Genomic DNA, 144,179 nt, shown 5'->3' with positions numbered 1-144,179 from the left:
AAGTGTTCATTTTTACATTTACGTTTTGGTCATTTAGCAGATGCTCTTATCCAGAGCGACATATGTCAGTGTATTAAACTAAGGTAAACAAGAATATACCACAGTCATAGCAAGTAAAACAATTATGTTACCGTTACCGAGAATGTTGTAGTTAAGCGAGCTACTTGCAAGTATGTACGTATCAGAAAATACAAAATACATGTATTCTAATTAAACTATTACAAAATAGGCTACATGAATTGTAGTTAAGGCCAGTGAAATACTAATGACAAAATAGGTATTGAAATACCTATATCAAATACATGTAACAGAAATATTGCCTGTCAGCGGAGTCAATCACCACCTTCCGGAGACACCTGAAACCCCACCTCTTTAAGGAATACCTGGGATAGGATAAAGTAATCCTTCTAACCCCCCCTTAAAAGATTTAGATGCACTATTGTAAAGTGGTTGTTCCACTGGATATTATAAGGTGAATGCACCAATTTGTAAGTCGCTCTGGATAAGAGCGTCTGCTAAATGACTTAAATGTAAATGACTTAAATGATTGGCACTAGCTACTTGCACTGTAAATCTGACCACTGTGCTTCCAGTAATGCACTGTACATTCCTACAGTATGTTACTGTAGTCAGGTGTTCCAGTAATATGCTGTAGATTTGTGTTACAGTAAAGGTCCTGTAAATCTACAGTAATTTACTGGCTTCTGTGCTGACGGTAATTTACAGTACATTTACAGTAACCTACTGGCTACTGTGCTGCCAGTAATCTATTGTACAGGAAATGTTTTACGGTGTGTTGTTAGAAACCAAGTTGTTAATCAACACAACAGAGATACCGTGTGGACAGAATATGACATGGTTGTTTTGAGGAAAGCAGCGAGCACTGAGCCCCTGGCATGTCCAAGCATCCGGTACAACACTCTTAACATTACAAATCCTGTCAGTTGCCATGGAGAAGCAGACACACCATTGCCTTCATTTGACCTCCCTGGCTTTCCTGCTGTCAGTGGATGGGTTCAGTCCGGGTGCAAGGCACCCTCTCCTCACCCCACCCCCCTAAAGGATTTGGCCCCAGCAGGGTTGAGGGGGTTAGCTTCCTTCCCTGTTTAGGGAGCAATGGCAGGATGGAAGGAGGGAGGGAGGGAAAGGGTACATGGCTGTTTCTAGGAGCTATCGCAGTCTGGGGAGGGTGGTGGTGGTGGTGTTGTAGTAGGGACCACACATTTTTTTACAGAAAACAAAGGCGTGTCCACTGGCTCGGACCTGGCCTGCACATTCCGTCCTTCTGAGAGGAGAGGTGGGGTGGAGAACACAGAGCAAGAGGAGGAAATGGACAGATACCTTGCCACTCCATCATCTGCTCCTCCCTTTCCTCTAGTGTGTGTGTGTGTGTGTGTGTGTGTGTGTGTGTGTGTGTGTGTGTGTGTGTGTGTGTGTGTGTGTGTGTGTGTGTGTGTGTGTGTGTGTGTGTGTGTGTGTGTGTGTGTGTGTGTGTGTGTGTGTGTGTGTGTGTGTGTGTGTGTGTGTGTGTGTGTGTGTGTGTGTGTGTGTGTGTGTGTGTGTGTGTGTGTGTGTGTGTGTGTGTGTAACTTTCTTAAGTAAGGGCCATGGCTTTGGCTGAGGCTTCAGGCCACAAAGACTGGGGACCTTTAGTTCTCTCCCCAGGCCAGCAGAGGCAGTTAGATCCCATTCAATCAATCAGTCTAGCCTGCTCTATAGTCCACATCCCATTTTACCAATACTGGAAAATTATACCATAAGACAGACAGGCATACACACACGGACACCCACACAAGCACAAACACACACACACCCCGATGCCTTAGCCTTCCTGGTTAATCGAGCACGTGTGGCCTGCCTCCAACTTTCCAGAATGCAGCCTGGGCTTCGGGTCCTCATCTCTCCGCATACAGAGTTTCCACGAGATGCAGCGTTCTAGAGGGGCTGTAGTGTTAGCTCCAACAGTCATTCCATCTAAGGGGTGGATTGTCATCAAGTGTGGTTGACAAGGTTTCATTTCATGTGTTTTTTTTCTTCTCCCCACCAATTCGATATGCGTTAACTTTTTCAGTATGTCTGCGTTGGAGAAGTGATTGTGTCAGCTTTACTTCAATATGAGGAGTACAGAGTACAACACCACATAGTGAATCAATCAATCTATCAAATGTATTTATAAAGCCCTTTTTACATCAGCTGATGTCACAAAGTGCTGTACAGAAACCCAGCCTAAAACCCGAACAGCAAGCAATGCAGGTGTAGAAGTACGGTGGCTAGGAAAACCTCCCTAGAAAGGCCAAAACCTAGGAAGAAACCTAGAGAGGAACCAGCCTATGAGGGGTGGCCAGTCCTCTTCTGATTGTGCTGGGTGGAGATTATAACAGAACATGGCCAAGATGTTCAAATGTTCATAGATGACCAGCAGGGTGGTTGTTGAGGGCTAGTTGAGAACAAGTTCTCATTTGCAAGATAAAGCCAAGATAAAGCAAAGCAGTTCGACACATAGAACAACACAGAGTTACACATGGAATAAACAAACATACAATCAATAATACAGTAGGAAAATCTATATACAGCATGTGCAAATGAGGTAGGATAAGAGAGGTAAGTCAATAAATAGGCCATGGTGGCAAAGTAATTACAATATAGCAATTAAACACTGGAATGGTAGGATGTGCAGAGGATGAATGTGCAAGTTGAGATACTGGGGTGCAAAGGAGCAAGATAAATAAATAAATACAGCATGGGGATGAGGTAGATTGGATGGGCTATTTACAGATGAGCTATGTACATGTGCAGTGATCTGTGAGCTGCTCTGACAGCTGGTGCTTAAAGCTAGTGAGGGAGGTAAGAGTCTTCAGCTTCAGAGATTTTTGCAGTTCGTTCCAGTCATTGGCAGCAGAGAACTGGAAGGAGAGGCGGCCAAAAGAAGAATTGGCTTTGGGGGTGACCATTGAGATATACCTGCTGGAGCGCGTGCTACGGGTGGGTGCTGCTATGGTGACCAGTGAGCTGAGATAAGGTGGGGCTTTACCTAGCAGAGACTTGTAGATGACCTGGAGCCAGTGGGTTTGGCGATGAGTATGAAGCGAGGGCCAGCCAACGAGAGCATACAGTTCGCAATGGTGGGTAGTATATGGGGCTTTGGTGACAAAACGGATGGCACTGTGATGACTGCATCCAATTTGCTGAGTAGAGTGTTGGAGGCTATTTTGTAAATGACATCGCCGAAGTCGAGGATTGGTAGGATGGTCAGTTTTACGAGGTTATGTTTGGCAGCATGAGTGAAGGACGCTTTGTTGTGAAATAGGAAGCCGATTCTAGATTTAATTTTGGATTGGAGATGTTTAATGTGAGTCTGGAAGGAGAGTTTACAGTCTAACCGGACACCTAGGTATTTGTAGTTGTCCACATATTCTAAGTCAGAACCGTCCAGAGTAATGATGCTGGACGGGTGGGCAGGTGCAGGCAGCGATCGGTTGAAGAGCATGCATTTAGTTTTACTTGCATTTAAGAGCAGTTGGAGGCCACGGAAGGAGAGTTGTATGGCATTGAAGCTCATCTGGAGGTTAGTTAACACAGTGTCCAATGAAGGGCCAGAGGTATACAGAATGGTGTCGTCTGCGTAGAGGTGGATCAAAGAATCACTAGCAGCGAGAGCGACATCATTGATGTATACAGAGAAGAGAGTCGGCCCGAGAATTGAACCCTGTGGCACCCCAATAGAGACTGCCAGAGGTCCGGGCAACAGGCCCTCTGATTTGACATACTGAAGTAGTTGGTGAACCAAGCGAGGCAATCATTTGAGAAACCAAAGCTGTTGAGTCTGCCAATAAGAATGTTGTGATTGACAGAGTCGAAAGCCTTAGCCAGGTCGATGAATTTGGCTGCACAGTAATGTCTCTTATCGATGGCGGTTATGATATCGTTTAGGACCTTGAGCGTGGCTGAGGTGCACCCAGGACCAGCTCTGAAACCAGATTGCATAGTGGAGAAGGTACGGTGAGAATCAGAATGGTCGGTAATCTGTTTGTTAACTTGGCTTTCAAAGACCTTAGAAAGGCAGGGTAGAATAGATATAGGTCTGTAGCAGTTTGGGTCTAGAGTGTCTCCCCCTTTGAAAAGGGGGATGACCGCAGCAGCTATCCAATCTATGGGAATCTCAGACGATACAAAAGAGAAGTTGAACAGGCTAGTAATAGGGGTTGCAACAATTTTGGCAGATAATTTTAGAAAGAGAGGGTCCAGATTGTCTAGCCCGGCTGATTTGTAGGGGTCCAGATTTTGCAGCTCTTTCAGAATATCAGCTATCTGGATTTGGGTGAAGGAGAAGTGGGGGAGGTTTGGGCGAGTTGCTGTGGTGAGCGCAGAGCTGTTGACCGGGGTAGGGGTAGCCAGGTGGAAAGCATGGCCAGCCGTAGAAAAATGCTTATTGAAATTCTCAATTATTGTTGATTTATCGGTAGTGACAGTGTTTCCTAGCCTCAGTGCAGTGGGCAGCTGGGAGGAGTTGCTCTTATTCTCCATGGACTTTACAGTGTCCCAGAACTTTTTTGAGTTTGTACTACAGGATGAAAATTTCTGTTAGGGAAGCTAAGGCTAGCTTTTTCAAACTGCCTGTGTATATTGGTTCCTAACTTCCCTGAAAAGTTGCATATCACGGGGGCTATTCGATGCTAATGCAGAACGCCACAGGATGTTTTTGTGCTGGTCAAGGGCAGACAGGTCTGGAGTGAACCAAGGGCTATCTCTATTCCTGGTTCAACATTTTTTGAATGGAGCATGCTTGACGGGATGAGGTCAATGTCATTCCAGGATACCCCGGCCAGGTTGATTAGAAAGGCCTGTTTGCGGAAGTGTTTTAGGGAGCGTTTGACAGAGATGAGGGGTGGTCGTTTGACCGCAGACCCATTACGGATGCAGGCAATGAGGCAGTGATTGCTGAGATCTTGGTTGAAAACAGCAGAGGTGTATTTGGAGTGATATGGAGGATTTGGAGGATATAAAACAGAAGGATGTGTTCTAGACAAGTATGCCCATACAATATATTGGCTGATTTGGCAATCTGGAGTGCAGGTCATTAAAACCATTATGAAATGTGATAGTGTGTTATCCCTACCTCCAGTGACGAGAATGATGTAGCTATGACGCATTCCTTCATGATTTCCTAATTTTCACAGACAAACCACTTAGAAGTTAAATCATGGGGAAATGTTTTATTTTACCCACTGACAGAACATGATTGTTTTTCTGGCACTGGATTATCTCTTTAAGTAATGAACAATTTGAAGTGGGTAAGTGGGATTTGTAAGTGGGATATAAGTATATTATCTCATTATTATGTATTTCTAAAGACAGAGGGGAAGAGGAAGTAGCCTATTCTGTAAAACAAACCGTTTCCCTGATCCAATCAGTCCCTACAGAGCAAATTACCCAGTGTTTAATTAACGCTGAAAGTGTGGAACTGTATATATACAGTATTTATATATATATTTTTTTTATTTAATCTTTATTTAACTAGGCAGGTCAGTTGTAAATTCTTATTTACAATGACGGCCTACCCCGGCCAAACCCGGACGACGCTGGGCCAATTGTGCACCGCCCTATGGGACTCCCAATCCTGGCCGGTTGTGATACAACCTGGATACAGTATAGACACTGAACAGTGTTGAATTAACAAACTACTTATTTGCATATTTCCCCGAATGCCTTACCTTTCGACTGAATTGTAGAGTTACCACTAATTACTGAATTTGTTAGTAAACAGCGACATAAGTATTGCGTATATTCATTTTTAGTCCTATAAACTTCACCGAGTGAGATCCTAAGTGAATATGTTATTGTTGAAATTATATTATTTAAAGGTTATGATCAGCCAAAATCATGTTTTTCCTGACATTTTTGGATATTTGAACCAGATTAAAGTATGATGACCAAAGTATGAAAAATGAATGTTGCTTTTACATTGATAAAGTTTGATCATAAAATACCTGGTCCACTCCCCCATGTCAAACAATTGGATTCATTACTAAGGGGACAAGGCGACGTCACCTTAACTATCATTTTAATACACCAATGGTAACACGATATTCTCTCATCTAATTTAAATAAGTATTGCCTTGTAAACAACATCAGAGAAAGCGTGTTGGCAGAGGAGTGGTTTATATATCAAGATAGCAGTGGAGGCTGCTGAGGGGAGGAAGGCTCATAGTAAATGGCTGGAACTTAGTGAATGGAATGGCAACAAAACCATGTGTTTGATGTATTTGATACCATTCCACTTATTCCGCTCCAGCCATTACCACAACACTTCTTCCCCAATGAAGGTGCCACCAACCTCCTGTGCTAAATAGCTACTCTACTGGTGCCAAAATGTGACTGTAAGGTGTCAGTAAATATACATAATTAAAAGGTTACCCTATTCATCTTTGGCAAAGATACTTGCTAGGTCTTCAGCCAGTAGCTATCTAGCTATATAAACCACGCCCCTCTGCAAACACGCTTTCTCCAATGTTGTTTACAAGGTAAGAGAATATCATGTTACCATTGGTGAATTAAAATGAGTGTTAATGTGATGTCACCTTGTCCCCTTACAAACCTATTAAGGAACCACCCCTTTTTTTCAATTTTCACCTAAAATGACATACCCAAATCTAACTGCCTGTAGCTCAAAACCTGAAGCAAGGATATGCATATTCTTGGTACCATTTGAAAGAAAACACTTTGAAGTTTGTGAAAATGTGAAATTTATGTAGGAGAATATAACACATTAGATCTGGTTAAAGATAATACAAAGAAAAAACATGTGGGTTTTTTTTTGTACCATCTTTGAAATGCAAGAGAAAGGCCATAATGTATTATTCCAGCCAAGGCGTAATTTAGACTTTGGCCACTAGATGGCAGCAGTGTATGTGCAAAGCTTTAGACTAATCCAATGAACCATTGTATTTCTGTTCAAAATGTTGTATCAAGACTGCCCAAATGTGTCTAATTGGTTTATTTTCAAGTTCATAACTGTGCACTCTCCTCAAACAATAGCATGGTATTATTTCACTGTAATAGCTAATGTAAGTTGGACAGTGCAGTTAGATTAACAAGATTTTAAGCTTTCTGCCAATATCAGATATGTCTATGACCTGGGATTTTTTTTTTGTTTCTTGCAACCTCATGCTAATCACATTAGCCTATGTTTGCATCAACCTTCCCGTGGGAAAACACCGATCCTGTTGAGACTAATAATGAATCCATGTGTTTGACATGGGGTAGCAACAGTCTTCACACTCTCAGTGTTAATTTAGTACTCTCAGTGTTGATTTAACTTTCTGTGTAGTAAGTTACAGTATGTTTACCTTCAAGAAAACCAGGTCAAAGTATGATGACCAAAGTATGAAAAATGACAGCGTTGGTTCATTAGCTTTTGTAACCATTTGTTGGTTTAATCCTTAACCACTAACATTTACTCTGCCAAGCAGCAGGCCCCAGGCGACTGACAGCGGTCACAGCCACTGGGGGATTAATGAGCCGTTTAGCCAGCCATTCACAAACACTGGAACACAAGGCTGACCAAAGTGGTGCTGAGACGAGGTGGGACTATTTGTTTGGTACAATCACCATGGTAACAGAGAATTGAACAGGGGAGCTTAATGAAATCGAAGGCTTGCGCTTGGCTAGAAGTTTGACCCGGAGAAGAGACATTGGCAGGACATGGATGTCTGTCTGTATGGAGAGAAGAATTTGAATTAATAAACTTTATTGACATTTCATGTGAAGGGTATGAAGCCTTTCCTGAAGGAGCTGCTGGACCCAACAAAACGCCATGTCTTTGACAGTCTAACCAGATCAGAGGCGGAGCTAACCCAGACCCATACACACTGTCTCAGGAAAGGTGAGGGCTTAACTGCTGCCTCAGTTTGGGTCTGTGAGAGATACATTCCTAGAAAAATCTGTTGCATGTTCCATTGACAAACCTTTGTAATATTTATGTTATTGTTGCTGTTATGAAGGTATTGGTAGCACAGGAGATTGGTGGCATCTTAATTTGCGAGGACGGGCTCTTGGTATTGGCTGGAGCGTAATTATTATGAGACGTCCTCCCCTCAGCAGCCTCTACTGATTGGTAGCAACATTACTCCAGGCTATCCCTTGCTGACAATCTTGTAACAGTGCAGTAATCTCTCTCTCTCTCTCAAAATTCAATTCAAGGGCTTTATTGGCATGGGAAACATATGTTAACATTGCCAAAGCAAGTGAAGTATTTAATAAACAATACACATTTACAGTAAACATTACACTCACAGAAGTTCCAAAAGAATAAAGACATTTCACATGTCATATTATATCTCTAGAATGAGAGAGAGAGAGAGAGACATTTAGAGAGGGAGAGAGGAGTGTTGCAGGACGACCACACACAGACCAACCTCACACCTCCACTTTATGATGAGGGGTTTATTTATGCAGCTGGGAAATTTTGGTATTATACCCTTCAATACGACACGGAATGTTTCTGAAAACCATTATTTTAATGTTCCAGTTGATGGCTCTAGTTTCAAGAGTCATGTTTTCATAGTTGTTACAAAGTTGGAATGTTTCTAATTATGCGTTAATACTTCTACTACTTCAAGAGCTGCATTGCTAGAGGAAAGTGAAAAACAAACCCTTAATGATGAAACTGCAGCAAGGGCCAAATGAAGGTCCTTTACTAAGGGGACTGACAGCTGTTGACTCTCAAAACCGTTGGAAAATATTTCCCAAAATATTTCCCCTTGCTTCTAACTAACAAGGACAGACTTCATTCCAGAGCTGTCAGGCATGAGGAGGGTGAAGACCGCAGAGAAAAACCTGAGTCTGCCCATTCTTCACCCTGTCTGCACCTCACTTCACCCGTTCAATCACAAGAGTGCACGAAAGCACACATAAACATACACGAACGCATCCACACACACGCACGCACACACACAACACTCCCACTCTTTACATGAAGCCGCCATCACAACTAAAGCAACATCACTTGAGAAATGTGATTAAAATGTTATAGCCTAGCCTGGAATATGAAACTGATCTTTTTCCATTAAACACATGTAAAAAATATATATAATAATAATAGTTTCCTGATGTTTCTTATATCCTCTCAGTTAAAAGGAAAGACACTTCAGAACAAACTTTGTATTTTTTATTATCTGTTGTTCCATGTAGTGAATCTGTTAATCAGTTAATCAATGTGTTTGTATGGGATAATATTAGTATTATTTTTTTAATATAGTATTTTTAAGGGGTCTTAAAACCTGTTGGGGCTAGGGGGCAGTATTGAGAATTTTGAAAAAAATATGTGCCCATTTTTAACTGCCTCCTACACCAACTCAGAAGCTAGGATATGCATATTATTACCAGATTTGGATAGAAAACACTCTGAATTTTCTAAAACTATTTGAATGGTATCTGTAAGTATAACAGAACTCATATGGCAGTCAAAACCCTGAGACAATTTCTAACAGGAAGTGTGTATCTGATGTGTTGAATTACTTTTAAGCCTATGCCATTGAAACACACAGGGACGTATTAATCATTGAGCACTTCCTACGCCATCCACTAGATGACAACAGTCTTTACAAAGTGGTTTGAGTCTTCTACTGTGAAAACTGACCGAACAAGAGACTTGGAACGTTGGTCATAAGCGGATGGCCAATACTACTCTGGCGCGTGAGTGCATGTTTGGGTACTCTCGTTCCAATACGTTTTAAAAGAGAATGCAATCGTCCGCCTTGAATATTATTGAAGTTCTGATTGAAAAAGGCCCTAATGATTTATGCTATACAACGTTTGACATGTTTGAACGAACGTAAATATTTTTTTCCCCCTCTTTGATGAAGACAAGTCCGGCGGGCATCGTTCATGTTTTTGAGTAGCCTACAGGACGCGCTAACAACATGGAGCTTTTTGGACATAAATTATGAGCTTTTTCAAACAAAACTACATTTGTTATGGACCTGGGATTCCTGGAAGTGCCTTCTGATGAAGATAATCAAAGGTAAGGGATTATTTACATAGTATTTTTGATTTTAGATGACTCCAAGATGGCGCCTAGTCTGTATCGCAAAGCCTATTTTTCTGGGCGCAGTACTCAGATTATTGCAAAGTGTGATTTCCCAGTAAAGTTATTTTTAAATCTGGCAATGCGGTTGCGTTCACGAGATGTTAATCTATAATTCTTTGAATGACAATATAATATTTTACCAATGTTTTCGAATAGTAATTATTTAATTTCTTGTGCTGATTGACTGGCGGTATTGGAGGGAAAATATTTCCTCAACATCAACGCCATAGTAAAACGCTGTTTTTGGATATAAATATGAACTTGATAGAACAAAAAATGCATGAATTGTCTAACATAATGTCCTAGGAGTGTCATCTGATGAAGATTGTCAAAGGTTAGTGCATAATTTTTGCTGGTTTTCTGCTTTTGGTGACGCCTGTCTTTGCATTGACAAAACATTACACACAGCTATTTTCAATGTACTGTCCTAACATAATCTAACTTTATGCTTTCGCCGTAAAGCATTTTTGAAATCGGACAACGTGGTTAGATTAAGGAGATGTTTATCTTTCAAAGGGTGTAAGATAGTTGTATGTTTGAGAAATTTGAATTATGACATTTAATTGTTTTCAAATTTGGCGCCCTTGATATTTCACCTGCTGTTGATAGGGTGTACCAGGGGTGGGACGCTTGCGTCCCACTAGCCCATAGAGGTTAATTAAAATTCAAAATGAAATAGCTATATGACCCTAAATGACCCCCCACTGATGGAACTACAGTATTGTACAGTATTGTGTGTAGTAGTAGTGTGTTTTGGTAGTCGTGTGTGTGGTAGTAGTGTGTTTGGTTAGTAGTGTGTATGGTGGGTAGTAGTAGTGTATTTGGGTAGTCGTGTGTGTGAGTTTGGCAAACGGACTCATACTCTGCCACCCATGTACAGTACCAGTTAAAAGTTTGGACACACTTACTCGTTCAAGGGTTTTTCTTTATTTTTACTATTTTCTACATTGTAGAATAATAGTGAAGACATCAAAACTATGAAATAACATATATGGAATCATGTAGTAACCAGAAAATTGTTAAACATCCAAATAAATGTTATATTTGAGATTCTTCAAAGTAGCCACCCTTTGCCTTGATGACAGCTTTGCACACTCTTGGCATTTTCTCAACCAGCTTCATGAGGTAGTCACCTGGAATGTATTTAAAATAACAGGTGTGCCTTGTTAAAAGTTAATTTGTGGAATTTCTTTCCTTCTTAATGCGTTTGAACCAATCAGTTGTGATGTGACAAGGTAGGGGTGGTTTGCAGAAGATAGCCCTATTTGGTAAAAGACCATGTCCATATTATGGCAAGAACAGCTCAAATAAGCACAGAGAAACAATAGCCCATCATTACTTTAAGACATGAAGGTCAGTCAATCCGGAACATTTCAAGAGCTTTTAAAGTTTCCTCAAGTGCAGTCGTAAAAACCATCAAGCGCTATGATGAAACTGGCTCTCATGAGGACCACCACAGGAAAGGAAGACCCAGAGTTACCTCTGCCGCAGAGGATAAGTTCATTAGAGATTCCAGCCTCAGAAATTGACGTGCAAATAAATGCTTCACAGAGTTCAAGTAGCAGACACATTTCAACATCAACTGTTCAGAGGAGACTGCATGAATCAGGCCTTCATGGTCAAATTGCTGCAAAGAAACCCCTACTAAAGGACACCAATAATAAAAAGAGACGCGCTTGGGCCAAGAAACACAAGCAATGGATGTTAGACTGGTGGAAATCTGTCCTTTGGTCTGTTGAGTCCAAACCAAGAAGTAGAGTGATGGATTGCTACATCAGATGACCTGGCCTCCACAATTACCTGACCTCAACCCAATTGAGATGGTTTGGGATGAGTTGGACCGCAGAGTGAATGAAAAGCAGCCAACAAGTTCTCAGCATATGTGTGAAATCCTTCATGACTGTTGAAAAAGCATACCAGGTGAAGCTGGTTGAGAGAATGCCAAGAGTGTGCAAAGTTGTCATCAAGGCAAAGTGTGGATACTTTGAAGAATCTCAAATATAAAATACATTTTGATTTGTTTAACAATTTTTTGGTTACTATGTGATTCTATATGTGTTTTTTGATGTCTTCACAATTATTCTACAATGTAGAAAATAGTCAAAATAAAGAAAAACCCTTGAATAAGTAGGTGTGTCCTAACTTTTGACTGGTACTGTACATGATACTGACATGTTCTACTCTACACTGCGGTTTGAATGTTCATCCTAATCTTTGTCTGGGATGGAGGGGTTGTGTAAAACACCAGGCCTGTTAGAAGGGGGTGTCCCATGACCACCTGCAGAGCTCAGAATTGGTCCCCCATTATACCAATGACCTTGGCACTGAAATGGGTTGCAGCTGCGGCTCCCAGGTCCCATGTATCTGCTGCTAATGCACTCCCCCCTACCAGCTCCACCCTGCCTGCTGGCCTGCCTGCAACCCTCTATCCCCCCAACTCTCATTTCACCCAACCTCAAATTCCTTACAGATGTCTACCTGGGAGTAATCTGCTGTCACAGTCAGACAAAGGGATGTCCCATGCCTGGCTCAAAGTACAAGAAAATGTTATGCAGATCTTTCAATACACAGACTTGACAAAAATAAAGTCTATGAACTGTGTAAGACGTATATGAAAAGGACGACAGCTCCTGCTTTGACTGCCATGATTGAGTTCTGCTTACTAAGTTGTGTGTATCACATACATATAAGATGGAGGGAGATGAAGAGATGTGTCTACTTGTGTTGTGAAACATATTAGCCTCTCATGTCAGTTTAAGCTGTATGACGTCCATGCTAGGGGTAGCGTTCCTCACTGGCCATAAATACACATGCATGGAGCGCCACAGATCACGATGGCACATACTCTAGTTGTGACCCGTCAGATATTTTACACAGATATCTTGTTGACTGCTTACACACATACAGATGTAGCATCTAAATTTGAGCCAGTTTGCTACAGCAGGGGAAAAAATCCTGCAGCAACAGGAAATGTGAATTATTATGTGGATTATAATTAATGGATAGTTGTGCATGGGTTGATACATTTTTCATAAGGGAAAATCAGGTCTGAAATTTCAAACTGGAAATTACAATATTCAGATGCCTTTTTAAACCTCAAATAAACTACACGTTTAATATGTCCTGCATTGCCCACGTACCCTCCTGGCACGGGGTGATCAAATGAAAATCCTATATCTGTACACACACACGCCTAGTACCACTTATTACTCTGCGCTCGTTAAAACAAGCCTCAGTGAATTTCTCTCATGTCTAGAGGGGTGTATTTATAAGTGGCTAGTCCGCCTAGCCTAGCATGCCACAGATTACTGGGCTGTTACCAGATCTGCCACCAAAGGCCAAACTACATTCCTGAAACCCTCTATTAGATGCATGGTTATAACATAACATAGAGAAGCACGGTTAGCTCCTCTCCCATCCACATCGCTATACATTAGTCCTCATCTTGTTGATGTCCATGTGGTATATCTTCATCTGAAATAACAAGTCGTAGTGATATTCCTTCCAAAAAGATGCCACGGCTATGTTAATAAGGTTTATTTTGGAGGCTGGGTTCCTAGCATGCAAAGTGATGGGTGTGTCTGCTATGGTATTTTCATTTAACCTTTTATTTAACTAGGCAAGTCAGTTAAGAACAAATGCTTATTTTAGAATAACGGCCTACCCCAGCCAAACCCTCCCCTAACCCGGATGACACTGTGCCAATTGTGCGCCACCCTATGGGACTCCCAGTCACCGCCGGATGTGATGCAGCCTGGATTGAACCATGAACTGCAGTGACACCTCTTGCACTGAGATGCAGTGCCTTGGACTGCTGCGCCACTCAGGAGCCCCCCCCCACCCCCCATCTTTAGGCGGGCAACAGTAAGGGACTGGACTCAACTCCTTCTCAAAATACATGGTTAAAACCTGCATCTTCTCTCCCTTTCCCACTCTGTCTCGCTCTTACTGAAGGATATTAAACCTATTTGGATGCAGCCCGCCTCATGTTCAGTTTCCATTCCACCATTCCTCCATCCTCTGTTTAAAATAAAACCAACAATCCAGCCTGCTTATTTTTAGCCTCAGAATCTGCACTATAATATCAGTCTAATGGCATGGTTCTGGAGATACTGAAACGAGTTCTCAAACTGTAAAAGGCAAAAAAGTGTGATGAATTGGGATTTGACCCAAGGTTTCCTGCAGGCCACAAGACTGTGTTAGCCCGTTGAGCTAAAGACTAGTCATAAACACAAGTCTCCAGGTGTCTGGCAAGGCTCCTAGTCATGCGAGGGTGGTTAAGAAGCAAGTTCAAACCAGGACCATCATGTTCTCCTGCTCTTCAGTGAACCACATTTCCTGGCCAGACAGTCCAAATCATGCCAGTACTGAAGAGACCAGGAATACCACCACGTTCCTAGTCTCTGAATCCCAGCTCCCAGCCTTTCCTGCTTGTCAGTAGAGGAATGAGAAGCAAATCTTTGGCAGGGGCTTGGATGGGGATGGTGTAGTGGGGAAGTGGGAGTTGGGTTGCCAACTAAGGGATGCACATGCTGCGATTAATGGCCAATTTGAAGGCTACCAGATGCCTGCTTTTAATGGACCTGGTCCCTCATAAAGATACTATAGGCTTACAGCTGAACTGAGGGGAATAATGACCAAAAGATGAAATGCTGGTTTAAAAATCAACCCAATTTTGATTATTTGGTAAATATTGGACAGAACACACCCTGGGTTATTTGGATGTTTACATACTGCAAATTAAATTTAGCCTTAAAATGTTTAACATTTTGCACATTCTGCTAGACCAGGGTTTCCCAAACACGGTCCTGCCCCCCTACATAGCTTGATGATAAGTTGGTTATTTGAATCAGCTGTGTAGTGCTAGGGCAAAAACCAAATGGGGGCAGGAACGAGCTTGGGAAACCCTGTTCTAGACAAATAAGATTGTTATTGCATATTATAATAAGGTGGTATCCATCCCAACATTGGGATTAGCATAGTCTCTTAGCAAAATCATACACTTCTGTAAGCCTCATTGAAGCCACAAGAAATGTCAATATTCAACCTGTACGCACAATAACTATACAACAGAATAGATGAACAGGAATGATATTTACTCTCACGGGTGGCTAAAAAGAACAATCTGAAAGCCATGCCCCAACAAACTATGCCTCTAGTCTTCTGATCAATAACCCAGCACCAATAACACACAGCATCAACAACCCAAACTTGCTCTTTTAAAGAAAACAACCCAACTACGTGACCCAACACATTCAACCCGGCATTTGCGTCAACCACACAACCCAGCATTTTTTTGAGTGTAGGTGATTGTTTCAGGGGTCTATGGGGTCTGTGTAGGAGTGGACTGAATGCTAGAGAAAGAGATGCTAAACAAAAACAAGCCCTGGCTGTTTCCAATTAGTTTGGTAAAAAAAACACCCTGCCAAAGCAACCTCTACCAAATCAAAAGACGACACCTGTACTCTTTTCTTTGTAATTTTGATGCAGCAAGTAAGAATAGATGATTGACAGATACAGAGGGGTTAAAATCCCCTCCTCAGGCTCTGTCCCTTTGCAGATGCAGTGGCCTCCAGTCTCATTCACTGGAGCACATCCCTACAGCCAGCAGATCTTTTACAAGTGGACTGTGTGACCAGGCAAGAAGTAATTCCAGATAAAAGGCCCAGGGGACATCCACCATGCCAAGAGAGAGAAACAGAAGAACAGTCCTCCCCTCCCCTTCCTGTTCTCATCTAAAGCAGACCACAGAGACTCATAACAAGAGACAGTACTGTAGAGGACGAGAGAGAAAGTGCAGGACAGAGAAGGGACATCATGGATAGAAACAAGGGGCAGGAAGTCAACATAATGAATAACACATTAATAGTGTAGGCCTATTTGTCGCTTTGCCATAACTCTGACTTAGATTTTCCGTTGGCTCTGCTACCAGCCTAACAAGGCAGACGGGTGTGTGTGTTAATGCAGGCCAGGGGTGTGAGAGAGAGTCCTACTTCTGGGCCAGTTGTCAAGCTCACACTGTGGGCACTGGACAGCAGCAGGACTTCCCCCAATAAACAAGGTGTTGTCCTCAAACTCAGGGAAGGCAGAGTGAAAACACGCTGGAACCAGCCTGGTGTTCAATAGGCAACAAATTGTAGAAAAACCCTCAGAAATGGAGTAAACCGGATACTATCTGAATTTGTTTTCGTTTTATGTTGCACAACATTTTGCTACAGTGTGTCCTAATGAACATGACCTTGGAATCTCAGTTTCACCAACCAAATGGGGAGGAAATAGTTCCTAAGGGTTGAAGTGCTGTTTATGATCAAAACGTTCCTTGGCCGAAAGCCTGAGTATCCATGTGTGGAGATGTATGTTTTGGGGTATTTTTTAAGTGGTATAGGTTTTGTGTGTGTGTGTGTGTGTGTGTGTGTAGTTCAGGATGTCCATTGACTTCCTCTATCTGACAGAATGCTTTATGAGCACAGTTGAAGAATTTGTTGGAATGGGCCTTGGAGTCAGGAAATGAGAAAACACAAAAAAATAAAAGTGGCCCTTTAGGCCCATTAGAACTCTTTTGGTTGATACAGGAAGAAAGGAGCCTCTTGTGAAAACCAAAATACAAGCAACTTTACAGTACTCTGCTGCATAGCTAGAGTACTAAAAATCAAGGATAAGGAATGTACAGTAACTATGTCATACAATCTGAGATATGTGATAAGCACTTATTTGATTGCCTTGCTCTACCTGCTGTAGTACACTGATCAACAGCATTCAGTCTCAGCACCTTTACTGTACAGTACACGTCATACTGATCTGATTATATGTGCTACTCCACACTTACATACTGCATACAGTTCAATGTGTTTTTAAAATGTAAACAGTGAAAAACGAACACTAAATCCCAAAGCAACTCTTCCCTCTTTCTGTAACTGCAGTCCAGGAGCAGGATGGCCAGGCTTGTAATAGGGTTAATAATGACCATGAGGTTGTGTTTAAAATGTAAAGGTCACCTCCAGACAGTCCCTGATTAGTCAGCAATTGTGAACAGCCAACCACGTCCCTGGAACCCTCTCCTTTAACCAGAATTGAAAGACACTAACGAGCAGAACACATTCAGCTCTTAACTCTTGCCCTCCACTCATGGTAAAACATGATGAATAAAAGCTGTTGTTAAAAAAAAAATCCTAGCTCTGATTACTGACTACTGCTGAGTTTATTGCCAGACCCAGATTACTCACATACACTAATACCACTCAGTGCACTGCAAGTGCCAACAGGTTGATAAGCATTATGCACAAATGTTACATACTCTGATAGAAAATGAAATTCATATGTTGCATAGCATACACACAGTATTTATAGATGACTTTAGAGAGAGTTGCTGGATTATCTAAGCCTGTGAGGTGAAAACCACCACTTATTACATCTTCCATGTGGTGACTCTGACCCTGCTCTGTCTCCCAGGGTCTTGCAGCACCGGTCTAGGTCTGCACCCTGGCTGTCTGCCTGTTCTCCAGAGCTGGCCTGCCTACATCACCTACGTGTCTGACATAGTCCGAGACCTGCAGGAGAGTGAGAAGAGGAGGGGAGAGAACTCTACCTGTGTCACTCAGACCGCATGGGCGTCACCCCACCGCCAACAAGTCACAGGAGTGGCAGATCAAGGCACCCTGACAACCCATAGGTCGTTTCCATGGCAACTAGACCAACAGGTCATCTCCAGTCTCAGTGGATGAATAACTCATCCTCTCCAGCGTCCTGCACAAAGTTTGACATATACAGCAACACACAATCCCTTTCTTCTCCTCCTTCCAGTCTGCTGTCCATCCCTCTCTCTCTTAGTTCCTGGTCCCCTCCCCTGACCTCTCCTTCTTCTGCCCCTCCGCCTCCTCTTTCTGATAGTTCAGCCCCTTAGCGCCCTTCTTCTCCTCCAGCCTCCCTTCTTCCTTCTCTGTTTGGTAGGACAACCCCTTCCCTCCCTTCTCTAGCCTCCTCTCCTCTCTTTTCCCTTCCTTCTTCTCCTCCAGCCTCTCATCCATTCTCTTTCAGCACAGCCCTTTCTTTCCCTCCTTGTCTTTCTTCCCCTCCTCTCTTAGCAACCTCTCTCCTACCTTCTCAGTCCACCCAGGCTGTCCATGGCCATTCCTTTAGGATGCTGTTCTGCAGGCAGGGGACAGAGAGAAGAGGGGAGAGCAAAGTATGAGTTCATGTTGTAGGTACAACCTTTAGTTAACTAAGCAAGTCAGTTAAGAACAAATTCTTATTTACAATGACGGCCTACCTCAACCAGGACGACGCTGGGCCAATTGTGCGCCACCCTATGGGACTCACAATGATGGCCGGATGTGATACAGGCTGGTTTCGAACAAGGGACTTTAGTGACGCTTCTTGTACTGAGATACAGTGCCTTATACCGCTGCGCCACTCGGGAGCCCCTAAAAATAAATAAATACATAATATATTGTCTAATCAAAAACACATCTTTTGATCAATGGGTAAAATAATTGTTTATATATTGTTTGTGTGTGAATACTCCTCTAAGAAAACCAACAGTCCAAACCTCATGTCTCTTATCACAATCCGTTCAAAAGTTATTGCCATTCTTACCCTTGTAGGATGGCCAAAATTAGGGTGACTAAATCAATGGAGGCCAGAGAAAGAAAGTAGTCAAAAATCTGGAAAATAGCATTGCAACAGCGAGAATTAACTAACTGACAGGCTCACCGTTGAATCATCTTTCTTCTGGAATCCGGAGGACATAGAACAATATAAAAGGTAAGATAGATATCAATTTTGAGACATGACGTGGTATTTTCATATTTTAGTATATGCTTTTCATAATAAAGTTCCTTTCCTTTTTTCAGATTTTTCTCAAAAACAAGCGTATCTCTGTGAAATGTCAACGGGGCACTGAGCATACCGCAAGCTTTTAATTTGCAAAGCCTTTTACATTTAATTCAGTTCGTGTCATATTAATTTGGATTTTTGCGACCCACGGAAACAACTTTGCGGACAACCACCACAAAAGTATTTATGAAAAAACTCTCAACAGAGCTTGGGGCTTATTGCCAGATGTTTATTGTTACAAAATTTGACTTTTTGGAAATAATGTTAATACGTTTGAGAAAGACCCCACCGAATAATTCAGAACATGAAGAATCATATTTGACTTGGTAAAATGTATTTTATAACATAAGGAAGTGAAATTTCATCACCAAAGTTCGTTTTCACTCAGTCTGGGCAGAGTAGAGTGGATGGACACCCGACAAAATAGCTTTGCGGTGGACCTGTCCCACAGTCTTTTTTGTGTCTCTCTCTCTCTCTCTCTCACACACACACACACACACACACACACACACACACACACACACACACACACACACACACACACACACACACACACACACACACACACACACACACACACACACACACACACACACACACACACACACACACACACACACACACACACACACACACACACACACACACACACACACACACACCACACACACACCTTACTGACAACTGTGGGACACTGGTATGATGTCAATGCTGGAGGTGGGAGGACGGCGGGCAGGATAATAATACAGCACAAACAAAGAGATGGGGGCGTTGAAGAGACTGTTGATTTGTGTGTGTCACAGAGCAGCTCTTTTTCCATCTCTACAGACAGGGGGCATTGGTCTCCCATCCTCACTCCTCCTCTGCCCTGCCCCAGACACACAGCCAAGGATTGGAGGAGAGAAAAGGGCTGTGCGGCTTTTCCAGAAAACACCCAGAAGATATGCGTGAGAAACTCCCTGAGTGACACTTAATATGCCATCGTACAGTAATCATGTAGATTCTATGCATGAGGTGGAGTTCTCACACTAATCTTCTGCATTCGTCCTCGTCTGGAGCTAAGTAGCTGATAGCGTGCGAGTGAGCGATAGAGAGAAGGTTTGAGCATGGTAATCTCAGCAATGTGCCATACAGGCTAACAACCCTCTTCTCTGACATACAGGAACATCTGTTTCTTCAATGTCCAATCAGAGTGGCCCAGGCAGCAACATTTCTCTATGACCTCACCCATGGGACATGCAGAGAACACCATATATGGAGAATGGTTCGTAAAGAACCTTTCTAAATCTCAAAGGTTCTTTGTAGAACCATACAAGGTTTTTTATATTCTGGTTCAAAAGCCATATTACATTGTTAAAATTCCATAGGTTTTATTATTGTGTTTATTAAAGGTCAGGAACAATGAAAATGATATTTTTCTTGAAATGTGATGATATTTGGATGAAACCAGATCAAAGTATGAAAAATGACTGTTGCTTCTACATTGATGAAGTTTGATCATAAAGTTACTGGTCCCCTCCCCATGTCAAACACTTGGATTCAGGAGGCAGAATTATTTAAGGGGATAAGGTGACATCACCTTAACTCTCATTTTAATACACCAATGGTAACATAATATTTTATTACCTAATTTAAATAAGTACCGCCTTGTAACCAACATCGGAGAAGGCATGTTTGCGGAGGGGCGCAGTCTATAAGTAAGGGATAAAACTGACAATCTGTACATTACTTTGTCAATTAGCCTATCAGAAGCTTCTAAAGCCATGACATTATTTTCTGGAATTTTCCAAGCTGTTTAAAGGCACAGTCAACTTAGTGTATGTAAACTTCTGACCCACTGGAATTGTGATACAGTGAATTATAAGTGAAATAATCTGTCTGTAAACAATTGTTGGAACAATTACTTGTGTCATGCACAAAGTAGATGTCCTAACCGACTTGCAAAACTATAGTTTGTCACAGTTTTTTCCAATTGCTAAGACACTAAAATGACATGCACAGCACAATTATTTAAACTGACACACAGAGAGCAAAACCTCTTCTCAAGTCTCCAAAAGTCTAAACACATGTTCTGCTTTACACACATTTTGCAATTCAAAATTACACTTTTTAATGCACTGCACACGGTTATCTGCATAAGACACAACAATCTGACATAAAGTCACATGTTTGCCATTTCAAAACACTGCCATTCAAAATGACACTACATGAGCTAATTGGCCAATACATGTGCCACCTGGCCAAACACCTCAATGGTTAATTGTTACCACTTCAATCAGGAAGTAAGCACTATGAAAAGACCACAGGTGAGCACCTTTTGTTTTACAACAACAATGGAAGCCGTTGCAGAGAGAGGAAGAGGAAGAGGGAGGGTGAGAATGAGAGGGGGAGGAAGAGTGAGAGGTAGGGGTAGAGCTGGTAGAGGAGTTCATGGCCAAAGAAGACAACAACTTTCAAATGAAATCAGAGCAACCTTAGTTGATCATGTCATCAACCATCGGCTGACAATGCGAGAGGCTGGACAGAGAGTGCAGCCCAACTTGAGCCGTTTTACTGTCGCCTGTGTCATCCGGACATTTAGACTGGAGTACAGGTATGTATCCAAAATTTATTTCACACTATGTAGTACACCCCATGTCATAGTGTATCAGCTGGGTGACACCTGTTTACTTCATGAATAGCTGATGTCATACACTAACTGCACAGATTTCCTGTAGAATTTACTGTACTGTGGGGGAAATATCTTTAGGCTGCATTGTCCAAGCCCTATATTTTTGTTTTTTTGTTTTACTAAAGGACTGAGAGACGCAACCATGGTGGAGGAAGGGGCCAAATGTTCACCGCGGTACAGGAAGCTGCCATTGTAAACTTGGTTTTGGAAATTAATGAAATCAGATAACGAGAAATTCAAAGCCACATCATCCAAGACAACACCATATTCAACAACATTCAACGAGTCAGTCTGTCCACGTTGGCTCGCATTCTCAAGCGAAACCAAATCAGAATGAAACAACTTTATAAGGTGCCGTTTGAGAGAAACTCTCAAAGAAACAGAGGTCAGACGAGCATATGTGGATGTAAGTACAATATTGACTGCAGTACACTACACGCAACATTGTTTCCCAGTGTACTGAATAACACCATATTAACTGCTTTTGTTCTTTGTTTTCAGGGAGTACTGGAAATGGATGCTCATGCAATCCCACATGAGTTCATCTTTATAGATGAGGCTGGGTTCAACCTAGCAAAGACCAGAAGAAGGGGGAGAAACGTCATTGGCCACAGAGCCATTATAGATGTTCCTGGCCAACGTGGTGGGAACATCACAATGTGCGCTGCCATCTCCAATACGCATGGTGTCCTCCACCGTCATGCCAACCTTGGACCATACAATACAGCCCATATTCTCACATTTCTGGACAGACTCCACAACATTCTCATACCACCAGAGCGTATGAATGATGCAGACCATCAAAGAACCCGGTACGTTGTAGTATGGGCCAACGTGAGCTTTCATCGTGCAGCCCCAGTCCAAAACTGGTTTGCTGACCACCCACCATTTCTCGTGCAATATCTCCCACCATACTCACCGTTTCTGAACCCCATAGAAGAGTTATTTTCGGCATGGCGGTGGAAGGTATACGAGCCTTTTATGCGCATGCCTCTTGTGCAGGCTATGGAAGAGGCATGTGATGAAATTGATGTGGGTGCGATTCAGGGATGGATAAGGCACTCAAGGCGCTTCTTCCCTCGATGTCTGGCAAGGGAAGATATTGCCTGTGATGTGGACGAGGCGTTGTGGCCAGACCCAGCTGTGCGACAAGATGCTGCCTAATTATTTTTCTTGCTTCGATTTATTTTCTATATTTTTTTTCTGCACATTTTTTCTGCAATTTTCTTTTTCAGTTTACTGTTTTTTTGTGAGCATATTTTTGTTCAGTCCAATGTAAATATATCTGCTGTGCATATGTTGCACTGACTTGTTTGGTGAAAAATAAAAAATAACATGTTTCAACAGCATGTGTGTGTGTATCTGCAAATGTTTCTGTGCATCTGAAGAATGTTCTACAATTTGAACTACTTTAGTATAATGGCAATGCTTATGCTTTTCATTATGCCCAACAGTGTGTAGTTGGTTAGACAAAAATCTGGTAAGATGAATGAAGTGTGTGCCATTTCGTGCAAACGTTTGATTTTGATAATGCTATATGTCGTTTTGGTTGCAGTGATTCATTTTGCAGCATATATGAGGTATTTTGCAGTTTGGGTGTGTGGTTTTATGAATTGTGTTAACTATTTTGATAAAACCAGCCTAGTTTGCAAAATTGTGTTTTAGCAATTGGGAAAAACTGTAACAATAACTTTGTGGAGTGGTTGAAAAACGAGTTTTAGTGACTCCAACCTAAGTGTATGTAAACTTCTGACTTCAACTTTACATCTATTGGTTACACATACATGTCAATACATACAAACAAGTAGGACACGTGGGGGAGAGGCGTTGTGTCGTGAGGTGTTGCTTTTTTTGTTTGCTTACTCTCATGGGAGGCCAACAATAACTCCTTGAAGCGTCACCCCTACTAAGCCAAGCCTCCAGTCTTCTGATCTGACCTGTTGGATCATAAATCAATAACCCAGCATCAACAAACCAACCTTGCAATTTTTTTAAACAATCCAATTAAGTGACCTAATACCTGCAACCCAGCAGTTGGGTCACTCAAACAACCCAGTATTCTTTGGAGCGTAATCCCTCAAAATAAGGCTTTATGAAATACATATTTTATTGTTAAATAATCAAGTTTGAACAAGAACATTTTCACTTAGGATCTCACTTGGTGAAGTCCTTAGGAATGAAAATGAATGTTTGCAAAAAGCATGTATCTAACCAATACAGTCATGGGTGGTAACTCTACAATTTACTCGTAAAACAAAGCATTCTGGGAAATATGCAAATAAAGCTTTACACTAAGCAGTGTGTTAATTCATCACCGGTTGTCTTTACGGGTCCACACTTTCAGTGTTAATTTAACACTGGTGAATTTGCTGTGCATGCCAGTGGAATATCATGTGTTCGGCAAATTTCAAACACACCATTCATAACTTTGTGAGCAATTTTGCAGAGAACGTCCAAAATAAGCAAAGGGAGATTTTTACTGTGATAAAGTTAAGGCGAATAATCATAAATCAAGTGTATGTCATCTTGCATCTGTTCAGATAATAGAGAAATGGGAGAAAATGAGGCGTGCTTTTTGCATTGCCAACTATTACAAAGGCCATGTGGCCTTGGTTCAGCAGCTCTAACCCTGTATGAGTTACTGTACAGTAGCAACATCACTCTTCTACTCATAAATGTCACTTTCTATGAACAGATGTCTGTATATGGTGAAATGCCACAGTAGACCAATATAAGCAGAAATTGAACTGATTTCATTGGTGTTCTTGCAGTCAGAAATCTACCATGCATGTTGTGAGGGAAAAGGTGCTAAATGGCAGATGTTTCATATTATTATAGATGTGGATGGACATGGATCTGACAGTAAATCTTGCAGCGCACCACTGTCTAAGACCAAACTCACCATGCCCATGTCATACTTAACCATACAGAAAGCACCCAGCACAGCAGCATCTTAACCCAACAATGGAGTGGAACGCCTTACATTGATATCCCTAGGCTATAGGAAGAGGGTGCTGCAGCTGTCCTGTGTAGGCTGGGATATGAGAGGTAAACGGTTGGTTCTTTAGTTCCAAAGTCATGAGTCAGAAAAGTGAAACCCAGTCTGAGGTGCAGCTGCACCCTGCTCTCCCTGGCAGCTGTGGCACGCTGTACTGTGGGCACACGTAATGCCCGGGGTGCTGCCTGCACTGGGAGAGAGGTGGGAAGGGAAGGGCCTCCTCAGGTTCCCATGTGTTGCCTGTACTCAGAGAGCGAGTGAGAGAGAGGGAGAGAGGCAGAGAGAAAAAGGTTAGAAAAGGCCAGCTCTCTGGTTCCCGCTCTGTCTGCTAGGAAGCAGCCATGCTGTGGGGTGTGGTGCGGTGGAAGGCCCTGGGTGGTCGGTTGGTCCTGCCCTGCCCTATCCGAGCACTGCACGGAAAAAGCTACATTCAACAACTGGAGGCTCTGCAGTGAAGCCAGAGAAAGAAAGTCAGCAGCATACACCCACACATACACAGAGAGAGAGGAGACATAAATAGTGAAGGGTGTTTAGTGAAAGAGGGGGACTATACATTGCAGTATGCTTGCTCACTTATTATGAACAATATGCAGTGAATTCCTTCCACAAAACAGAACCAAAGAACAAAATGAACAGCTTTTTTGTATTTTGCCGTTTTGGGATCTTTGCTCCCAGTTTTTACATTATAGTGACTGGCTACCCTCACAATAACCCACATCATGCTTCTGTGAAAAATGTGTCTACCCCTGGTAGTGCCACCACCCCTGGGCAGCGTGATCAACACGTTGGCCTCCCTGTATGGCTGTCTGTCTCCTAAGTAGTGACCTTGCCTCCTCCTATGGAGGTCAGTCAGTTTTAGGGTGCATTCCCAGCTGCTGCAGCCCATCTTGTCCACACACAACGGGGCCTTGCCATGGGGCCACCAGGGGACCCCAGGGGCCATTAACTAACACACAAAGGTATGTCATTACTACTCACGTGGCCCAGGCACTTGACATACAGTGGATTTAAAAAGTCTACACACCCCTGTTAAAATGCCAGGTTTTTGTGATGTAAAATAATGAGACAAAGAAATAATGTCCGAACTTTTTCCACCTTTAATGTGACCTATAACGTGAACAATTAAATTGAAAAACAACCTGAAATCTTTGAGGGGGAAAATAAACTCACAATAACCTGGTTGCATAAGTGTGCACACCCTTAAACTAATACTTTGTTGAAGCACCTTTAGATTTTATTACAGCACTCAGTCTTTTTGGGTAGGAGTCTATAAGCATGGCACATCTTGATGTGGCTATATTTGCTCATTCTTCTTTGCAAAAGCGCTCCAAATCTGTCAGATTGCGAGGACATCTCCTGTGCACAGCTCTCTTCAGATCACCCCAGAGATGTTCAATTGGATTCAGGTCTGGGCTCTGGCTGGGCCATTCCAAAACGTTAATCTTCTTCTGGTGAAGCCATGCTTTCGTGGATTTGGATGTGTGCTTTGGGTCGTTGTCGTGCTAAAAAGTGAACTTCCTCTTCAGCTTTCTAGCAGACACCTGAAGGTTTTGTGCCGAAATTGCCTGGTATTTGGAACTGTTCATAATTCCCTCCACCCTGACTAAGGCCCCGGTTCCAGCTGAAGAAAAACAGCCCAAAAGCATGATGCTGCCACCACCATGCTTCACTGTGGGTATGGTGTTCTTTGGGTGATGTGCAGTGTTGTTTTTGCGCCAAACATACATTTTGGAATTATGGCCAAAAAGTTCAACCTTGGTTTCATCAGACCATAACACATTTTCCCACGTACTTTTGGGGGACTTGATGTTTGTTTTTGCAAACTTCAGCCGGGCTTGGATGTTTTTCATTGTAAGAAAAGGCTTCCGTCTTGTCACATGTAGCGCACAGCCAGTACTTGCCAGAAATTCCTGCAGTTCCTTTAATGTTGTTGTAGGCCTCTTGGAAGCCTCCCTGACCAGTTTTCTTCTTGTCTTTTCATACATTTTGGAGGGACATGAGTTCTTGGTAATGTCTCTGGGGTGCCATATTTTCTCCACTTGATGATGACTGTCTTCACTGTGTTCCATGGTATATGTAATGCTTTGGAAATTATTTTGTACCCTTCTCCTGACTGATATCTTTCAACAATGAGATCCCTCTGATGCTTTGGAAGCTCTCTGCGGACCATGGCTTTTGCGCTGAGATGCAACTAAGAAAATGTCAGGAAAATCCTACTAGAACAGCTGAACTTTATTTGTGATTAATCAGAGTCACTTTAAATGATGGCAGGTGTGTAATGACTTCTATTTAACATGAGTTTGAATGTCATTGGTTAATTCTGAACACAGCCACATCCCCAGTTATAAGAGGGTGTGCACACTTATGCAACCAGGTTATTGTAAGGTTTTTATTTTTCATTTTTCCCCCTCAAAGATTTCAGTTGGTTTTTCAATTGAATTGTTCACATTATAGGTCACATTAACAGTAGAAAAAGTTCTGACATGATTTATCTTTGTCTCATTCTTTTACATCACAAAAAACAGGCATTTTAACAGGGGTGTGTAGACTTTTTATATCCACTGTATGTATATACACAGCACAGGAGGGAGAGAGAGGCAGAGAGTGGCACCTTAATTGGGGAGAAAGGGCTCTTGGTAATGGCTGGAGCGGAATAAGTAGAATGGTATCAAATACCTCAAACACATGGTTTCCATATGTTTGATGCCATTACATTTGCTTCGTTCCAGCCATTATTATGAGCCATCCTCCCCTCAGCAGCCTCCACTGATATACACACCATCACTTTGATCAGCAATACTATCTTAGGGAGGGAAAAATAAAGTTGGTATTATGGCTTATCACTTGGGATTCCAACTATCCGCTCAATGTCCAAATAAGGGGCCACATACCTCCGCCCTTACATCCTGGCACCTCTGATCGGCATACCAATGATACCAACGATCAGCTCAACCTACAATGTCAGTTAGCATCCAAAAGAAGGAGGGACGGTCATTCAAATGATGGCATTCGCAAAATGGCTGACCATCCTACTCTATGTCACTCTGTTGGGTGTGAGGCTGTGCAGTTGACAACTTTTCAGTGCCACTATGGCCTTCCTTCATTATAGGGAAGAATTGCCCTATTCTACTTCAGTCAAATTTGGGTGAGTTGCGGAGAACAATTTAAAAGCTTGTGAGGAGCTTTCCCCAACCAGACACCATCGGCATTTGGGACAGAGATAGAGGGGGCAGGGGTCGGAAAATGTCAGCAAACAAAAAAGGAATGCTTTTGCATTCCTCTTTTTCCGCCTCATTGTTTATAACTGGATATTGGGTTGGCATTTGGTTTGGGTACAGAGTGAGCTATGAGAGAGGGATGCAGAGAGGAAAAGTCCCAAATGTTATACGCTTCACACAGAACAGACTTTTTACAGACAATTACACACTGTATACTGATACTTGAAAAGTACAATGTTAAATTGAACTATACCCCCTATTGACGCAATGAGGTGTCAATCTAAGTAACACAATAAAGAAATGCCAATCAAGATCCCTCAGTTTAAGCTAAAGATGTCTGTTTTTTTTTACATGGGATGCATCTCAATACACAGTATATGCCGATTTCGCACTTCCGCATCGATGGTGAAAGGTGGCAGAGCTAGAGCAGTGTTTGTCAGAGAATGAGACGTCCTGAAAATCGGTCTTTGCACGAAAAGTCTGTAGCATCCGGCCTACAAACTATGATGATCATTCTATGCAAAGGGGAGACTCTTACAAACACGATCGTCATCTCCGTTTTGCTCTACAACAAGTGTCACAGGACTCGTCTGAAGGTAACCGGTACCCATTTAAAAGAAATGATGGAAACATAAAAGTTTGCTGAACAAAAATATAAACGCAACATGCAACAATTTCTAAGATTTTACTGAGTTACAGTTCATATAAGGAAATCAGTCAATAGAAATGAATTCATTAGGCTCTAATCTATGGATTTCACATGACTGGGAATATAGATATGCATCTGTTTGTCACAGATACCTTAAAAAAAGGTAGGGGCGTGGATTAGAAAACCAGTCAGTGTGTGACCATCATTTGCCTCATGCAATGCGACACATCTCCTTCGCATAGAGTTGATAAGGCTGTTGGTTGTGGCCTGTGGAATGTTGTCCCACACCTCTTCAATGGCTGTGCGAAGTTGCTGGATATTGGCGGGACCTGGAACACGCTGTTGTACACGTCGATCCAGAGCATCCCAAACATGCTCAATGGGTGATATGTCTGGTGAGTATGCAGGCATTGGAAGAACTGGGACATTTTCAGCTTATTGGAATTGTGTACAGATCCCTGCAACATGAGGCCGTGAATGATCATGCTGAAACATGAGGTGATGGCGGTGAATGAATGGCACGACAATTGGCCTCGGGAACTCGTCAAGGTATCTCTGTGCATTCAAAGTGCCATCAATAAAATGCAATTGTGTTCGTTGTCCATAACTTATGCCTGCCCATACCATAACCACACTGCCACCATGTGGCACTTGGTTCACAACTTTGACATCAGCAAAGCGCTCGCCCACACGACGGCATACTTGTGGTCTACGGTTTTGAGGCCGGTTGGACGTACTGCCAAATTCTCTAAAACAACGTTGGAGGCGGCTTATGGTAGAGAAATTAACATAGAATTATCTGGCAACGGCTCTGGTGAACATTACTGCAGTCAGCATGCCAATTTTACACTAACTCAAAACTTGAGACATCTGTGGCATTGTGTTGTGTGACAAAACTTCACATTTTAGAGAGGCCTTTTAATTGTCCTCAGCACAAGGTACACCTGTGTAATGATCATGCTGTTCAATCAGCTTCTTGAAATGCTACACCTGTCAGGTGGATGGATTATCTTGGCAAAGCCACTTTGGGTCCTTGAAAAGCACTATATGAGTCCCATGTATCGTTATTATTATTAAAGGAGAAATACTCACTAACAGGGATGTTAACATGTTTGAGAGACATTTTATGGGATCTTTTATTTTCTGGGATCTTTACATATTGCGTTTATATTTTTGTTCAGTGTAGATTTGTGCCTACCCAAAAAAGGGATTAAATATGTGTAATACATACACTACTGTCAGAACTACTCATTCAAGGGTTTGTCTTTATATGTATTATTTTCTACGTTGTAGAATAATAGTGAAGACATCGAAACTATGAAATAACACATTCGGAATCATGTAGTAACCAAAAAAGTGTTCAACAAATCAAAATATTTTAAATTGTTGATTCTTCAAAGTAGCCACCCTTTGCCTTGATGACAGCTTTGCACACTCTTGGCATTTTCTCAACCAGCTTCACCTGGAATGCTTTTACAGCAGTCTTGAAGGAGTTCCCAAATATGCTGAGCACTTGTTGGCTGCTTTTCCTTCACTCTGCGGTCCAAGTCATCCCAAACCATCTCAATTGGGTTTAGGGAGGGGGATTGTAAAGGCCAGGTCGTCTGATGCAGATCATTGTCCTGTTGAAAAACCAATGATAGGTGTCCTTAAGTAGTGGTTTCTTTGCAGCAATTCGACCATGAAGGCCTGATTCACGCAGTCTCCTCTGAACAGTTGATGTTGAGATGTGTCTGTTACTTGAACTCTGTGAAGCATTTATTTATACTGCAATTCCTGATGCTGGAAACGCTAATGAATTTATCCTCTGCAGCAGAGGTAACTCTGAGTCTTCCTTTCTTGTGGCGGTACTCATGAGAACTAGTTTCATCATAGCGCTTGATGGTTTTTGCGACTGCACCTTCATGTCTTAAAGTAATGATGGACTGTCATTTCTCTTTGCTAATTTGAGCTGTTCTTGCCATAATATGGACTTGGTCTTTTACCATATAGGGTTATCTTCTGTATACCACCCCTACCTTGTCACAACACAACTGATTGGCTCAAAAGCATTAAGGAAAGAAATTCCACAAATTACCTTTTAACAAGGCACACCTGTTAAGTGAAATGCATTCCAGGTGACTACCTCGTGAAGCTGGTTGAGAGATAATATTTTATTTATTTATTTACAATATTTTATCAAATCATTTTGTTAATATAGACTTTTTTTTATACCTAAAGGGGTCCTAAAATTCAAAATCAAATAGCTGAATTATCCATAGTATGACCATATTAAAATAATTTCATATGTCAGCTTAGACACAACCTCACAACCTCAAACTACACAGATGAAAGATATCAAGTCACAGAAATATAAAACAGCTCTCATTTAATGGGTGTTCTCACTCTAGCCCATTTCTCCCCCTAGTATTTTTTTCAGCAGCGGTGGCAAAGGTAGCGGGAGGAAGGTGGAGGGTCTGAATGAAAATACAATTATGTAGACACCATCCGAAATGAAATGTTCACTTTAAAACAGTGGTATTCAAACTTTTCCAGCAGGGACACAATGTTTTTCGCCAGAATTTCTCTAACCTTTAATTCAAGTGTGCAGGCCAATTAAAACTATTGTTTGATAAGCAGTGTTTCTGTAGCACATGAGATGGAGTTTGCAAAAGACATGGCCTCTGGATTGACGCAAATAATCATAATATTCTGACAGGTAGACATAGGCTACTTTGTAGCTAGTTAACATTTAATAGAGAAGGTTTTTGACAAAAACCTTCTCCCAGAAGACAGTTAGGCCTATCATTATCATTTTTTTATTTTACTGTTTCTTAATTGTTTGAAACCTGGATGTTTGACTTCATATTATGAGGCATGTCTCACCTTGCTTCAAAGTAGCCTATAGCCAAAATCCCAGCATAAAAAACATGGAGGTAATTATTTTTATAAAGACTTACTCATTATGTTTTCCTGTTTTTTCCCCAACTTTATTTCATTGTCTAGCAGCCAAAGACATTATCCTATTCATATTAGCAACCCATGATAGTTGTTGCATCTTTGAATCACCCCTCTTTCTAACGGATATTTTAATCTCTGTCCATGAAACTGCTTGCATGTGTGGAGCACATATTAGAACTGCGTTTTCCCCACAAATTGCATTTTCAAACATTCACGCATAGGCCTACTGCCGTGTGTACATTGCTGCACCTAAAATGTGAAATAATAGTTTATCATAATTTGAAGCTAAACATTCCAATCTGTTCCATCATCCCTATTAATTGATACGGTGTATACCTCCACTACACTACTTTGATACGTATCAGTGGGGATTAAGAAGTTAGTATACACAATGCCCACTAACATACATGTATTTGTATTGAGTTTTTGTATTTATAACTTGAGCCTGATGATTACCTGATAATACTTGTGGAATATAAAAATACTTGATATATATTTCTTCCAGTTTCTTGAAATACTATCGGTCCCCTAACACCAGTAAAGGCCCAGTGCACTACTCTTTATTAATATATTATTTTAATTCGGATTTTTCAGCCCCTACTTCCCACGGCTATGTGCGTATGGCTTCCACTACACCACTGATCCACAGCCATGGGCAAGGAAACACACTGAGTGTAGTGATGTGGCACCACACTTCATAAAGCCAGGCAAAGAGCAGGGTGATGAAGGTGACACAATGCCATAGTGCTAACCCACAGTGCTAATGCCACAGTGCCCTCAAGGCACCTGCTTCACTACTCACACTCCTCATTGGCTATGTCACCGTGGAACATTGTTGAATATATCGCTAGGGCCAGGGGTTGTTCTTGGTCAGGTCACATGGTCCAGAAAAGCATATGTCCCTAATCATATCTAATGAATGAGTCAATCAATAATTCAATCAACCAATCAACAATCAATCAAGCAATCAATCAATGTATTTGTAAAGCCATGTTACAGTAGTCACAAAGCTTACAGAAACCTAACAAGGCAGACAGACATACAGTACAAGCCAAGGAGGAGAACAGAGGAACTATTTTCCATTGAGGTCTATGGCAGCAAGCCCTGTCCTCTTGAGTGTTGACTGAAGACCGTGTGGCAATGTGTGCAGAGTGAAGGAGTCTTGTTAAATACTGACTGCCACTCTAACTGAGTCCATCTGGACAGAGAGATCCAGCAGCAGCCCATGTTTCAGTCCAGTCCAGCCCAGCCCCAGTTAAACATTGTGAGGACACTGTCTGTCACTCTGGCTGAGTCCCTCAGGCGTCGACACAGAGCCTCAGCCCCAGTAGCCATAAAGCCCCAGCCTCAGCCCAACCCCGACAGCAGCAGCCTCAGCCCAGCTGTGCAGTCTTCTATTAACTTCTAACAGACACCTCGTTGTGTCGACGGACATGGGCTGACTCTCTCTGACTTAACAAGCGATTGAAAAGCGGGAGAGGAAGGAGAGCGAGATAGAGACACACACACAGAGAGAGAGAGAGGAGAGAGAGCAACAAAGTGAGAGAAAGAGAGAGAGAAAGCAAAAGTGAGGTGGAAGAGACAACGACAGAGGGAGAAAGAGATAGACACAGACTTTCTTCATTACTTCCTCTCTTTATTTGTCTTTTTGTGCAGAGACTGTGCCTGCGGTCCACACATCAGACCAACACGTTAAACCGGCCCCTCGCCCTTCCAGTGAGAAAAAAAAGTGTGTAAGATGGAAACTGTGTAGTCGTTCCTCGTGACGAAGTCTCGTGACGAAGTCTAAAGATATTCTTCTGACTGACAATGACTTCGTTATTATGAGTCACAAAATAAACAAACCAGATCAGGGGATTCTCTAGCCCTGACTCATTGTTTATTCCCTATTTAGTGCACTACTTTTGACCAGGGCCCATAGTTTTCTCAGTACCTTAAGACCTCAAAAAAGGGAGTGGGGTGGGGGGGTTCAAAGGGAAGGTTTCTGAATGGGGTAAGACCAATGTGTGGGTTTCCATGTGGCTCCTACTTTTTGTTTCATATCCATGGGCATTTTAACACTAACAAAAAGTTATTCATGATTATTATTAATAATACGTTGTTTTTGTACAATGGCAAAGCTAGCTATTCTCTCTTGGAATTTGAAAGGCCTAAACTGTCCTATTAAACGTTCCAGCTGTCTTGATGTCCTAGCAAGAAACCATGTTGATATAGCAATGCTTCCAAAGGACTCCAATAGAATAGAGAACCATTTGTACAAACTGGCTGCTTATTTCCTAAGCCCCAAACAAAATTAAAGCCACATGGTCCCGTGTGGCTCAGTTGGTAGAGCATGGTGTTTGCAACGCCAGGGTTGTGCGTTCGATTCCCACGGGGGACCAGTACGGGAAAAAGTTTTATGAAATGTATGCATTCACTACTGTAAGTCGCTCTGGATAAGAGCGTCTGCTAAATGACTACAATTAAAAAATGTAAAGGTATAATCATAATGATGCATAAGAAACTCAAAATTACCATCTTGGGGTAAAGGTGAAGACCAAGAAGGCGGAATCACTTTCCTTAAATGTATCCATATTGGAAAGAAAATTGCCTTTATTAATGTATATGCTCTAAAAACTATATAAAATCCCCCCCAAAAATATTCTCTGAATAGCATATTGTTAGAATTAACTGAATTCCATCTGGTTATTGGGACAGACATGAATGCTATTTTGAACATGCGGGACAAATCTAATAAGACCAACTACAATCCCCACGTAATCAAGGCTCTCCAGCATATACTCTCTGATTGCAACCTCATTGATACCTGGCGAGCACATAATCCTTAAGTAAAAGAGTACACTTTCTACTCAAACAGGCATAAATCATTCTCACAAATCGATTTCGTACTATTATCTACACCTCTATTTACTTTAAGAAAATAGAAATTCGACATATTAGCTTGTCTGACCACCACGCTTACTACTGCCAACTTTATTTTTTTTAAATAAAGCAACCGCATTTGCATCTTGGTTGTATAAATCACAATTAAAGAAGATATAAGATTTGGAAATGTTGTTAACTGTGTTAGAGTATTCTCAACAAACACTCTTCAGAGCAGGCAGCTATTCCTCTTTCCAAAGTCAAAACAGAATTACATTTTTTGATAAGACAGAGCAGAATTTGCCATCCATTGAGTAAGACTCAACCATGACTCAACCACTACTTCCATTTTAATCATCCTAGTTAGTTACTGGCCAACAAGCTATGCAGTAATGATCAATTACCTGATAGCAACTATTGAATCTGAAACAGGGGAATTACTATCAGAACCCAAATTATTTAATTAAAGATTTTTCAGCTTCTACAGTACCAGTCAAAAGTTTGGACAGACCTACTCATTCAAGGGTTTTTCTTTATTTTTACTAGTTTCTACAATGTAGAATAATAGTGAAGACATCAATACTATGAAATAACAAATACGGAATCACGTAGTAACCAAAAAGTGTTTAACAAATCAAAATATATTTCATATTTGAGATTCTTCAAAGTAGCTACCCTTTGCCTTGTCAGCTTTGCACACTCTTGGCATTCTCTCAACCAGCTTCATGAGCTAAGCACCTGGAATTCCTTTCCATTAACAGGTGTGCCTTGTTGAAAGGCAATTTTTGTAGTTTCTTTCCTTCTTAATGTGTTTGAGCCAATCAGTTGTGTTGTGACAAGGTAGGGGTGGTATACAGAAAATAGCCCTTTTTGGTAAAAGACCATGTCCATACAGCTCAAAAAGCAAAGAGAAACGACAGTCCATCATTACTTTAAGACATGAAGGTCAGTCAATTCAGACAATTTCAAGAACTTTCTTCAAGTGCAGCTGCAAAAACCATCAATCACTATGATGAAACTGGCTCTGATGAGGACCGCCACAGGAAAGGAAGACCCAGAGTTACCTCTGCTGCAAAGGACAAGTTCATTAGAGATTCCAGCCTCAGAAATTGCAGAACACTGCGCCACTCGGGAGGCCTGATTTTAGTGTTCTGGTAAGGCTCTGGAAATGGTTTTTATCTAAGGAAGGAACTATATCTACTCCCAAATATTTAAAATGGGGAAAGAATTGGATTCCGTAAATTGGCACTTCATTACTCCACGCCGTATCCCACCACACCACACATAATTCAGCAGCACCACGATGTACTACCACAGACTGTCTTATGGGGGCACTGTCCTATACTGAATCACATTCACTGTGAGCTCTTCAGATCCAAGGAGGTAAGCAGGGTTTAGGTTTCTCCCCTGGCTTGCTGTAAATACCAACAGTAATGCATTAGGACATTTAACTCCAATATAGCTGAAACTGAGTGTGGCTAAAACTTTGCCAAAGTGCAAAATATACTGCTGGTTTGAGTGAAATCTTTCATAACCAAGAGATGTTTCCAAACCAGACATTGTCAGCTATGACATTGCTATCCTGTCGCTCCTGTATGTGTATTGGGGACAGTGGTATCCTACGTGGCTTTCCCCCTATCCCTGGTGCTACATTGTGGCTCTGTGCTCAGCTGGCTAGCCAGTCCTCCATCAGCCCTCTCTTCTCCCCCGCTCTGCTGTGCTCTGAGTCCACACACACAGTGGCTCCAGTGGAATGTGATGACTATGTGCTGGACAAAGCCCTGCATTCATGTCCTCGCGTCCCACTCCACTTTGGGAGCCTGGTTACTGCCGGGCAGACAGCTAGGCAAGGGGGACACAGTCACAGTCCACCATGTGCCTGGTCCTTGACCCTGCTGGTTTGCATATATCCTACACACCCGTGCACCAGATCCAGGTCCAGGCACTCTGCTTCCCTACCTCCCCTCTCATAGAGCCCCACAGTGGAGGTGTCATAATACCCATAAAACCGGGAACAAGGAAATGGTTCCTATAATTTTTTTCACTATCATTTTTTTCATAGAGGATTTTAGAAACATTTCAAATAAGGGCTGTGTTTCATGTAGGCTTACCCTGGTGTGACGTTTTGATAAGCATGTAAATCTCTCTAGGACAAGGTGACTTGTATCAATATATTCGGCTCTATTTACTCTCAGATTCGAAAATGCTAATTAGCATAAAAGTAGACATCATGCAAAACTAAAAATCCCTGCAAGCTCCTGCATGTCATATCTGGTTGACACTTTGCTAACAAGTATTGGGTCAGTTTAAAACTTGCACAAGACAGTTCACAGAATTGTCCATTTAAAGAAATGTAGGTAATTTATTAATTACTACATTTAGCTAACATTAAATAGTTAATCCAGAGATTCTTACCTTACCAGATCCTGTGTGGCTCAGTTGGTAGAGCATCGTGTTTGCAACGCCAGGGTTGTGGGTTTGATTCCCATGGGGGACCAGTATGGAGAAAAAAATGTATGCATTCACTACTGTTAGTTGCTCTGGATAAGAGTGTCTGCTAAATGACGTAAATGTAAAAATGTTTGTCTTGATTCAGCAGTCTTGTCCAGATCCTCATTGCACTTGAAGTTCTTTATCCTCTACAGGATTGGTTATCCCCCGTGGGACAGTTGAGCTAAAGTAGGCTAATGTGATTAGCATGAGGTTGTAAGTAACAAGAACATTTCCCAGGACACAGACATATCTGATATGGGCAGAAAGCTTTAATTCTTGTTCATCTAACTGCACTGTCCAATTTATAGTAGCTATTACAGTGAAAGAATACCATGCTATTGTTTGGGGAGAGTGCACAGTTACGAACTTGAAAATGTATTAATAAACCAATAAGGCACATTTGGGCAGTCTTGATACAACATTTTGTAAAGAAATGCAATGGTTCATTGCATCAGTCTGAAACGGTGCACATAAACTGCTACCATCTAGTGGCCCAAATCTAAATTGCGCCTAGATTCCTAAGTCATATATTGGCCTTTCTCTTGCATTTCAAAGATGACGGGAGAAAAAAATGTATATATGCACGTTTTTTTATGAATTATCTTTTACCAGATCTAATGTGTAGGGGGAGGGAAGGGGAGGAATAGAGTACCACAGTGTGACTCATAATACCCATAAAACCTAGCTGATCCAATCATTTTTCCACCATTCATTTTTCCCATTGGGGATTTTAGAAACACTTAAAGTAAGGGCTGTTTTGTTTAGGCTAACCCTGGCATGAAGTTTTGATAACTGTCTAAATCTCTCTAGGACCATGTGACTTTAACCAATATATTCACATGCATTTACCCTCAAAAATGATATTCTAATTAGCTGCTAATGTGGCTATCTTAAAAAAGTTGAGGTGCAATGATATAACATTGTGCCCCTTATTTTAATTTGCTCCATAGCTCAGGCGGCCAAATGGACACAAATCTGTTTGGCTCATGAAACGTAGGCTGAAAAGAAATTGTATGTAATATAGGAAAAGACACCACATTCACACAGATTTGCACGAAGTGGGAGTTCGGATTTGTCACTCAAGCCAAAATAAACTCAGCAAAAAAAGACACGTTCTCTCACTGTCAACTGCGTTTATTTTCAGCAAACTTAACGTGTAAATATTTGTATGAACATAACAAGATTCAACAACTGAAACAAACTGAACAAGTTCCATAGACATGTGACTAACAGAAATGGAATCATGTGTCTCTGAACAAAGGGGGGGGGGGGTCAAAATCAAAAGTAACAGTCAGTATCTGGTGTGGCCACCAGCTGCATTAAGTACTGCACTGCATCTCCTCCTCATGGATTGCACCAGATTTGCCAGTTCTTGCTGTGAGATGTTACCCCACTCTTCCACCAAGGCACCTGCAAGTTCCCGGACATTTCTGGGGGGAATGGCCCTAGCCCTCATCCTCCGATCCAACAGGTCCCAGAGTTGCTCAATGGAATTGAGATCCGGGCTCATCGCTGGCCATGGCAGAACACTGACATTCCTGCTGGAGGGTCATGTCAGGATGAGCCTGCAGGAAGGGTACCACATGAGGGAGGAGGATGTCTTCCCTGTAATGCACAGCGTTGAGATTGCCTGCAATGACAACAAGCTCAGTCCGATGATGCTGTGACACAACGCCCCAGACCATGACGGACCCTCCACCTCCAAATCGATCCCGCTCCAGAGTACAAGCCTCGGTGTAATGCTCATTCCTTCGATGATAAACGCGCGAATCCGACCATCACCCCTGGTGAGACAAAACTGCGACTCGTCAGTGAAGAGCACTTTTTTCCAGTCCTGTCTTGTCCAGCGATGGTGGGTTTGTGCCCATAGGCAACGTTGTTGCCAATGATGTCTGGTGAGGACTTGCCTTACAACAGGCCTACAAGCCCTCAGTCCAGCCTCTTTCAGCCTATTGCGGAGAGTCTGAGCACTGATGGAGGGATTGTGCATTCCTGGTGTAACTCAGACAGTTGTTGTTGCCATCCTTTACCTGTCCCGCAGGTGTGATGTTTGGATGTACCGATCCTGTGCAGGCGTTGTTACACGTGGTCTGCCACTGCGAGGATGACCAGCTGTCCGTCCTGTCTCTCTGTAGCACTGTCTCACAGTACGGACATTGCATTTTATTGCCCTGGCCACATGTGCAGTCCTCATGCCTCCTTGCAGCATGCTTAAGGCACGTTCACGCAGATGAGCAGGGACCCTGGGCATCTTTTGATGTTTTTCAGAGTCAGTAGAAAGGCCTCTTTAGTGTCCTAAGTTTTCCTAACTGTGACCTTAATTGCCTACAGTCTGTAAGCTGTCAGTGTCTTAACGATCATTCCACAGGTGCATGTTCATTAATTGTTTATGGTTCATTGAACAAGCATGGGAAACAGTGTTTAATCCCTTTACAATGAAGATCTGTGAAGTTATTTGGAATTTACTAATTATCTTTGAAAGACAGGGTGCTGAAAAAGGGATGTTTCTTAAAATCATACTTTCTTTATATCATACTTTGACTTAAACGATGACTTATTGACTTAAATTGTTGTGCCACATCATGGGTAAGCTCTGGCCATCGTCAGATATTTGTCAACAGTACTACTCCTAGAAGGAGTGGGAACTATGGACGGGATTCTTCAATTAAGTGTTTGTCATTTAATGAGAGGCGACTAGTGTTCATGCAAATTTTCACTTGAGAAACACTGCACCAAACATCTTAGTTAGATGTAAACATTTCGATTGTAAGACCTCCTCTGCAAAAATTTCTAAATTACAGATTCCTTGATTCATCTTATACTAACACTGATTATTTTGAGGAAGTTCATACTGCCTGTTGTTGCTATGGCATCGCAATAGGGACTAACAGTAAAATTGCCTTTTTTTACAGAAAATTATATTTTATTCATCACTTATTTGAGCTAGTCTGTATAAAAAAAATATCTGACCATTTTATAAAATGGTATAATTGCGTGACATATCATTTTGCAAACCTGCTCCCCCCGTCACCCCAAGATGAATGGTTTTAAACACTAAAGTTTTGCTTCACTACACACTCCACTGTTTTGATTGGTGTTAAAGTTAGCTAGAAAGAAAATTAAATGGCAACCCTGAAAGAAAATTCAAGGTACTTATATATATACACATGTCATTCAGGCCCGTAACTAAGGTTTGAGTTTTAGTGAGGATAATTGATTTTCTTTGTGTACAAAATAAAAAAAAATCGAATTAGAAAACATTTACGAGGGCCAGACCTTGTCCTCATACGTAGTTAACGGCCTTGACATTTGCGGCGTAAATGATCATGAGCAAAATAATTGTAGCCCATCATTTCATTTCCCCTGTGAAACTCATGAGCAGGGCTGACATGGCTTTGCTGTCCTGCAGCTGAAGCCAGCCAGGAGCCTACCTACCAAAGGTTGCACCATGTCCATTGCAATGTAGAAAAGCTCGTGTCTCGTTTCAGAAAACTAGGCGTATGGCGCACGTCACCACTTCACAGGAGAGGCATTTGAACATGAACAATTTTTTTTATCAAAATGCATTTTTGGACAGAAATTCCTTCTGGAACATGTGAATTTAAGTGCCTTAATAACAAACTTGTATTCCATCCATAAATACGCTTAAAATTGTTACCCATTTTATTAGCGGCCATCACCGTTTTCTCCTGCAATTCTATAGCCTATGGACATGTTGCACAACATGAGCTCATGAAGTGTTTGATTTAATTTTCAAATACATTTGCATTGATAAGTGATTAGAGGGACAATGGAGTGCTGAGTACCAGGCAGTTAGCAAGTATGGTATGCTACTAATGACCAGCAGCATCAGAGCTTGGAGAAGCTTAATTACCATGACTAAACGGTCATGTGGAATTGTGGTGGTAATATGGGTACCACAACAGCCCTATGCGTGCATCACCAGATCTCAATCCAATGGAACATTTATAGGAGATTCTGGAGAAAGCGTTGTCCACCACCAACAAAACACCAAATGATGGAATTTCTCATGGAAGAATGGTGTCGCATCTTTCCAATAGAGTTAGACACTTTTAGAATCTGTGCCAAGGTGCATTGAAGCTGTTCTTGTGGATCATGGTGGCCCAACACCCTTAAGACACTTTGTTGGTTGTTACGCACACCTCTCGGAAGAGGGAACGCTACAACTCAACTCTCCGTGGTGTGAAAGAGGTATGGACTGCAGGTGTGATTAAGGATGACAAAGAAGACCATTTACAGGGAATTTATTCCGACACAAGGTAAGTTTCTGGAAAAGGGGCTGGACGGAACCAAAGCAAAGAAAGTCAATCTCAAAGCCCCCTCCTACCTTACCTGCCTACCCACTACTTACCTAACTAGCACCACCTGGTGCACTAACCAAAATACAGGGGATGGTCCGCCCAGGTCTTTCCTAGTGTGCATAGACAACAAACTACTACGGGTAATGTATGCCCGCGGGCCTCTTGCCTAACCTGTTAAGGCTAGGGGGCAGTATTGACACGGCTGGATAAAAAAAACATACCCGATTTAATCTGGTTACCACTCCTACCCAGTAACTAGAATATGCATATACTTATTACATATGGATAGAAAACACCCTAAATTTTCTAAAACTGTTTGAATGGTGTCTGTGAGTATAACAGAACTCAAATGGCAGGTCAAAACCTGAGAGATTCCTTTACAGGAAGTGGCCTGTCTGACCATTTCTTGAACTTCTTTTCCATCTCTATCATTTACTAAGGATCTCTGCTCTAACGTGACACTTCCCACGTCGTCCATAGGCGCTCAGAGCCCGGGAAAAAACAGAATGTCGTCATTCCAGCCCCAGGCTGAAACACATTATCGCCTTTCTCAAGTGGCCGATCAAGGGACACAGGCTTATGCGCGTGACCCCGACCGCCCCCGCCTTTGGGATTTTTTCCTCTGTTTGCCGAAAAGGAGATTCCCTGTCGGAATATTATCGCTTTTCTACGAGAAAAGTGTCGTAAAAATTGATTTTAAACAGCGGTTGACATGCTTCGAAGTACGGTAATGGAATATTTAGAATTTTATTGTCACGAATTGCGCGTGACACTTCTTTACTATTTCGGATAGTGTCTGGAACGCACGAACAAAACGCCGCTATTCGGATATAACGATGGATTATTTTGGACCAAACCAACATTTGTTATTGAAGTAGCAGTTCTGGGTGTGCATTCTGACGAAGACAACAAAAGGTAATCAAACTTTTATAATAGTAAATATGATTATGGTGAGTGCTAAACTTGCCGGGTGTCTAAATAGCGAGCCCGTGATGCCTGGGCTATGTACTTAGAATATTGCAAAATGTGCTTTCACCAAAAAGCTATTTTAAAATCGGACATATCGAGTGCATAGAGGAGGTCTGTATCTATAATTCTTAAAATAATTGTTATGCTTTTTGTGAACGTTTATCGTGAGTAATTTAGTAAAATGTTAGCGAATTCCCCGGAAGTATGCTAGTTCTGAACGTCACATGCTAATGTAAAAAGCTGGTTTTTGATATAAATATGAACTTGATTGAACAAAACATGCATGTATTGTATAACATAATGTCCTAGGGTTGTCATCTGATGAAGATCATCAAAGGTGAGTGCTGCATTTAGCTGTCTTCTGGGTTTTGGTGACATTATATGCTGGCTTGAAAAATGGGTGTCTGATTATTTCTTGCTTGGTACTCTGCTGACATAATCTAATGTTTTGCTTTCGTTGTAAAGCCTTTTTGAAATCGGACAGTGTGGTTAGCTTAACGAGAGTCTTGTCTTTAAATGGCTGTAAAATAGTCATATGTTTGAGAAATTGAAGTAATAGGATTTTTAAGGTTTTGAAAATCGCGCCACAGGCTGGCAGTGGCTGACGCAAGCGTCCCACCTAGCCCATAGAGGATAAGCACTCCCTAGGTGCCTTCCCCTTCGGTAACAAATGAAACTGAATAACAAATTTAAGTAAGCAATTCCAATAATCAAAACCACAGTTCTATTGGCGCACACACACATACCTCAAATCAGCAGCTACACAATACTTAAGAAAACTCTGAACACAGCATTAGCCATTAGCCATCAGCCTTCTCTCTCAGCAATCATCTCTCTTCTGAGGAACAGAACACTGGCTTATAAAGCTTCAGAAGGAGTTGTTAATGGGAGACAGCTGCGTCCTGACGAGGGGGCAGGGTCAGCTCTCCAATCAGCAATGGGGCCGACCAATCAGCTGCTTGGGGAATTTCAGGAAGCCATTTCCTGAAATACATACATGAAAATACACAAACCACAACACAGAAAATAGGGGAATGTAACATTGGTGCATCCTTTATTTTGGCAGTTACCTGTATCTCAGTGTCTGGTTGTCTGACTCCAGGGATGGATCTGGGAAAGTTAGGGTGTGAGTGATGTCATCTTCCTGAGAAGGAAGGAAGTAGGAGGATAATGATTTGCCCCCGGGCCAGGCAGGCGACCGAGGACGGCCCCGAGCCCAGGGGGCAGGGTGCAACACCAGGGGGGGCGACCCCGGGGGGCCGCCGTGTAGTTGATGTGAGCACCTCTGAGCGCCGGATGGCGTCTGCTGCTGGGGCCTCAGGCCGGGCCACCACCAACTAACACTTACCATTACTGTCATATTAAAGAGGTAATGAAAGATTTAACAGTGGTTAGGGAGAGGTCTACTAAGGCCAGCACCAAACACACAATACATGGAAGTAAGGACATCTTTAAAGTAGTTATAGAATCAAATGTATCACTTCAGTCTAACATCTTAAGTCATAATACTATTACTCTCTCTAGTAAGACGTGAACAATGGTGTGACTGATATGAAGCTGGAGTGCTGACTCGGGACCTTACAGTATAAACAAAGCACTAGAGAATGTCTTTCTGCTCTGCTCTGTACTTCCTCTGATCTGATGTAGAACTGAGCGCCCATTTGGTTCCGCTCTTTATATAATAGAACCACATACTTTGAGCCTCCAAGGCTTTTTCCCTCAGACAACAACCTCACAGGGAGACAGACACACTAACATAACACGCAACCACACATTAAACACCATAAAGTCACGCAGACACACACCTACCATAGTGTCTCACACAATACTCATGTCTCTATTTTGTGTTAAAAAAATGTTTTAATCAAAGTGTATTAGTCTAGTACACAGATTTGCAGATGATAGATAGATACACATACATACATACATACATACATACATACATACATACATACATACATACATATACACTACCGTTCAAAAGTTTGGGGTCCCTTAGAAATGTCCTTGTTTTTAAAGAAAAGCAAATATTTTTTGCCCATTAAAATAACATAAAATTGATCAGAAATACAGTGTAGACATTGTTAATAATATAAATGACTATTGTAGCTGTAAACGGCACATTTTTTATGGATAATCTACATAGGCGTACAGAGGCCCACTATCAGCAACCATCGCTCCTGTGTTCCAATGGCACGTTGTGTTAGCTAATCCAATTTTATCATTTCATAAGGCTAATTGATCATTAGAAAACCATTTTGCAATTACTGTATGTTAGCACAGCTGAAAACTGTTGTTCTGATTAAAGAAGCAATAAAACTGGCCTTCTTTAGACTAGTTGAGTATCTGGAGCATCAGCATTTGTGGGTTCGATTACAGGCTCAGCTACAATAGTCAGCTACAAGACATCAAAATGATGAAATAACACGTAAGGAAACATGTAGTAACCAAAAAAGTGTTAAATAAATCAAAAGATGTCATCAAGGCAAAGGGTGGCTACTTTGAAGAATCTCAAATATAAAATATATTTTGATTTATTAAACACTATTTTGGTTAATACATGATTCCATGTGTTATTTCATCATTTTGATGACTTCGCTATTATTCAACAATGTAGAAAATAATAAAAATAAAGAAAAACCTTGGAATGAGTAAGTGTGTCCAAACTTTTGACTCGAACTGTAGGTATTCCTCTTGTCCAGGTGGGATAGGGAGGTGTACAGTGCAGTGGTTATTGCATCATCTGTGGATCTGTTGGGGCTGTATGCAAATTGTAGTTGCTCGAGGGAGTCTGGTAAGGTGGAGCTGATATGGTCCTTGATTAGCCTCTCAAAGCACTTCATTGTAACAGAAGTGAATGCTATCGGGCGATAGTCATTTAGCTCACTTACCTTCGCTTGCTTGGGTTCTGGAACAATGGTGGATATCTTGAAGCAAGTGGAGACAACAGACTGGTTTAATGATAGATTAAATATGTCCAATAACACTTCCAGGCAGCTGGTCTGTGCATGCTCTGAGGACATGGCTTGGAATGTCGTCTGGGGCACCATCCTTCCGAGGGTTGACTCGCATGAAAGTCTTACTCACATCGGCCATGGAGATTGAGAACCCACAGTCCTCGTGAGAAGTGGGGGATGCGTCAGTGGCTCGGTGTCATTCTCCTCAAAGTGGGCAAAGAAGGTGTTCAGCTTAGCTGAGCATGACATGGCTGGTTTTCCCTTCATAATCTATGATTGACTGAAGTCCCTGCCACATTGCGTCCCGTGTTGAAGTGTGACTCCACTTTATCCCTGTACTGTTGTTTAGCCTCTTTGAATGCCTTACAGAAGTCATAGCTGGTCTGTTTAGCATCATGAAGAAACATAGGACTTATGGATACTGTACTTATATGTAACCGACCTGATTTAGGAGACCACTTAACAATAACTTAACTGTTAGGGACAGACGTTCCGCTAGCGGAACGCCTCACCAATATCCAATGGTATAGAGTGGCGCGAATTACAAATACCTCAAAAATGCAAAAACTTCAATTTTTTAAACATATGACTATTTTACACCATTTTAAAGACAAGACTCTCCTTTATCTAACCACATTGTCCGATTTCAAAAAGGCTTTACAACGAAAGCAAAACATTAGATTATGTCAGGAGAGTACCATCCCAAAAATAATCACACAGCCATTTTCAAAGCAAGCATATGTCACAAAAACCAAAACCACAGCTAAATGCAGCACGAACCTTTGATGATCTTCATCAGATGACACTCCTAGGACATTATGTTATACAATACATGCATGTTTTGTTCAATCAAGTTCATATTTATATCAAAAAACAGCTTTTTACATTAGCACGTGATGTTCAGAACTAGCATACCCACCGCAAACTTCTGGTGAATTTACTAAATTACTCACGATAAACGTTCACAAAAAACATAAAAATTATTTTAAGAATTATAGATACAGAACTCCTTTATGCAATCGCGGTGTCAGATTTTAAAATAGCTTTTCGGTGAAAGCACATTTTGCAATATTCTGAGTACATAGCCCGGCCATCACGGCTAGCTATTTAGACACCCACCAAGTTTGGCCCTCACCAAACTCAGATTTACTATAAGAAAAATTGGATTACCTTTGCTGTTCTTCGTCAGAATGCACTCCCAGGACTTCTACTTCAACAACAAATGTTGTTTTGGTTCGAAATAATCCATAGTTATATCCAAATAGCTCCGTTTTGTTCGTGCGTTCAAGTCACTATCCGAAGGGTGACGCGCCGGTGCATTTCGTGACAAAAAAATTCAAAATATTCCATTACCGTACTTCGAAGCATGTCAAACGCTGTTTAAAATAAATGTTTATGCTATTTTTATCGTAAAATAGCGATAATATTCCAACCGGGCGACGTTGAGTTCATTCAAACACTGAAAGAAAAAAATGGAGTCGTCTCATGCACGCGCGCCTCAGTGTCATTGTTCTCAGAAGGACCACTCACAAAAACCCCTGCTGTTTTTTTCCCAGAGACTGGAGAGCTCTCATTCCACTTTCTGGCGCCTTCCTAGAGCCAAAGGAAGCCTTAGAAAATGTCACGTTACAGCAGAGATGCTGTATTTTTGATAGAGATGCCCTAGTAGGAGATCAAATTGTCAGACAGGGCACATCCTGTATAGAATCTTCTCAGGTTTTGGCCTGCCATATGAGTTCTGTTATACTCACAGACACCATTCAAACAGTTTAGAAACTTTAGAGTGTGTTCTATCCAAATCTACTAATTATATGCATATTCTAGTTTCTGGGCAGGAGTAGTAACCAGATTAAATCGGGTACGTTTTTTATCCGGCCGTGAAAATACTGCCCCCTATCCCAAACAGGTTAACAATTGGGACCACAGAAATCCGGGGACAAGATTTAGAACATTCCTCATATGTCTCTCAATAAGGGTTCTCACAAAACCTTGCAGTAGAACAGCAGATAAAAACACCACACAACTGTGCCAGAGGAGTGTGGTCATCAAATAACATCACCCACTTATCCAATCAAAGTCATTTCACAATGTAGCCGAGCTGTTGCTAACGGGCAGACCAACCACTGATAGTTACAGCTTAATGAGAAAACAAACCACAGGGAAATGTTGGTCTCTATGTTTACAGAACAAAGTCAAGCTCTTATAGTATCTTACTTCATATGAGTGAGTTGTTTCTGATGCCAATATGTAAGTGCTGTTACATGGATAATACTGATGCAAGACACAACCTGTCAAGTTTAATGTAAAACAATTCGCTTATCAAGGCAAATACTGTATATAAAAATGTGTAAACTGTCTCTCAGTGTAGACTACTAAACATAATCCTAAATGACCACCTACCGGGTCAAAATTAGTGCACTACATAGGGAATAGGGTGCCATTTGGGATGCACCCTATGACATCAGAAGAGCCTGGAGCGATCCTCTGATTTCCCCTGCAGGGCCACGCCATCTGCTCGGCAGGGGAGCTCTGATAGTGTCATCAGTTTTACCAGCTCACTTCCTCTCCTGTTCTCCCTCCAGGTGTGACAGCCCTCCTCAATGGCAGACCCATGCACAATTCATGAGAGTAGATCGAGTTCCTTACAATGGGGTGTGTGTGTGTGTGTGTGTGTGTGTGTGTGTGTGTGTGTGTGCGCGCGCGTGCGTGCGTGCGAGTGTGAGTGTGTGTGTGTGTAGTAGGCAAGCAAGCGGGGGGGGTAGTTTGATAGTCAGTCTGTCATATAGCCAAGCAGGAAACACTCGTCTGAAGCTACAGCACGGAGATAGAGGAATAAAAACATAGCAGCCGGAGAGGCAACAGACATGAGTGTGTTTTCACTGGAGCTTAACAGTGTTTAGAGAACAAATCGGACATCTTGGTTCTGCCCCTGTCTATTCTTACCTGAGAAGCATGTGACATGTTTTGGGGTGGAGGGGTGAAGGGTTTGGCAAGGCTTAGTCAAAGGCGGTGTGTATTTGTGTGTATGCATGTGTGTGCATGTGTGCGTGCATGTGAGACTGTCCAACTCCTTTCCCCAATGTGTGTGTGTAGTCCCAGTCACCCCAGGTTGCTGTCACACTGTCACACACACTGACTGATGAATGGAACGCTGAAATCCAAGCCCCTGCGTGCCGTGACTGCCGTCACCCGAGAGCACTGGTTTTAGGTTCTGTGCCGGCGTCCATCTCTCCTCTCTCTCTCCAAATGTCACGCGGTATCAGGTCTCAGGTTTCAGACCCACCCAGGTACTGGCAGGCCCCAATCAAACAAATCCAGTAAGGCCTCAAATGCCTCCCTGGTTCTCTCCACAGCACCCTGCTCAGGGCTGGCAACACTGACTCAATATCAGACCACATGACACAGCTTACAGGTTAGACGATGCTTTGATACCTGCCCCGCCCTGTCCTGCACGGCTCACTTTTCATCAGGGATGTCAACTGGGTTGGGCAGCATCTCTCTAAACTGAGTGATGTCACTGTTTCAAGATACCCTCAGATATAAATGCATTTGGATGGAATTTCACGGTAACATACTGTAGTTCTGGTTGTGTTATGATTAAATGTCGGGATTCATCTGAATACCAAATCATTTACATGTCTAGTTTAATTCTTATAATCCCAGTACTGCATAAACCGGCTGTCAATCAAAGAGAGAGAGACTATTTCTAATATGGTCCCCATGTGATTACAGTGTGTTGATGTTGAGCACAACAATGTGAATTCATTTTTAATTTGGACTAATGGACTTGTCCTGTATGACCTCATCTGTTCCCACTGGAAGACCAGTAAAAAAAATGTAATCCTCTAAGTGATTGGGATAGTGAGTCTGTTTGCTCCCTCAGACATATACTGTGCCTTGCGAAAGTATTCGGCCCCCTTGAACTTTTCAACCTTTTGCCACATTTCAGGCTTCAAACATAAAGATATAAAACCGTATTTTTTTGTGAAGAATCAACAACAAGTGGGACATAATTATGAAGTGAAATGAAATTTATTGGATATTTCAAACTTTTTTAAGAAATAAAAAACGGAAAAATTGGCTGTGCAAAATTATTCAGCCCCCTTAAGTTAATACTTTGTAGCGCCACCTTTTGCTGCGATTACAGCTGTAAGTCGCTTGGGGTATGTCTCTATCAGTTTTGCACATCGAGAGACTGACATTTTTGCCCATTCCTCCTTGCAAAACAGCTCGAGCTCAGTGAGGTTGGATGGAGAGCGTTTGTGAACAGCAGTTTTCAGTTCTTTCCACAGATTCTCGATTGGAATCAGGTCTGGACTTTGACTTGGCCATTCTAACACCTGGATATGTTTATTTGTGAACCATTCCATTGTAGATTTTGCTTTATGTTTTGGATCATTGTCTTGTTGGAAGACAAATCTCCGTCCCAGTCTCAGGTCTTTTGCAGACTCCATCAGGTTTTCTTCCAGAATGGTCCTGTATTTGGCTCCATCCATCTTCCCATCAATTTTAACCATCTTCCCTGCCCCTGCTGAAGAAAAGCAGGCCCAAACCATGATGCTGCCACCACCATGTTTGACAGTGGGGATGATGTGTTCAGGGTGATGAGCTGTGTTGCTTTTACGCCAAACATAACGTTTTGCATTGTTGCCAAAAAGTTTGATTTTGGTTTCATCTGACCAGAGCACCTTCTTCCACATGTTTGGTGTGTCTCCCAGGTGGCTAGTGGCAAACTTTAAACGACACTTTTTATGGATATCTTTAAGAAATGGCTTTCTTCTTGCCACTCTTCCATAAAGGCCAGATTTGTGCAGTATACGACTGATTGCTGTCCTATGGACAGAGTCTCCCACCTCAGCTGTAGATCTCTGCAGTTCATCCAGAGTGATCATGGGCCTCTTGGCTGCATCTCTGATCAGTCTTCTCCTTGTATGAGCTGAAAGTTTAGAGGGACGGCCGGGTCTTCGTAGATTTGCAGTGGTCTGATACTCCTTCCATTTCAATATTATCGCTTGCACAGTGCTCCTTGGGATGTTTAAAGCTTGGGAAATCTTTTTGTATCCAAATCCGGCTTTAAACTTCTCCACAACAGTATCTCGGACCTGCCTGGTGTGTTCCTTGTTCTTCATGATGCTCTCTGCGCTTTAAACGGACCTCTGAGACTATCACAGAGCAGGTGCATTTATACGGAGACTTGATTACACACAGGTGGATTCTATTTATCATCATTAGTCATTTAGGTCAACATTGGATCATTCAGAGATCCTCACTGAACTTCTGGAGAGAGTTTGCGGCACTGAAAGTAAAGGGGCTGAATAATTTTGCACTGCCAATTTTGCAGTTTTTTATTTGTTAAAAAAGTTTGAAATATCCAATAAATTTCGTTCCACTTCATGATTGTGTCCCACTTGTTGTTGATTCTTCACAAAAAATTACAGTTTTATATCTTTATGTTTGAAGCCTGAAATGTGGCAAAAGGTCGAAAAGTTCAAGGGGGCCGAATACTTTCGCAAGGCACTGTAGTATGTAGTGGTTCATAACAGACCCTTGTGATGTGGTGCACAGGGCTGGAGTATAAATAGAGGCCCCTATAACGTTCCACTCACGTTCTAGGCTGAGGCCTAAAGGGAGTGCTCAGAGGGGCGGCAAGGTAGCACTTTTCCAAAGGACGTTTAGAACAGAACTATTCTCGGGAGGACTTTCATATGGGGGGCTGATTGGCTGAAACCTGTTCGTGTTTTTCTGGGTTTGTATATATAGAGTGTGAGATCAGGGCGTCAGCGCAGGAGGCTGAACCATACGGATGGCCTTTTTAAACATAGCTGCATGTTAAGTGATGCTGTTGAGGAAAGCAACAAGCTCTCACAGTCTCACTGCAGAATTAGACGTTTATCCACTTTTTCCCAACGTCAAATATCAAAGTTGTTCCAAATGTTCAATTTAAAGTGGTTTTGACACCCTGGGTTGACTCCTGGCTCAGTATTGTTCTGTTTCTCCAAACGTCAACTGTATAAGGTAAAGGCTTGAGGTTTTGGATAGGGTTAAAACATCAAGTTTAGGCACTCATTCCAAATAGTTAAGGCAAGGGTTAAGGTTTGGGATAGGGTTTAAAAAAATTAATAAAAAAAAGCAGCTGTCCACCACTGGGCTCAAACATGGAACCTTCAGATCCAGAGTCATGGGATTATACTCATCTGCCATCCCAGTCCAGAAAGCGCTTGCAAAACCCAAGCTTACTTGATGCGAATAGCACTTACTATTGCCCTTAGTGGCCGGTTTTGAAGGCATTTCCCGACATCCTCAGGATAGACATCCATTTTTAAAGACCCTCTTGAGCGATCTGCCTGGAAGGGAGGCCACCAATGGGTCAGTGGTGGGGGTGGAGCAATGATATGACATTCATTCCATTCTAAATCTGAACCTCGCTGGGATAATAGTAACCCTAGCTTGGTTGCACCAAATTGAATGCATCGCTCACCAGTATGATGAGGCCGGGCAGCATTCAGTCCCAGTATACCCAGGGCTGTGTTCAGTATTTTTTTACATTCTGGAATGTTCAATTGAACAGAAACGGTGCTGAAATGAACATGGACCGTGTGGACCATAAGGCCCCGCCTCCCTAGAACCACTGGAGTTAAACTACAGTAGATAGTGAGAAACATAAGCCTGCAGCCCGTTGGACATTAAGTGTAGCCAAGAGCAGGTCAGGAAAGAGTATAAGAGACGCACAGTAGCAGACTACCTTGATCCTAGAAACGTATGGTATAATCTCTATGATGCACACTCTGGACCCGATATGTCTATGAGGTTAGCGTGTCTATTGCAAATGTCTAATGCAAATGCCTAGTATCTCTGATGCAAATTGTGAGATTCACAGGTAGGGCAGCATGATTTAGCTGGTAATTCCAGTCACAACAGACCTGTGAAACACTGCCTCTTTTATAACGAACACCCACACTTTCTTACTTACTATACAGTTCAAGTCTCCCAATGAATGCTGTGCCAAACAATGGTATAGGAACACACCTTCGTGGAAATACACTGCCAAAATCTCTGGCTTTAAAAGCCCCATTAGTTCAGCATTACTGGGGAGTGTGACTCAGTGGGAATAGCTTTTAACTTTCTGTTTGAGAGCAGCAGACCTGGGTTCAAATACTATTTGAAATCATAAAAAAATGTTTAGTTTGCCTGTTGCAATATAACCAATAGACAGTGCCACAAGTGCAAACCCTACCCACCTGACACTCCAGGTGGGCTAAAGCAAATGCTCAAAGTATTTGAATGATTTCAAATAGTGTTTGAATCCAGGTCTGGAGGGAGTCAGTCAGTCCAGTCATCCTGTTAAATCAGGCTGGTGGAAAAACAAAGCAGTAATGCAGTGTTATTGTAGTGAAAGCACAGAACCCCAGGGGAGACAATCACAGTAGAGTAATACTGACAGGCTCATGCCATGGAAAACAAAACAATGAGGAGTCCTATCACTAAGACAACAGTCCAGCATGAGGCACTGTCTATATTAGGCAGAGGAGGGGAGCTGTATTGGGCTGACTGTTGGGTGAGAATATTTACATCACTGTTAGGCTACAATAGCTCAACTACGTGAGTGTATCTACTACGGAAGGACCTAAATCATTCACAACCACCGCCTTTCATTGTGTAACTACATTCAAAAGGAAAAGAAATAGGAAGTGATCCTCAGTCATTTGCTGTCAGGATCATATTCATGTGATCAAGCAGAGACAGTAGCACTTATATAGTTCCTGCTGTTGTGTACATGTTCCTCCTTGTGACACCCATTCCACAAACAATCCAAAAAACTCTACTGGGTAACTGCAGCTATGAGATGACATTGATGACAACCAGGGATGACGATACATCACAAGTTACTCTTACAAAATACCCTGAAGATAAATGTATCGCAATACAATATAAGATACTATTGCAAAGAATTGTAATTAATTAAAATACATATATTTTGTATTTAAAACACCAAAATAAATGTGCAAGTAGGTGGCCAAACAGCAACAACATTCTCAGTAAAGGTTACAGAAACCTCTTCCTTGCGATAACTGTGATATGTTGTTGTTTATCTACATTAGTTGAAATCACTGTCACTCTGAATTAGAGCGTCTGCTAAATTACCAAGATATAAATGTTTTTGTGAAAATGAACAACTGCAAGGCATTGTCATCGGTCTTGTTTCGGAACGGTGCCTATCAGAGCAATACTCAGCATGCTATGTAATTGTTCATTTTTAAAAGACCGTGCCTATAGAAAGTCTACATCCCCTTAAACTTTTTTTCAAATTTTTCTGCCTTAAAATTACATTTTAAATTACAGATCTAAACAGATCTGCAGATCTTAACAACTTACTCCATTTCAAAGCGAAAGAAAGTCACTCAAATTTTTCCAAATGAATGGTGCAATATGCAGAAATCGCTCCACAATTTCCTGGTTGCTGAAGTCTAATAGTTTGCCTAAGTTCAGTTTATGTGACAAGACAGCATCATGTTATGGGTGTTTGTCACCGGCAGGACTGGGGAGTTTGTTAGGATCAAAATAAATATGAAAGGAGCAAAGACCAGCTAAAACGTTAGAGGAAAACTCACCCCAGTCTTCTGAAAACCTAACCCTGGGATAGAGTTTAATTTTTCAGTGGGACAGTTACACACATTTTTATGCAAAACACACAAAATTGGCTATTCAAGAGGTGTTGGGTGTTCCTGAGTGGTCTAGTCTCAGTCCTGACTTAAATCTGTTAAAAAGAAATCTGAGACAATGCTTGAATATTGCTGTCCATCAATGATTCCCAACCAAATTTAATGAGCTTATGCAATTTTGACAAAAAATGTGGATGCCTTCAGAAAGTATTATTTTCCACATTGTTTTGTGTTACAGCCTGAATTGAAAATGAATTAAATTGAGATTTGTTTTTTCACTGGCCTACACGAAATACCCCATAATGTCAAAGTAGAATTATGTTTTTAGAAATTCTTACAAATTAATAAAAAAAGAAAATCTGAAATGTCTTGAGTCAATAGGTATTCAACTCCTTTGTTATGGCAAGCCTAAATAAATTCAGGAGGAAAAATGTGCTTAACATGTCATATAATCAGTTGCATGGACTCACTCTGTGTACAATAATAGTGTTGAACATACTTTTTTTATGACTACCTCATCTCTGTAACCCCCACATACATATGCAAGGTCCCTCAGTCGAGTAGTGAACTTCAAACACAGATTTAACCACAAAGACTAGGGAGGTTTTTCTAATGCTTCGCATTTTTCGTTGTAATTTCTTCAAATGTAACCTTTATTTAATTAGGCAAGTCAGTTAAGAACAAATTCTTATTTGAAATGACAACCTACCCCGGCGACACTGGGCCAATTGTGCGCCAGTGTCGGGACTCCTAATCACAGCCAGATGTGATACAGCCTGGATTCGAACCAGGTACTGTAGTGATGCAGTGCCTTAGACCGCTGTGCCACTCTGGAGCCCTAAAGAAGCAAAGAAGGGCACATACTGGTGGTAAAGTAACACAAAAAAAGCAGATATTCAATATCCCATTCAGCATGATGATTTTATTAATTACACTTTGGATGGTGTATCAATACTCCCAGTCACTACAAAGATACAGGCATCCTTCCTAACTCGGGCTCATGACCAATTGTGCAATTTTTGTGCAGTGTTTCACTTTTTTTGTACATAATGTTTCTGCCATCGTTTCCTATGACTGAATAGAGCTTCTGGACATCAGAACAGCAATTACTCACATCGAACCGGACAAGGATTTTTTTCTTTAATGAGTCGGACGCGAAGGATATACTGCACTTCCCGGACCAGGCCCAAAACCCCGTCATTGGTAAGAAGAGGAGAGGCCACTACAGAGGACGATGAGCCGGATGCCTGGAGAGACTGCGTTGGGGAGTGTATAATCCGCCTTCCCCTCCGTTCTACTGGAGAACATGCAAGGACATGGATGATAGACAGTTACAGTGACTTCGGAAAGTATTCACACCCCTTGACTTTTTCCACATTTTGTTACGTTACAGCCTTATTCTAAAATGTATTAAATAAAATAAAAACCTCATCAATCTACACACAATACCCCATAAACAGGTTTCTAGAAATGTTTGCAAATTTATAAAAAAAAACGAAAACAGAAAAACCTAATTTACGTAACTATTCAGACCCTTTGCTATGAGACTCTAAATTGAGCTCAGGTGCATCCTGTTTACATTGATCATCCTTGAGATGTTTCTACAACTTGATTGGAGTCCACCTCTGGTCAATTCAATTGATTATTTGGAAAGGCACCTGTCTATATAAGGTCCCACAGTTGACAGCGCATGTCAGAGCAAAAACCAAGGCATGAGGTCGAAAGAATTGTCCTTAGAGCTCCAAGACAGGATTGTCAAAGCACAGAGCTGGGGAAGGGTTCCAAAAATGTCTGCAACATTAAAAGACCCCAAGAACACAGTGGCCTCTATCATTCTTAAATGGAAGAAGTTTTGAACCACCAAGACTCTTCCTACAGATGGCCAGCCCGGCCAAACAGAGCAATCAGGGGAGAAGGGCCTTGGTCTGGGAGGTGACTTGAACCCGATGGTCGCTCTGACAGAGCTCCAGAGTTCTTCGCTGGAGATGGGAGGACCTTCCAGAAGGACAACTGTCTCTGCAGCACTCCACCAATAAGGCCTTTATGGTAGAGTGGCCAGACGGAAGCCACTCATCAGTAAAAGACACATGACAGCCCGCTTGGAGTTTGCCAAAAGGCACTTAAAGACTCTCAGATTATGAGGAACAAGATTCTCTGGTCTGATGAAACCAAGATGGAACTCTTTGGCTTGAATGCCAAGCGTCATGTCTGAAGGAAACCTGGCACCATCCCTACGGTGAAGCATGGTGTTGGCAGCATCATGCTGTGGGAATATTTGTCAGCGGCAGGGACTGGGAGACTAGTCAGGGTCGAGGGAAAGATGAATGGAGCAAAGTACAGAGACATCAGGACCTCAGACTGGGGCGAAGGTTCACCTTCCAACGGGATAACAACCCTAAGCACACAGCCAAGACAACGCAGGAGTGGCTTCAGGACAAGTCTCTGAATGTCCTTTAATAGCCCAGCCAGAGCTCGGACTTGAACCCAACCGAACATCTCTGGAGAGACCTGAAAATAGCTGTGCAGTAACACTCTCCATCCAACCTGACAGCTTGAAAGGATCTACAGAGAAGAATGGGAGGAACTCCCCAAATACAGGTGTGTGTCACGAATTCTACCGAAGTTGATGCCCCTCCTTGTTCGGCGATCGACGTCACCGGCCTTCTAGCCACCATTGATCAGTTTTTCATTTTCCATTGGTTTTGTCTGGTCTCTTTACACACCTGTTTCATATCCCAGTAATTATATGTTGTGTATTTAACCCTCTGCTTTCCCTCATTTCTCTGTGGATGATTGTTTGTTTGTTATGTTCGTGTTGTTTCTGTATCGGTGTGCGACAGGTTATTGTTTTACCCGGATAAATTTTCTACGTTGGTTTTGGAAATAAATACTCCATTTTTAACCAGTCTGTTTTCTCCTGCGCCTGACTTCCCTGCCACCTACATACACGGACTATGACAGTGTGCCAAGCTTATAGCGTCATAGCCAACAAGACTTGAGGCTGTAATCGCTGCCAAAAGTGCTTCAGCAAAGGAATGTATAGGGTCTGAATGGTTATGTAAATTTGATACTTCAGTTTTTTATTTGTAATACATTTGCAGAAATGTCTAAAAACCTGTTTTTGCTTTGTCATTATGGGGTATTGTGTGTAGATTGATGAGGGGAAAAAATGATTTAAATTAATTTTATAATAAGGCTGTAACAACAAGTCAAGGGGTCTGAATACTTTCCGAATGTACTGAAGCTGGGTTTTCATGCATCGGCAATAAATAGGCCCTAGAGGCGAAATAATACCAATTTAGCATTAATACTGGAGTGATAGATGTGCAGATGATGATGCAAGCAGAGATACTAGGGTGCAAAAGAGCAAGAGGGTAAGTAATAATATGGAGATGAGGTAGTCGGGTGTGCTACAGCTGAAGTCGGAAGTTTACATACACCTTAGACAAATACATTTAAACTCAGTTTTTCACAATTCCTGACGTTTAATTCAAGTAAAAATGTCTTAGCTCTGTTAGGATCACCACTTTATTTTAAGAATGTGAAATGTCAGAATAATAGTAGAGAGAATGATTTATTTCAACTTTTATTTCTTTCATCACATTCCCTGTGGGTCAGAAGTTTACATACACTCAATTAGTATTCGGTAGCATTGCCTTTAAATTGTTTAACTTGGGTCAAACATTTTGTGTAGCCTTCCACAAGCTTCCTACAATAAGTTGGGTGAATTTTAGCCCATTCCTCCTGACAGAGCTGGTGTAACTGAGTCAGGTTTGTAGGCCTCCTTGCTCGCACACGCTTTTTCAGTTCTGACCACACATTTTCTATCGGATTGAGGTCAGGGCCTATTTATTGCCTACCTCCCTACTCTTCTACATTTGCACACACTGTACATAGATTTTTCTATTTTTCTTTTCTTTGTGTTATTGACTGTACATTTGTTTATGTGTAACTCTGTGTTGTTGTTTTTGTCGCACTGCTTTGCTTTATCTTAGCCAGTTTGCAGTTGTAAATGAAAATTTGTTCTCAACTGGCCTACCTGGTTAACCTGCCTAAATGATTACCGCCCCGTAGCACTCACATCTGTAGCCATGAAATGCTTTGAAAGTGTCATGTCTACTTCCGCTTCTCCCCGACGGAGTTTGACGTTGCCGGTATGCTAACTACCAGTCCTGGGATCCATCATTACGCACACCTGGCATCAATGATTACGCGCACTTACACATCATCATGAGGCATACCTGGACTCCATTACCACAAACATTACCTCCCCTATATCTGGCACTCCCTTAGGTTCCTTCCCCAGTCAGTATTGATCCTGTGTTAGGCTAAGATGCTACAGTTATGTTGTCTTGTTCCATGTTTGTTGTTTTATTAAACGTTTCACCTGCACCTGCTTCTCGACTCACAGCTTCTTCACTACAGAAAGGCTGGTAATGGCTCACATTAACACCATCATCCCAGAAACTCTGGATCCACTCCAATTCGCAAACCTCCCCAACAGATCAACAGATGACGCAATCTCTATTGCACTCCACACTGCCCTTTCCCCACCTGGACAAAAGGAACACCTATGTGAGAATGCTGTTAATTGACTACAGCTCAGCGTTCAACACCATAGTGCCCTCCAAGCTCATCACTAAGCTAAGGATACTGGGACTGAACACGTCCATCTGCAACTGGATCCTGGACTTCCTGATGGGCTGCCCCAAGGTGGTGAGGGTAGGCAACAACACATCCACCACTCTGACCCTCAACACTGGGGCCTCTCAGGGCCACGACTGCATGTCCTCGCATGACTCCAATACCATCATTAAGTTAGCCGATGACACGTTGTGGTAGGCCTGATCACTAATGGCGATGAGACAGCCTATAGGGAGGAGGTCGGAGACCAGGCAGTGTGATGCCAAGACAACAATCTCTCCCTCAACGTGAGGAAGACAAAGGAGCTGATTATGGACTACAGGAAAATGAGTGCCGAGCACGCCCCCATTCACATTGACAGGGCTGTAATGGAGCGGGTTGAGAGCTTCAAGTTCCTTTGTGTCCACATCACTAAGAAACGATCATGGTCCAATCACACCAGCACAGTCGTGAAGAGGGCATGACAACGCTTATTCCCCCTAAGAAAGCTGAAAAGATTTGGCATGGTTCCTCAGATCCTCAAAAAGTTATACAGCTGCACCATTGAGAGTATCCTGACTGGTTGCATCACTGCTTGGTATGGCAACTGCTCGGCATCCAACCGCAAGGTGCTACAGAAGGAAGTGCGCTACAGAGGATAGTGCGTACGGCCCAGTACATCACTGGAGCCAAGCTTCCTGCCATCCAGGACCTCTATACCAGGCGGTGTCAGAGGAAGACCCTAAAAATTGGCAAAGACTCCTGCCACCCAAGTTATTGACTGTTCTATCACACGGCAAGCGATACCGGAGTGCCAAGTCTGGGACCAAAAGGCTCCTTAACAGCTTCTACCCCCACACAATAAGACTGCTGAACAGTTAATCAAATATATGCATTGACCTCTTATTGTATTCTTTATTTTTTCTTATTTCTTGCACTGACTCTCTTACATAGGCTTGATGTACACTCACTGGAGTCTAACCACACACTCACACATACTACACTGACACTCCAACACAAACACTTACACACATGCAAATTGACACACACACACACACACACACACACACACACACACACACACACACACACACACACACACACACACACACACACACACACACTCTTCACATGCGCTGCTGCTACTCTCTGTTTATTATCTATGCATATTCACTTTACCCCTGCTTACATGTACATTACCTTGACAACCCCGTACCCCTGCACATTGACTCGATACTGCTACCCTTTGTATATAGCCTCATTATTGTTATTTTATTGTGTTAGTATTTTTCCTTCTTACTTACTTTTTTTTCTCTGCCTTGTTGGTTAAGGGTTCGTAAATAAGAATTTCAAGGTAAGGTCTACACCTGTTGTATTCGGCACATGACAAATACAATTTGATTTTAAATCCCTCAGGGATTTCACCATGAGGCCAATGGTGACTATAAAACAGTTAGAGTTTAAGGGCGTGGATGAGGATGAGGCTGGATCAACAACATTGTAGATACTATGCAATACTACCTATTTGACAGTGTGAAAAGAAGGAAGCCTGTACAGAATACAAATATTCCAAAACCTGCATCCTATTTGCAACAAGGCTAAAATAAGTCTGTAAATAATTTGGCAAAGCAATTACCTTTTTGTCCTCGATACAAAGTGTTATGTTTGGGGAAAATCCAGTACAACACATTGCTGAGTACCACTCTCCAAAATTTCAAGCATAGTGGTGGCTGCATCATGTTATGGGTATGCTTGTAATCATTAAGGACTGGGGAGTTTTTCAGGATAAAAAAGAAAAAGAATGGAGCTAAGCACAGGCAAACATTTTGAGGAAAACTTGATTCAGTCTGCTTTCCACCAGTCACCTTGCAGCAGGACAATAACCTAAAACACAAAGCCAAATCTACACTGGAAATGCTTACCAAGAATGTGAATGTTCCTGAGTGGCCGATTTACTAATTCAAAATCTATGGCAAGACCTGAAAATGGTTGTCTAGCAATTATCAAAAACCAATTTGACAGAGTTTGAAGAATTTTAGAGACGTACCCAGAAAGACTCACAGCTGTAATCGATGCCAAAGGCACTTCTACAAAGTATTAATTTAGGGGTGTGAATACTTATGTAAATTAGATACTTTTGTAAATATAGTGTATGTGGACACCCTTTCAAATTAGTGGATTTGGCTATTTCAGCCACACCTGTTGCTGACAGGTGTATAAAATCGAGCACACAGTCATGTAATCTCCATAAACAAACATTGGCAGTAGAAAGGCCTTTCTGAAGAGCTCAGTGACTTTTAACGTGGCACCGTCATACAGTAGGATGCCTCCTATCCAACAAGTCAGTTCGTCAAATATCTGCCCTGCTAGAGATTCCCCAGTCAACTGTATGTGTTATTATTTTGAAGTGGAAACGTCTAGGAGCAACAATGGCTCAGCTGCGAAGTGGTAGGCTACACAAGCTCACAGAACGGGACTGCCGAGTGCTGAAGCGCGTAGAGCATAAAAATGTTCGTCCTCAGTTTGAACAGTTCCAAAAGCAACATCAGCACAAGCACTGCTCATCGGGAGCTTCAAGAAATGGGTTTCCATGGCCGAGCAGCCGCACACAAGCCATAGATCACCATGCGCAACGTGTCAGCTGGAGTAATGTAAAGCTCGTCACCATTGGACTCTGGAGCAGTGGAAACACATTCTCTGGAGTGATGAATCAAGCTTCACCATCTGGCAGTCCGACGGAAGAATCTGGGTTTGGTGGATGCCAGGAGAACGCTACCTGCCCCAATGCCTGGCCTGCACAGAGCCCAGACCTCAACTCCATCAAACACCTTTGGGATGAATTGGAATGCCGACTGCGATGCAGGCGTAATAGCCCAACATCAGTGCCCGACCTCACTAATGCTCTTATGGCTGAATGGAAGCAAGTCCCCGCGGCAATGTTCGAACATCTAATGGAAACTCTTCCCAGAAGAGTGGAGGTTGTTATAGCATTAAAGGGGGGACCAACTCCATATTAATGCCCATAATTTTGGAATGAGATGTTCGGCGAGCAGGTGACCACATACTCTTGTTTATGTAGTGTATTTTCGTATTTCATTATCAATACATTTGCTAAGAATTCTAAAAACATGTTTTCACTTTGTGATTATGGGGTATGGGTGAGAATTGTTTTTGATTTAATCAATTTTGAATCAGGCTGTAACACAACAAAATGTGGAATAAGTCAAGGGGTATGAATATTTTCTGAAAGCACTGTATGTTGCCCAAAGATGTTATGCAAAGTTGGTAGAATCTTTTTCCAAATGATTCACAGCTGTAATGGCTGCCAAACTGGCTTCCACCAAGTATTAACTCAGGGGGTGGAGACTTATCCAATGTTCTATAACTTTCTTTCACTTTGAACATTTGGAGTATGTGTGAAAAATTTGAAAAAAATGTAAAGGGGGTATAGACCTTCTATAGGCACTCTATACATATACATTTAGCAGACACTCTTATCACGCCATAGTGCCATCAGACTTTTGATACCAATGTAGGGTAAAAGAGGGCCAACATTTTTTTAACCGTTATAAAGGAATGGTATAGAAAATGATTTTGTATTTTGAAAATACAAATTACAGCTTTCCAAAGTGTCTTATTACAAATACATTGGAGTGCAGTTCAGCTCAGAAGTAATTAAAATCCATATTTCAAATACATGCAACAGAAATAAAGCCCATCTCTGATGACAACCAATGCCAATAGTTGCCGGCCACCATCACTCTGCCATACAAAATGTTTTGCTTTTGTATCTGTGCCCAATTTGCATATAATACAGTACATCTCATCACCTGTCTCACACTGACGATAACTGGAGACAAGCCCTGGGAGTGGAGGGCTACTGTCATTGTCAGTCCAAACCCAAAATCCTGATTACCCAGATTAGTGTAAAAGATTCTGGTAACATGACACACATATTGTTATTGTGTGCTACATTAGCTTACTGTGTGGACTCTTCCTGTGCTATGAATTATTAACCAGGAGACTGTAACCTATAGGCCCCAGGGTAGTTACCTCAGAGTGGGGTTAGGTTGTATGTTGTTGTGTCCAAAATGGCACCGTATTCCGCATGCGGTGCGTTACTTATTGGGCTCTGGTCAAAAGCAGTGCACTATGAAGTGAATAGGGTGCCATTTGGGACACATGATGCTGCTGGAAGTGAAGACTGACTGAACTCATCTGCTTCAAACACTACCCATACAGAAATACAGAAAAAAATACATTTAAAATATACTTTTACATACATTTTTTAGGATACATTTGAAAAACGTCAAATTGGAGAAATAACCCCCCTCCGTTTGTTTTGTACACTGTTGCTACTCACTGTTTACTATCTGTGCATACTTCACCCCCACCTACATGTACAAATTACCTCGAGTAACCTGTACCCCCGCATACTGACACGGTACCCCCTGTATATAGCCTCATTATTGTTATTTTATTGTGTTACTTTTTATTAATATTTTTTTTTTTACTTTAGTTTATTTGGTAAATATTTTCTTAACTCTTCTTGAACTGCACTGTTGGTTAAGGGCTTGTAAGTAAGCATTTCACGGTAAGGTCTACACTTGTTGTATTCGGTGCATGTGACAAATAAAGTTTGATTTGATGTACTTTGTAACAAAATACTTTTGAGAGCTGAAATTAGTATTTTCAAAACACAAAATACTGTTCTATACTTTTTCTTTTTTTGTGATTCACAATTTTATGGCCCCCCTTTCACCCTGCAGTGGTATTAGAAGACTGATAGCACTTTGGTGTGATAGAACTAAATATCCTTTGCCTTAAGAAAGTTTTCATACCCCTTGACTTTTTCCACATTTTGTCATGTTCATCAACATAAAACACTCCATAATGACTAAGTGAAACATGTTTTTAGAAACACATTTATTGAACATGAAATACAGAAACAAACCATTTACATAAGTATTCACACCCCTGAGTAAACACATGTTAGCATCGCCTTTGGAAGTGAGTACCGCTGTGAGTCTTTCTAGGTCCCTAAGGGGCTTTGTACACCTGGATTGTACTATATTTGCACATTATTCTTTTTAAATTATTTAAGCCCTGTCAAGCTGGTTGTTGATCATTGCTTGACAATCAGTTTCAAGTCTTGCCATATATTTTCAAGCCAATTTAAGTCAAAACTGTAACTAGGTCACTCAAAAACATTCAACGTCGTCTTGGTAAGCAACTCCAGTGTATATTTGACCTTGTGTTTTAGGTTATTGCCCTGCTGAAAGGTGAATTTGTCTCCCAGGGTCTGTTGGAAAGAAGAATGAACCTGGTCTTTGTGGCTGAATGTGTTTGAAATTCACTGCTCGACTGAGGAACTTTAAAGATTGGATTGGATGTGTAGGGTACAGATAAACACTGTTATTACACACAGATTGAGTCGATGCATTTTATTCAGTGCATTTCTACACTGAATTTATTTAGGCTTACCATAACAAAGGGGTTGAATACTTATTGACTCAAGACATTTCAGCTTTTCATTTTTAATTAATTTGTAAAGATGTCTAGAAACAGAATTCCACTTTGACATTGTAGGGTATTGTGTGTAGGCTAGTGACACACAATTTCAATTTAATCCATTTTTAATTCAGGCTGTAACACAACAACATTTGGAAAAAGTCAAGGGGAGTGAATACTTTCTGAAGGCACTGTATGTACAGTACATGCATCTCTAGCCATATAGAAATCGGTGGTGGTAGTTAAAGTTGTTTTTAAGTGTGATGCAGTTGAATAGTGACAATGTCATGAACATGTATTGCAGTTGACATCCATTCAAGCATTATACTCCAATTTGTACCCCAATGTGTGAAATATATACAGAACCTGTCAAAAGTTTGGACACACCTACTCATTCAAGGGTTTTTCTTAATTTTTTTAAACTATTTTATACATTGTAGAGTAATAGCGAAGACATCAAAACTATGAAATAACACATATGGAATCATGTAGTAACCAAAAAAGTGTTAAACAAATCAAAATATATTTTATATTTGAGATTCTTCAAAGTAGCCACCCTTTGCCTTGATGACAGCTTTGCACACTCTTGGCATTCTCTCAACCAGCTTCATGAGGTAGTCACCTGAAATGCATTTAAATTAACAGGTGTGCCTTGTTAAAAGTTGATTTGTGGAATTTCTGTCTTTCTTAATGCGTTTGAGTCAATCAGTTGTGTTGTGACAAGGTAGGGGTGGAATACAGAAGATAGCCCTATTTGGTAAAATACCAAGTATTATGGCAAAAACAGCTCATATAAGCAAAGAGAAACGACAACCCATCATTACTTTAAGACATGAAGGTCAGTCAATCGGTCAGTCAAATTTAAAGAACTTTGTGCTATGATGAAACTGGTTGCCACAGGAAAGGAAGACCCAGAGTTACCTCTGCTGCAGAGGATAAGTTCATTAGAGTTAACCAGCCTCAGAAATTGCAGCCTAAATGCTACAGAGTTCAAGTAACAGACACATCTCAACATCAATTGTTCAGAGGAGACTGCGTGAATCAGGCCTTCATGGTCAAATTGCTGCATAGAAACCACTAAAGGACAACAATTATAAGAAGAGACTTGCTTGGTCCAAGAAACACGGGCAATGGACATTAGACCGTTGGAAATCTGATGAGTCCAAATTTGAGATTTTTGGTTCCAACCGCCGTGTCTTTGTGAGATGCAGAGTAGATGAACGGATGATCTCCGCATGAGTAGTTCCCACCGTGAAGCATGGAGGGGGAGGTGTGATGGTGTGGGGGTGCCTTGCTGGTGACACTGTCAGTGATTTATTTTTGAATTCAAGGCACACTTAACCAGCATGGCTACCATAGCATTTTGTAGCGATACGCCATCCCATCTGGTTTGCGCTTAGTGGGACTATCATTTGTCCTAGAAAATGCAAAATAGTACAAATAAACAAAAGCCCTTAAATGAGTAGGTGTGTCCAAACTTTTGACTGGTACTGTATATAAACAATAACCTAAAAGTAGGCTAATTTTGATTAGTGTCAATGAGGAGATTCTGAATCTTTCCCCCACAGAGGGATGCGTGAATGGCATTTCCATTGCATTTCCATCATCTTGGTTGAATACCGTTTATATTGTAACGAGTGCGATGAGATTCGGGAAGCAAGTTCAGGGAGTGAGTGTTTTAATGAATGAATGAATGAATGAATGAATACGAACAATGAACATAAACCACAAACAACGCACCGACTTGAAAACAGAGTCAATAACACCTGAGGAAAGAACCAAGGGGAGTGACAGATATAGGGAAGATAATCAAGGAGGTGATGGAGTCCAGGTGAGTGTCATGAGGCGCTGGTACGCGAGACGATGGTGACAGGTGTGCGGGATAATCAGCAGCCTGGTGACCTAGAGGCCGGAGAGGGAGTATACCTGACATATTTTTATCACATCTATAAGTCAGGGGGGAGCAGAAAAGTTGCCATGTAACTCCTGAAATGCAAAGAAGCAGTAAATAATCATAAGGATAGTTAATAATAGAAATACAATTTTACGGTGAAAAAAATATAGCAGCCTACCACTTCTGATGTGATATTGCACCCCAAAATGAGGAGATCCTACCAGAAATTCCAAAGTGACAGCAAATTTACGTTGCTATTTTCCATCCATCAACCATTTTCAGGTTGTTATAATGCAAACACTTATCCATATGACTCACAGATGTCCACTCTAAAGTAATGTTTCCCCTATCACATTCCTTCATGGCTATACAGAAGGTTTTCAGCTCTGATGGTGTTTGAGTTCCTCCTATTCTGATTTGACTAAAAGGTATCCTGGGAGGGTGGTGGTGGAGAAGTCCAGTTGTGTGTTCTAATGTGAGTTATTATATACAGCTGTAGTGCGAGGGAGGCCCATACTCCCTCTCCTGCCAAGATTTACAACCACTGTCCAAATGCACCCGCCAGATGTGTCTGCCACTCCTAGGCCTAACCAACAGGAGCCAATGTCCAAAATCACACCATGGAGATATTATCTCTCTCACACACACACACCCCCACACACACACATGGTCCATTTCATCTGCACATGGATCTAGGCCTAGATCCAACAGAGCCATAGATGATTTAGCTGAGGGGCTTAACGCCCAGACAGACTGCACATATTACAGACACGTTTACTGTCCAGATGTTCAACATTCACATTTCATCGGGTCATAACCAGGCAGGAAGCCTGATTTTAAAAACCATAAAGTTGATATTCACATTTAGAGGCCTTGAAATGCGACCTTCAAGGCATTTAGCATTAATTTAATATTTTCATCAGCAAAGGATCTCCTCATTTTGGGGTGCAATATCACATCAGAAGTGGTAGGCTGCTGTATTTTCTTCACCATAAAATTGTATTTCTATTATTAACTATCCTTATGAGTATTTACTGCTTCTTTGCGTTTCATGGTGCAGCAGGTAGCCTAGTGGTTAGAGCATTGGACTAGTAACTGAAAGGTTGCAAGATCAAATCCCTAATCTGACAAGGTCAAAATCTGTTGTTCTGCCCCTGAACAAGGCAGTTAGCCCACTGTTCCTAGGCTGCCATTGAAAATAAGAATTTGTTCTTTACTTACTTGCCTAGTTAAATATATATTAGCATTTCAGGAGTTACATGGCAACCTTGCTGCTCCCCCCTGGCTTATAGATGTGATAAAATATGCTTGAGGCTCAAACAGGTGAGCATGTGTTGAACCTTTTGAAATGTATTGCTTGGCAAATTAATTCAGAATGTCTCCAACTGTTACAGCTACTGCAATGGCTGTGGATGGCTGCTGTTCAAATGGAATAGGCTATACTGTGACTATGTCCAAGGAGAATAGTAGATTTGGGGGTTAACTCTAAACTCCAACTGTCCTCTAAGTCACAGCAAATCCCATAATCAAAATGAATAATTATTTTGCTGTCAAGAGACACAATGCATGCAGTTGTGTGGGGACTCTCTCTGTACCCATTGATGTTGAAAGTATAACATCTGCAGTATGTCCATCAAGCACATTTTTTGATGGATTCAATCTATAAGGAATAGCCCTGAGCAGTATGCAGAAGGAAAAGGTTCTGTGTAACCGCATACTCGTATGCAGTGGCCTAGCCTACCTTGAAATATTAACCCCCCCCAAAATGCTTCTCACTGCTTCTCATAGCAACCCATAGCAACTACCTCTGTGGCAACCGAAATGTAGGACAACTCACCTCCCAACTGAAGCAACCAGCCTTTCGGATGGTCCAAGATGCCATTGGCTTGTTTGAGCCCACAGCAGGAGTGGCCTGCGAACTTGTCCATCAATAATGTATCTTGGATTACCTTTCTAAATTCTTCAGCTCATTCTTAGGTGAGGACCAGTCGAGGTGAGCCTGTGTGCCGTTAGCGCTGGATGTCGGGGAACCCTTTGTCTATTCACGTGTAAGTGTATTTTATTTCAATTCAGCCTACTGTTATTTACAAAAGATGCTCACATACCTGTGACTAAATGGCTATTTTTGCAGGCAATTGGCCACGTGATATTTCTTTCAATTTACGTTTTTTCCGGTGGACATTTAATTTTCTCATATTATTTGCAATTACTCTATATATCAATGATATGTTAATGATGCCAAAAATGTGCGACATTCATGCAAATGTGGAATATTTAAATATTCAAAAATATTTTAAAAATCTTAAAATGTATTATAGGTGCGTGCACAAGTCAACATCTGGCAGCAGAAAGTAGCCTAACTAGAATTTTCCAAATCGCATCCCAGAAACTGAAATGGGAGTAGCTGCAGCCCAATATGGCGACTGGAGTATGGGTGAGTGGGTGTGTGGAAGGGAGTGGGTAAGTGGAACTGAAAGTAGTGGACATGTGGAAGGGAGTGGGTGAGTGGAAAGGAAAGTAGTGGGCGTGTGGAAGGGATTGGGTGAGTGGAAAGGAAAGTAGTGGGCGTGTGGAAGGGAGTGGGTGAGTGGAAAGAAAAGTAGTGGGCGTGTGGAAGGGAGTGGGTGAGTGGAAAGGAAAGTAGTGGGCGTGTGGAAGGGAGTGGGTGAGTGGAAAGGAAAGTAGTGGGCGTGTGGAAGGGAGTGGGTGAGTGGAAAGGAAAGTAATGGGCGTGTGTGTGGAAGGGAGTGGGTGAGTGGAAAGGAAAGTAATGGGCGTGTGTGTGGAAGGGAGTGGGTGAGTGGAAAGGAAAGTAGTGGGCGTGTGGAAGGGAGTGGGTGAGTGGAAAGGAAAGTAATGGGCGTGTGGAAGGGAGTGGGTGAGTGGAAAGGAAAGTAGTGGGCGTGTGGAAGGGAGTGGGTGAGTGGAAAGGAAACTGATGGGCGTGTGGAAGGGAGTGGGTGAGTGGAAAGGAAAGTAGTGGGCGTGTGGAAGGGAGTGGGTGAGTGGAAAGGAAAGTAGTGGGCGTGTGGGAGGGAGTGGGTGAGTGGAAAGGAAAGTAGTGGGCGTGTGGAAGGGAGTGGGTGAGTGGAAAGGAAAGTGATGGGCGTGTGGAAGGGAGTGGGTGAGTGGAAAGGAAAGTAGTGGGCGTGTGGAAGGGAGTGGGTGAGTGGAAAGGAAAGTAGTGGGCGTGTGGGAGTGGGTGAGTGGAAAGGAAAATAGTGGGCGTGTGGAAGGGAGTGGGTGAGTGGAAAGGAAAGTGATGGGCGTGTGGAAGGGAGTGGGTGAGTGGAAAGGAAAGTAGTGGGCATGTGGAAGGGAGTGGGTGAGTGGAAAGGAAAGTAGTGGGCGTGTGGAAGGGAGTGGGTGAGCGGAAAGGAAAGTAGTGGGCATGTGGAAGGGAGTGGGTGAGTGGAAAGGAAAGTAGTGGGCGTGTGGAAGGGAGTGGGTGAGTGGAAAGCTCTCTGCTATATGTTAGAAGGTTTTGATTGAGCAGTGTTTTATTTCAAGATTGAGTGGTAAGAAATTGAGCTACGATTTGTGTTTTGAAGCCAGAGGATTTATTTATTTTATTTAACCTGGAAGGGCTCATTGAGATTTGAAATCTGTTTTTCAAGAGCGTCTTAACCAAGATAGGCAGCACCAAGTCATTACACAATTACAGGCAGACAACATGAAAAACTACAGGTAGTCTAGTAAAAAAATAGAATTCACAAGAGTATAAAAAATCATAAAACAGCAAATTAAAAACATTGACAGGTCAGGGAATCAGCCTCAAAATCCTTCATCAATGATTTAAAAACACCAATCGGGACAAGTTCTTCCAGTTTAAAAGTATTTTGTAAGGCGTTCCAAGCCGATGGCGCAGAGTACATAAAAGCCCTTTTACCAAATTCAGTTCGGACCTTTGGAACAGTTAGCAGGATTAAGTGCTGCGAACGAAGAGTATACCAACCACGTTTCTGAACAATAAAAATGTCTAAATAAAATGGTTTTAAACCCAAAAGGGCTTTGTAAATAAAAGTATACCAGTGACTGAGCCTACGATTGACTAGAGAAGGCTAGCAAACACTTGTATATAATGTTCAATGGTGCGTAAGGGTTTTGCTGTTTAAAATAAATCTGAGTCGTAATTTCACTGTTAGTTTTACACAAAGAACTGTACATTGTCGGTTATTAAACTGGCAATTGTTTATTTTTTATTAAAAGTACTGACGATTGGTGTACTGTTTCCTTATGTGTTGTACAGTATGTGTGTGCTTACTGTGACTGTCAGCCTGACTACTCCAGTAGGTAGCTACTTCCCATGCTGTTGCCGGTCAGTGGTGCTTGTTAAGCGGGAGCGAAGGGCACTGTGTCCCAGTGTTGTTACCATTCTTGCCCTCCCCATTGAGTAGTAGACTGTATGTATCTATCAAGATGACATCTAGATGATTATCAACCTTAGTTATTTATTGTGTTGGCTGCTATCCTATTTGAAATAAAATCATAGGAGGGAAAGAAATTGGCCACTTCAGCAACAGATAGCGACACAATGGTGATACCAAAGCTATTTATAAGTAACCCAAGATTGTTCATCTGTGTCGTTATCAATGGGAGCAAATTAAGCATAGTGGACAGAACAAGCAAGGAGGTGGTCAGAGCCAAGCATGAGCTAGCGAGATCCTATTGGCGGGTTATAGGATGTTTTTGCATATTTCCATTGGGGAACACCTTCTCTGTAAAGTGAGTGAAAACAATAACTCAGTTCACCCTTGCACTCCTTGTAAACAACGCAAAGGGTCACGTCTACAAAACTTAATGCACTCTTTTCGTAACAGATTGTAGTTTTGGCAACAGAAAACTGTATTGAGATCAGGCTTTTATTTGATGAGAAAATCAGCAGAATGTTGACCAGTTCCATATCGCTGCATACTCTCTCACTGATGGCCACTGGGCTTCCTCTCCTCACCGTATTGGTGGGGAGTGGAAATTCCAACCAGATGCTTCAGAATTATACATCCAGTGAAACATCTGGCCCGTTGTTCTATCTGTGGTGATAACCAGTAGGAAGCAGGGACGTCAATACAACACCGGTGATCTGGTCGCCGGCTTATCGGCTCCTTGTGTAGCCGAATCAGTCACGCAAAACGGTCTTGTGCCAACAAATCTGCCCAATTTCCTGATTCGCTTTCCATACACCCACTCCTTTCGACATACCCACTTGCCTATACTCCCATTGCCAAATTGGGCTGCTTCTACCCGTACTTGTGGAAACTGCCGAGCAAGTATAGCATCATCACTTCAGATTTTTGTATCTTACTGCCTTCAAAGATTGTCAATTAAATCAGTAGTCATGACATGTTCAGTGAAACATTTGTTGACTGTAAACGGCGGTAGAATGACTCAACTGTTTGACAGATAATCATCAATTTATTGACAAAATGGCTAAATCACGACTCTTTTTCAATCCTAGAAGACATTAGAATGTGTTGGGCTTGTGAAAATATAAGAGACAGATACCAATCTTTCTCAGTCTTATAAAGACTTATTGATAACATGTGATATGCAAATACACTAATACACAGATCCAATATTGCATGTTTTCAGGAGAAAAGAAGAGCCCTGAGAAGAAGAGCGACAGATGGAGCTAATGGGATCCACCCTGACGGCGGAGTACACCCGACCCAAAACCAACCAATTCTTCCCAGCCATCTCCAACATGGTGTCCTCCTACCGGAGCAACCAGCCTGTGCTGGCCATGAACCCCAGTGCCAACCAACCCTGGAGGACTAACGCCTATTACCGCACAGGCAGCGCTACCACCATCCCCTCCCTCTCCTCCATCCAGAGGGAGAACCTAGGCTTCGACCTGGTCCGGGCCAAGACCATGTTCTACCCGTCAAACCGGTCAGCCATGATCACCCGCTACACCCCAGATGACTGGTACAAGTCCAACCAGAGCAACTACCGTGAGTCGGAGTCATCCAGGAACAGTGCGGAGCGGCTGAGGAGGGATACCATCAGGTTGATGCAGGATAAAGAGCAGCTGACCAGGAGGACCCAGGAGACCACCAGTAAAAACATCGGGGAACGCCTCAACGACATCAGCTTCTGGAGGTCAGAGTTGAACCATGAGATAGACAACATGGTGAGCGAGATCATGGCCCTCACTGAGGTGAAGAGAAGGCTGGAGAGAGCCCTGCAGGAGACCGAGGGGCCTCTGCAGGTAATGGTGTGTGTGTGCGTGCGTGCGTGCGTGCATGCGCGCTTGCACGTGTGCATGCTAAGCTCTACGTAAGAGTGTCCTGTAACTCCAACAGTACACAATGCATTCACACAGAAATGCAAATTGTACAGTATAAAGCACAACAAACTCCATCTCCAGTGCACCTATTTAATCATCCATGCATGTCACTTACTCAACACAGGGTCTTACTGTGTCTGATGGTGGTGGATAAAGTGACAGTAGAGTTATTGGTTCTTCACACCACTTCAAGGCAGATGGGTTGAGCATTCACAATACTCTAAATTAGGTCACATGTGTCCTGTTAAGGTTGCTGGGCAACCAGACAACCTTCCACAGAACAGCACCAGTGGTGGTCATTTGTCCTAACCCAAAGTGCTTTGGGGTGTATAGTAGCGTCAACTTGATCTGGCTGGAGATCTGGTGACATGAAGGACCCACACAGGGTAGTGGAGATCAGGTAGCAACAGATAGTTTTCCGAGAGGACCTCTAATAAGTAATTGGAACCTATGAATAGAATGTATACTCACTGTATAGAGAGACATACAAATCAAATCATTTTTGTATATACAGTACCAGTCAAAAGTTTGGACACACCTACTCAAATCAAGTGGAGAAGATGCAGGTCTCCCTCTACAGTATTCACCCAAGGAATGCTCTTTGTTTCAAAATACTTTTTCCCGTCAAAACTAACACGTTCAGAAGTGAATACTAGAGCAATATTTCTAACATAGAATGTTGGGAATGGTCAGAGGCGATCTATAGAACACTAATGTAAATTGTATTTGTTATTTTGTGATGTCATTAAAAATGTTATAAAGGAAATACTGTAACTTGGAAAGTATACCCACTACATGTGCGAAGTTTCCATGCTATGCATTGTGCATGTAATTTGAAAAATGATTAAAGTGTTTTTGTTAACAGGGATGTGATCAAATAAAATCAAACTTTTTGTCACATGCGCCGAATACAACAAGTATAGACCTTTCCGTGAAATGCTTACTTACAAGCCCTTAACCAACAGTGCAGTTCAAGAAGAGTTTTAAGAAAATATTTACCAAATAAACTAAAGTAAAAAATAATAAAAAGTAACACAATAAAATAACAATAATGAGGCTATATACAGGGGGTACCGGTACCGAGTCAGTGTGCGGAGGTACAGATTAGATGAGGTAAATTGTACATGTAGGTAGGGGTGAAGTGACTATGCATAGATAATAAACAGCAAGTAGCTGTCAATGTAAATAGTCCAGTGGCCATTTGATTAATTGTTCAGCAGTCCTATAGATTCGGAGTAGAAGCTATTAAGGAGCCTATTGGTCCTAGACTTGGCACTCCGGTACCACTTGCCGTGATTTGAGAAACTATAAGAGATAATTGTTTTACATTACTTTGTACAAGTGACAAGTCACGCCCACGAGTGAGGTCAGAGAGCGTGTCAGCCTGACGGAACCGTCCCTTTTGAACAAACTGTGTAAATCACTGGTACGACTGATTAGCTGTCCTAAGTAAAGTATCTTCGAAAGCGAATTTAAGTAGGACCATCCTATTACTCTGCTCAAACCATCGTATTACGCTACTCTCATCACTGGGAACCATCGACCTGGCTGGCTAGCCTATCTTCATGTTCGAATGGAAGGAAAATAAACTCTGTTGTTCTGTTCAGGATTACACAACAAGTCACGGGATACCGGACAACTACAGAAGAGAACAACCCTTTTGGACAATCAGAGCCTTACAAGCATGCCAGGAAAAGGCCCAACCCCCTTTCCAAGGAGGCCTGGTTCAGAGAGAGATACACGGCGAACCCAGACATTTCACATATAAACATTCATGAATACTGGCTCAAAGAGGGCGGCGGTTTGTGCGTAAAGTATATGATTACTGTAAGTTAAAGTAACAAGCAGCCATGTTGTGTCATTCCACTAGGGACCTGTTTTTAACATGTTAACTGTGTATGTTTATCCTGTGTTACCATTTAATTAGCTAGTAAATAAATAATTAAACTTATATGTGTAATACTGAATCATAAGTAAGGCTCGGGTTTTTGCAGATGCAAGGAGGTTACAACTGTTCAGAAGGATGATATGATACAAGGTTATGATTTAGAAGTTGACTGTTTATAGATGTGATAGGTAAAGACCTTTTAGAGTTGAATTCGGGAGATGGTAACTCTTAAAAGAACCGCTCTCAAGGTGCCCCAGATCCTAATGAGTTAATTGTTGCATGATTAATTTAAAATCGGGTAACAATTAAACATAGTTAGTTGATAAGATAAATAACAGTCCTCAAATGAACGTTAAAGTCAAGTCACACATAAGTATTCAGACCCTTTGCTATGAGGCTCGGTATTGAGCTCAGGTGCATCCTGTTTTCATTGATCATCCTTGAGATGTTTCTACAACTTGGAGTCCACCTATGGTAAATTCAAATTATTGGATATGATTTGGTAGGTTTACAGCCTTATTCTAAAATTAATGGAATAGTTTTTTTCCTAATCAATCTACACACAATACCCCATAATGACGAAGCAAAACTGTTTTTTCGATTTTTTTGCTAATTTATTAAAGATGAAAATATCACATTTACATAAGTATTCAGACCCTTTACTCAGTACTTTGTTGAAGCACCTTTGGCAGCGATTACAGCCTCGAGTCTTTTTGGGTATGACACTACAAGCTTGGCACACCTGTACTTGGGGAGTTTCTCCCATTCTTCTTTGCAGATCCTCTCAAGCTCTGTCAGGTTGGATGGGGAGTGTCGCTGCACAGCTATTATCAGATCTCTCCAGAGATGTTTGATCGGGTTCAAGTCCAGGCTCTGGCTGGGCCACTCAAGAACATTCAGAGACTTGTCCCGAAGCCACTCTTGTGTTGTCTTGGCTGTGTGCTTAGGGTCATTGTTCTGTTGGAAGGTGAACCATTGTCCCTGTCTGAGGTCCTGAGCACTTTGGAGCAAGTTTTCATCAAGGATCTCTCTGTACTTTGCTCCATTTTTCTTTCCCTCAAGCCTGACTAGTCTCCCAGTCCCTGCCGCTAACAAACATCCCCACAGCATGATGCTGCAACCACAATTTTTCACCGTAGGAATGGTGCCAGGTTTCCTCCAGACATGACGCTTGGCATTCAAAGAATCTTGTTTCTCATGGTCTGAGAGTTTTTTAGATGCCTTTTGGCAAATTCCAAGCAGGCTGTCATGCCTTTTACTGAAGTGTGGCTTCCGTCTGGCCACTCTACCATTAAGGCCTGTTTGGTAGAGTGCTGCAGAGATGGTTGTCCTTCTGGAAAGTTCTCCCATCTCCAGAGAAGAACTCTGGAGCTCTGTCAGAGTGACCATCAAGTTCATGGTCACCTCCCTGACCAATGCCTTTCTCCCCCAATTGCTCAGTTTGGCCGGGCAGCCAGCTCTAGGAAGAGTCTTGGTGGTTCCAAACGTCTTCCATTTAAGAATGATGGAGGCCACTGTGTTCTTGGGGACCTTCAATGCTGCAGACATTCTTTTGTCTCGGAGCTCTAAGGACAATTCCTTCGACCTCATGGCTTGGTTTTTGCTCTGACATGCACTTTGAACTGTGGGACCTTATATAGACAGGCGTATGCCTTTCCAAATCATGTCCAATCAATTGAATTTACCACAGATGGACTCCAATCAAGTTGTAGAAACATCAAGGATGACCAATGGAAACAGGATGCATCTGAGCTCAATTTTGAGACTCATAACAAAGGGTCTGAATACTTATGTAAATAAGGTACTTCGGGTTTTTTATTTTTATAAATTCGCAAAAAAATCGAAACAGTTTTTCGCTTTTTCATTATGGGGTATTGTGTGTAGATTGATGAGGAAAAATATTTATTTAATCAATTTTAGAATAAGGCTATAACATAACAAAATGTGGAAAAAGTCCAGGGGGCCTGTAAGGGCTGTCGTCGGAAGAAGACCAAGGTGCAGCGGAGTTAGTGTTCATCATTGAATATTTAATCACAGAAAGAACACTATACAAACAAAACAAGAAAACTGACAGCCAAACAGTCCTGTCAGGTGCAAACACTAACAGAAACAATTACCCACAAAACCCAAAGGAAAAACATGCTCCTTATGTGTGACTCCCAATCAGCAACAACGAGCTTCAGCTGTGCCTGATTGGGAGCCACACACACGGCCCAAAACAAAGAAATACAAAAACATAGAAAAAGGAACATAGAACGCCCACCCAATGTAACACCCTGGCCTAACCAAAATAAAGAACAAAAACCCCTCCCCTCTCCGAATACTTTCCGAATGCACTGTAAATCAGGAATGCAGACAGGCTAGCTCATTATATCTATATGAGTGACTGTGTCCAACACAATACCCCCTGTTGTTATGTTGGACACATAATGACAAAAAAAAGGATGTTATTTTTCTCAATGACATGTAAAAAATAAAGGTTTAAGGAAATACATTACTACACATCAAAACTGCTAACTAAATCAAGCCTGATGGTCTTGTAAGTATAAAAGCAAAGCTTGCTTTCATGTAATAAAAAAAACTGAAAAGATAGTGGAATGGGATGATGTCTTCGTGTGTGAAGTGTGTGTGTGAAGAATCAAATACTTGCCTTGTATGCAGTTCAATCACATTATTGTGGGAGCACCTCCTGTAAGAGTATAAATTAGGCTGTTTGAGAAGGTTTAAATTCGAAGAAACCTGCCTACACATTGTTTGAAGTACAACAGACCAACATAGCTACTTTAGTAGGTCAGAGCTGTGTGCTGGAAAATCTGGGTAGAGAACAGGTGAAGTAGGCATTGTGGTGCGCATGTGAATTTACATTATTTTTCAGCTTCAGACCAATGCCTAATTTTCAGCTAAAACATTGTTTTTTGTTTTTAATATTAGATCATGTAGAGTAATTTGGTAATTAGATTGGAAGATGATCCTTCTACCAGACCAGACTCTGTCTGTGCTTTACACTACTGCACAAATATATTTCCTATATAGTGCCTACTTTGGGCCAGAGCCCATAGGGCTCTAATCAAAAGTAGTGCACGATGGGCTCTGGTCAAAAGTAGTTCACCATGTAGGGGAATAGGGTGCCATTCGGGACACTGAATTAATATTGTGTGACCATCAACAGGTGTCCCAAGAATGCCTGTATCACAGAGAGAAGCGAATGTCCATTGATCTGGTTCACGACAACGTGGAGAAAGATCTCATAAGGGTACAAACAAAGACATGTCAATACAATCATGGCATGACTTATGACTATTTATCCTAATGATCAGAAACGTATTAACTGAACTGATACCTGTTTTGCTCATTATGTAACCAGGAAGTGGAGACCATTAAGTCATGCCAGGAGAGGATGAGGAGACATCTAGACAAAGCCATCGATCAACTAGCGTGAGTCTACACTCCTAGAGTATGACACAAGCCTACAGTAAAATAGGCCTTCACTGTTTGATAACTACATATCAAATTCTCCAATGTAAAAAAAATATAAATTAACACAGAATGAAGGTGAATAAAAACTATTGGAATCTGAACTCTGGCTAGTTTCCAGTAGGAATCACCCAAAACTTTGTAGGACAGCACTATGTGACCTGCGGGTAGGGTTGCAAAAAAAACTGGCAGCTTCATTAAATAGTACCTGCAAAACACCAGTCTCAACATCTACGGTGAAGAGGCAACTCTGGGATGCTGGCCTTCTAGGAAGAGTTCCTCTCTTCAGTGTCTGTGTTCTTTTGCCCATCTAAAATCTTTTCTTTTATGGGCCAGTCTGAGATATGGCTTTTTCTTTGCAACTCTGCCTAGAAGGCCAGCATCCCGGAGTCGCCTCTTCACTATTGACATTGAGATTGGTGTTTTGCGGGTACTATTAATGAAGCTGCCAGTTGAGGACTTGTGAGGCGTCTGTTTCTCAAACTAGACACTCTAATGTACGTGTCTTCTTGCTCAGTTGTGCACCGGGGCCTCCCACTCCTCCTTCTATTCTGGTTAGAGACAGTTTGCACTGTTCTGTGAAGGGAGTAGTATGCAGCGTTGTACGAGATCTTCAGTTTCTTGGTAATTTCTTGCATGGAATAGCTTTCATTTCTCAGAACAAGAATAGACTGACACGTTTCAGAAGAAAGGTCTTTGTTTCTGGTCATTTTGAGCCTGTAATCGAACCCACAAACGCTGATGCTTCAGATACTCAACTAGTCTAAGGAAGGCCAGTTTTATTGCTTCTTTAATCAGCACAACAGTTTTCAGTTGTGCTAACATAATTGCAAAAGGGTTTTCTAATGATCAATTAGCCTTTTAAAGTGATAAACATGGATTAGCTAACACAACATGCCATTGGAACACAGGAGTGATGGTTGCTGATAATGGGCCTCTGTACGCCTATGTAGATATTCCATAAAAAACCTGCCGTTTCCAGCTACAATAGTCGTTTACAACATTAACTATGTCTACACTGTATTTCTGATCAATTTGATGTTATTTTAATGGACATATTTTTTTTTTTAACTCTTGTCCTTCCTCTACCCTCAACCTCTCCCATATATTATTTTTCTATTTGCCATATCTTTCAAACTGTGCTCTTTCAAAAAAGTTCTTAACCTATATACGTTTTACGGGCACAGTATGTTTTACATAAGTTATCTTGTTGTTATTAGTCCCAACCTTCAGCTCCATTCAACCCCTCCCATCTATCTCTTAACACCATCCTAATTGGATTTCTATTTGCCATATATTTTTCAACTGAGCTGGGATGTTTAACAAAAGTTCTGAACCTTTCTATTCTCATTGTTTCTACAGATTGTAAATTGAAAATAAAATGTTTTGCTAAAAGTATTATTATATTATTGATTAATTGACTATAACTTTTCAGATTGCCCAGTAGTGCTATCTGCAAGGTTAGCTCCAGGTAAATATTGCAATTCTTCAGCCATTCCTGGACTTGTGACCAAACACATAAGATTAATTAATGAATCAATCAATCAATGTACATCCACAAACATACATTGCATTCGGAAAGTATTCAGACCCTTTGACTTTTTCCACATTTTGTTACGTTACAGCCTTATTCTAAAATTGATGAAATGTCAGGTCCCGAATGCACTGTAGATATTGAAACAAACAATTCCAAAAAACAACCTGTAATAGAGCATGCTTGGAAATATGATAATGATGGGCATATTTTTGGTTCAAAGTGTATGTGTATTAGTTTCAGGCCCCTGTATTAGGGTAGAACTAGCCCCTTAATAAAATAAGGCCTTATGAAATATGTATGCTAGGCAGCGTTTATACTGGTAGCTCAATTCGTTTTTCCACTTATTGGTCTTTTGTCCAATCACATTAGATCTTTTCACATCAGCTATTTTTCAGTGCTGATATGATTGGTCAAAAACCAATTTGTGAAAAAAATATCAGAATTGGGCTGCCTGTCTAAAACAGGCCATATTTTGTTAAATAATATATTTAAATAATATATTTATTTAATGATAACATTTTCGCTTAGGATCTCACTTGGTGAAGTACATTGGACTGAAAATTGATAAAGCAACATTGATGTCTCTGTCACTAACAAACCACAGTCATGGGTGGTAACTGTACAATTTACTCGAAAGGCAAGGCACTCTGGGATATTTTTGAATAATGCTTTACACTAAGCAGTGTGTTAATGTAACACTGTTCCAGAATCTATATGGGTCCACAGAGTGTTGATTTAACACATAAAACATTACACCTGTCGGCGCAACGTCAAGTGTTAAAGTGTTACTATGCCTCTGTGTGTGTTACTTCCATCAGGTCAAACCGAGCAGCTCAGCATGAGCTGGAGAGAGACCTCAGTGACAAGGTGACAGCCCAGAGAATAGATAATAGGTGTCACCATCTCAGGAATGCGTCAGACGGGATCAACTACTACAGAGGGATCGAGAGACTGGACCCATCGTAAGTCATACCTACCCACTACTTTAGATGTGGATGCTATACAGCTTTGTGATTGAAATGGGAGATACTGTATATGCTGTGAAAGGGACTGCCCCCTCAGCCATGAACATTGTAAAAAAAAATCATGATCTTCAAGCGCGAAAACTTTCAAAAATGAAAACAATTAAAAATCTGGTAGAAGTAAATGAATCCACAAACACAAATACAATTGTAGATACAGTCGAAGTCGGAGGTTTACACTTAGGTTGGAGTCATTAAAACTCGTTTTAGAACAACTCCATAAATTTCTTGTTAACAAATTATGGAATGGCAAGTTGGTTAGGACATCTACTTTGTTCATGACACAAGTCATTTTTACGACAATCGTTTACAGACAGATTATTTCACTTATAATTCACTGTGTCACAATTCCAGTGGGTCAGAAGTTTACATACACTAAGTTGACTGTGCCTTTAAACAGCTTGGAAAATTCCAGAAAATTATGTCATGGCTTTAGAAGCTTCTGATAGGCTAATTGACATAATTTGAGTCAATTGGAGGTGTACCTGTGGATGTATTTCAAGGCCTACCTTCAAACTCAGTGCCTCTTTGCTTGACATCATGGGAAAATCTAAAGAAATCAGCCAAGACCTCCACAAGTCTGGTTCATCCTTGAAGTCGGAAGTTTACATACACCGTAGCCAAATACATTTAAACTAAGTTTTTCACAATTCCTGACATTTAATCCTAGTAAAAATTCCCTGTCTTAGGTCTGTTAGGATCACCACTTTATTTTAAAAATGTGAAATGTCAAAATACTTGTAGAGAGAAGGATTTATTTCAGCTTGTATTTCTTTCATCACATTCCCAGTGGGGCAGAAGTTTACATACACTCAATTAGTATTTGGTGGCATGTTTTTACCACCCCCGTGTTTCACGGTTGGGATGGTGTTCTTCGACTTGCAAGCCTCCCCCTTTTTCCTCCGGACACAACAATGGTCATTATGGCCAAGCAGTTCTATTTTTGTTTCATCAGACCAGAGGACATTTCTCCAAAAAGTACTATCCTTGTCCCCATGTGCAGTTGCAAACCATAGTCTGGCTTTGTTATGGCGGTTTTGGAGGAGTGGCTTCTTCCTTGCTGAGCGGCCTTTCAGGTTATGTCGATATAGGACTCGTTTCACGGAGGATATAAATACTTTTGAACCTGTTTTCTCCAGCATCTTCACAAGGTCCTTTGCTGTTGTTCTGGGATTGATTTGCACTTTTCGCACCAAAGTACGTTGATCTCCAGGAGACAGAACGCATCTCCTTCCTGAGTGGTATGACGGCTGCGTGGTCCAATGGTGTTTATACTTGCGTACTATTGTTTGTACAGATGAACTTGGTAACTTCAGGCATTTGGAAATTGCTCCCAAGGATGAACCAGTTTTATTTATTTTTTCTGAGGTCTTGGCTGATTTCTTTTGATTTTCCCATGATGTCAAGCAAAGAGGCACTGGGTTTGAAGGTAGGCCTTGAAATACATCCACTGGTACACCTCCAATTGACTCAAATTATGCCAATTAGCCTATCAGAAGCTTCTAAAGCCATTACATATTTTTCTGGAAATTCCCAAACTGTTTAAAGGCACAGTCAACTTAATGTATGTAAACTGGAATTGTGTTACAGTGAATTATAAGTGAAATAATCTGTCTGTAAACAATTGTTGGAAAAATTACTTGTGTTTGTTAACAAGAAATTTGTGGAGTGGTTGAAAAACAAGTTTTAATTACTCCAACCTAAGTGTATGTAAACTTCTGACTTCAACTGTATAATCTGTAGATTTATTGTATAGCAGATGTAACAGATATACCAGCCACCCCTATCTTTATCAAAGCTGTGAGGACGTGATGTAACAAATAAACAGACGCCCTCGCTGTAACTTTAACGAAACTGTGGGAAAGCTCGGCAGGCGGAGGCAAAAGACACGGTTTACCGGTGTCCTAGCTAGCTAACTACTGGTGTCGTCCCCACCTGTGTACTGGAATCTAGTGATGGAGAAACAAAGCTTCCTGAAGTATTGTGGTATTCCAGCCAATCGTGTCAAAAATAGGTTCATTACGAGGCTTTGATCAACACAGTGTACAATAGTGGCACCTGCTGGTCAAAATAATTTAGAGCAGCCAAATTATTATAGATGACATCCCACACTCCATAGCGCATGCGGAGCATAGCCTTTTTGTCTTCTACCAAACCAATACCAAACCAATCAGGTGGTTGTTCGATGAAACTAAGCTTTGGACATCACTGATCATGTGTGTCTGATAAAGTAATACAGGCATCGGCACACTGCTTCAAAGTACACTGCTTAGTAATTTCAACACATGCCTCAGAGCTTCTGTATCAAACATAACATCACTACCGGAGGCCCAACTAACTAGCAAGTACCCAGTGGCCTTCGCCCCCGCCTGCCGAGCACCTGCCCTTGCCGTAACATTAACAGACCTGCCTTGAAAGCAGTGCTTGGTAGACGGGGCCGAAGGATACTGTCTACTGGTGTCGTAGAGTGCTAGCTACCTACATCTGCCCCTGCCTCCCGCCTGTGTAACGTCCTAGCTTAAAAATGGACCGGTAGAAGTATAAAGAGGGGTGCAGGAATGCCCACATGCAGGAACGCCCCGAGTTGCGGGCGGCAATCACACCCTTCTCTGCACATGTGCAGAAACTGTGTGTGACTATGGGAGAGCGAAGTCTTGCATCTCGCTCATCTCAAAATCTGCGGTGCTGCTCATGGCAACCTCATTTTGCTACCTTTAGTCTACCTTTAAATGACTGCATTTCCACAAATTGGATGATATTATCTTTAATCCCATTCAAACTAGTACGGGACTGGATATGGAAGTAAAGCAGAAGGGGACATCACATTCAGATTGTATTGACACAGGTGCTTCACATTTTCTCTGAATATAAAGCACCAATCCCAAATTCAACTCTAGCTACATCCACCCCAGTGTATCTCCTGCATGCCTTCCAAAGGCATCCCAATCCATTGACCATTGTGTCCATTGTCATTTCTCACCCACTTGACCAGGCTCTCCCTGCCCGACTCGTGGTCAAAGTTCACGGATGACAACATCCTTCACTCCCAGAGCGTGCGGGCGGCTTCCCACAAGCTGCGTGATGTTATTGAGATCCTGCTGAATGCTACGTCCAACGAGATGTGGAAACATTTCAACACGGTCAACGTGGCCTTCACCAACCGCATGTCAGAGACCACCGACGCCAAGAACAGCCTGCAGACACACCTGGCTAAGGTGACTGACCATTACCTGACCAATGACCATGAAGCTCGTCTTTCATGTTTAATTTCTTTTTTGTTTAGTTCCATTCAACTCAGTGAAATGCAGTTTGGTTGTATCTTGTTAAACATCATTGTACTTCAACATCAGGTCCAGGGGACAGTAAGGAAGGCGTTGTAAACTGCCTGCATACCATAGTTGATGATTGCTGAAATTTTACTGCTGTCTTTAATTGCTTTTCCTGCTGAAAAAGCAGCATAGACCAGCATAAATTTCAAGCTGGTCCATGCTAGTTCTTGCTGGACTATGCTGGTCAGCGCTGGTCAGATGCATGGCAGGGTTGTAGTACTCGAGACCCATCAAATTATTGTATTTTTTTGAGAGTGTGATTTTGAGAGTGAAAATTGGAAAAGTCTAGGAAAACTCATTTAAAAAAAATAGGATTTTGTATTCAGACAGGGTGCCTTTCCATCACTGGGCGGGCTATTTGAGAACTTTAAGCAAAATTAGAGTATACCCACTTCTCAAGGCACCACTCACGACACCACTGCATAGGGCCAATGGAAAGCAGTCACACACAGCATGATGTTAAAGGATAAGCGATCCATAAACTCGGCCATAATAGGCCAGTAGGTTCCAATCATAAGAATACAAAAACACAACCATTAAGCATTTACCAATCGAAATGTACAACTATTACTTCCCATTGCAAAAAAAACATTTAAAATTAAGCACACAAAGTAACTGGTGATCTAAAGTTTGAAGTGGAAATGACAGCGTTTTAACAACTTTGCAGATATGAACAAACAGACAATTAGAATATCAGTCAAAAATATCAAATTCCCAGTTTATGCTACAAAACCAACTTTATAAGAGGTTTAAAAAATAGGCTATATTTAACTCAACATTCCATGATGTACACTAAGACATTGTTGGCAGAATAGATGGATGCAGTTCAATGCATGATTAATATAATTCACCAAAATATAATCCCCAAAATATTGCTATCAGGTTGTAAATCATAGCTGGCCTAGTACATTGTTTACTGCCTCCATTTGGGATGCAATGTTTCAGTTTCAATGACTCAATATTCTGGACAAAAACTGACAAATGTAACTAAGGCTGGGAATGTCAATACAATCAAACTAGCAAGGGCAATGATCACAAGTCAGTCATAACGTGGCTAATATGCTAGAGTATTTATGTAGCAAGCTAAAAACACGGAGCCTAACATTAGCTTGATAGCTAGCTGCTAGGAGAATGTCATGTCATGCCATTCGAGGAGTGGGTGAATGATTGATTTTTTTTACCCTCATATTGTTTTCCGGTGGCTACACACAGCTAGAGATGCAGGTGTCATTTGGTTAGCTTGCAAGAACTTGAAAGACTGCTATACAGATAGCATATTTGCATTGCATATTCACTTTGGCTATCTACTCCGATTACAGAGTACTCTTGTTTGAGTGTGCCAGAGCACAGAACAAATTATGAATTTACAAACATGCAACACCTGCTGAATATGACCGGTGTCAGTAAATGTAGGGGGGAAAGTGAATTTGCAATGCAAATATGCTATCTGTATAACAGTCTTTCAAGTTCTTGCTAGCTAACCAAATAACAAGCCACAAAATAGACCTGAATGGATATCAGCAAATATGTAAACACCACAGGAGTCTGATCAAACAGTCCTATTGATCAAACAACCATGAAAAGTTAGGCTCTCCCTCCCTCAGTTATGCACATCAATAACAACAAGATCAACAACTATTGTTAGTCAAGAACCATACCATGTAAACAACCTAATCAGCTTTGCATCAGAGAGTAAAATGGCAGAGTGAGGTGTTCTCTCATTTGTGTCTGGAAGTAGCTAGCTAACAAGCTTGCCAACTTTAGCCAGTCAGCTTTGGTGCTTGGTTGGGACAAGTATGCATTGGCAGGCAAGCTGTAGAAGGATGAGGAGGCTACAGTTCCCCATCGTTTATCAGTACAATTTTGATAGGCAACTAGCTGAAAAAGTTTGAGAGGGTTTATCTAATGTTCCCTCGTTAGATTTTTGCTCATCTTGCTCTGGCTAGCAATAGTTGTTGATCTTGTTGTTATTGATGTGCATAACTGAGGGAGGGAGAGCCTACCTTTTCATGGTTGTTTGATCAATAGGACTGTTTGATCAGACTCCTGTGGTGTTTACATATTTGCTGATATCCATTCAGGTCTATTTTGTGGCTTTGGCGAATGTGTTCGCCAAAAGAAAGTTGTACGAATTTTTTTTTTTTTTAAGTGTCATATTCTTCCTGGGGGTGTATATGAACTAATTTTAATAAGATTTCATGTTGCTAAAGTGCTGTCGCTTCCACTTTAAACGCAACAATGTTTCACACACACGTTATTTTCAAAGAGATGACTAACAGCAGCAACAGCTTCTGATGGCCTTGCCCATTGCTGACTTAGCTAGCTAGATTTATCTCCCCAGAGACCAGCAAGGAAAAATCCTAATTGAATATTTTTTTCTCTTCTGTGTTAACCCTTTCCTTTCCAACAAAACTGAAGGGATTAAATCAGGAAATCATTGAAAATAATAATGTAATTATCATTATTATAATCATTATTTTATAAATCCTTAGCCCTTCTCTGAAGGTGTAGAAGGCTCATTGTGCTCCACTGTGTTTGGGTTAGTAATAATTTGTATAGTGGCTCTATTTTCCCTCAGCGTGCATTTATTCACTGTTCTGAATGTCTAAAGAATCCATATGCTGTTCTGAAATATGAACACAGAAATACTGGACATTTTGAACTCTTGTTATGGTGGGGATTTGACAAAATTACAATCATGGTCTTTAATTGGACTCGGTCTCGATACAGTCTCGGACCTCTTGTCCCCCTCCCAGTCTCGGTTATGACTCGGTCTCGCCCCCAACCGGCCTTGGTCTTGACACAGATTCGATTTGCTCCGATCTTGGCCTTGAATCGGTCTCGCTTTAGGTGGTCTCGAACACAATACTGCACCATGGTCTAGCTTGTCTGACCAGCATGGTCTAGCTGGTTCTGCTGGCCGACCAGCATGGTCTAGCTGATCAAGCTGGCAGACCAGCCTTCGGTGTGTTTTCACTGGTAACTAGCCTTCGTTGTGGTTTTGCTGGTGACCAGCCTTCATTGTGTTTTCACTGATGACCATCATTCACTGTGTTTTGGACACTGGTGACCAGCATAAGCTAAAGTAAAACCAGCATGAAGTCACATTATGCTGGCTTGCAAAGTAATGCTTTTAAAGGTCATGAACAGTAAAAATCATGTTTTTCAAGAAATTGGATGATATTTGAAGGAAACCAGATCAAAGTATGATGACGAAAGTATAAAAAATGACTGTTGCTTCAACATTGATACAGTTTAAACATAAAGTTACTCGTCCCCTCCCCATGTGAAACACTTGGATTCATTATTAAGGGAACAATGAGAAATCGCCTGAACTCTTATTTTAATACAACGATAGTAACATGATATTCTCTTACCTAATTTAAATAAGTACTGTCTCGTAAACAACATCGGAACAGGCGTTTTTGCAGAGGATTGTGGTTTATATAGATTAGATACAGTGCCTTCAGAAAGTATTCATACCCCTTGACTTATTCCACATTTTGTGGTGTTACAGCCTAAATTCAAAATGGAATCAATATAGATTTTTTTACATATCTACACACAATACCCCATTATCACAAAGTGAAAACATGTTTTTAGACATTCTTGCTATTTTATTGAAAATCAAATTCAGAAATATCTAATTTACATACAGTACCATTCAAAAGTTTGGACAAACCTACTCATTCAAGGGTTTTTCTTTATTTTTACTATTTTCTGCATTGTAGAATAATAGTGAAGACATCAAAACTATGAAATAACACATTTGGAATCATGTAGTAACCAAAAAAGTGTTAAATAAATCAAAATTGTCACGAATCCCACCGAAGGTGGCTCCCCTGCCTGCTCGGGCGGCGCTCGGCGGTCGTCGTCACCGACCTACTAGCCGCCGCTGATCCTTTTTTCCTTTTCGTTTGGTTTGTCTTATTGGTTGCACCTGTTCCTCATTTGTCTTTTGATTTTGGTTATTTAAGCCTGGTTAGCCTGCCCAGTGTTGTGCGGGATTATTTAGCGTCAGGTTGTGTTTTGTATTTGGATGTGCTGGCGATCTACTACTGTTCTATTTTCATGCATGCTGTGCACCTGTTGTTTGGGCACTTTGCATTTTTCACGCCCGTTGTGTTGGCGTCGATCGTGATGTGTTTTTATTGAATAAACACACAGTTCCTTACCTCTGCTCTCTGCGCCTGACTCCTACCACCACTCCTAGCAACGACTGACAGAATCCCGCACCAGCTATGGAGTCAGCAGGAGCAGCCTCCCCTCCTCTCCCATCGATGGAGGAACGGGTCCTTCACCATACCACCATCCTCCACCGAATCGGCTCAGCGATGGAGCAGATGATGGAGAGGATGGACCGATGGGAGAGGAGTGGCCTCCCTACCGCATCCCCAGCACCAACTCCTCCTCCACCATCTACCCCTCCACCGACGTCCGGACCCGGAGCCCTACGCCTGGCTCTCCCCAGGGAGTACGATGGAGCGGCGGCGGGTTGCCAGGGGTTCCTGCTACAGTTGGATTTGTACCTGGCTACCGTTCATCCAGCTCCCTCCGGAGAGGAGAGCGTAAGCGTCCTCGTCTCCTGCTTAACGGGACGTGCCCTGGAGTGGGCCAACGCAGTGTGGTACGGCCCAGACTCGGCAAGGGATCACTACCCTGAGTTCACCCGCCGGTTCCGGGCCGTGTTCGACCACCCAGCAGAAGGCCGGGCGGCGGGTGAACGGCTGTTCCACCTGCGTCAGGAGACGAGGAGCGCACAGGACTTTGCTCTGGAGTTCGGACCTTGGCTGCTGGAGCGGGGTGGAACGACAGGGCCCTGATGGACCACTATCGGTGTAGCCTCCGGGAGGACGTCCGCCGTGAGCTAGCCTGTCGGGACACTACCCTGTCGCTAGACGAACTAATCGACATGTCCATTCGTCTTGACAATCTGCTGGCTGCGCGCGGGCGTCCAGACGGGGCCCTGTTGGTTCCACCTCCAGGTCCTCCAGCTCCCATTCCTATGGAGCTAGGGGGGGCCGCGTCCAGGGGAACCGGAGGAGGAGGCTCCCCTTGTATCCAGTGTGGTCGGAGAGGACACACTACCGACAGGTGCTGGGGGAGCTCCTCTGGGAATCGGGATGGCAGGCGGAGCACTCCTCGTCCATCTCAGGTGAGTAAGCACCAACCTCACCCAGAGCTCCCTGTTGGTCACATGTTCGTTTTAGTAACTTTCCCCTTGTTTTCTCCCTCTTTCCAGCATAAGGCGCTAGTCGATTCAGGCGCAGCTGGAAACTTTATGGATCGTGGGCTCGCATTAAGGCTAGGGATTCCCCTGGTGTCATTGGACCAACCTTTCCCCGTGCACTCCTTAGATAGCAGACCATTAGGATCAGGACTGGTCAGGGAGGCCACGGTGCCACTGGACATGGTAACGCAGGGGGATCATGGGGAACGGATTAGTCTCTTCCTCATTGATTCTCCTGCGTTTCCGGTGGTGCTGGGGATTCCCTGGCTGGCCAATCACAATCCCAATATTTCGTGGAGACAGGGGGCTCTCAGAGGGTGGTCAGAGGAGTGCTCAGGCAGGTGTAAGGGAGTTTCCATCGGTGCGACGACGGTGGAGAGTCCAGACCAGGTTTCCACTGTGCGCATTCCCTCAGAATATGCCGATTTGGCTATCGCCTTCTGTAAAAAGAGGGCGACCCGATTACCACCTCATCGACGAGGGGATTGCGTGATAAATCTCCAGGTAAACGCTGCACTTCCCAGGAGTCACGTGTACCCATTGTCACAGGAGGAGACGTTGGCTATGGAAACATATGTCACGGAATCTCTGAGACAGGGGTATATTCGGCCCTCCATGTCACCCGTCTCCTCGAGTTTCTTTTTTGTGAAGAAAAAGGATGGAGGGTTGCGTCCGTGCATTGATTATCGAGGTCTAAATTCCATCACAGTAGGGTTCAGTTACCCACTACCTCTCATCGCTACGGCGGTGGAATCATTTCACGGCGCGCGTTTTTTCACGAAACTGGACCTCAGGAGCGCGTACAATCTGGTGCGTATCCGGGGAGGAGACGAGTGGAAAACAGCATTTAGTACCACATCGGGCCACTATGAGTACCTCGTCATGCCGTACGGGTTAAAGAATGCTCCAGCCGTCTTTCAATCCTTTGTTGACGAGATTCTCAGGGACCTGCACGGACAGGGGGTGGTGGTGTATATTGACGACATCTTGATTTATTCCGCCACCCGCGCCGCGCATGTCTCCCTGGTGCGCAAGGTGCTTGAGCGACTGCTGGAGAATGACCTGTACGTCAAGGCTGAGAAATGTGAGTTTTTCAAACGAGCCGTTTCCTTCCTGGGGTATCGCATTTCCACCTCGGGGGTGGTGATGGAGGATGACCGCGTTAAAGCCGTGCGTAATTGGCCGACTCCGACCACGGTAAAGGAGGTGCAGCGGTTTTTAGGGTTTGCCAATTACTACCGGAGGTTTATCCGGGGCTTTGGTCAAGTTGCTGCTCCCATTACCTCACTGCTGAAGGGGGGTCCGGCGCGCTTGCGCTGGTCAGCAGAGGCGAACAGAGCGTTCAGTCGCCGGAAGGAGCTGTTTACCGTCGCTCCAGTGCTGGCTCATCCGGATCCCTCTTTGGCATTCATAGTGGAGGTGGACGCGTCCGAGACTGGGGTGGGGGCCGTGCTATCACAGCGCTCGGGCACGCCACCCAAACTCCGCCCGTGCGCTTTCTTCTCTAGGAAGCTAGGGCCGGCGGAGCAGAACTATGATGTGGGGGACAGGGAGTTGTTAGCTGTGGTCAAGGCTCTGAAGGTGTGGAGACATTGGCTTGAGGGGCAAAGCACCCTTTCCTCATCTGGACTGACCACCGTAACCTCGAGTACATCCGGGCAGCTAGGAGACTGAATCCGCGTCAGGCCAGGTGGGCCATGTTCTTTACCCGTTTCCGGTTCACCATCTCTTATCGGCCAGGTTCACTGAACACGAAGGCCGACGCACTGTCCCGCCTATATGACACCGAGGAGAGGGCCATCGATCCGGCTCCCATTCTTCCGACTTCGTGTTTGGTAGCTCCGGTGGTATGGGAGTTGGACGCGGAGATCGAGCGGGCGTTAAGGTCGGAACCTGCACCATCGCAGTGTCCGACAGGTGTTCAGTACGTACCGCTTGGTCTCCGTGATCGATTGATTCGATGGGCCCATAATCTCGCCTCTTCGGGTCACCCTGGGATCGAGAGGACAGTGCGGAACCTGAGGGGGAAGTACTGGTGGCCCACCTTGGGTAAGGACGTGCGGTTTTATGTTTCCTCCTGCTCGGTGTGTGCTCAGAGCAAGGCTCCTCGACACCTGCCTAGAGGGAAATTACACCCCCTTCCCGTTCCACAGCGGCCGTGGTCACACTTATCAGTGGACTTCCTCACTGACCTTCCCGTATCACAGGGGAACACCACTATCCTGGTCGTTGTGGATCGGTTCTCGAAGTCCTGTCGTCTCATCCCGTTGCCCGGTCTCCCTACGGCTCTACAGACTACGGAGGCCCTGTTTACCCATGTCTTCCGGCACTATGGGGTGCCCGAGGACATCGTTTCTGATCGGGGTCCCCAGTTCACATCCAGAGTTTGGAGGGCGTTCATGGAACGTTTGGGGGTCTCGGTCAGCCTGACCTCGGGTTTCCACCCCGAGAGTAATGGGCAGGTGGAGAGGGTGAACCAAGAAGTGGGTAGGTTTCTAAGGACGTATTGCCAGGACCCGGCCCAGAGAATGGGCGAGATACGTGCCATGGGCAGAAATAGCCCAGAATTCTCTACGGCACTCATCAACCAACATGTCACCGTTCCAGTGCGTGTTGGGCTACCAGCCGGTCCTGGCTCCATGGCACCAGAGCCAGACCGAGGCTCCTGCGGTGGAGGATTGGGTGCAGCGCTCGAAGGACACCTGGAGAGCCGTCAAAGACGCACTTACAAAGGCGAGTGGACGGCAGAAGAAGAGCGCTGACCAGCACCGCAGTGAGACCCCTGTGTTTGCACCAGGGGATCGAGTCTGGCTCTCGGCTAGAAACCTGCCCCTCCGCTTGCCCTGCCGGAAGCTGGGCCCGCAGTGTGTAGGGCCGTTTAAAGTCCTGAGGAGGATAAACGAGGTGTGTTACCGGTCACAACTTCCATCTTACTACCGTATTAACCCCTCGTTTCATGTGTCTCTCCTCAGGCCGGTGGTGGCTGGTCCCATGCAGGAAGGTGAGGTGCCGGAGGTTCCTCCCCCCCCGCTGGACATTGGGGGGTCCCCGGCGTATAAAATACGCGCCATTCTGGACTCCAGACTTCGGGGGCGGGGCCTACAGTACCTCGTCGACTGGGAGTGGTACGGCGCGGAGGAGAGGTGCTGGGTACCCAGGAGGGACATTTTGGACCCTCCACTACTGAGGGAGTTCCACCGCCTTCATGGGGATCGCCCTGCGCCTCGTCCTCCGGGTCGCCCTCGAGGTCGGTGGCGGCGCGCTGCGGGAGCCACGCGTCAGGAGGGGGGTACTTTCATGAATCCCACCGAAGGTAGCTCCCCTGCCTGCTCGGGCGGCGCTCGGCGGTCGTCGTCACCGACCTACTAGCCGCCGCTGATCCTTTTTTCCTTTTCGTTTGGTTTGTCTTATTGGTTGCACCTGTTCCTCATTTGTCTTTTGATTTTGGTTATTTAAGCCTGGTTAGCCCGCCCAGTGTTGTGCGGGATTATTTAGCGTCAGGTTGTGTTTTGTATTTGGATGTGCTGGCGATCTACTACTGTTCTATTTTCATGCATGCTGTGAACCTGTTGTTTGGGCACTTTGCATTTTTCACGCCCGTTGTGTTGGCGTCGATCGTGTTGTGTTTTTATTGAATAAACACACAGTTCCTTACCTCTGCTCTCTGCGCCTGACTCCTACCACCACTCCTAGCAACGACTGACAAAAATATATTTGAGATTCTTCAAAGTAGCCACCCTTTGCCTTGATGACAGCTTTGCACACTCTTGGCAATCTCATAACCAGCTTCAACTGGAATGCTTTTACAACAGTCTTGAAGGAGTTCCCACATATGCTGAGAACTTGTTGGATGCTTTTCCTTCACTCTGCGGTCCAACTCATCCCAAACCAGTTCAAATGGGTTGAGGTTGGGTGATTGTGGAGGCCAGGTCATCTGATGCACCACTCCATCACTCTCCTTCTTGGTCAAATAGCCCTTACACAGCATGGAGGTGTGTTGGGTCATTATCCTGTTGAAAAACAAATTATATTGTTGCAGAATGCTGTGGTAGCCATGCTGGTTAAGTGTTCCTTGAATTCTAAATAAATCACTTACAGTGTCACCAGCAAAGCACCCCCACACCATCACAACTCCTCCTCCATGCTTCACGGTGGGAACCACACATACGGAGAGCATCCGTTCACCTACTCTGCGTCACACAAAGACACAGTGGTTGGAACCAAAAATCTCAAATTTGGACTCATCAAATCAGACCAAAGGACAGATTTCCACCGGTCTAATGTCCATTGCTCGTGTTTCTTGGACCAAGCAAGTCTCTTCTTATTATTGGTGTCCTTTAGTAGTGGTTTCTTTGCAGCATTTCGAACATGAAGGCCTGATTTACTCAGTCTCCTCAGAACAGTTGATATTGAAATTTGTCTGTTACTTGAACTCCATGAAGAATTTATTTGGTCTGCAATTTCTGAGGCTGGAATCTCTAATGAACTTATTCTCTGCAGCAGAGGTAACTCTGGGTCTTCCTATCCTGTGGCGGTCCTCATGAGAGCCAGTTTCATCATAGCGCTTGATGGTTTTTGCGACTGCACTTGAAGAAACTTTAAAAGTTCTTGAAATTTTCCGGATTGACTGACCTTCATGTCTTAAAGTAATGATGGACTGTCGTTTCTCTGTGCTTATTTGAGCTGTTCTTGACATAATATGGACTTGGTGTTTTATCAAATAGGGCTATCTTCTGTATACCACCCCTACCTTGTCACAACACAACTGATTGCTCAAATATATTAAAAAGGAACGACATTTCTCAAATTAACTTTTAACAAGGCACACCTGTTAATTGAAAAGCATTCCAGGTGACTACCTACTGAAGCTGGGTTAGAGAATGCCAAGAGTGTGCAAAACTCTCATCAAGGCAAAGTGTGGCTACTTTCAAGGATCTCAAATATAAAATATAAATATTTTAATTTGTTTTACACTTTTTTGGTTACTACATGATTCCATATGTGTTATTTCATAGTTTTATGGCTTTTCAACCTCTGCCATATTGTGGATTCCTAGCTTTCTATCTAATCGAACTCAGTTTTTTTATGGAAGCTTCTCTCATGTCAAACATGTAGGGTATGGTGTACCACTGGGCAGCTCTCTAGGTCCTCTACTATTCTATTTTTACCAATGACCTGCCACTTGCATTAAACAAAGCGTGTGTGTCCTTGTATGCTGATGATTCAACCATATACATGTCAGCAACCACAGCTAATGAAGTCATTAAATCCCTTTACAAGCGGTTACAGTCAGTTTTGGAATGGGTGACCAGTAATAAACTCTAAAACTAAGACCATTATATTTGGTGCAAATCATTCCCTAAGCTCTAGACCTCAGCTGATCTTGATAATGTTGAACAAGTTATGGAGACTAAATTATTTGGTTTTACCTTGGATTGTAAACTGTCATGGTAAAAACATATACTGTAGATTCAATGGTTGTAAAGATGGGGAAGAGGTCTGTCCATAATAAAGAGATGCTCTGCTTTTTTGAGTCATACTGTCCTCTAGTTTTGTCTTATCTTGACTATTGTCCAGTCATGTAGTCAAGTGCTGCAAAGAAAGACCTAGTAAAGCTGCAGCTGGCCCAGAACAGAGCAACACGTCTTACATTGTAATCAAAGGGCTAATATAAATACTATGCATGCCAGTCTCTCTTGGCTAAGAGTTGAGGAGAGACTGACTGCATCACTTCTTTTTATAAGACATGTGAATGTGTTTCAAATTCCAAATTGTTTGCATAGCCAACTTACACACAGCTCTGACACACACATATACCCCACCAGACAGTCCCCAAATCCAGAACAAATTCAAGAAAGCGTACAGTATTATATAGAGCCATTATCGCGTAAAACTCCCATACATCTCATATTGCTCAAATGAACAGCAAACCTGGTTTAAAAAATATATATAAAGCAACACCTCACGGCACAATGCCTCTCCCCTAATTTACCTATATATTTTGTGTGTATGTGAGACTTTTTAAAATGTATGTAGTTCTGTCCTTGAGCTGTTCTTGTCTCTTAATATTTCATGTTTTGTGTGGACCCCAGAAAAAGTAGCTGCTGCTTTCGCAACAGCTAATGGGGATCCTAATAAAATACAAAAAACCTGATGTAAAACTGTGCAAATGTGAAGGTGCATTATAACTCTGCCAGAATTGTCACCTTTTATGGTGACAATAACACCCTTATTTGCTGTCTACCTTGTAAGTATTGGAATTAGGCCAAGACAGTATATCTAAGGGAAATACAAATGGTAAACTTGATCAAATGTCTTTAGCGGTGTTAACAGAATGTTTTTTTCAATGACATTTGCTGTTTCTACCGTTTACCGTTTCTGAAACACAAAAACAATAACAAATTGCTATGGACCTGTAAACAGATCATTTGAATTCAATAATGTTTTGCAATTACTTTCTCCCGAACATAAATATGCTTGCACTGCCCATGAATTGATGTCACTTGTTAAATCCACTTCAATCAGCGTAGATCAGGTATTCCCCTCAGGGGTACACGCAATGCCGTTGGAGTACGCCAAATAAAAAGGTGATTCACATTTAAAAAAATAAAACGTATTTTGTATCACATTTTCAAACAGTCCATTTATATTTTCCAAAGGGGCTATACATTTGGGGGAGTTTTTTTCTCACTTAAGTAGCCTCGTTTCACTGCCAAAAATACAATTAAACCATCTAGTGTTCAGTGAAATAACAACACAATGTCAAATACAGGTAGCCTAGTCAAATAATTAACATCCAATCACATTAACCATTACCATCTCGCGGGAATTCCACTAATGGTCAGTATGTAGCCAAACATAGCTGCTGCTCATTCCATTTGCGCGAAAATTGATAAATGGTTAAAATAAAGTAAGGCCCACGTCCATAGAGACACATACCAGCAGTACTACACCTGCACCTGGACGTTGGACCATCGAAGAGGCGCAAATATGATGAGAACTACATTGATTTGGGGTTCACTTATATTGGGAGTAGTGCCTTTCCTCAGCCACAGTGAGTTATATTTGCAAAAGTACTATCTCACAACTCGATGAAACCTTCACTCTTGCACAGACATTTAGAAACAAAACATGCCAATTTGAAAAATAAGAGAATTCAGACGACTTTTGAGTAGTAAGTCATGTATAAAAGCAACAGATACCATTAATAAGAAGGAGCTAGAAGCGTCTTATATGGTGAGCTACTGAGTGACTAGGACAGGCAATCCCCATACTATTGAGGAGGACTTAATTCTTCAATTATTTTTAAAGTACTGGACAGCTTTGTGACATCAAATGGATTTGATGGGAATGCCATCAATGGGAATGCCAAGGGAATGCCTTGATGGGAATGCCAAGGGAATGCCTGACAGCTTGAAAGACGTTTTGGACACTACAGTGAAAATGGTTAACTTTGTTAATAAAGCAAGGCCCCTGAACTCTCGTGTATATTCTGCACTATGCAATGATATGGGCAGCGACCATGTAATGCCTTTACAACATACAGAAGTGCATTGGTTGTCAAGGGGCAAAGTATTGACATGTTTTTTTTAATAGAGAGACAAGCTTAAAGTTTTCTTTTACTGACCATAATTTTCACTTGTCTGACCGCTTGCATGATGACGAGTTTCTCACACGACTGGCCTATCTGGGGGATGTTTTTTCTCGCCTGAATGATCTGAATCTAGGATTACAGGGACTCTCCACAACTGTATTCAATGTGCGGGACAAAACTGACGCTATGATTAAGAAATTGAAGTTCTTCTCTGTCTGCATTAACAAGGACAACACACAGGTCTTTCCATCATTGTATTTTTGTGTGCAAATGAACTCAATCTTACAGGCAATGTCAAATGTGATGTAGTGAAGCACCTGAGTGAGTTGGGTGCGCAATTATGCAGGTACTTTCCCGAAACGGATGACTCAAACAAATGGATTCATTATCCATTTCATGTCCTGCATCCAGTTCACTTACCGATATCTGAACAAGAGAGCCTCATCGAAATTGCTGCAAGCATTCTGTGAAAATTGAATTTAATCAGAAGCCACTGCCATATTTCTGGATTGGGCTGCGCTCAGAGTATCCTGCCTTGGCAAATCGCGCTGTTAAGACACTGATGCCCTTTGCAACTACGTACCTATGTGAGAGTGGATTCTCGGCCCTCACTAGCATGAAAACTAAATACAGGCACAGACTGTGTGTGGAAAATTATTTAAGACTGAGACTCTCTCCAATACAACCCAACATTGCAGAGTTATGTGCATCCTTTCAAGCACACCCTTCTCATTAACCTGTGGTGAGTTATTCACAATAGTCGATGAACAAATAAGGTTTTCTATGTAAGATAGCTAAATAAAGAGCAAAATGATTGATTATTATATTATTATTTGTGCCCTGGTCCTATAAGAGCTCTTTGTCACTTCCCACGAGCCGGGTTGTGACAAAATTTCACACACATTCTTATGTTTAATAAATGTATTGTATAGTGTGTGTGTGGCAGGCTTACAATGATGGCAAAAAACTAAATTTCAGAGTGCAGTGACCCTGGTGCTAGAGGGGGTACGCAGCTGGAGGTTGAATGTTTGAAGGGGTACGGAACTATAAAAACTTTGGGATTTTGTACAGAAAGTTTCATCCGACTGGTACAGTAGCTTAGCAGGTCGACAATGGATTACTCAGAAGAATGAGTGTATGATGTCGAATCCTGTTGAAGGCACACTATTTTGAAAATTGTTTTATGTGAAACCACACTGTTAAAATCATTTGTTTTATTTAGTATAGTATACGCTTCTGTGTTAAGCATCCTAAATATTGCCATAAACTCTGTTTTTGAAAAATAGTAAAGTTCAAGGCAAAAAAGTTAAGCATGATGTATGCAAACCTGGTATTCCAACTGATTATAGGTTACGAAAGTCAACAACTTACCGCTGCGCCACGGAATTTTGATGAAAACAGTGGAGAAAAAAAAATGTCTATCTGATAATCACAGGCTGCTATTTATTGTTGAATGGCAAATGTCACTCATGTGCATTGTGAACAGATAATGAAGCTCTGAGTAATGAACTGTTTTTCGGAACAATTTGGTGAAAGCCTCGATGTCTTCAGACAGCCTCGGTTTCCCATCACTAGCAAAAACACAACGAAGGCTGGTCACCAGTCTATGCTTGTCTATGCAATTTTTTTTCTCCAGGGTTGTCTCAAACTATTCAAGGGTCTGTTGCATTTTCACGTGACATCTTTCATGATAATGGAAAACAAAGGTTTATTCCTATCACATTGCTTTTACTGTTTAATGAGGAGAAAAATACAACTCCTTTCAGCCCCTTTTACTTGTGTGTCACAAGATCAGTGTTTAATGGGCAAAGACGTGAGTATTGTGGAGTGATCACCCTCTTCACTGGTCTAGGCCTTATTTTTACTGTAATCGTGTTATGGAACCCAGGCATGCAAACTAATTCACCAAACTCTGTTACTGCTAGGCTAAATAGTCTTGTCAAAAGAAGGACACCAAAAATAGATTTATCTTGCATTGCCTGTGTTCAACATTTTCCACTGATACATATCCTTGGTAGTGGAGTAGTAGACACTGGAGCCCATTGTTGTCGAAGGGTTAATTGGATGTTGCAGGGCTCTATCCACCTCGGCTGTTCTCTGGGCTTATCCATTGACAGCAGCTATGATGTGAGGCACACAGTCTTTAATAACGCCAGTCAGCCAGCCAGTCAGTCAGCCAGGGATGGTTCTGAGGAGTTGTTGAGTGATTCAGGGGAATGAGATTACATGATAATGTGATGGTGGGATGAGAAGGAGGAAAGTACTGTACAGTACAGTGTTAATCTGATTTGATCTACAGTTACATTTGGTGTTAGTTTTGCTTTTACAGACACCTGCATCTGTACTATACATTTCACATCACCTAACTGTGTGGTGTAAATAAACAAGTTCTTTGAGTTTCCTAGAACTCTTTACCTCAAACCCTTACACAGTAGGCAAAACTGGTTGCAATGACGTCCATAGCATTATAGCCATTTCCGGTTGTAAACTGGTTGTAACAGCGCCATTTCAACCACTAGAACTGCTCCATTCCTGACCACTTAAATTAATCTGTTTCCTTACTCCCTGGATCGTCTCACCATCCCTCTCGCCTGTTTCTACTGACAGACCCTCCAGGAAATCTTCCAGACAGAGATGCTGATAGAGAGCCTAAAGAAGGCTCTGAGGGACAAGGAATGCCCCCTGAAGGTGGCCCAGACCAGGCTGGATGAGAGGACACGCAGGCCCAATGTGGAGCTCTGCAGGGACAACCCACACCACAGGTAGGGCTCGAACGTGTGGTGGGTATTTTATAGCCTGTAAAATGAGGACGTTCAACACGTACATTCCCTTCCTCACTCCTCCATTTACTTGTCCCTATCCTTATCGCTATTTCCAGACTGGTGGGAGAAGTGAGGGAGATAGAGGACACCATCCACAAGCTGCGTGAGAGACTGATGGAGGCAGAGAACACCCTGCAGAAGCTGGTGAAGACCAAGGCTGCCCTGGAGCATGACCTGTCTATCAAGGCTAACTCCTTGTTCCTGGATCAGGAGAAGTGCATGGGCATAAGGAAGAGCTTCCCCAGCACCCCACGCCTGGTGGGATATACCTAAAGCCATCACATACAGTGCATTCGGCTTTTACAGCCTTATTCTAAAATTGATTAAATGGTTTTTCACTCATCAATCTACACACAATATCCCATAATGACAAAGCAGATTTGTAGTTTTTTTTCTTCTAATTTATCAAAAATAAAAACTGAAATATCACATTTACAAAACTATTCAGGCCCTTTACTTAGTACTTTGTTGAAGTGCCTATGACGCTACAAGCTTGGCACAGCTGTATTTGGGGAGTTTCTCACATTCTTCTCTGAAGATCATCTCAAGCTCTGTCAGATTGGATGGGGAGCATCGCTGCACAGCTATTTTCAGGTCTCTCCAGAGATGTTAGATCAGGCTCAAGTCCCTGCTCTTGCTGGGTCACTCAAGAACATTCAGAGACTTGTCCTGAAGCCACTACTGCATTGTCTTGGCTGTGTGCGTAGGGTTGTTGTCCTGTTGGAAGGTGAATCTTCGCCCCATTCTGAGGTCCTTAGGACTGGAGCAGGTTTTCATCAATGCTCTCTCTGTACTTTTCTCAGTTCATCTTTCCCTCTATCTTTACTAGTCTCCCAGTCCCTGCCACTGAAAAAACATCCCCACTGCATGATGCTGCCACCACCATGTTTCACCGTAGGGACGGCGGCAGGTTTACTTCAGATGTGACTCTTGGCATTCAGGTCAAAGAGTTCAATCTTGGTTTCATCAGACTAGAGAATCTTGTTTCTCATAGTCTGAGAGTACTTTAGGTGCCTTTTGGCAAATTCCAAGCGGGGTGTCGTGCCTTTTAATGAGTAGTGGCTTCCCGTCTGGCCACTCTACCATAAAGTCCTGATGGTTGCTGCAGAGATGGTTGTCCTTCTGAAAGGTTCTCCCATCCCCACAGAGGAACTCTGGAGCTCTGTTAGAGTGACCATCGAGTTCTTGGTCACCTCCCTGACAAAGGCCCTTCTCCCCCAATTGCTCAGTTTGGCCAGGCAGCCAGCTTTAGGAAGAGTCCTGGTGGTTCCAAACTTCTTCCATTTAAGAATGATGGAGGCCAGTGTGTTCTTGGGGACCTTCAATGCTGCAGAAATGTTTTGGTACCCTTCCCTAGATCTGTGCCTCGACACAATCCTGTCTCGGAGCTCCATGGACATTTCCTTCGACCTTATGGCTTGGTTTTTGCTCTGACATGCACTGTCAACTGTGGGACCTCATATAGACAGGTGTGTGCCTTTGCAAATCATGTCCAATCAATTGAATTTACCACAGGTGGACTCCAATCAAGTTGTAGAAACATCTCAAGGATAATCAATGTAAACAGGATGCACCTGAGCTCAATGTCGAGTCTCTTAGCAAATAGTCTGAATATTTATGTAAATAAGGAATTTCTGAAAACCTGTTTTCACTTTGTCATTATGGGGTATTGTGTGTAGATTGATGAGGAAAACATTTAATACATTTTAGAATAAGGCTGTAACGTAACAATGTGGAAAAAGGGAAGGGGTCTGAATACCTCCTGAATGCACTATAGTACTGTACATGTATACCACAGGAGGTTGGTGGTACCTTAATTGGGGAGGACAGGCTTGTGGTAATGGCTGGAGCGGAATGAGTGGAATGGTATCAAATACACCAAACACATGGTTTCCATGTGCTACACTTGGGCGATGACAAAGTACTGTATACACTAACTAAGGCCCAGAATTTTTCCTGGTCAAGAGCTTTGCACAAGGGAAAACTCCTGGATCCTATAGCAATGAGCACCACATAGGGATAGGGAAATGCATATCCTTTCCATGCTATTGTACCGACCTGACCTGTACTGTTCTGGCTCCGCTTTTCACATTTTCCTTTCTAGCATGGTTCCAGCCAAGCCCATCTGAGGTACACTGCTCTGGCCTGGTTCTTCCTACGCTGAGGAACCAGGCCAGAGCAGTAATACTCAGATGGGCTTGGCTTGGCCATATAGAACGATAGACGACTCTAGTGCACAAAAGCTTGTTTTAGCATGAGCACCGCCATTGAGGGCTTTTACCATTTTGGAGTAGTCAGCTGGGTGTGACTTCCTTTAGGTTAAGGAATGATTAAATAATTTCGTCCAGGTCATCAGGAGGGATCAGCCAATTAATTTTACTTGTGAGTAAACATTCCATAACTACAGGTGGCAGTAAATCGCTAACTTTGGCTTTATACCTTTTCAAACAACACACTACAGGTGGCAGTATATACCATTTCAGTTTGTTTGCCAACTCATATAAGTAGTAGAAGAAAACAATTGACTACTTCCAAAATGTAGATAGCCTCAATGGCACTGTCCATGCTCTAACATATGCCATAATGGGACAGATACAATGATGTGATTTCTATCTAAGTCTATGGTGGAACATTATCACGACAATATATTATACAGGTTTGGGACTCAGGTTAGGTGACAGACCTATTGGTCTGACAGTCCATGGAAACCAAACAGTGGTTCTGGGCGAGCAGCAGATGTGGCAGTAATCTCCAAACAAACATACAGGATTAGCTCCTGTAGCAGAGAGGCTAGAACAAATATATAGGCCTCTGGAGGGTTACTTAGTCAACCTCTGATCTGTCAGAGTCAATAACTAGCCTGGATGATACCTTTGTGAGCCATTGACACTCACTGGTGGTGGTTTTACTACTGATTGAAGGAAAGCTCAGGCCCTGGAAAGACACTAAAAGTTCAAGGGAAACTGACACAGGTGGCCATCTTTTTATTACTTCCAGGCTGCTTAGTATACCATTATTTTTAAACCATTCAGTGAGTGAGATTCATTGTATTGTCAACTTCATTTAGTATTTGATTGCCTTTACTGGTGGTATATAAATAATATGACACAATGGTGGAGCTGTGTATATAGTACAACCTCCACCCATCTTCTTCTTCTCCCTGTATAGATTATAACTATCACCCTCTTCTCCCCCTTTCCTTCTCCTCCTCTTCCTAATGTCTTTATAGTCCAGCATTGGGCGGTGATGGTGATGGATTGTTGTAATATTTTTCCAGACACATACGATAATACACAGAGAAAGGCATCACCCTGTAGCACTCACTTCTGTCATCATGAAGGCTAGTTAAGGATCATATCACCTCTACTCTACCTGACATCCTAGACCCACTTCAATTTGCTTACCGCCCCAATAGATCCACAGACGATGCAATCGCCATCGCACTGCACACTGCCCTATCCCTTCTGGACAATAGGAATACCTATGTAAGAATGCTGTTCATTGACTATATCTCAGCATTCAACACCATAGTACCCTCCAAGCTCATCACTAAGCTCGGAGCCCTTGGTCTGAACCCCGCCCTGTGTAATTGGGTCCTGGACTTCCTGATGGACCGCCCCCTGGTGGTGAAGGGTGTGTACTCCCTGTTCACCCATGACTGCGTGGCCACGCACGCCTCTAACTCAATCATCACGTTTGGAGACAACACAACAGTAGTAGGCCTGATTCCCAACAATGACAAGACAGCCTACAGAGAGAAGGTGAGGTCCCTGGGAGTGTGGTGGCAGAAAAATAACCTCTCACTCAATGTCGATAAAACAAAGGAGCTGATCGTGGACTTCAGGAAACAGCAGAGGGAGCATGACCCTATCCACATCGACAGGACCACAGTGGAGCAGGTGGAAAGCTTCAAGTTCCTCGGCGTACACATCACTGACAATCTGAAATGGTCCACCCACACAGATAGTGTGGTGAAGAAGGCGCAACCTCAGGAGACTGAAGAAATTTAGCTTGGCACATAAAACCCTCACAAACTTTTACAGATGCACAATTGAGAGCATCCTGTTAGGCTGTATCACTGCTTGATATGGCAACTGCACCGCCCGCAACCACAGGGCTCTCCAGAGGGTGGTGCGGTCTGCCCAATGCATCACCGGGGGCAAACTACCTGCCCTCCAGGACACCTACAATGTCACAGGAAGGCCAAAAGATCATCAAGGACAACAACCACCAGAGCCACTGCCTGTTCACCCCGCTATCATCCAGAAGGCAAGGTTGGTACAGGAGCATCAAAGCTAGGACCGAGAGACTGAAAACCCGCTTCTATCTCAAGGCCATCAGACTGTTAAACAGCCATCACTAGGCGGCTTCCGGTTTACGTAACCCTGCACCTAAGAGGCTGCTGCCCCATATACATAGACTTGAAATCCCTGTCCACTTTAATAATAGAACACTAGTCACTTTAATAATGTTTACATATTTTTGCTTTACTCATCTCATATGAACAGTGGTTCTTCCTTTAAATGTTTTGAGCTTATGCAGCGACCGTTTGTGGAAGAGTGTGGCAGACTGTGGGAAATTGCATAATTCTGGCAACAATGGCTGACACTTAAATAACGTGCCATAGAATTCTGTGGTACCCTACAAGCTGTGCTGCAGTACACCTCAACTTTTAATGAAAGAACCACTGTACATGCTGTATTCTATTCTACTGTATTTAGTCTATGCCACTCCGATATTTCTCATCCTAATATTTACGTATATATTCCTTAATTCCATTCTTTTACTTTTAGGTTGTGTGTATTGTTGTGAAGTGTTAGATATGACTGCACTGTTGGAGCTAGAATCAAAAGCATTTCGCTACACACGCAATAACATCCGCTAAACATGTGTATGTGACAAATAAAATTAGATTTGATGAACAATATTGATTTCCATTTAACTCCTTTGAGCACCTGTACTAACCATTAACCTGATATGGATATGGGGCAGTATTTTCACGGCCGGATGAAAAAACGTACCCGATTTAAACTGGTTACAACTCTTGCCCAGAAACGAGAATATGCATATTATTAGTAGATTTCGATAGAAAACACTCTGAAGTTTCTGAAACTGTTTGAATGGTGTCTGTGAGTATAACAGAACTCATATGGCAGGCAAAAACCTGAGAAAAAGTCAACCAGGAAGTGTAGGATCTGAGAAATGTAGTTCTTCTTTCTAGTCCCTTTCGAAACTACAGTATCTGTGCTGTTACGTTGCACTTTCTAAGGCTTCCATTGGCTGTCTAAAGCCTTCAGAAAGTGGATTGAGCCTTCTCCTGTCTCTGGGCAGAGTATAGGAGCTCAGTTACTGAGTGGTCTGACAGAGGACAAAGGGATTGGAGATGCGCGTTCCCGCGAGCACGCTGTTTTTTATTTTTCTCCTTGAATGAATACACTATGGTCCGGTTGGAATATTATCGCAATTTTATGTTAAAAATACCATAAAAAATTGATTTTAAACAGCGTTTGACATGCTTCTAAGTACGGTAATGGAACATTTTGACTTTTTGTGTCTCGAATTGCGCTCGCGTGTTACCCTTTGGATAGTGACCTGAACGCACGAACAAAACGGAGGTATTTGGACATAACTATGGATTATTTTGAATAAAAACAACATTTCTTGTGGAAGTAGCAGTCCTGGGAGTGCATTCTGATGAAGATCAGCAAAGGTAATACAATATTTCTAATACTAATTCTGAGTTTAGGTTGCCCCGAACTTGGCGGGTGTCTGAACTCGCCGTGATGGCGAATTGTGGGAGGTTGTTCTTTGCATAGCTGTGTGTTGCCTGCATATTCTAGTTTCTGGGCCAGAGTAGTAACCTGGGTACGTTTTTCATCCGGCCGTGAAAATACTGCCCCCTAGCCCAGACAGGTTAAATTGCAAATATACCAACTCTGGTCTTGGCACATGCCTTCTAGCCAACAGCTTGCAGATACAGTGCCGGTAGGCTGGTTTACATGATGAGATTATTATTGATAAGAGCATTCAAGCATCATGTCACCAGAATAAGACCCTCAATATGTATTGGAAAGGAGCATCAAGCTCATAGTGTGCACTTTCAACACCCTGTGAAGTTCATTGTAATTTATTTAATCTGTAGCCTAATAATCTGAATGGTTTCCCAAGTCATAGTGGGAGGACCACACACCATATCTATCAGGAATCAAGGTAAGACCCAGATGCAGACTGTCGAAGTAACAATGTTTATTATAGCAACAGGGGCAGGCAACAACAAGTCAAGGCAGGCAGGGGTCAATAATCCAGAGTATAGGGGCAAAGGTACAGGATGGCAGGTGGGTTCAGGGTCAGGACAGGCAGAGTAGTTGGGCAGGCGGGCTCAGAGACAGAACCAGCAAGGGTCAAACCAGGGGGGGGGGTGAGAAAAAGAGAGACTGGGGAAAAAGCAGGAGCTGAGAAAAATGCTGGTTGACTCGACAAACAAGACAAACTGGCAACGGACAAACAGAGAACACAGGTATAAATACACAGGGGATAATGGGTAGATGGGCGACACCTGGAGGGGGGTGGAGACAATAACAAGGACAGGTGAAACAGATCAGGGTGTGACAATATCATCTGTGTCTCCAGGTTTGCTTTGATATGATGCTTATTAGATCAGTATTTGTGCATAAAGCTGTTTCCACCGCCATTTCTCGCATAATTCCTTTTCCGAACACAAAAAGATCCCACCATGTCGAATTCACACATTATTTGTCTGCATTTATAAAATTCTACCGATAATTTCTGTTTCCATCACAGCTGTCATCATTTTTTTAAATAAATGGTATGACTGCAAAAAAAACTGATTGGCCCTCTGATTGGATCAATTAACACAGGTTGGGTGAGCTAGCGCAGTGAGAAGGTTTTTAGGGTTGCCAGTCTGAAACTGAATGGGGAAAATATATATATTCATACATATTTTAATAGGCTACATATAGCCTACCATTTGTATTTTATATGTATCTTTGCTTATTTGATCTGGTCACTAACATAGGCCTACAGCATTGCACCAAAATCTTGTTTCAAAAACAAGAACCAAAAAATTGCGCTTCTTGACTGTTGACCAATGACCAGTCATCAGCATTGGGGCACAAAGGCAGGCGCACATGTCCAGATTAGTGACCAGAAAACATTGTTCAATTTTCTCTGGTTTTGCATAACTCTGCCTACCTACATTAATATTATCCAAAAAATACTATTTAGCGATCTGCTTTAGATATCTTTGCCACAACAATAGGCTACCTGGTGATGATTGAATTTATCATTTTCATATTTGTGCACGGGGTTCGCAAGCTTTGAACCACTTCTTATTGGTGGTCATGGGTCAAAGCATCTGATTTGCTGTACAGCTATAGGATTGGGTGCAGCGCAAACATCAAAACATCAAAATATCATATCAAAATATCATATCATAAATGAATATGCATCTGCAGCTCCAAAAATTGTTTGGTGATCAAGAATATGAACCGTTTGCTTTGCATGCTCACCAGCAATGGGGCATCAAGCAACAATTACTAGCATTGGCATAATGGTCTTTTGGTGTGTCAAAATTGCTTGAAATTGATCATTTGCTTATCAAACAAGTCATTGCCTATAAGGCCAGAGGGGAAGCCATCCTTATCAGAAAAGGCACCCCGTTTGTCTCCTTCAAAGTAATTTCAGATACTAATGGCAGTGATGGAGAAATTGTTTAGCACAAAGGTTGTTCTGGCTAATCTCTATGGTCCTAATTGGGATGATGCTACATTTTTCTCTGACCTCATTGCAACACTTCCTGACCTTAAACCAAGTCTAGACATATCCAGACTGATGCCCAACAATGTAATTTCAAAATCAGGCTCGGTAATCAACTCATTTTTAGAATCCTATAATTTGTCTGTTCCATGGAGGAGGAGCAATCCCACTGCTAAACAGTACTCCTTTTTTTCTCCAGTCCACCAATCATACTCTAGAATTGACTTTTTCCTGCCGGACAATAGAATTCTTCCTTTTGTAACTAATAGCCAATATCACAGCATCTTTATCTCAGACCATAGCCCTGTCCGGCTAGATATCCGTTTTCCGGACAGTACTGTGTCACAACACCGGTGGCAACTTGACCCCCTACTACTATCCTGTAGTGCCTTTAAAAAATACATATCAACTTACATTGATGTCTTTTTACAGATCAACTGCACACCTGACGTGTCTCATTCTACTGTGTGGGAGTCGTTAACAGCATATCTAAGGGACAAATGATTTAATACACAGCGTATGACAACAAACAGTGCACTAAACGCTTATCGGCGCTATCTCAACTCATTCTAGATATGTATGTGTGTGTGTGTGTGTGTGTGTGTGTGTGTGTGTGTGTGTGTGTGTGTGTGTGTGTGTGTGTGTGTGTGTGTGTGTGTGTGTGTGTGTGTGTGTGTGTGTGTGTGTGTGGCAGACAGGGAGGCCTTGGACCACCCCATGTAAGACGTGTATGTACTTGTTTTGAGTACCAGCAAGCTTGTTTTTGTGTTAGAGGTTAAACTTGCACTTTTATTCAGGGGTGCCATGTTTTATGACTGCACTGTATGTTATCTATTGTTTGCACAGAGCTTCCCATTTGACACACACACACACACACACACACACACACACACACACACACACACACACACACACACACACACACACACACACACACACACACACACACACACACACATCACTGCCCTCCCCCCTGCTGTACAAACAGTATTGCGCTTGACTGTGACCTACAGCAGTAAGTACATTGTGGATCCACAGTGCTCTCTAGCATTCCCACCCTCCAGTGTTTGTTTGCAGGCCCCCCCACCTCTCCTTTACATCACAAGACTTGCGCCTCTCATCGCTCAGTGATTAGACTTACTGACGGACAGAGAACAGAGCTGAGGCTGTCCCTCCTCATCTCCCTCTCTTTGTCTCTCAGTTTCTAAGTGTGTTTCTCTTTCTGTCTTTTTCTCTCCCCCTCTCTGTATCTCCCTCTCTCCCTCTCTCTCTTTTTATAGTCCCCCTTTTGACCTCCTCTCCCTCCTCAATTCCAGGGAATGTCCTCTGGAATTGTCCCCACAGTCCAAGCATCTTGGCAGTTTATAACTTTGGTTATAGATGACCCTCAGTTCATAAACTCAGCACAAAAAGAAACGTCCTTTTTTCAGGACCCTGTCTTTCAAAGATAATTTGTAAAAATCGAAATAACTTCACAGATCTTCATTGTAAAAGGATTAAACACTGTTTCCCATGCTTGTTCAATGAACCATAAACAATTAATGAACATGCACCTGTGGAACAGTCGTTAAGACACTGACAGCTTACAGACGGTAGGCAATTAAGGTCACAGTTATGAAAACTTAGGACACTAAAGAGGCCTTTCTACTGACTCGGAAATACACCAAAAGAAAGATGCCCAGGGTCCCTGCTCATCTGTGTGAACGTGACTTAGGCATGCTGCAAGGAAGCATGAGGACTGCAGATGTGGCCAGGGCAATAAATTGCAATGTCCGTACTGTGAGACGCCTAAGACAGCACTACAGGGAGACAGGATGGACAGCTGATCGTCCTCACAGTGGCAGACCACGTGTAACAACACCTGCACAGGATCGGTACATACGAACATCACACCTGCGGGACAGGTACAGGATGGCAACAACAACTGCCTGAGTTACACCAGAAACGTACAATCCCTCCATCAGTGCTCAGACTGTCCGCTATAGGCTGAGAGAGGCTGGACTGAGGGCTTGTAGGCCTGTTGTAAGGCAGGTCCTCACCAGACATCACCGGCAACAATGTCGCCTATGGGCACAAACCCACCGTCGCTGGACCAGATAGGACTGGAAAAAAGTGCTCTTCACTGACGGGTCGCAATTTTTTCTCACAAGGGGTGATGATTGGATTCGCATTTATCGTCGAAGGAATGAGCGTTACACCGAGGCCTGTACTCTGGAGCGGGATCGATTTGGAGGTGGAGGGTCCGTCATGGTCTGGGACGGTGTGTCACAGCATCATCGGACTGAGCTTGTTGTCATTGCAGGCAATCTCAACGCTGTGCGTTATAGGGAAGACATCCTCCTCCCTCATGTGGTGCCCTTCCTGCAGGCTCATCCTGACATGACCCTCCAGCATGACAATGCCACCAGCCATACTTCTCGTTCTGTGCGTGATTTCCTGCAAGACAGGAATGTCAGTGTTCTGCCATGGCAAGCGAAGAGCCTGGATCTCAATCCCATTGAGCACGTCTGGGACTTGTTGGATCGGAGGGTGAGGACTAGGGCCATTCCCCGCAGTAATGTCCGGACTTGCAGGTGCCTTGTTGGAAGAGTGTGGTAACATCTCACAGCAAGAACTGGCAAATCTGGTGCAGTCCATGATGGCCACAGCAGATACTGACTGTTACTTTTGATTTTGCCCCCCCCCCCCCCCCCCCTTTGTTCAGGGACACATTATTCCATTTCTGTTACTCACATGTCTGTGGAACTTGTTCAGTTTATGTCTCAGTTATTGAATCTTGTTATGTTCATACAAATATTTACACATGTTAAGTTTGCTGAAATTAAACAGTGAGAGGACGTTTGTTTTTTTGCTTAGTTTATATTTTATGTACTATGTTTATGTTTAGACTAGAGAGCTGATGATGTTTAGTGGGGAGCCACAGTTCTATACTATATCATTGAGAGGTTTGCGGTCTCAACTGCACATACATTTTTGATAGCCATATGGGTCGTTCCACCAATTTTGAGAAGTTTTAATTTCACCTCATTTTAACATTCTGTCAAAAAGACCACATGGTCATCTTCATAAAAAACACATTTTCCCATCTCAAGAGGTTAAATAATGAAAGGTCTGTAGTAAGTGCTTATTAAAGACATGGTCCGGTGACTAATAAAGTATTTTAAAAACCTCCCAATTTGGGCTGGATGTGTCACTGCGTAGTTCATACATGCATAATCTATGAGCAGCGACTGTTTTCTTAAAGCTGTGCCGCTCCATTTTCCGATTTTAGTCATTTAGCAGACACTCTTATCCAGTGCAACTAGGGTTAAGTGCCTTGCTCAATGGCACATCAACACGTTTTTTTACCTAATCGGCTCGTGGATTCAAACCAGCAACCTTTTCATTTACTGGTCCAAAGCGCTTAACCGCTAGGCTACCTGCCACCCATTCCCTACAATTCCCTCCACGTGGGTCAGCCCCCTAACAATTACAGTTCTAGCCAATGAGCTTCAGCTTCTCGCATTTGAGTGACAGCTAGTACCAATGGGTCAGTGGACACAGCAGAGAGAGACAGAGAGAGAGAGAGCAATATCTGCACACGTCGGACGTAGTACGCAATTTTGAGCAATGACATCGTGCACATACCTGCACATGTGTGACGTAGTATGCAATTTTCGGGACCACTTTTGGCTTGTGAGTGCTATGCAAAAGTATACAAAAGTACCGGAGAATTTGATTAAGTATCAAATAAAGTAACAGGGTTGACTGTAACAGGGTTGATGATTTCTTAAATCAGCCATAAATCCCCTTGTGACAGGGGAAATGGAAGCTTACTGTGTGTAACAGAGAGTGGCAATTGAATGCAAGAAAATATTTAATTGTATAAAAATTGGGTAGCAGGGTTGAAGTGTTGTGCTTGACCTGCTCGGTTTTTCCACCACAAAACATCAGAAAATGGCCAAAATGAGTAGAACCAGCTCACATGCTTTTACTCTATGATTTTACTATCAAATGTTAAATCTTAAAAAAATTTAAAAAAAGAGAGTTCAGTTCACTTAACAGGATTTTCCTTAAAATGAGGGACAGACGTAAATGATTCACTAATGACATAAAATAAACAATAATCTTCAGAAATGAGTTTGTCAAAGCAACAAAATAACTAGGGCTTTGCAATGATGGTGTAACTTGGAGACATTTGGTGATTAAGTGGGTTAAAATCTTCCTAGAAGTGACACAGGGCTGACAGAGGGACATAACTATATTAAAGGGCACTTCATTTATTATAACAGGCTTTTAAAATTCAATATTGGTGAACAAGTTCTACTTAAAATATCAAAGCGACGCAAAAGGATCTCATTTCGTGGAAGACCCACATAAAATATCATATTTTTTTATGAAAATTATATTTTCCAGGTGTGAGTCTTGGAGACACATTGGAGAGAGAGTGATGTGAAACTAAACATTCTACTTATCCCACTCTAGAAATTGATATTGAATTACTATACATTTCTCACTTTCATTTACACTCCTCATTTTGGCCATTCAATTCATTTTCCTTAGGAATCAAGGCCAATTTAATCTAATCCTATAGTATAATTTATGTGGCTCTACTACCTGTGTGCATAGATTAGTCCGTTGAAAAACGATATTACACTTGTATACTAGAAAATGCAATGATATTATATAACATCAAAAGGCAATACCTCAATGCATCCAAGTCTGATACTGGTTATGACAATGTTGCCTGTTATTTTCACAAAACATCAAAGGTGTGATTCTCTATCTGGGAGGAGTGTCATATTACAACATTATGGCAGTGATATGGATTATTCAACAAGTGGAACATTAGCTCAGCTAATCTCTCATGGACAGACTAATTACTCAATATTTTAGTTCTGGACAGAACCCGGGTTAACCGGGATTAGCTCATCTCTGATCCCATAGTACCACCAGGGTCCCCATACAACCAAATCCTCCACAGCTGGTACAAAGGCCTGCAGGAATATGACAGCACGAACTAACTGTGTCTAACGTGACTTCTCCTATTGAGTTTCCAGTTTCCACATCATGCTAACAGTCAACCCTAACATCCATGGGAACAATTGTCTTCTTAGGGGACATGGCCAAACTCTTCTTCTCAGCATTCTTAGATACTCGTCTCACCACTAATATTAGGCTAGTGTAGATTATGACTATGAGAAACGGAAGGGCTGTGATGGTGAGAGAAAAATAGTAGTAGAAGGGCGTGATGGTGAGAGGTCACGCCCTAGTACACATGATTTCATCTACGGCTAAGCAGGCATTCAGCGTGACTTGTTTCATGGGAACCTATGCGTAATAATAGGAAATGTTGATACCAAATGTGTCTCTATCCTGGGGATGATGAAATACATTTATTTTTGGTCATTTTGTAATAATCCTAGACCTCATGGAGATACAGTCAGTATATGATGTCAGCTCTCTCTCTGTGGTCATGAGAAGAAAAAAACGGCCCAACATCAGTCACTGTAGTCGTGCAATCCCGACCGGTAGAGTGAAGAGAGAGGAAGCCTGAGGCAGCCAAGATAAAGTTTTTCTCTGTATGGTTTCCTGTCATAGCTGACATTGGCCATGTCACAGTGTTGCTTGAGTAGTGGTGGTTATGCCTTAAGCGTTAGTTTCCCTTTCATTCTCAGTATTGCCACAGTTCTAACCTGTCATTCAATCGCTCATATCACTCACCAGCATACTCCACATAACTCAGTTTCACCATACAAAGTGATATGATAAGAATCAACTGCAACCTGAAGATCAGGGATCATAAGCAATGTATTGAATCACATTGGGTTTAAAGAGAGATGGCCAACTCATGGAGCCAAGAGTCTGAAGATTACACAGTGAAATTGTTTGGAATGCCTAGACAATCTATTTAATAGATCTGTTGTTCTCTCCTTCTGTTCATTCTGCAGGCAGATATTATGTTATACTGAATGAGAGAGAGAGAGAGAGAGAGAGAGAGAGAGGGAGAAGGATAGCAAGATGGGTGGGTGGGGTGAAGGAGTGAGGAGAGGGGGGTGATGTTAGCCGACTGTGCTGAATCAGAGTGTGGGATGATTCTAGAATTTATTTTCATTCAGTGTTGTTTATTTATTTGTCTGTCTCTAAGGAGACAACAGGAAATGGGGTAGTTATAGAAAGATAAGGGAAAGAGGCCGTCAGGCAGCCAAAGCAGAGCACTTCCTCACACCACAGCAAACTGATTCTGATCATAGATGATCACATTATCTTTATAAGCAGCACAAACACCTCGCAAATGAGCATATTTTAGCAGTGGCACTCTGGTTTTGTTCCGAATGGTACTCTATTCCCTATGTAGCAGACTACTCTAGTCAAAAGTAGTGCACTAGGTAGGAAAAAGGGTGCCATTTCAGACACAGCCTCCATTGTCAACATCTCGTGCTTTGTTTGTCTGAGAATGTAATGTAAACCTGATGACAAGACTACCATACTAGAGCATGAGGTTAAACTAATAGATACACAAACACACTTCATCGTGTATCCCTCTCTCTCTTTCTCTCTCCAACCATCCCCCTCTCTGCCTGTTCCCAGCACATTCTGTTTCTCTGACTACACACGCAACATTCTCCTAACCTCCTCACACACACATGCTCAGAAAATGTGCTGACTCATGTCATGCCACTGTTTCCTATGCATGCCATTTTACCCTAAGAAACACCATGTGCCTTCACTAATCCCCTCTATGTAAACCTGCTTTATCTTTGCATCTCCAATAGGTGTGCTTTCACGCACATGCATATATACGTGCATGTGTGTACGTTTGAGAGAGACCACATCTCAATGTCTTTAAATAGCAGGACTTAGCGATCCATTGTGACACATCTGGGCTGTGTCAGACAGATGGAGGGAGAGGGGCAGAGCGGGGCCGGGGAGGGGGGGGGGGGGGTGAGGACGTGTGGGATGCTGTTGAACTAACTCTAAGGGCCAACAGAGATGAGCACTTCACACTGATGCCAGCCCAGGACACTGGGAGTAAGCTAACCCCCATCTGACCAACACCCAATAGCAGCTTTCCCAGTGGTTACCCTTTGCCCCTGGGTACTCCTGACCTCCAAGGAAGGAATCCCACCTGGAACCTATTGCTTTGCTGTCCGTCAATAGCCAATCCACTGTAAATCTGATGAGTTCTTTCCCGGGTAACTACGTATCAATCTTTTTTTGCTCTCTGCACCTACAAGTAATTGAATGGACTCTATTTGAACATACATAACACAATGGTAGCATCCCGGAGTCGCTTCTTCATGTTGAGACTGGTGTTTTGCGGGTACTATTTAATGAAGCTGCCAGTTGAACACTTGTGAGGCATCTGTTTCTCAAACTAGACACTCTAATGTACTTGTCCTCTTGCTCGGTTGTGCACCGGGGCCTCCCACTCCTCCTTCTATTCTGGTTAGAGACAGTTTGCACTGTTCTGTGAAGGGAGTAGTACACAGCGTTGTACGAGATCTTCAGTTTCTTGGCAATTTCTAGCATGGAATAGCCTTCATTTCTCAGAACAAGAATAGACTGAAGAGTTTCAAAAGAAAGTTATTTGTTTCTAGGCATTTTGAGCCTGTAATCGAACCCACAAATGCTGATGCTCCAGATACTCAACTAGTCTAAAGAAGGCCAGTTTTATTGCTTCTTTTATCAGTACAACAGTTTTCAGCTGTGTTAACATAATTGCAAAATGGTTTTCTAATGATCAATTAGCCTTTTAAAATGATCAACTTGGATTAGCTAACACAACGTGCCATTGGAACACAGGAGTGATGGTTACTGATAATGGGCCTCTACGCCTATGTAGATATTCCATAAAAAATCTGCCGTTTCCAGCTACAATAGTAATTTACAACTTTAACAATGTCTACACCGTATTTCTGATCAATTTGATGTTATTTTAATGGACAAAAAATGTGCTTTTCTTTCAAAAACAAGGACATATCGAAGTGACCCCAAACTTTTGAACGGTAGCGTATCTTTACTAAATACTTTAACTTGAACCCATTTGCAGTCCACATTGTTCTAAGTAATTGCATGGCTTCAATAGCATTCACAATGATATAGGGGCTAGGCCTACTGTAAATTGCATTATGACTATGCATGGTTATGCCAAACATTGTCAATAAGCAAGATTCAATTCATTATTGATAAGGCCTAAAAAGTGAACGAGTAATTCTAATCAAATTCTAAACAAAATAAAAACTTGTTTTAGATAGACTATGTCACACTTACAGGTACCATCATTTCTCACTGTGGGCAAATAATATTAAAACAATGCAGACTGTGGAGAGTTTTATGCACATCCAAACGTTTCACACTAGCCAGACAAAGATTGCTCCCAAATAGGCCTATGTTTTATGAACATAATAGGAACCATTTTACAGATTAGATAGCATTCCCACATCTCCAAGAAGTTACATTGCAATCACGCCACGGACGTTGTCACCATGAAACCAGGAAGGTTAACATTTCTGTTAGGTCGTAATAAAATGAAACACAACATAAGCATACAAATAATAATATATAAATCAATGTAAAATGTCATGATATCATAATATCGCCAGGATAAAAAAGACACAAATTGCTGTTGAACCACCCTTCGTTATAGTAGGCCTAAGGGAGGGCTTGGGTTTTGAACCTATAAAACAGAAGACAAGCAATTTTACAGGTTACAGATAAACTTCTCAATACAAAAGTTCAATGGTATTCACCGAGGTTCAATGTTATATCTCTCATTGCATGATGAGCATGGGCACGTAGCCTACATCATTTTACGCACGTCCAAAACGGGACTTGCGTGGCTAAAATAAGGTGGACCTGCTTACAATGAATAGATAAAAAGGAAATGCCAGCTCACTGTTTTATTTGATATAAGGCAGGTAAATTGCCGAACCTGGCGTTAGGGGTGGGAAATGTCAGTGCGCAAGGTTTTACATGACGAAATTGTAAACTAATGTGCGTTTGACATTAGCGCCGCCTTAACACCAGCCGAAAATAGAGCCCAATTTCCTCATACTTTTTTGCTACAATATGGAATGAGTTTTATGTTGTTTGTTTGTCTTGAAGTCGCGATGACATTTGATTACATTTCCTCAAGAATGTTTTAGTAAGACAACACCATATTTCCCATATCAAGGATACACTGATAACAACGTGTTTCTCCTTTCCTTCAGGTCTCAGTGTTTCTGGAAATGTTAAATCCTCATTTTGATTTAGCTTTGACAAAGTCATTTTCCTTAGGCTTTCAAGTGCTTTGATTTTTGACATTAAGAATGAGGTGTTGATTCACTTGGAAAAGGGAAGACAGAGCTCCTACCATATGGTTGTTTGCAGCCACTGATAAGATACAGAAATAGAAAGGCCGTGATAGTCATTCACTTAAACTTTCTCCAAACAGTGCAAATTTTGTGGCTTATTTCTGAACATATATGTCTTCTTTGTAATGCAGAGATAAATCACTGTGTTAGCTAGTTAGTGACGGAGATGCAACGTTAGACACGTCAGATCCTGAGCAGTTGACTGTCTCTTCCAGCTGGGTTGGCTCTGGGCCTCTGCTAAACAGATAGATTTAATCTAACACTCCCGAGCAGTAGGAACGTCCACCCACCAACACACCCACTAACTCTTGTCAGTCTTTTACAAACATTGGCATATATGGGGCTAGGAGGGTGTGCTAGCTTTTCATTTCAAGCAGTACTGAGCTACTCCTCTAGCCTGGTCCCAGATCTGTATGTGCTGTTTGGCAAGGCATTGACTATATCAGTTGAATATGCTGAATAAACAGGTCTGAGACCAGGCTTGTACTTCTCAGCACCTCTGGGGCAGTATGCTGTCTCTATATCACTGCCAAGAACTGCCATTGTATACCTACTACTACATAAATACATGGAATAAAGTGTAATAGGTGTCAGTGTCATCTTGATACACATCTACTGTCCTACAAAAGTACATTGACTGGTTTACAAGGAGCTATGGGATTGTTTCTAGATGAAGACAAAATGGAGGAGTTTTGAAATACTCACGTGCTGTGAGGTCAATCAATGAACTGAGTTGAAGCTCTGCGTATCAGACGTTTGTTCATTGAAGCACACAGAACGTAATAACATTACATTGTTTGACAATGTTTTACTAAGGGTGGGCAAACATTTCTATTGGGCATCATCCCATGACAATAAGGATACATTAAGATGTGAATGTTTATCTCTCACCAACACTTAACTGATACTTTTTCATTCGGCTGAACTTGCTTTCAGCCAAGATGTCTCCACCATTATCCAGAGAGAGGTTTGAGTGTGTGTGTGTGTGTGTGTGTGTGTGTGTGTGTGTGTGTGTGTGTGTGTGTGTGTGTGTGTGTGTGTGTGTGTGTGTGTGTGTGTGTGTGTGTGTGTGTGTGTGTGTGTGTGTGTGTGTGTGTGTGTGTGTGTCTGTGTGTGTGTGTGTGTGTATATGTCTGCTGACATGTGTTATCTAAGTCCTGTGGGCCTGTAGAGCTGCTCTACTAGCCTACTGAGTGTGTGTTAAGTGTCTGTCTGTCTGTCTGTCTGTCTCATGCTGTGAATGTGACATCCACCCAACACACCCTGTATTCATCATCTAGGGCTAAAACACTATGCTGGAGTATTCTTCCTCATAGGCATAATGACTGACCATTGAGTGCAGCAGTGTGTGTATCTAATGAGCCTAATCTGGACCACAAAGACCCTTACACTGTATAATGTATAGAATATGTCTTTCACTATGCAGAATTCAGTCTCTTTCAGTCAGAATGCAGAATTCAGTCTCTCTCACTGAGGGTGAAGCAGCATTGACTGACAGTTTCTATACAGCAGATCTCCGTGCTGTAGTGTGCTACAGGTTGTTTAAGTTAGAGGGAAAGTTCAAGACATGACTTCATACTTACAGAAAGAGTTTGGGACGGTTTCTCCAAAGTTCTCCTGCTGAATGGAGAATCTCCATTGAAAGTACTTTTCAGTCCAGGAAATTGAGTATAATCTGTGTCCAGGAATCAGGGTCCTAAAGTTTTGTTTTGACTCCTCACTGCTCTTCACACTTAAAAGAGGCTGTCTGAATTCCGATCATTGTAATCATTGCAACACCCATGGCTTTACTACCCTGTTATCTGTATCTGCGCCTGTAAAAAGGAGTAGAATCCATCCCTATGGAGGTTGGAACACCCTGACACTCCCACACTCCCAGTTGTATAAGTAAGGTCAAAGAGAAGATAGAGGGTAGCCCCATATCCTGTCTGTGTCCCAAATGGCACCCTAATTCCTACATTGTGCATTACTTTTGACCGCAGGATAGGGGATAGCCCTAGATCCTATCTCTCCTATCCAGCAGGCCTATGTCCCATAGGCGCTGCGCTGTGGCTGGGGCATACCCCCCCCCCCCCCGTCCACACTTTCACACATGCAGTGTGATGGGGTGAGTCACTCATTGGGCAGACCACACTGTATGCTATGGCTAGTATCCAGCGGGAGGGAGAGGCTCTCCCACCCTTGGAACCAACAATGTTTGTGTACCTCATTGCCCAGACAACACTGCAGCAGGATGAATGAATGACTGACTGGAGGGAGACACCTCAGTATTTATTCAGTTTGGAGCACGTCCAACATACCGTATTCTGTACCCGTGTGGTCCCGTGTGGCTCAGTTGGTAGAGCATGGTGTTTGCAATGCCAGTGTTGTGGGTTCAATTCCCATGGGGGCCCAGTATGAAGAAAAAAAAAATGTATGAAATCTATGCATTCACTACTGTTAGTCGCTCTGGATAAGAGCATCTGCTAAATGACATAAATGTAAATACAGTATATTGTACATCCAGTTTCAACATGAGATAAATTATCATGTCTAAGGAATTATATCCAGAGAGATGAATAAATGCATGTGTTGTTCATGGTATTCAGGATGAACAAACAATGCGTCATGAAATCCCTTATTTTAAAGTACACAAAGTGAGTAACTTACAAGCGGCTTTCCTGCTGCGTAAATACGCACCGCGTCTTCTAAGGATATCAGGAATCCTAGGCGTCGGGCACTCCCTGACGTAGCGACGCACCGATGGGCGTTGTTCTTCCATAATGAGATACTTTATAACTGCAGCGCTGCCACTGACGTCAATCTAGCCAGAAGGACTTGTGACCGGTGGACTACAGTTTTTGGGACTCGTTGGGAAACTTGCTTTTTGCGATTTTCGGCTGAAAACCATTTTTGTGAAATTATAGTCACTCCGCAGTCGCATTAAGTAAGTTGACTTTTCTTCCAATTGTGGTTATGTATTCGCTAGATTAATGCGCATGGAATATGTGGCACGCACGGAACACCAACACCAAGCGGGCTTTCAGGGGAGCGGCTTGGTTTATTTTTCTAGTACCTATAACACTCATAACGTGGTTGACAGATGGTTGTCTTTATTTTACTGATCGACTATGAGTGTGTCGACATACAATAGCCTTTTCCGTTATATTATGTGACATGTTTTATTTTTGCTAGATAGTTGGAGTAGAATTCTGATTGTTTATAATTCATGCGCACTTATTGATAATATGGATGCAACCAATACAAACAAACGGGCATGAGTATCCTACACACATGCTGTTGATAATGGTCGCTGGTTTCTGTTCTTATCTAGACTGCCTTTTTATACATTTTTAGTAAGGACAGGCTACACTAAAAATCGTGTAGGTAGTATGCACATATCTTCAGCTTATTACAAGTTGAATATTAGCAGGACATTAACATTGTCTCTTTTAGAACTCTGCTGATAGACATTCCACGGTGCAGATAAAGTTTTGGAGTAGGCGCTGTTCTGAGTTCAGAACGGGTACTGCAAATCCTGCAGTGACACACCCATGTCCCAGTCCCACAGAACTGGAGAGAGACTGAGACATTCACAAACTAATGGTGTCCCTTCCTTTTATCATTTAGCTTCTTCTGGCAAGATGCTGCACCTTCTACTGGGAATTGTCACCCTGCACGCCGCAGCCCTAGTCCTCCTGTTTGTGTCAACAATTGTCAGCGTAAGTAAACCATATTTATCAATGAATGATCTGATAAAGCAATAATGTATTATTGATATCTCATTTATGATAATCATTCCAAACAGATTTTTTTTTTTTTTATACATTTAAAAATCAGTAGTTTGTTTTAAAGCATTGACATCTCTGCTATCTGTAAAGGTGTTTTCTATCAGGCTGCAATGTTCTCTTGTTAATAGCAATACTGTGTTGTTTATCCTCTAGGCCTGGACAACAGGGTCCACTAGCAGCTCAGACCTCTGGAATAACTGCTCTACAACCAATGGAGGATACCACTGTGACCCAGCCTACACTGGAGGTAAGATGCAGTACAAACTGACTCTGTACATCTGCTGCTGTGGCTTGTTTTTTTTTGTGTTTTTTTCATTCTGCATGATGCTGATGATGCCTCTTGTCCAATAGTACATTTATTTTGAAAGTATATACTGTAGACATGTATTTCTTGACCCTGTAAATTGAGTAGTCTGTCTGTGCATTTGACATCAAGCTGGTTGTCAATTCTTCTGAGGTGTGTCTTGAGAATAAGTTAAGCACGGTTGGTTGACTGAAAGATCAGTAGACGGTAAGACAAGGGAAGACCTGAATTGTGATTAACTATAACTGGCTTAAGCCCTGAAAGCCCACCCATTCACGCTCTAGTTTAGTTTACCGTGCCCCTGAAGGGCGTGTCAGGTGCCACTGTGACTCTACTGCCATCAAGGGGTGAGGATGTGAACCTACAGCTTAGAGTTTGCCCTGTTCATAGGCTCTCCTCTGTATAAATAGTCATGGTGTGATGTCCATATTCAGGCTGCATGTTTGGGAGGCCATAGTGGTGGGATGAAGGTTTAGGGTGGGACTTTGTAGGAAATTTCAAGTGTTAGATCTGGGGAGGGGTGTGTGTGTGGCAGACGGGGAGGCCTTGGACCACCCCATGTAGGACATAGTGTGCTGACAGCCGTGGTCACGCCCATGTATCAGATTGTGTGTACAGCGAGATCATTAACAAAACGAGAGACCTAGCAGCTGTGTTTGTTTGAGACAGATTTAGACCAAAGCCAACAGTGGTTGGAGGGTAAGACTGAAAAAAGATTGCAACTAGACCATATTAAACGAGAAGTTATGAATGTACATGACATGACCAAAAGTATGTGGACACCAGTTTGTCAAAAATCTCATTCCAAAATCATGGGCATTAATATGCTGCATGGACCTCGCTTTGTGCATTGTCATGAAACAGGAAAGGGCCTTCCCCAAACTGTTGCCACAAAGTTGGAAGCTCAGAATCGACTAGAATGTCATTGTGTGCTGTAGCTTTACAATTTCCCTTCATTGGAACTAAGGGGCCTAGCCCGAACCATGAAAAACAGCCCCAGACCATTATTCCTCCTTCACCAAACTTTACAGTTGGCACAATTCATTCGGGCAGGTTGCGTTCTCCTGGCATCCGCCAAACCCAGATTCGTCCGTCGGACTGTCAGATGGTGAAGTGATTCATCACTCAAACGTGTTTCCACTGCTCCAGAGTCCAATGGTGGTGAGCTTTACACCACTCCAGCTGATTCTTGGCATTGTGCATGGTGATCTTAGGCTTGTTTGGCCATGGAAACCCATTTCATAAAGCTCCCGACGAACAGTTCTTGTGCTGACGTTGCTTCCAGAGGCAGTTTGGAACTCGATAGTAAGTGTTGCAACTGGGACAGAAGATTTTTTTTTACGCGCTACGTGTAATAACAGCACTTACATTTGACCGGGTCAGCTCTAGCAGGGCAGAAATTTTCCTGTGCCACATTGAAAGTCACTGAGCTCTTCAGTAAGGCCATTCTACTGACAATGTTTGTCTATAGAGTTTGCATGGTTGTGTGCTTGATTTTTATACCTGTCAGCAACGGGTGTGGCTGAAATAGCCGAATCCCCTAATTTGAAGAGGTGTCCACATACTTTTGTGTGTATTTGCAATAGAAAAGCTTACAATTTCCAGAAACATGATTCTAGAGGCACTGTAATACTATAGAACTTGTGTTCAATTGCCTTAGAGACCCAGTAACACAGTGCTAACTGCAGTAGCCTCGAGCCCATCAGGCCGTAGCTAGCTGCCTGGTGATGTCATGTGTCTAGAATGTGCGGGTGGGTCTTGGGCCCCGGTGTGTGTTGTCAATGAGACAGGCAGTAGAGCCAACAGCAGGCTGAAGCCAACATGCTCGCTCTGTCTTTCGCTCTCTCTCCCCCTCTGCCAGGTGGATTCATGGAACGGCTTGTTTGATTTGCTTTCATTACACCACTGATTGACGCACTGTTTGTATAAGGAGGCACGTGTGTTTGTGTTCAGTGAGGAGGGAGGGATCGAGGGAAAGATGGTGGAGTCTGTACTCAAGTGCACGGGGCCCGGCCCAGTCAATCAGTAGTGCTCAAAGGCCCCTGGAGTGCTTTACTGAGCAATCAGTACATCTGGCATGCCTGGACTGGGAGAGATAAACATGAGGACAGAGCATACTGAGTAACATGAGGCTCAGTATACTGAGAGAGCGGGATGGTGGTGGAGGCACGACCGACGGTCACACCCACTGGGTGGCGTTTTATTTTTAATTTTGCTATTAGGTGTTAAGTTATGTAGTTGTGCGTAGTTTATATTCCACATGGGGATTGGTTTGTTTTGTCCATGTTGTTCGCACTTGACCTGCCTTTGCCCCTGAAATGGGAATCCAGTCTTAGTTTGTATCACAAATTAGAGTTAAGCAAAGTCCACACTAGGGATGCCCCTTGCTGTATGTTAGTTATTACATGTCATGGACACACAACAGCTGGTATGTTCTCTACTGTAGCCACAAGTTGGCACATTCATCTTTTATATGAAGCTTCGATAGTCAGGACTCAACAAGCCAAGAACAATTCTTCATTTTCATGTTTTGACTTTTCTGTGAAATCTTTGTCTGTATATTTTATATACATTCTAGAGTATAGACTACAGTATAACATATTGTTGTACGGGTATACCCATGGCGCAATATAATGGCAATACCCGTAGACACAAGCACAACAAGCGTTATTATGGTAGATATTCTGGCCCCAGAGGACCACATCTCACACCAGAAAATCCTCCATGCCACAACGTCACAGCCTTCTGGTACCAGACAGGCAGCCCTGAAGAGAGGAAAGAAGAGAACGTGTCTGTTTATCAACAGTATAGATTAAGATATTTATAGAACCCTAATATAGAGCAGAACAACCAAGGATAATGTAACCTATCATGTTTAGGCCTATACATGGAGTTATTGCATGTCATTACATATACATTCCAGTATTCTTGTTATTATGAGAGCTGTTTGTATTAGTTGTGTATTGCTTTCGTGCATATAAATAGTGTTTGTCATATTGCTGTACAGTGGATGGGTTCGATAATAGTGTTGTTGGCAATTTCCTCTGCCATATCTCCTGTCTAGTGTGCTCTGCTCTGGGGTGAGTGCAGCATGAGGACAGACATAATTGTCTTTCTGGGTAACCTGACACTGATGGCCTCATCGAATCCATTAAACCCTGTCATTTCCCCAAACCTCTCATGAAAAGATGTATTAGTTTCCTGGAAACCTACAGGTGCACCATGGGAGATTTAGAAACAATCTACAAATGGATGTCAACTGAAGAAACTGTTATGAATTAATGTGTTTGCAGACTGAGTACTTTTGCTGGTGATGTTTGTTTGTGTGATCATGCAAGGTCGCCACAAAGCCAACTGTCTCCTTACTTCAACATTATTTACACATCTACTTCTTAGCTACAGTCATTAAGGTTGCTTAACCAATTTAGTGATGCCTCAAAAACCACTGGATTTGTGATTAATTAAATACCTGTAAAAACAAGCATGCACAGTAAGTTTGGTACCTGACAGACTCATACTGAGACAAGGAGGATGCATGGTATATACTGAGACTGGAGCCTTCTCTTCCTACTTGACTAAGGTCCAGTGTCTTTAGTATCCTATGGGAGCATGCAGATCTGTTTGGCTCTGTAGAGGTAAAGCTCAAACAGAACAATTTTTTTTTTGGGGGGGGGGAGGGGTAGCATTAGCCACCAAAAGGGGACCGTAGCAGACACAGCTAAACATGAGATGAGAGAGATGTGAGGAATGGCTTCAGAGAGGGATAGCTGGCTTAGGAAACCTGAGAGTGGATGCAGGTTGCATGCATGACCCTCAGACAAGAAATAGACCCCCTTGGAAGTCCAGGCATTCCAGACGTAGATAGTGCTGTGGTTGTAGCGCTAACACACACAGATTGGTGGGGGGCTATGTCTCAAAGTCCCTGGCTGTCAATACAGGTTACTAGATTGGGTTAACAGGACTTTCTGTACTGTAGTAAGCTGGCCTTGGAACAGTGGTAGGTAGCCAGAGGATCAATATGTTACACAAAGTGTTAGGGGCCTGTGTGTATTACTGAGTACGCTACAATGCTTTCAGGAACAGAATCTATGTAGGTACCATTATTGTAAATCCATTAAGGATTCCAGGTAACTAAACAAGACTCATTCCCTGTCTGGCCAGACAAATATTTAGCTGATCAACAATTTTGAGTTTCATTCTCATAAGTGGTTGCTTCAGTGTTGCGACCTTGCCATGATTAATTTACCATGTTGTGTATAAAAAGTGAAGTTGATTTCTAGAAGTGAGTCTTATGGGTCCATGTGCTGTATAGCCATGTATCCTGTGTGGTCCTCTGTAGCTCAGTTGGTAGAGCATGTCTCTTGCAACACCAGGATAGTGGGTTTGGGCCCAACCATAATAAAAAAAATGTATGCATACATTACTGTGAGTCCACTTTGGATAATAATATATGCCATTTAGCAGATGATTTTATCTATAATTGACTGACGCGCTCCCTCTCTTCCCTACAGAGTGGATCCAGGCAGTGCAGGCCCTGATGATCCTGTCCATCATCTTCAGCTTCATCTCTCTCTTCCTGTTCTTCTGTCAGCTCTTCACCCTCCAGAAGGGAGGACGCTTCTTTGTCACTGGAGTCTTCCAGATCCTCGCCAGTGAGTAGCCATTTTGTCATCCAGAAAAACAACTGAAGCGGACATATTCAGAAGTTTACACTACACTCTTCGAAGTATATGTGCCTGGAAGAACCTTTTGGGTTGCCACACCGGCGGAACCTTTCCACTTGAAAAATGTTCCTCAAGCAACTCCTCTGAAAAGGTTATTTGAGGAACCCCTATATAAATGTTCAAACCAGAACCTTTATGTGATTGGGGGGGTTCAATTCTTAACCTTTATTGTAGAGGTGACAGCCTATCAGATTAAGGTGTGGCTTATTGGAGGCATAGCTTTCAGATAATTATTTTTGGTCACACTTTCGCATAAATGTCATTCCTGTTCAAATTTGTACACCAAAAATTAAAATGTTCCTTGAATGCATATTACATTCTAATATGATTATCATTGCTGATTACATATAGTGGTAACTATTCCAACTTAGGGATTTTTATATGCTCTTGAAGAACTCAAACTCCTGTTAGCTTCATTGAAACTACAAAACCATCAGTGTTCAACCTTAGCATGCAATGACAATACAACAGAACAGATGAACTGGAATGACATTTACTCTAACGGGTGACTAAGATATATTTTACAGCCACACCTCTACTTCAGGGTCCCGCCATGAACCAGTTGCTACAATAGGGGTTTATCCCTTGTTTATTGTATTCTGTGCCCTTTGGCTATGGATAGACACTTCTTCTAGTCTATTGTGTCAAAGGGCTGCCAATGTCAAACCTCCCAGGTTGGCACTGTAGACTGTGCCAGTGGGCACAGAGACAATCACACAAGTGGAAATGTCAAGACAGGCAATGTAGGGGGTGAACAACAAAGAGACAATGACATGCCAGTTCTCAGTGGGCAGGGCTGGGGAACTTGGAAGTAGGTCAAGGTTCTAAATGAGGAAGTTACAGAGGCCTGCTTATGGTTAAATAGCCACCATCTCCCCCAATACTGCCCAGCAGGGTTCATAGTAGGACACATTAAATAAAGCACAGATTGTGATGACATGACACACAATAATTTGATCTTCAGGTTCAAATGGAATTCACTCTCTTGCATGTAAACATTTCCTCTCCTCACCTGTATCCTCCTCCCCTCATCCTCTCCAGGTCTGTTTGTGATGAGTGGAGCAGTGATCTACACAGTGATGAGTCCGGACTGGGTGCCAGCATCGGAGGCCTTCGGCTGGGCTTATATCCTGGCCTGGGTGGCCTTCCCTCTGGCCCTGATCAGCGGACTCATCTACGTCATCTTGAGAAAACGGGAATGAGGCCCGTGTCCCCTAACCTCCACCCCACCCTCAGCATTAACAATCACCCCTAGGAGACTAAACTCAAAAGCTTGAGGACCTGTATACCTCACTGGGTCACAAGGCTGCTTCACCTAGGTCTGCACCGCACCCTAGGGGTAACACCAAAAACACAACCACCAAAAATTACATGATGAAACAACCAATACTGTCAAATGTATATACTGTAGTATCTATGGTTTAAAACCTATTTATAACACATTTTACGTGTATGTACATAGTATTGTCGTGTTGCTCCGTTGACAAAAATATTCGTATGAGCTTCATTTTAGCTGATTAAGTGCCTAAATATTTGTTTGTAATTATGACATAATTAGACGCTGTTTGTTTCTCTCTATGTAACCCACCAAAAAATGAAGAATAAAAAAAGTTTTGAACTATTTTAACCAAAGTGCATGTATAAAATATAGAGCTAGAAAGAATATTTAACTGAGCTTGCTTTACAAAAACTAAAAGTGGTAACATCCAAATTATGGTTGTTAAAGGGATTCTCCAGTACTTTTGTATACTTTTTTGCCAGTTTTAAAAGTAGCGCTCACGATCCAAAAGTAGCCCCTGAAAATTGCGTACTATGACACATGTGCACAATGTCACTGCTCTCTCTCTCATGCGCTGCTGTGTGTGCATCATGTGCCTCTTCCTAGTTGTCACAAATATGGTGAGGAGCTGAAGCTCATTGGTTGAACTCAAATTGCTAGGGACTGGCTCAAATGGGAGAAATTCTAGGAAAAATGGCGACGCACAGCTTCAAGAAAAAGTTGCTTTCAAACTAGGGATTTCGTGGCTAATTGAGGTAAGACAATAATTCTGAACTACACATTGACACATCCAGCCCAAAGCGGGAGGTTTAAAAAAAGACTTAGTAGTTGCCAAAGGTCCGGAGCATGTCTTTAACCATTAAAATGTTGGTTTGGTTATTTCTGTTTGTAAAATGTTTCAACATTATTTTTCTATTTTTTATTTTCAACAAAGATGGTGCTATGTATTTACCATTCCTATTACTGATAGCCATTTTGCAATCATTTACAGTCAAATGACTTGACTTATGCCATGAAGTAACTAGGACATCAGGGTGAGAAGTAGACTCCATTGTAATGTCCATGTGCCTAACTGCTTATGTGTCTAGAGAAGGCTATTCCATTTTGATTTGTCTAAATAAAAGCTTTGAAACAATCAGCTTTGATTGTTTGGCTACAAGGAGTGTTGGAGTGATGTAGCATTAGTTTATTTTGTTGGAATGCCATTTGGAATGTCAGTATTAGAAGATCCTGCCAATGTTCCATTTGCATTACTTAAACTGTTTTAGACAAGTTCAAGGATGGAGAATGTGAGCTAAATGACATTAGCAATGACTAAGATCTGTGTTGTCTTTTCTCTCTTTGTAAGGCCATGCCATGTTGATTTGTTGTGTTTGTGTTTTATAGCATATGTACGACCAGTAAACACACTAGAACCTTCTTGGACGGAGTACTGTAACAACTAGTAGGGCATTGTAGCCAGATCCAAATTGATTTAAGTTTTTATATCTAACATTTTAGAGATATTAAAGGTCAAGCTCTAAGGCAGCCTACTCAAACCTTATCAAGGCAGAATAGAGGACATGACTTTTTAGTATTAGCTTTGTCATGTGGGAGAAAATGGACAGTGAGGTTTGCAGCTATGTTTGCATACAAATGTTCTGTTTCACATACTTGAAGTTTGACAAGCTGCAGTCTCTTGTCACCCTGAAGAACGCAACTTCTTTCTTTTTGGGAAAAACATTGTTAATATCATGTTAATAATATCTATGACTATCTAGTATGCAGACTGATTCAATAAAACCAACCAAATTGAAAACAGCTCCTACCTACGGGATTTCTATATATTTCAGTACTCATACCGTATGTTGTGTATTCTTCCTTATCACAGACTAAAACTAACACTAACCCCATTAGACCTAAATCCAATACACTGCATAATGTTGACCTCTAACTATTTAGCCAAATACAATGTTAATGGCTATGTTTAAGTCTATTGTCTGCCTTGAAGTTATGGTAAACTACTGAAGTGAAAGGTGCAGTACATGAGAGTGTAAAGTGGAATCCCTGCCAATGTTAACTGTATCTGGTTGGTCTTAGATAACTGTGTGCTATTAAAGAGAATGCAAATTCTGAGTTCTCCCTCTCTCTGTGGCCATGATGTAATGATACCTGCACTAGGGGCTCGATTTAATCTGTATTGCGTAAGTCCAGCGCTATAGCGCGCTTTAAATTTAAAGGTACTTTCCTATTGAGCCAACATATGCAGCATTTACTGTGAATGCAGTCTGTGCGGGAACATTGCCGTTAAATGTGCAGTGCATTCTGAAATTATTCAGACCCCTTGACTTTTTCCACATTTTGTTACGTTACATCCTTACTCTAAAATTGATGAGAAACATATATTTCATCCATCTACACACAATACCCCATAATGACAAAGCAAAAACTGAAATATGACATTTACATAAGTATTCAGACCCTTTACTCAGTACTTTGTTGAAGCACCTTTGCCAATGATTACAGCCACGAGTCTTCTTGGGTATGATGCTACAAGCTTGGCACACCTGTATTTGGGGAGTTTCTCCCATTCTTCTCTGCAGATCCTCAAGCTCTGTCAGGTTGGATGGGGAGTGTCGCTGCACAGCTATTTTCAGATCTCTCCAGAGATGTTAGATCGGATTCAAGTCCAGGCTCTGGCTGAGACACTCAAGGACATTCAGAGACTTGTCCTGAAACCACTCCTGCATTGTCTTGTCTGTGTGCTTAGGATCGTTGTCCTGTTGGAAGGTGAACCTTTGCCCCACTCTGAGGTCCTGAGAGCTCTGGAGCAGGTTTTCATGAAGGATCTCTCTGTACTTTGCTCCGTTCATCTTTCCCTCGATTCTGACTAGTCTTCTAGTCCCTGCCGCTGAAAAACATCCCCACATCACGATGCTGCCACCACGCTTCACCGTAGGGATGGTGCTAGGTTTCCTCCAGATGTGATGCTTGGCAGTCAGTCAAAATAGTTCAATCTTGGTTTCATCAGACCAGAAAATCTTGTTTCTCATGGTCTGAGAGTACTTTAGATGCCTTTTGGCAAATTCCAAGCAGGCTGTCATGTGTCTTTTACTGAGGAGTGGCTTCCGTCTGGCCACTCTACCATAAAGGCCTGATTTGTGGAGTGCTGCAGAGAGAGATGGTTGTGCTTCTGGAAGGTTCTCCCATCTTCACAGAGGAACTCTGAAGCTCTGTCAGAGCGACCATCGGATTCTTGGTCACCTCCCTGACCAAGGCCCTTCTCCCCCGATTGCTCAGTTTGGCCAGGCGGCCAGCTCTAGGAAGAGTCTTGGTGGTTCCAAATTTCTTCCATTTAAGAATGATGTTGGCCACTGTGTTCTTGGGGACCTCCAATGCTGCAGAAATGGTTTGGTACCCTTCCCCAGATCTGTGCCTCGACACAATCCTGTCTCTGAGCTTTACGGACAATTCCTTCGACTTCATGGCTTGGTTTTTGCTCTGACATGCACTGTCAACTGTGGGACCTTATAAAGACAGGTGTGTGCCTTTTCAAATCATGTCCAATACATTTAATTTACCACAGGTGGACTCCAATCAAGTTGTAGAAACATCTCAAGGCTGATCAATGGAAACAGGATGCACCTGAGCTCAATTTAGAGTCTCATAGCAAAGGGTCTGAATACATATGTAAATAAGGCATTTCAGTTTTTTGCAAACATTTCTAAAAACCTGTTTCACTTCGTCATAATGGCGTATTTTGTGTAGATTGATGAGTAAAAAATGCAAGGCTGTAACATAACCAAAATGTGGAAAAAGTCAAGGGCCTGAATACTTTCTGAATGCACTGTATATTGCGCTACATACACCAACTCAGACATACATTTTCTGTACATCTCCTTATTTAACATGTGCTTCATACAGTATGTGCTTCATGTCACTGGTTTAAACACACCTGTGCCCATTCCGAGACAGTCTGTCTGTAGCATGTGGGCTATTGTAACTTAAGGTACCTGGTCGTGTGACTGCAGCAGCAGCAGCTATGTGACTAGTGTTTAACACGGTGACAGGCATGATGGGCGACCCGGTGATGCAGTCTTTCTTGGCATGCAGCTAGTGTTTCTCTGTCAGCAACCTGTCAAGAGAACCATCGCGCTCTCCCAGAAGCTTGGCTGATGCGTAAAACCTGCAAATTCAGACAAACAAAAAGGTATACCGGGTTCGCAATCAAAAAGATATCGCATTAAAGCTTACTTCATTATTATTGTTTTAAAAAAAAATATTGCTGGATCAGGGATAGCGTACACAGACGTTTTGGCTTTACACACTGAAGAAGGCTGTAAAGCCGAAATGTCTGTGTACGCTATCCCTGATGCAGTGAAAATCATTTTTAAAAAGTGAATAATGAAGTAAGCATTATGCTACATCCTTTTGAGTGCGAACCCATTACACCTTTTTGTTTGTCTGTCAGCAAACTGCCCAGTACACAACGCTGTCATCAGCACAGTGAGAGAGACATAGAGAGACAAGAGGACTCAGATAAGATACAGTATGATCACTGTTGGCGAGAATTTGTCCATCTTAAACTGTAGGTGAGAATTAGCTATGTAGCTACAATCTTTCATATGGTCCTGCCAAAAACATACAATCTTGTGAGAGAGAAACAAGCTGAGTTGTCAGGAGTAAAATAAAATCTAAACAGATACAGATGTATGATCTTCATTTGTTCACCCTTTAGTTGCAGGAAATTTCTTGCACAGCAGGAAATGCAAATGTGTAGTGTATTCAAGGTTTACAAATGCTTCTAAAGTTTGTAGTTTCGGCTTTAAAATGTCAACCTCTACATTCATTATTCATTATAATCCACACAATAATTCAAATTTCTTGCTGCAATATTATTTTCCTGCTGTGAGAAACTGGTCAATTTAAGATCCTACATCTGTCTGTATTCCGTATAGCTGCCCAAACCACTGTCATTTCATGTGGTCATTAGCTAACTGTTGTACAAGGGTTCAGTTAGAAGATAAGTTTCTCTAATGAGGACTGCACCTTCATGTATCCATGTCTGCCATGTTCTGAGCTAAACTCAAATTACTTTTGATATGACTAATTCTAAACTCATCAATAAAGGATGTTTCTTACCACCACCTCTTTTTGCAGCCTTGTGGACTAAATATTTCTGCATAGAGTAAAAAAATGTCCCTTTTTTTTTTTTTTTTAAACAACATTCTGTTTGAGTATCTAGACTTCCAACTAGGGTTTCAAAATGTCTGGTAACTTTCCACAAATTCCTAGATTTACTCCTTATTCCCTCCTAATTCCAGAAGTCCCCCCAACTTGGATTTCTGGAAAACCTGGGGATATTGGTTAAGTTACCAGAATTTTGCAACCCTACTTAAAACATTCAGTACTGCAATCCCATCTTTAGAACAGAGGCACTTCTCGTTCAAGAATGAAATTGTCAGTTCAGAACCAGCTCACTTTTGTAGATCTATGTCATGTTTGAAAGCGAAGTGATGACGGGTGAGTTTCCAACCATGAAAGAGGACACCTGGAGACATCTTGGATTCCTGCTGGAAGCCTGGGAGGTCACTCTGCCCCACTGCCTCCCCTCATACTTCACATAGCTGTGGGTAAAACAAGGACACTGGGCTGTCTCACTGTGTGTTGGCATCCATCACAAGAAGCTGTTGCCTGTTGCCTGTCGACCCAGATCTCTTTTTATACACACTGGCGAAGAAGAAGATGATGATGCCTGTGCACTTCATGGCAGCTTGAGTACTTTTAAACACTAAACATTATGCAATTAAAGTATGTCTTGCCAGTGAAGTAGAGGAAACAAATTTAGGGGTCTATTCAATCTCAATTTCTGAAGCCTTCAGAAATTATTCCCCTTGACTAATTCCACATTTTGTTGTTACAGCCTGAATTCAAAATAGATTACATAGATTTGTATTTCTTAACCATCTACACATAACGACAAAGTGAAAACATGTTTTTAAACATTTTTGCAGATGTATTGAAAATGAAATAAAGAAATATCTAATTTACATAAGTATTCACACCCCTGAGTCAATACTTGTTAGAATCACCTTTAGCAGTGATTACAGCTGTGAGTCTTTCTGGGTAAGTCTCTACGAGCTTTGCACACCTTGATTTTACAATTATTTGCACATTATTCTTAAAAAAATACTTCAAGCAATGTCAAGTTGGTTGTTGATCATTGCTAGACAGCCAATTTCAAGTCTTGCCATAGATTTTCAAGACGATTTAAGTCAAAACTGTAACTAGCGCACTCAGGAACATTCAATGTCTTCTTGGTAAGCAACTCCAGTGTTGATTTGGCCTTGTGTTTTAGGTTATTGTCCTGCTGAAAGGTGAATTTGTCTCCCAGTGTCTGTTGGAAAGCAGACATGAATCAGGTTTTCCTCTCAGACTACCTGTGCTTAGCTTTATTCTGTTCCTTTTTAGCCTATAAAAACTCCCTAGTCCTTGAAGAGGAAAATATGAAGAGCGGTACTTTGTATTCAGGACATTTTTGCAGTTTTACTAGTGCCTTATTGCAAACAGGATGCATGCTTTGGAATATTTGTATTCTGTACAGGCTTCCTTTTTTCACTCTGTCATTTAGGTTAGTATTGTTGAGTAACTACAAAGTTGTTGATCCATCCTCAGTTCTCCTATCACAGCCATTAAACTAACTGTTTTAAAGTCTCCATTGGCCTCATGGTAAATCCCTGAGCAGTTTCCTTCCTCTCTGGCAACTGAGTTAGGAAGGACGCCTGTATCTTTGTAGTGACTGGGTGTATTGATACACCATCCAAAGTGTAATTAATAACTTTACCATGCGCAAAGGGATATTCAATGTCTGCTTTTTTACATTTTTACCCATCTACCAATAGGTGCCCTTCTTTGATGTATGTGTGGGGGACAGAGATGAGTTATTCATTCAAAAATCATCTTAAACACTATTATTGCACATATTGTGTCCATTCAACTTATTATATGACTTGTTAAGCTAAATTTTACTCCTGAAATATTTAGTCTTGCCATTACAAAGGGGTTGAAAATCCTAAAAACATAATTCCACTTTGACATTATGGGTTATTGTGTGTAGGCCAGTGACACAAAATCTGTAACACAACAAAATGTGGAAAAAAGTAGTGGGTGTCAATACTTTCTAAAGGTATGTGTGTATGTCTGTGTAGATGTGTGCATGAGTGACTGCATGTGTACTAAGATGCGGAGAATCAGAGCAGGTGGTCAGCAGTCTGATGACTTGTACTGTAGATAGAAACTGTCTCTGAGCCTGTTGGTATGAGATCTCATGCTGCGATACTGTCTGCCCGACAGTAAGGGAGAGAACAGCTCGTGGCTGGGGTGTGTGGGGTCCTTGATGAAGCTGCGTGCCTTCCTCAGACACCATTGTAATGTACTGGGCCGTCTTCACCACCCGCTGGAGGGCCTTGCGGTCGTGGGCGGAGCAAATTCCCTTACCAGGCCGTGATGCAACCGGTCAGGATGCTCTCGATGGTGCAGCAATAGTGTCGGGGCGGTATGCCAAATTTCTTCAGCTGTAACACATTCTAGATGACAGAATATTCAGAGAGAAAAGAATCAGAAGACATTACGTTGTAGTTTTGAAATACAATAAGATGTGGCAGTTTGGCATTTTTGAAAAACCCCTGTAAAGCATGGCCAGTAGTCAAAAAGACTTCAACACAGCCATTATTAGTTGATCCTATATTTATCACATGAGGTCTGCATTAGTTCACTGGCCTTTGTGGACTAATATAGCCTCCTGCCTTTATTACGACTAATGATGAATAGTGGGGGTCAGAGGATTTCACAGCCCTGTTTACATGATAATAGCCCCTGATTGACTCACATTCTAACAAAGAACTAACTGTCTGTTCCTACTCACTTTAATTGGATGAAATCCAATCGATGGCTCTCTCTATACCATGTTTGTTTTGTTGTATTCAGAATTGTCTCTGTTCTCTCACTGCCTCCAATTGTTTAATTTAGGGTAGCCCATCTATTTTGGGTGGAGATGACTGGAAATCTACAGTACTAGCCCTCTAAATGTTTCCTTGTTTTCTTAAACCACATGGTGAGTGCCAAGCTGGGCCAATTGTGTGCCGCCCTATGGGAGTCCCGATCACGGCCGGTTGTGATACAGCCCGGGATTGAACCCGTGTCTCTAGACACACCTCTAGCACTGTGATGCAGTGCCTTAGACTGCAGCGCCACTCAGGAGGACAAACCTTTTCCATTTCTAACACTAGATCAGGTTCTATGGTTTTATGGGGATAATTTCCTAAACCAAACAAATGTAATTTCTAAAACTGACCAATGGCAGGTATCAATGGATATTTCCTGATATCAGGGGACACCTACATCAAGAAATTCCCCAAATTGCAGTCTGCAATTACACCATATTCCATGGCTGATCATACCTGGATGTTGTCTTGTGGTGCTATAGAGTGCCACAGTATGAGTCATAATACCCACAAAACCTAGCGGTCAAACAGGAACATGGTTCCAAAAGTTTTCCCAACACTAATTTTTCCCACAGAGGATTTTAGAAACACTTAAAATAAGGGCTGGATTTCGTGTAGGCCTAGCCTGGTGTGTTGTTTTCATAGCCATGTAAATCTCCCTAGAACAAGGTGATGTTTATAAAGGCAAACCTCTTACGACACCATTCCAGCGCCTTCCCACCTCCTTCCAACACCTTCCCAGTTAGGAGGCTAATAGAGCCCAGCTGAGGTTCATTAGTTAATCAAGTGTGTGATTGACTGGACAATTAGCCCAAACAGTTGAGAAGGCTGCTGTTCACCTTCAGAGCTGATTTTTCTTGAGCATTTCTTTAACTTTAAATGAACTGCCCTCTACCTCCAGGGAGTGATGTACTGACACTACACAATGTAGCTCATGGTCCTCCGGGCCAGCAGGTGGTGCTGGTGCACGCATTCTCCGCCATTTGTGGCAGAGCCTGGGGAGAGGCCACCGCCACAGACCAGAGCTAGGAGGGGTCTCAGGGTACAGAGGCTCAGTGAGGCAGAGTAAACGGCTTAATTCCCTAGGCTTGATTACATCTTTTTACAAACAGAAATGCTCAAGAATAAGGAACTTAAAGTATAACTTCAGTATGTAAGGTTTCTCGTAACTGAAAGTATTTAAGCTCACAACTTGTCTGCTGCTGTCTCCAGTCCTTTCTCCTCTGAACGTGAGCAGCAGCCTTCTCAACTGTTTGGGCTAATGGTCCAGCCAATCACACAAAATTATGACAAAAAATATATATAGATGACATTGGTTTTAGCGTTGTTAAATAGGAATGGCGCTCACATTGGTTTGGTCTCGTAGTGAGGAGCCTATTAAACGTAGCTAGTTTCATAAACATATTTTGGGGAATTCGTAAATTAATTGGAATAAATGACCAAACTATAAAACTAGCTAGCCGGCTATGGGTAATTGTAGCTAGCTACCTGAAAGTAGTGCTAGCTAGCTACGTTAGGTTGGTTGTTTTTAAGCTCAACTTTAAGATTTCCACCAAGGACATTGCCTCTCCGAACATCACCTTCCCTGCTTGGGCAAGTGATATTTTAGGTACACTCGGATGTGACGATATAAAACGTCATTGAAGGGCTGAGGGTTTAAGGGCCGAGGGCTGTTTACTCTGTATTTGAACTACAGCTGTTACGCTCATTGTTGGAATGAGACCAAGGTGCAGCGTGGTAAGCGTACATCTTTCTTTTATTAGATGAACAGCGACAAAACAAAGAAAATACAAAACAAACGTAACGTTCTGCAGGCTTCACAGCAGCTATACAAAAACAAGATCCCACAATCACAGGTGGGAAAAAGGGCTGCCTAAGTATGATCCCCAATCAGAGACAACGATAAACAGCTGCCTCTGACTGGGAACCATACTAGGCCAACAAAGAAATAGAAACATAGATATGCTCACCCAAGTCACACCCTGACCTAACAAAATAGAGAATAAAAAAGGCTCTCTAAGGTCAGGGCGTGACAACCGCTTTCTAAAACAGGAGGCACAGTGCTAACCCTAAGGTCTGGGGCAACGGGAGCCTGACAAATTCTGTGACAACCCCTCATCCCGCTTCCTCTGAACACTCAGCAAGATGGGCCCAAGCAGCCCCTCCAGACCCCAGGTTTCCTACCCAAAATGTGAGCCTGATCCAAGGGTCCTCCTCTCTCCATATGCCAGGATGTGGGAGGGTTTAAAAAAGGTTCACTAAAAGCAGATCTGGGCATTCAAAACTGTGATATTGAAGAAGGAAAAGGATGGAAGAAAACCCTCCTTAACCCAAGTCAAAGATCAAATCGCCCAGCATGTATGTCAGCGTGAGCTAAAAACAGTAAGCTATTCATTCTCCTGCTGACCACTTATAAGTAGGATTCTACAATTCATAAAACATATTTAAAAGAGAAGGCACCACAGGTTCAAAAGTGGTGTGGAAAAAATGTATGTCTCTTTACTGGGGCCTGGAGTTTTTCCTGATCAGTTAAAACTCTGGGTCCTATTCGTAGGCTATGACAAAATATTCTTATTACAGATAGCTTCCCTTTTTATCCGTGCTATGACTAGGGATAGGGTTTTTCTTGTCATGTGAATTGGAAACACTCCTGGCCTAAGGTGGATCAAACTCTTTCAAACTACCACAATCTTGTTTTATTAATTCTGAATCTGATATCAAAAGAGACAGAGACAACAACTTCAATGGACAACATACTCTGAGGTTTCGTGAACTACTGTAGCACGGCTGAGCGTTATGCAAAGAATGGTTACAATGTCTTCAAGTATTAATTTCATAACCTGACGGGGACTGTGGTGGTCTTCCCCCAGATTTTTGGGGGGCATCTCAAGTTCATTTCCTGAATTTCTACACAACCTAATGACCCATTGCCATTCTAGCCATCTCTACTGTAGTTTCAATCTCTTTGTCCAGTGTTTGCTGCACGGAGAGAATAAAGTGGTGTATCTGCAAAAATTCACCTCAGCTTTGTCAAAGACTGGTTCACCCTGACTTCCTGACCCCGTCCACCATCTGATCCTGCTAAAATGAGGCTTAACAAATAATTCACTCAGTGAATTATACATTATACATTATATATTATATTATATAAAATACATTATATTATCCAAGAATAGAATCAATAGTTCAATAATTGAAATGACCATTATTCCCAGATACCAGACTGTAGCTTTAAGCTAAATTAAATGTAACTATATGTAATAAAAGTCATCAATTATTAGCAGAGGACCATAAACAATAACTAGTAATGCTGCATACCGGGTGTGGGGGGGGGGGGGGGTGGGGGTGTGTGGGGGGGGGGGGGGGGGGGGGGGGGGATTAGTAATACTTTAAATGGTAGGTATGTACAATCCTGTTTCTCTGGTTGTGTAAGATGCTGTTGTCACCTAACTCTGTCTCTAAATCCACAATGGCTGTGCACATCTCGTGTTCTTACCCCCACCCCCTGTAAGTCTGAAACTTGCATGTTCGGAAAGAGGTATCTCTGTTCCGAACAAGTCTCTCCTTATCCTCTTTTCTAAGAACAAACAGTTATTTGTACGAGAACACAGAAGACCATCGGTTGGTTCAACAAATTGAGACAGTTGTGGTGGATTAAGAAAATGGAACATGGTTGGGCAATACAAGGCAAGCCCCAACTCAGAATCATGGGGCACTCTATTCACTTTTGTGTGTGTATTGTGACCAGCCCCCTAATCAATACGTTTTTAATAAAGTTATTATCCTGATTGGTGATTGACCTCGTCTCTCCTCATTACTGGTCATTTAAAATATCCACCACAATGCTAGTGTCAGAATCAAGTGGTGTCAGTATTCACATCCTGCTTCACACAGGCAAAAGAGACATACCCTGAGAATCGGGGTCTACCGCTGAATGTGATGGTGTCCATGGATCAATTTAAAGCAAAAATGTCGGCCGGAACCAGTATCAGAGCCACGCAGGTCCCCAAAACAAGGGACTTTACATCTAAGACGATAATTAAGCTGTTGCCATGTAGCTTCTGTAGGCCTACCCATCAACTCAAGAAGAAACGTTGTATCCATTCACTGATATTGTTAATAATATACTAAATTCACCTGAGCTCCATAGACTGGTCTTCCCTGGCTGTCTGACACTGTTGGGACACCTTCCACCATCTGATCCTGCTTACCCATGATGAGCATAGTGTTGTGTACTAACTGTGCACCACAACAGTGAAGCCTGTAGAGCTGTTTATTACCGTGTCATTGTGAAAAGTAGGCAGTTAGCTCACTGACAGATCAATAACGTTGCACATCTAATAAAATGTCACATTGCACTGAAAAAATTAAGAATATCAGTCTTCAATTGTTTTGCCGCTGGTTTCATTGTTTGATTCAGATCTAGTGTGATGGAGGCAAAAAGAATAGCTAACGTTAGAGAGATAGCTAACTAGCTAAGGTTAACTAACATTTGGCTAGCTCTCCCACAAAAGTTACATCAACTAGCGAAAGCTAGTCAAGTTCATTTACTTCTGTTGAAAAGGGACAAAACAAAGTCGACAAAACATTTCCATACACACAACAGCTTTTAGATAGTGCTATAATAGCCACTTCATATTGCTATCTGACAGAAAGCTAGAGGCTAGAGCTGAACATATTGACATATTGATTATCACGGACTACGCCCAAATCCCCGACACTCAAGAAGAAGCAGGAGAAGGAGGAAAGACGTGGGATACCTGACAAGACTTCGTTGGAGATTGGATAAATTGCCTCTACCCTCCGTTCTATTGGTGAAAGTGCAATCACTGGAAAATAAACTGGATGAGCTCCGTTCGAGACTATCCTATCAATGTGATCTGAAGAACTGTAATATCCTACATTCCTCAGAGACGTGACGGAACAAGGACATGGTAAATATAAATCTAGCTGTTTTTCTACACATCGGCAGGACAGAGCGGCTGCGTCGGTTAAGCTCAGGGGAGTGGGTGTGTGTCACTTTGTTAACAAAAACTGGTGCACGATCTCTAATATTAAGGAAGTCTCGAGGTTCTGCTCGCCTGAGTTAGAATACCTCATGATAAGCTGTAGACCACACTATTTACCAAGAGAGTTTGAATCTATATTTTCTTCGTAGCTGTCTATTTACCACCAAAAAACGATGTTTGCACTAAGAACACACTCAACGATAAGGGCATTAAACAATCAAGAAAATTATTACCCAGAGGTCGCGCTCGTAGTGCCCAGTGACTTTAATGCAGGAAAACTGAAACCTCTACAACCTCTACAACCTCTACAAACTGAAGCCTCTACAACTAGAGGCGAAAAAAACTCTAGATCACCTTTATTCCACACACAGAGACACATATAAAGCTCTCCCTCGCCCTTCTTTTGGCAAATCTGACCATAACTTTATCCTCCTAATTCCTGTTTACAAGCAAAAACTCAAACAGGAAGTCCCAGTTATGGCCACAATACAGAGGAAGCAGATGCCAAGCTATAGGGCTGTTTTGCTAGCACAGACTGGAATATGTTCCAGGATTCATCGGCTGACATTGAGGAGCTTACTGCATGCATTAATAAGCGTCTCGAAGACGTTGTCCGCACAGTGACCGTGCGTACATATCTCAACCGGAAGCCATAGAGTACAGGCAACACCCGCACTGAGCTAAAGGCCAGAGCTGCCGCTTTCAATCAAATCAAAGTTTATTTGTCACGTGTGCTGAATACAACAGGTGTAGACCTTACAGTGAAATGCTTACTTACAGGCTCTAACCAATAGTGCAAAAAAGGCATTAGGTGAACAATAGGTAAGTAAAGAAATAAAAGAACAGTAAAAAGATAGGCTATATACAGTAGCGAGGCTATAAAAGTAGCGAGGCTACATACAGACACCGGTTAGTCAGGCTGATTGAGGTAGTACGTACATGTAGATATGGTTAAAGTGACTATGCATATATGATGAACAGAGAGTAGCAGTAGCGTAAAAGAGGGGTGGGTGGTGGGTGGCGGGACACAATGCAGATAGCCCGGTTAACCAATGTGCGGGAGCACTGGTTGGTCGGCCCAATTGAGGTAGTATGTACATGAATGTATAGTTAACCTCTCTAGGGTAGGGGGCAGTATTTGCACGGCCGGATAAAAAACGTACCCGATTTAATCTGGTTATTACTACTGCCCAGAAACTAGAATATGCATATAATTGTTTGATTTGGATGGAAAACACCCTAAAGTTTCTAAAACTGTTTGAATGGTGTCTGTGAGTATAACAGAACTCATATGGCAGGCAAAAACCTGAGAAGATTCCAAACAGGAAGTGCCCTCTCTGACCATTTCTTGGCCTTCTACACTCCCTTTATTGAAAACTGAGGATCTCTGCTGTAACGTGACACTTCCTATGGCTCCCATAGGCTCTCAGAGGGCGCCAGAACGTTGAATGATGACTTTGCAGGCCATGGCTGAAAAACAGTAGCGCATTTGGTAAGTGGTCGATCTGAGAACAATGAGACTGGGGTGCGCGTGCATGTGAAGAGTCCATTTTAGATTTTTAGTCTTTGAACGAAAACAGGGTTTCCCGGTCGGAATATTATCGCTTTTTTACGAGAAAAATCGCATAAAAATTGATTTTAAACAGCGGTTGACATGCTTCGAAGTACGGTAATGGAATATTTAGAATTTTTTTGTCACGATATGCGCCGGCGCATCACCCTTCGTTACCCTTCGGATAATGTCTTGAACACACGAACAAAATAGAGGATATTTGAACATAACTATGGATTATTTTGAACCAAACCAACATTTGTTATTGAAGTAGAAGTCCTGGGAATGCATTCTGACGAAGAACAGCAAAGGTAATCCAATTTTTCTTATAGTAAATCTGAGTTTGGTGAGTGCCAAACTTGGTGGGTGTCAAAATAGCTAGTCCGTGATGGCGAGCTATCTACTCAGAATATTGCAAAATGTGCTATTTTAAAATCGGACATAGCGATTGCATAAAGGAGTTCTGTATCTATTATTCTTAAAATAATTGTTGTGTTTTTTGTGAACGTTTATCGTGAGTAATTTAGTAAATTCACCGGAAGTTTGCAGTGGGTATGCTAGTTCTGAACATCACATGCTAATGTAAAAAGCTGTTTTTTGATATAAATATGAACTTGATTGAACAAAACATGCATGTATTGTATAACATAATGTCCTAGGAGTGTCATCTGATGAAGATCATCAAAGGTTAGTGCTGCATTTAGCTGTGGTTTGGGTTTATGTGACATTATATGCTAGCTTGAAAAATGGGTGTCTAATTATTTCTGGCTGGGTACTCTGCTGACATAATCTAATGTTTTGCTTTCGTTGTAAAGCCTTTTTGAAATCGAACAGTGTGGTTAGATTAACGAGAGTCTTGTCTTTAAAATGGTGTAAAATAGTCATATGTTTGAGAAATTGAAGTAATAGCATTTCTAAGGTATTTGAATATCGCGCCACGGGATTCCACTGGCAGTTGAGTAGGTGGGACGATTTCGTCCCACATACCCTAGAGAGGTTAAAGTGACTATGCATATATGATAAACAGAGAGCAGCAGCGTAAAAAGAGGAGTTGGGTGGGCACACAATGCAAATAGTCCGGGTAGCAATTTGATTACCTGTTCAAGAGTCTTATGGCTTGGGGGTAAAAACTGTTGAGAAGCCTTTTTGTCCTAGACTTGGCATTCCGGTACCGCTTGCCATACGGTAGTAGAGAGAACAGTCTATGACTGGGGTGGCTGGGGTCTTTGACAATTTTCAGGGCCTTCCTCTGACACCGCCTGGTGTAGAGGTCGTGGATGGCAGGCAGCTTAGCCCCAGTGATGTACCGGGTCGTACGCACTACCCTCTGTAGTGCCTTGCGGTCAGAGGACGAGCAGTTGCCGTACCAGGCAGTGATGCAACCAGTCAAGATGCTCTCGATGTTGCAGCTGTAGAACCTTTTGAGGATCTCAGGACCCATGCCAAATCTTTTTAGTTTCCTGAAGGGGAATAGGCTTTATCGTGCCCTCTTCATGACTGTCTTGGTGTGTTTGGACCATTCTAGTTCGTTGGTGATGTGGACACCAAGGAACTTGAAGCTCTCAACCTGCTCCACTACAGGCCCGTCGATGAAAATGGGGGCGTGCTTGGTCCTCCTTTTCCTGTAGTCCGCAATCATCTCCTTAGTCTTGGTTACGTTGAGGGATAGGTTGTTATTCTGGCACCACCCAGCCAGGTCACTGACCTTCTCCCTATAGGCTGTCTCGTCGTTGTCGGGGATCAGGCCTACCACTGTTGTGTCGTCTGCAAAATTAATGATGGTGTTGAAGTCATGCCTGGCCATGCAGTCGTGGGTGAACAGGGAGTACAGGAGGGGACTGAGCACGCACCCCTGGGGAGCTCCAGTGTTGAGGATCAGCGTGGCAGATGTGTTGCTACCTACCCTCACCACCTGGGGGCGGCCTGTCAGGAAGTCCAGGATCCAGTTGCAGAGGGAGGTGTTTAGTCCCAGGATCCTTAGCTTAGTGATGAGCTTTGAGGGTACTATGGTGTTGAACGCTGACCTGTAGTCAATGAATAGCATTCAGACATAAGTGTTCCTTTTGTCCAAGTGGGAAAGTGCAGTGTGGATTGCAATAGAGATTGCATCATCTGTGGATCTGTTGGTGCGGTATGCAAATTAGAGTGGCTCTAGGGTTTCTGGGATAATGGTGTTGATGGGAGCCATTACCAACCTGTCAAAGCACTTCATGGCTACAGACGTGAGTGTTACGGGTCTGAGGTCATATAGGCAGGTTGCCTTTGTGTTCTTGGGCACAGGGATTATGGTGGTCTGCTTGAAACATGTTGGTATTAAAGACTCAATCAGGGACATGTTTAAAATGTCAGTGAAGACACCTGCCAGTTGGTCAGCACATGCCCGGAGCACACGTCCTGGTAATCTGCCTGGCCCCTGCAGCCTTGTGTATGTTGACCTGTTTAAAGGTCTTACTCACGTCAGCTACAGAGAGCGTGATCACACAGTTGTCCGGAACAGCTGATGCTCTCATGCATGCCTCAGTGTTGCTTGCCTCGAAGCGAGCATAGAAGTGATTTAGCTCGTCTGGTAGGCTCGTGTCACTGGGCAGCTCGCAGCTGTGCTTCCCTTTGTAGTCTGTAATAGTTTGCAAGCCCTGCCACATAATATGAGCATCGGAGCCGGTGTAGTATGATTCAATCTTAGCCCTGTATTGACGCTTTGCCTGTTTGATGGTTCATTGCAGGGCATAGCAGGATTTCTTGTAAGCTTCCGGGTTAGAGTCCCGCACTTTGAAAGCAGCAGCTATACCCTTTAGCTCAGTGCGAATGTTGCCTGTAATCCATGGTTTCTGGTTGGGGTATGTACGTACAGTCACTGTGGGGATGACGTCCTCGATGCACTTATTGATAAAGCCAGTGACTGATGTGGTGTACTCCTCAATGCCATCGGAAGAATCCCGGAACATGTTCCAGTCTGTAATAGCAAAACAGTCCTGTAGTTTAGCATCTGCTTCATCTGACCACTTTTTTTATAGACCGAGTCACTGGTGCTTCCTGCTTTAATTTTTGCTTGTAAGCAGGAATCAGGAGGACAGAGTTGTGGTCGGATTTACCAAATGGAGTGTGAGGGAGAGGTTTGTACGCGTCTCTGTGTGTGGAGTTCAGATGATATAGATTTTTTCCCCCTCTGGTTGCACATTTACCATGTTGATAGAATTTTGGTAGAACTGATTTAAGTTTCCCTGCATTAAAGTCTCCGGCCATTAGGATCGTCGCCTCTGGGTGAGTGATTTCCTGTTTGCTTATGTCCTTATACAGCTGACTGAGTGCGGTCTTAGTGCCAGCATCTGTCTGTGGTGGTAAATAAACAGCCACGAAAGTATAGCTGAAAACTCTCTAGGCAAGTAGTGTGGCCTGCAATTTATCACAATATACTCTACTTCTGGCGAGCAAAATCTAGAAACTGTCTTAGATTTCGTGCACCAGCTGTTGTTCACAAATATGCACAGACCCCCCACCCCCCCACCCTCGTCTTACCGGAGTGTGCTGTTCTATCTTGCCGGTGCAGCGTATATCCCGCTAGCTGAATATCCATGTC

The 144,179-nt window shown here is 42.4% G+C and overlaps 2 protein-coding genes across 2 annotated transcripts; both read left to right on the top strand.

The window, feature by feature from the left end:
• Positions 1 to 67,646: 67,646 nt before the first annotated feature.
• Positions 67,647 to 102,078, top strand: tekt3 (tektin 3). The gene is made up of 8 exons (XM_014179834.3): positions 67,647 to 67,734; positions 71,276 to 71,894; positions 77,030 to 77,113; positions 77,225 to 77,295; positions 79,690 to 79,833; positions 82,886 to 83,108; positions 98,654 to 98,808; positions 98,925 to 102,078. Exons 2-8 carry the CDS (start codon positions 71,310 to 71,312, stop codon positions 99,139 to 99,141), a joined length of 1,479 nt encoding a protein of 492 aa, XP_014035309.2. The 5' UTR covers positions 67,647 to 67,734; positions 71,276 to 71,309; the 3' UTR covers positions 99,142 to 102,078.
• Positions 102,079 to 118,753: 16,675 nt separating this feature from the next.
• pmp22b (peripheral myelin protein 22b) lies at positions 118,754 to 128,171 on the top strand. Its single transcript, XM_014179833.3, has 5 exons — positions 118,754 to 118,908; positions 119,592 to 119,683; positions 119,906 to 119,999; positions 124,568 to 124,708; positions 125,822 to 128,171. The coding sequence occupies exons 2-5, from the start codon at positions 119,606 to 119,608 to the stop codon at positions 125,980 to 125,982; spliced, it is 474 nt and encodes a 157-aa protein (XP_014035308.1). The 5' UTR covers positions 118,754 to 118,908; positions 119,592 to 119,605; the 3' UTR covers positions 125,983 to 128,171.
• Positions 128,172 to 144,179: the final 16,008 nt, after the last annotated feature.

The sequence above is a fragment of the Salmo salar genome, chromosome 28 (genome assembly GCF_965601325.2).
Source record: "Salmo salar chromosome 28, fSalSal1, whole genome shotgun sequence".
Taxonomy (NCBI): domain Eukaryota; kingdom Metazoa; phylum Chordata; class Actinopteri; order Salmoniformes; family Salmonidae; genus Salmo; species Salmo salar.
This window is presented reverse-complemented; position numbering and strand designations above follow the sequence as displayed.

Bases quoted from the DNA above. Each gene is read 5' to 3' on its own strand.
- tekt3 (XM_014179834.3), top strand. From the start codon at position 71,310: ATGGAGCTAATGGGATCCACCCTGACGGCGGAGTACACCCGACCCAAA. The intron at 79,834-82,885 runs GTAAGTCATACC...CCACTTGACCAG, and splicing joins ATCGAGAGACTGGACCCATC to GCTCTCCCTGCCCGACTCGT. The intron at 83,109-98,653 runs GTGACTGACCAT...TTCTACTGACAG, and splicing joins TGCAGACACACCTGGCTAAG to ACCCTCCAGGAAATCTTCCA.
- pmp22b (XM_014179833.3), top strand. From the start codon at position 119,606: ATGCTGCACCTTCTACTGGGAATTGTCACCCTGCACGCCGCAGCCCTA. The intron at 120,000-124,567 runs GTAAGATGCAGT...TCTTCCCTACAG, and splicing joins TGACCCAGCCTACACTGGAG to AGTGGATCCAGGCAGTGCAG. The intron at 124,709-125,821 runs GTGAGTAGCCAT...CATCCTCTCCAG, and splicing joins AGTCTTCCAGATCCTCGCCA to GTCTGTTTGTGATGAGTGGA.